Below are 122,933 nucleotides of genomic sequence, written 5' to 3'. Positions count from 1 at the left end.
TCCAAAATCTTTATTCTTAAACATTAACGACTCTATTGCTTGATCATCAGACGCAAACTCTATTTGTCTTTATTTATATATCTTTTTTTTTGATAAATTTACAATATTAAATAAAGAAATTAAATGGCCGCGCCACAGGGGACTCGAACCCAAGACCTTTGGTGTTAGGCATTAACCCCTTACCGCTTGGCCAATACACGCACACGTATTTATATATCTTTACTTTCATGTGACTTGGTCAAAGTCAAGTCTGCTGCAGTTTTCAGGTGAAAATTCAATTTCTCAAACAAACTACTGCTTCTGGTTTGCTGCTACTTTCCTCTGAATATAAGTCGTACCATAGTATATTACTAAGTATGCTAAGAAGCCGCGTAGATTTTTTCTCATGGTTCACATAATTAACATTGTCACTTGTCTCAATTTTCATTTTTTCACAAATCAACATTCAGAAATCTATCAGCAAATTTAAACTATTATAGGCACCGTCAATCTTCAATTTAAACTATAAAATAAGAATTGGATTAGAACTTTGGTTTTCATTTATAATCAGTATTTCTATTTTTCAGTATTTTTTTAGTGTATACATATGATAAAATATTAGTTTTGTTTTTGAAATATTACTAGGTATACAACTTAACTTATATTTATATACTATAATTAGTAATAATTGTATTACATCTCTAATTAACTCCATTTGTTATTTTTAAAAAAATAACTAATACATTGTGTTATTGTGAATGAAATAATTTATTTTCTAAAGAAATCAATTAATATTTTGAATACAAATATAAATTTAGAAAGTTAGTTTTTTGATTAAACTCATGATTCTCGAAGTATTCGATAAATAAAGTTCGGGTTCAATTCAATCAAAACAAATTAAAGTTGAGCATAATAGTATCCGACTCGACTCGATTCGATTACAGCCGTGGTTGTGGTACATAATTGATTTCAATGAGGTAAAAATAAAAATAAAAAGCTTATAATGTAAGTGTAAATTAACTGAGACGAAGTTGATTTTGAAGTTTGACGCATTAATATATAGGTTTAAAAGAAGAAGAAAAAATGCTTTGAAATAAAAACAAACAATGGCCGAACAACGATTCAGTCCATAGAAAATTAAATTCCGACATGACTTTATTTGTATATGTCGTGAAGTAAAAAGCCCAACAACTCTAATTATTTTGTGGGTGCTTCTCCAACAACTCCTAATAATTATACTGACTTATACACATATGTGATTGTCACTTGTTTTAGTAGGAATATAGTCTATATAGACGTGTAAGCTATTTGTGAATTATCAGATCTTTAAAAATTATTCTATTTCGTTTAAACTCGTTAGTTAAATGAATTAAGCTTAAATTTGATGGTATTAATCATGCTTGTTACCAAGGTCGTTAAGTATTTTGGCTTAATGATATGTATAACTACGAATTTTGGGCATTTTCTACTTTTAATCTCTAATAAAAGATTTTGCCTATAAAACCACGAACTTTAAATATATTATGATTTTAACCTTTGACAAAAGATTATGATTGTAAAACTACAAACTTTTAATTACTTCTGATTTTAACTGCGGGAACAGTATAATATTACATATGTAGATTTAAAATCAGAAACAATTAAAAGTTCGTAATTTTATAGATAGAATCTTTTGTCAAAGGTTAAAATCAGAATATATCCAAAGTTCGTGATTTTACAGACATAATCTTTTGTTAGAGGTCAAAATCAGAATATGCCGAACGTTCGTAGTTTTACGGGTCATTAACCCATATACAAAATACTAATTACCTAGATATAATTTATATTTTTATATTATAATTAGTGGTAATTGTATTAAATTTCTAACTAACTTTATTTGTTATGATGAAATATTGGATAAATTATATTCTTGTGAATAAGATCTTTTTAAATAAAAATTTAAATTTAAAAAGTTCGTTTGAGCTCAATTGAGCTCGAATAAACTCGTGAAATTTGTCCATTAAATAAAACTGGAGGTTCAACTCAATAATAAACGAATCAAATTTGAACCTAACAATATTAACATTTATTAAATTTTGAAGAGAACATGAGAATGTAGATATGAGAGAGAGAGAGAGGTGTGGTCTTCTTCCTCATAAATTCATAGTAGCTAATTTTGTGTACCCAAAAAAAGAAAGGAGCGGAAAAACAAAAATTATGAGTATGTGATTACTGAATAGGCATTTCATAGGGAAAAAAATGATAACCAAACCTAGAGTTGTTTTGTTCTTATAGATATGAAAACACATAATATATATATATATATATATATATATATAGTCAAGTTCCATAGAGAACTGCAAATAAGTAGAGAATGGAAAACCATTGAACATGTCATAATGCAGGTTGAACATACTAATAATTTTATTGAACATTTGAAATTTTTGAGGTTCGAATCCTGGATATGTTCAACACAAATTACCGTTGAACGTTAAACGAACAAACGCTGACCGTTAGATTAGCTAAGATCAACACATGAGGTTTGGTCTCTGTTCTTTGAATATATATGGTTCTTCATTGAACTTTTTCACACACACACACACACACACATATATATATATATATATATATATATATATATATATATATTGATAAATTACATAAGTGAATAAAGAAATTTAAATATTAGCGATGAAGGACTTGAACTCAAGAATCAGGACTTTAGGTCTTGGACATTAATTTCATATCGTTAACCAATACATGCGTACAAAACATATATAATTTGGTATTATTGATGTTATACCATGAAAACAAATCAAATCAAATGTCTAAAAAAACTGAAATTTTAAGGGGAATTCAAGAACTTGTGAAAGTAAGGGGTGGAGTTGTTTCAAGAATATTATAGGTTTTTTTTTTTTTTTTCTAGATATGATAAAATCATAACATTTGTCGACATTTACATACTTGGTTTCAATAAAAAAACGCACAAAAATTTGTGTAAGCATTGTCAACAGCTCCTAGACTGATATCTTCGTTTATTGTGAAGTATTGCAGAAAGGACAAAAACCAAAGTGATACAGTCACAAACAATATATTATAATTTCGAGTTTTAAGGCATCCACCCCTGGCCATCAATTATGATAATTAATACTACTAGTAGTTTTTTTGACTTGGGGGAGTTGGGGAGGGGGAGCAGTGAGGTTCGAACCCGGGACCTCACTATTCACACACAGGAGGTCACACCGCTTGGTGTCCCCTTGGGGACAATTAATACTAGTAGTTAGTATACCTTAAAGTGGAGTAATGCAAAAATTTCTCCCCTTCATCAACAAAAAAAAAGATATTCGTTAGAAGGAGGACATGAGTTTTAATAAAATTGTTAAAATTATTATAAATAGAGTAAAAATATAATTTATAGCGATAGTGTTTTTAAAAAAAATATTTATTAATTAAAAAATAAAATATAAGTATAATTTATAATTAAATATAAGAAATAAAGTATGATGCGATGGTTCAAAAATGGGTAAATGTCACTTTTTGTCTCATCGTTTGGCCAAATTATCAATTATGTCTCAACTTTCCGATAATATCTAATTGGTACCAAACCTATCAATTTTTTTTTTAATTGTATCCCGTAAAAATTTTCCGGTATTCGGAATTGACGTGGAACGTCAGAGTTTGATTACGTGGACTTATTAATCCACTTGGAATTGCCAACTATATTATACTTTAAAAAAAAGAAAAAAAAAATGAAAGAAACATAGCTCCTGCTGTAGATCGGACTAGGGGAGAGATGGTGAAGGTAGCGGCGGAGAAAGAGAGGTGAAGGCGGTGGCGTTCGCCGACTGGGGTAGCCTCCGCAAGTTTTACACCAGTAGGCAAATTCCAGAGCACAAAATGATGCATGCCATGGAGGCCCAAGTTACGTTGTATATGTGGGCTGATTTAATCAAGTTTTTTATTTTATTATTTTCGTGGGTTATATTAGGGTGGCTGAAATTGGACCTTAGTTGAGTCAGTTTTGAGTTTTATACCTTGTTTTGACTAAGGATTTGTTTCCTTATTAGATAATTAGGAGTCTTTTTCCATGTTTATTCTCCTAGTTTGGTTAGGTTTTCGCATACCCTATATATAGGGCTTGTTATGCACGAAAATTGGAGATCATGAACATTATTGTTATTTATCAAAACTATGAGTTTTATTCTCTCTTGAGAGTTTTCGAATTCTTCTTGAAATTCCAAGTTGAATTAATCTATTGGCGTAACAGCGAGTCAACCAACCCTCGTCGGGTGTCATTCATCGTCCCCGAGTTGCTGCGTCAACATCACGTTGGAGTATAGGGATTCCATCGCCTATATCATTCTGTGGGTTAGATTCAGAGGTTTTGGGATCTTCCATTATCTATCGTTCGTTTATCAAGTCTTCCGTTTGCGTGTTCGTTTGAACGGTCTTGCAAGGATCATATCACAAAATCCCGCAACCATTGCAACGGAAGCCTACATCACAATATTTCATGGGTGCTTTTCTGAAGAGAGAAATGGTGTGCTCTGGATGACCTCCACCGTTCTAGAATCGGCGTTGTTGAAGAAGAAAGTACCGTCGCTGCTGGAAACGGGATTGACGAACCCTTGAAACTCCTCAACCTCATCCTCCCCTTCATCCACCACAGACTCCCGAATAGGATTGAATTTCGGCGTGAGCAAGGGCTCATCATCGGCATAAACCGCTGCGTCGCACCTTTTATTGATTTTAGGGCTACAGAGAGGGGCGGTGGCGGGATTGATTCAGACAATCTTCTCATCTTTTTGGCGATTTTGTTGCGTGTGGATGGCGAGCAGAGGGACGTCCTTCCAAACGGCAGCGCGGACAGGCAGATGAGTGCGCTCTGCTTCCCGACATGAGCGGCAATGCAGGGGAAGTGGAAGGCATGGCCACACTGTGGATAGGCGCGGCGTGTTTTTGAGGATAGAGAAAGGGGATCTAGGAGAAGACGTCGCCGAGCTGGAGCAGATTCTGGAATGAGTTCTCAGCGTGGAATTGCTAGTTTTGCATTCCAGCTTGGGATTCATCACATCAATCTTGTTATTATCTATACTCTTGCAACGCAAACGAGGAGTGAAAGGATTGCTTCTGTTGGCTCTCTACTTATCCGACTCCGGCGGCGGCGGCGATGCTTCTGTGTTTGCTCTCTCTGTTGCGGCCAATGTCAGGCCAACGACGCAGTTGGCCGAACTTCAGACGACGTTGACGGGTTGCAAGCGGTGGAAAGGGCTGCAGAAAACCCTAGTTGAGAGATGATGACCAAGAGCTATATTGCTCATTTTTTTTTCTTTTTTTTTAAGTATAATATAGCTGACAATTTCAAGTGGATTAATAAGTCCACGTAATCAAATTTCGGTGTTCCACATCAACTCTCGGGTGCCGAAATTTTTTTACGGGACACAATTAAAAAATAGTTGATAGGTTGGATACTAATTAGATATTATCGAAAAATTGGGGCATAATTGATAATTCGGTCAAACGATGAGACAGAAAGTGACATTTACCCGTTCAAAAAGTAAAATAAAACTCTTTTTTTGTGGATAAAAAGAAAGATAAGTAAAACTCTTTTCGTGAATAGAGAAAGTAATAGTTATAATATTAATCTATTAATTATAGTTTTTCTCAATACTATTATTAATAGTATTGTACTTTGGTACTATAAACCTTGCAATAACTATTCATTTAATTTGTTATTTCTTTTAAGACGAACTAAAGAACACATGTCGGTGGATTCGGTGGATTCGAATTTAAGATTTTAAATCTCAAATATTATGGTGTTTGGTTGAGGTTATAAGTTTTTTAAAACAACTTATAAGTTCATTCAAAGTGTTTGATAAAATAAGCTCTTAAATAATTTATAAGCTGTAAAAATAAGTTTCAAGAGTATAAAAACTCTCAAAAAATAAGTTTTTCTATCTCAACTTTTTTTTTAATAATTTTATATGCAACAATAATTTTACAAATATGATTTAACAATGATTTGTTATTTTCATCGCTTACCCTTCTAAATTGATCTCTTTTCAATTTTCTCCATTTAACAGAGATTGTATTTCTTTATCTTATAAGTTCAATTATCCAAACACTTTGACAACTTATAAGCTATTAATAAGCTACATCTTATAAACTCTTGAAACATCTTATAAGCTTTTGGAGCTTATAAACTCTTTGAAATAATCTTGGTTAAACACCTTCTAACTATACTACCACTAAATCAACACACACATAAAAACTTTTAAAAGATCGAGTAACGATTGATTCGAATCTGAGATCTTTAGCCTCAAATATTAATCACACAAACACCAAATAATTGTTTATATTATTATTATTATTATTATTATTATTATTATTATTATTATTTGAAATGTGCATGATAGTATAGTATCGATTTTTTTAAGCAGGAGTATAGTATCGATTTATTTGTGATTTAATTGAGTTACCACGTGCGTTTAAACTTAATACGTATAGTAGCCAAATGCGACTAAACAAACTTATTAGACTGGCGAAATCTGATTACGTCTTTCAACAAAATTAATTTATTAGCACATTTTTCTTGTGCTCAAACAGTATTGTACAATATTATCATATTATTAATTCACAATCAGAATTTAATTCACAAGTAGAATTTATTTTGGTTGTGAATTCAAGTAGTTGTAAATTTGAGTTTTTAAAGTTTGAATTCACAACTAAAACTAAAATTTATTTTGATTGTGAATTCGAGTTTTAGTTGTGAATTAATAGATCTGATTGTGAATTCAAGAATATTAAGTTGTTGATTGTGAATTCGAGTTTTAGTTGTGAATTAATAGATCTGATTGTGAATTCAAGAATATTAAGTTGTGAATTCATAGATGTGGTCGTGAATTCAAAAACATTAAGCTGCTGTGAATTCATAAATTTAGTTGTGAATTTAAGAACATTAAAAAAATAATTATACAGCTCAATCAAATTGCTGTACAACACCAAAATACAACAACTCAATCTACCATCAAAATACATCAATTCCTCTAAATCAAACTAAAATTAAACTCTCGTACAAAGGTACAAAATTTCAAAATAATGACAAAAGTAAACAAGGATGAAAAACTTAATTTGGTTCAATTCAAATGCAAGCAGAACTGCAAAAGCACGATTTGAAAACAATCAAAACATTTTCGTAGAAGAGCTAGTTATTTTCCAAGAATAAGTCGCAACACATAACTCTAAACCTTAACCCTAAATCCCCAATTTGGAGTAATTTTCGTTGCAAATTCCTCAATTTGCCATCTTCGCCGCCTTTGACTATAACCAGCAGCGGCAACAACTCGCTGGTGTAGGTGGAAATGGAACAGATTTGCAGCAGATGAGCAGATCTGTCGTCGCAGCCGGATGAGGCGGCATGACGGCAATTCGCAGGCGGAGAAGACAGCGCGAGGGACGACGATGAAGAAGCAACCGGAGGCGGCGGCGCAACGGAGATTCGAAGTTGGAGGAGGCGGCGGACGCAAAATCGAGCTCCAAAATGTCCAGATCTGTCGACGGCAACAAGAGAGAAAGCCGACGACAGCAGCAGCGAGGGGATCGGCGACGCGGCGTTGGAGGTGGCACGACGGATTGAAAGTTTTGTTGGTTTTGCAAATATAGAAATATTTGATAGAATCAATTCAATATTATCGTATGAAGATAAAAAAATAATATAAAATAAAGTACGCATAATAAAATAATTTTATACTACAATATTAATTAATTGTAATTGTATGTGTGTTCTAAAAATCAATTTTATAATAAAGATATATGAATACATTGAATATAATTCTTCTTATTGAGTGATATTGAATCCCTTCTAATGTTGTCAACAATTAATGCTAACAACAACTAGACTTTTAATCAAGTTATTCTATGAATTACAAACATGCAAACATATCAAGTTATTTCCTAATTTGTCAGGTTCTTCATGTGTATCATTTTTATGTATCTTATTATACGTCATATATATCTTTATATAGTATATTATTAGAAATATTTTACTTTAATAAAAATAAATTAGTTAGTTAGTACTCTATTTATCTATAAAAAATAGTCATAGAAGAGTACGTCACATGTTTTAATAAAAATAATTGAGTGTATTGTGAGTGGAGATCATTTAAAAGTTAGTGTTAATAATAATTAATTATATTGTGAATGGAAAAATGATCCATCATTTGGTAGAAAATGGTTGAAAATAACAAGAGACTAATTTGTATGCATGTTTCAAAATGGTAAAAAAAAATATTTTTGTGGATGAAATGAGTATATGATATTGTGCATTTCTGTTAATGGGTAAAAATGTTCATATTTATAACTTCTAATTAAAAATACCCTCTTTTATAAAAACTTGATCCTATGCTCAAATTAAACTGAAGAGTCGAAATTGGCATTGGATTTGATGGGTTTGCCCACTTTTTTTATGTAAGAAAAGTGTAAGAAAAAATTATATGATGTCGGCAAAGTAGGTTGCCGCCCGGACGGCAACCTCCTTTTTCGACCGACAAGCTATTTTTTTGATTGAAATTTTTAATTTGCTACAAAAAACAGTAAGTCGTCGGCTGAAAAAGTAGGTTGCCGCAACCTTCGGGCGGTAACCTATTTCTACATTGATTGACCTATTTCTACATTGATTGAGACATTAAAAATAATTTAATCAATTTAAGCATAAACACAATAATTTTATAAAAATGAATATTTTTTTATTATAATAATTTAATAAAAGTGGAAATTCTAAATTTTGACTCCGGTGTTAACAAATCAAAGGTGCATTAGTATACCATTTGAATCTGGAAAATCCGGATATGTAGAGACACTATTTACACATTACGAATATTTAAACTTAATTCGGTGATAATGATATAATATCTAATCATCACAACTTTGAAATTTTGAATGAGAAGAAGAGCGTGATCGATTTTTCAGTTAATAAAAATCGAGATTCCAGCATTAGGTCAAAAATCGAATATTTTAATTTGATTGGCTTTAATCCGGAAAGTCCGTATAATTTTTCGAGGTGCCCTAAATTAAATCCGCAATCTGCCCGAAAACGCAGAAAGTTGGTGCCCGGAATCCTGCGGGCAGCCCAAACTCCAATACCTTTCCTACTTTTCATCGCTTGTGTCCCCTCCGTTCCACTATCATCACACATTCACTCCCAACAGCAGCGCCACCACCACGCCGCCCTTCCTCCGCCGTGGTGGGTGGCCGATCGTGAATGCGAGTCTCGGAAAATGGGGCAGGGCCTCAGCTGCAGTGAGCTCGAAGACACTGAGCTGTTCAACGCAGTTCAAAACGGAGAGGTCGACACCGTCCAAGCGCTTGCCGCCCAAGACCCAAATTTGTTGACGCTCAAAACCGTTCACGGACGCCTCTCCGCGCTCCACGTGGCAGCTGCGAACGGGCGGGTGGAGGTGCGCTTCTTTCGTCTCTCTCACTTTTGTTGCTTGATTGACGTCGCCATGCTTTCTCGATTGTGTTTCGAGACCAGAGAGTTGTTTGATTTGTCTGAATTTTGCGTTTTTCTGTTAGGTACTCTCTGTTCTTTTAGATCGGTTTGGGAATCCAGATATCTTGAATCGGCACAAACAGGTCTCATATAATTGTCGATCGTTTTCTTACGAGTTCTGTTTTTTGGTCATTTTTTCGGCCATCGTTATTTTAATTAATTAAGTTTGATTCGAATTCAGTGTTCTCTTCTGTTTACTAAATATGGAAATTGTTGTTTGTGTGTTGTTATTTGCTTAGACTCCATTGATGTTAGCTGCAATTCATGGCAAGTCCTCGTGCGTGGAAAGGCTTATTCAAGCAGGAGCTAATGTACGACAACTTTTCATTTCTTTTTTCATTTTTGATTTTTTGTGTTTGAAAAGATGCATTTATTTTGGTGGTGTTATTTGCAGGTTTTGTTGTTTGATACATTATGTGGGAGAACCTGTTTGCATTATGCAGCTTATTATGGTCACTCAGATTGCCTCCAATTGATCCTTTCCGCTGGCAATTCTACCCCTGTTGCTCAATCTTGGTAACTCTCTATTTTTCACGGATTTTGTCTTGAATTCCAACTTTTTTGTGTGTGTGTTTGTTTTATCAGTTTATTCTTTGGATTGCTTTGTGGGTCAGGGGATTTTCAAGATTTGTTAATATAAGAGATGGCAGTGGTGCAACCCCGTTGCACTTAGCTTCCCGGCAAAGGCGCTCAGAATGCGTTCACATTCTATTAAGCAGCGGGGCGCTGGTTTGTGCTTCCACTGGTGGATATAGGTATCACTTAGTCTCATTTTCACTAGCTCTTTGAGAGTGTTTCAGTATAAGTGACTGATGTGATTGCAGCTATCCTGGTAGCACACCTCTGCATCTGGCTGCTCGCGGAGGCTCATTGGACTGTGTTCGGGAATTGCTTGCCCGCGGTGCTGATAGACTTCAAAGAGATTCTTCTGGGTGAGGAATGCATATCCTTCACTATGAAATGCAAATTAATGTTTTTGTGAACCTTGATCCATTTCTTTAAAGAGCAATCAATGTTTATACAAAGAGTTGCTAGAGCTGTTTGGATAGAATGTTTGGGTGAAGCTTAAACTGAACACGTAGTTCGATCTTAAACTGAAACCTCGTCTAATTCTTTCCTTTGGCTGCCTTTATTGTGTGCGTGCAATTGATACATGCAGTTGGTTCTATCAATATCCTGCTGCCTCTGTCTAAGTGAAAGCTCGATTAAATGATATGGTGTCTCTGCAGGAGAATACCGTATATGGTTGCTGTGAAGCACAAACATGATGCGTGTGCTGCTTTGTTGAACCCTTTGGCCCCAGAGCCTCTAACTTGGCCATCACCATTGAAGTTCATTAGTGAGCTCAATCCCGATGCAAAATCCTTGCTGGAGAAAGCCCTGATCGAAGCCAACAAAAAGAGAGAAAAGGCAATCTTGACCGAAACACCATGTACTGCTCAACCACTCCCAGATTCCGTAGGAATTGATGATGAATTTGAGGTAAATAAGATGACTAAACACTACAGTGAATTTGACATTGTACTTGCTCAACTTCATAAATGGCTTGTTGAAATACCCTTATGCTAATCCAGTATGGTATGCAGGAGAAAAAATAAACTCAAAATTAATAAGAGAAACGGCAAAACTATATAAAAGACACATTGCATTTAAATAGATATCTTAGTTCTTGTAAAGCCTATTATACAGAAGGTTTCTCTGAAGCTATTTCAATATGGTTTTAGTGTGAAGGGTGTTTGACATACAATGCAGGGTGGAGATGCGGAGCTATGCTGCATTTGCTTCGAGCAGGTGTGTACAATTGAGGTGCAAAACTGCAGTCATGAGATGTGTGCCCATTGTGTTCTAGCCCTCTGCTGTCACAGCAAACCTAATTCCTCTTCCAAGATTCCTGTCTGCCCCTTCTGCCGAAGCAGCATCACTCGACTAGCTGTCGCCAAGACCAAAATCGACACCAAAATCGAGTTGGAGCCTACTACTGCAAAGCCAAGAACAAGAATATCAGTTAATCTTGGTGAAGGGAGCAGCAGCTTCAAGAGTTTGTCGTCGCTGAGCTCGTTTGGGAGGTTAGGACGCAGCTCCGGGAAGGTTGCTGCAGAATGCAACCACGAGACCCATAAGCCATGATACCGTCTTCCATTGACTCCAACGTCACTTGAGAAGTAAATAACCAAGAACCTGCACATCTAATATGAGGTATTTTTCAACCGGAATAGAATTTGAGGAGCAAAATTGTTGAGCTCGTAATTACCTCATCATTTCAATTAGTTGCTTAATATAAATTCATTTTGTACTAATATCTGATGACAAGATTTGAAAATTTGATGGGCATTTCTACTGAATTTGCTTGAGTCCGGCTTAGAAAAACCAAATCATTGATGTCTAAAAATACGATTAGGCAATGAATGTTCAATACAGGCATCTCATATTATTTCAAGAAATGCTTGGATAAAATGATCTGAAATGCCACTAAAATCTTTTCAGAAATTCTTAATACAAAACCTAACAATTTATTCAATTCATCCCAAGTTGAAGCAACAGTGAAATCTAAACGGGGAAATGGATCTCCAAATCTTACTTTCGTCTCTTATAGCAAAGGGATCTGTTGAAAATATTGAAACAATATAAAGAGATATCATAGACGATGAAGGAGAAGGAGAACTGAAAACTTGAGATAAATCTGGTTTCAAAAAAAAAAAACTTGAGATAAATCTTTTGTAGACTACTTTGTGTAAAAAGTAATTACAAAATACAAGAAGTGATGTATATACTCTTTAATAAACTAACTAGCAACTAATCTAAGCAAAATAACAACTAGTAATTCTAACAATCTGCACTTATTAGTTTTTCTTTTCTTTTCTTTTTTTCTTTTACATTTTAACAGGATCTTTGCAGGTTTCTTGTTTGTCTCGACCAATGTAGTGAATTTTGAAACCTGATGTGGATAGATGAATCTCAGAGAATACTTTATACTTCAATAACTGGCTCGAATTGACTAATTGTGGGAAATGTTCTAACGAAAGTGATAAAGAAAATCTAAGTTACTGAAAAGTTCCGACAAAGGCGAGAGAGAGGATAGAAGGAGCACATTTTTTCATTTTTATTTAATTGTATTTTAAATAAAATATGTTATTTTGATATATGACATGTAAAAAATGGAAAATGAACAAGTTATGATACTTATATTAGATAATTTGTATTTTTAAATTACAATATTTTCCTTGAAATTTTAAATCTTATTTTAAACATTTTTATTCTTTTCCTTTTTTTCTTAATTTAAATATTTAAATTTTTTAAATTATACTCCCTCCGTCCCATTATTCATGGCACACTTTCCTTTTTGAGTTGTCCCATTATTCATGACACGTTTCATTTTTGGGAAAAAATAAGGGGTGGATTAAGCATTAAAATACTCCCTAATTACCCTTAAATAAATCATACTCCACCGCCTAACTCTATTCTCTCTCTCTCTCTTTCTCTCTCTCCTCCCCCCTACCAGTCGCCGCCTACCTCCCTTCTCTCTTCAAACACCATCGTCCGTCGCCTCCACCGCCACCGCGCCCCCCACCACAAGGTCGCACTCGCGTCGCCGCCGACAAGAAGAAGAGGCGTGCCGTTCATCTTCTCCTTCCTCCAGCGCGCCGTTCATCTTCTCCTTCATCTCGCGTCGTCCTTCCACGTCGTCCACGTCCGCCGTCCATCTTCTCCTTCCTCCAGCGCGCCGCCCTTTTCTAGGGCTCCGATTTGTGGATTTGGGAATATAGGGCTCCGATTTGGGGATTTAATTTCGAAACTTGTTTGGAATTAATTTCGATCTAGTTTCTGAAAAATTTGTTTGGTTTCTGAAAAATTTGTTTGGTTTCTTCGATTTGGTTTCTGCAATTTCTTCAATTTTGGGAAGAATTTTTAATTTTTGTTTGGTTTCTGCCATGGAGAGAGGGAAGGGAGAGAGAGGACGGGGGGGACGGAGAGGAGCCGCCGTCGCCGCCGTGTACCGGTGAGGCAGAGAGAGAGGGAGTGTGTGTGACTGTGTGTGTTTTAATTAAAATAACACTACACATCTAATTCCCTTAATTCTACTCTTCTTAATCTCCGTGCCGAACAGTAAAATCCCATTATAAATGGGACAGAGGAAGTATTTTTCTATTTATTTTATATAAAAAACTATTAATAGGGCATTATGTACTTATTTTTATTAAGTAATTTTATAATTTTCTTTAAGAAATATTATATTAATATATAGGGTAAATATCATATTAAACCTTGAACTATTTCCATTTTATCAAAAATACCCTGAAAGTTTTAAAATGCTCTCTAAACCCTCAAAGTATTAAAGTTTTATCAAATATATCCCGCATTTATTTTTCGATCACCAGAAATATGACGTGGCTCGCCGGATGACACCGTGTAATTTAAATTCTATTTTTTTTAATCCATGTCATTTTATATTCTATTTTTTAAGCCATGTCATCCTGCTCTCCATCTCACTCTCTGCGTTTTCTCCCCCTTTCTCTACCGTCTCTGTCTCTCCCTGTCCAAAGCTCTCTCTCTCTTCTTACCTTCAAAATTCCACTGCAATCAAACACATCCAATCAAAGGTCCAACTGAAAATCACAAAATCAGAAGCCACCATTTCTCCCAACTACTGCCGAGATCCAGGTCGCCGCCGCCCTCTACTGCCGAGATCCAGGTCGCCGCCGCCGATTGACCATGGCGGAGAAGGCGGCGCGTGCCTTCGGCGGAGATCTGGGCAACGCCAAGTTCAATTTCCCCAACAATCCGCCCAAGATCGAGATCCAGGTCGCCGATGCCCGCTTTGCCCATGCGTCCACTGGCGCCGAGACCTCGGTCGACGATCTCGACTCCCAGTCGAACTCGCTCTCATCGTCGGAGGCGCTGCAGCACGCTGAGTCGCCGTGCCCGTCGGTCTCCGAAAGGTTGCAGACGACGGCAGGGGTTCGCTGCTGCTCGCCGGAAGTCAAAGGAGGTAGAGTCGAGGGAGAGAATCGTGGCCACAATTTGGGGCCTAGGGTTTCAGGCGGCGCTGCTGCTTGATATACAAGCGGCGACGACTGAAATTAGGGCTCGCCGGCCGCTGCAGTCGCCGAGAATTGAGGGCGAGGCAACAGCGGCGGCCAGCCGCTGTTGTCAGCCGGACGTTTGAGAAGGCGGTGGCTGTGCGTGTGTAGGGTGAAAAAGGGAAGATGGAGATAGATAAAGGGTGAGAGGTGAGAGTCGTGGGTGGCCGGAGAGGCGGCAACCTTCACCGGGGAGTGAGGAGGCGCTGCCGCCAGTCTGTGTCGGCAAGTGTGTGTGTATGTTGTTGTGTTTGACTGCGTGTGTATGTGTGTGTTTGTGGAAGAAGGATATTACTAAGAACAAAGAGAGAGAGAGACGGTAGAGAGGAGGAGAGGAACCGTTGAGAGAGAGACTGAGTGGATGACATGGATTTAAAAAAATGACATGGATTAAAAAAAATAAAATTTAAATTACACGGTGTCATCCGACGAGCCACGTCATATTTATGGTGACCGAAAAATAAATGCGGGATATATTTGATAAAACTTTAATACTTTGAGGGTTTAGAGAGCATTTTAAAACTTTCAGGGTATTTTTGATAAAATGGAAATAGTTCAAGGTTTAATATGATATTTACCCTAATATATAATCTCATTTAATATATTTAATTTTCTTTTATTTTTTAATTTAATTATATATTTGTATTTTTTATTTTAATTATTACGATAATAATTATCGTGTATCGTGCATCGCACGTATGACTATGGAACTCTGTTCACTACTAAAAATCAAAATAAGGATAACGGTTCATACATAACGGTTTTGGTCAAAAACCGTTATGTATGAGCGCACTTTTGAATATACATAACGGTTTTATGGATCTCTGTTATGTATGTACTGTTATCTAAATGTATTTATAACAGTATCAAATTAAGTGTTACGTAATAGCGTTATCTATTTATGATATATATAACAGTGCTACTGAACCGTTAACCCAATCGTTATGTATGAGCATGGATTCAACAACGATTGTTTCAGCGTTAAGAATACTGTTATGTTTGAGCGTAATTTATAACGGTAGTTGTAACCGTTATTCCCTACTGTTATCTATGATTTTTTTTTTTTATTTTTTTTATTTTTTTTAAAAACAAAATTATTCTTCTAAAAACTAAATATAACCCTCCCGCCCAAATCACCAAATCATCTTCTTCCTTGGACTCAATTTGCCCCCCCCCGCCCCCCCCCCCCCCCCCCCCCGGCGTCTGCCTTCGCCGGCTCCGTCCCTTCTACCTGCCACCGCGCGCCGCCCTCGCTTCAGCCGTGCGCCCCCTGCCACCCCTCCTTGCAGAGACTGCACCGCGCAGTCGCGCATAGGGCTGAGCCCCTGCCTGGCCTTTCCAGTCGCCCCAGGGTCCAGCCGCGCCCCTGCCTCCCCCAGAGTTCAGACGGCCACCGCGAGCCGGCCTCGCCAGCCGGAGCTAAATTAGTGTCCGATTTCTCCGATTCTCTCTGGTAAAATTTTCCTCAATCTCTCGATTTACATATATTGGCATCTAAAAATTAGTGTCTAGGGTTTGTTGTCATCTAAATTCGTCCAGTTTATTTGAACCGAATTCGTCTAGTTTATTTGAACTAAATTCGTCTAGTTTATTTGAATTTATGAAAGTTTTCCTAAATCTGCATTTACCTTGTTGCTTTAACATTTTTACTCTTCCAGGTCAGTGTGTATGCAGGCATTTAATAAGATTTTATTTGCCTATTTTATCTTGATATTGTGATTTATTAGCCTCATGGGTTGCACCAGTGTGGTCTGACTGATTTTGGGATTTGACTTAACCTTACTTCTCGTATGAACTATGTAGCATTTAACAGTTGTGAAATTAAGGTTAGGTTTTCCGCTTCTGCTGCTCAACCAGTTCTCTTTTTTTTTTTTTTTTTTGTGCTGATAACAGATATGTTTGTGTTTATCTAGTCTGTAGATGATAGGAAAGGGGCAGTTGGTTGATCTTCGAAGGCCATTCCTTCTGGAAACTTGATTATGGTATCCTGATCTCAAAATGAAACAAAATCTTCTCATCTCGTTTCTAGGGTTGTATCGATCAGTTGATGGATGTATAGAAGAAGGAAGTGCAAAATTTTGGAGGTTACTCTGCTCCAGTTCTTTATTATAGTTAATGTATTAAATCTCTATTTTTCAGAGATTCGATGATAGCAAGGAGCACATGATGAAATCCTCAGTTGCGATTACTCATGATGTTGCAGGTTCTCTGCATCCGCAAGCCTGAAGAGCCTATTGATCTTTTTATGGTTGAGAAAATGCACATGTGCCGCCGCCGCCGCGGATGCAGAGAACTATGAGGAAGTGCCGCTGCAGTAAATTTTAAATAGATCGCATCGAAGACAGGAAAATAATCTAATGATTTCTAATATTGCAGGTCATAAACGACAGGTTCGGTATTGTTGAGGGGTTGATGACTACTGTCCACTCTATCACTGGTAAGCTTTACCAACTAGTCGAGTTCTTTTGCCCTACTTAAAAACTTTTTAACATGAGTGTAAAATTATGGGCGATGTTGTTTTAATGTAATTCAGCTACCCAGAAGACTGTTGATGGGCCTTCAATGAAGGACTGGAGAGGTGGAAGAGCTGCTTCATTCAACATTATCCCCAGCAGCACTGGAGCTGCAAAGGTAGCATGAGATGCACTCTCAAGTTATGAAGTAGGATCATGTTTTACCATATTTCTTGACTTTCTAAATCTGTTTAATGAGCATTACTTTAGAAATACATTTCCAACAATTAGTTCAGTATATTGAACTATAAGATATATGTTAAAGATATGCTCTGAAATTCAAATGCTTTTCTGGTCAACATGCTACTAGCTAAATTATAGCTCACGAGAAATTTAGTGAAGCTCAGTGAACTTCTAAACCCTTTTAACTTATAGGTTCTTGTATTTGATATTTGAGTGTCTTTATAACAATTTCTAGGATTAATGATTAGTTCGCAACAACTGCACACATCCCTGCTGTGTATAATAGCTTTTACGATACGATCAATCAATGATGGGGTGATTGGTTTTACAGGCTGTTGGAAAGGTGCTTCCTGCCCTAAATGGAAAGCTTACTGGGATGGCTTTCCGTGTTCCAACTGTTGATGTTTCAGTCGTTGATCTTACTGCAAGGCTCGCAAAGGCAGCTTCTTATGATGAAATTAAAGCTGCAATCTAGTAATAAATCTTTAGTGTCTTGTCAACATTGTTTCATATTGTGAAGGCAGCCTCATCATCTCTTGTGTCTCTCCTTTTCCTTACTATACAGGGAGGAATCCGAAACTAACTTGAAGGGGATCCTGGTTACACAGAAGATGATGTTGTGTCTACCGACTTTATCGGTGACTCCAGGTATGCATTCCTTCCTCAACTCAAGAATCAGTATAACAATTGTATGATTATTTACACATGTGTTACTTGGTTATTGGATGGTAGGTCGAGCATTTTCGACGCTAAGGCTGGAATCGCTCTTAACGGGAACTTTGTCAGGGTCGTTTCGTGGTATGACAATGAATGGGGTTACAGGTAAGACATAAATAAGCAGCATTATACATACGACGAAAAAAACAGTAGGAGTAATTGTTTTAAACCAACATTGAGTTGATCTGTGAGGTTACTTCTGGAAAGAAAAAGTTATTGTCTTCATATTAGCTTTACTTTCGTTCAAAATTTGAGGCGAAATAATGATTTAAATAGAAGTTGTCGTTTGAATGAGATTAGAAGGAAGCGCATCATAAGCTTAATATAGTTTATATTAGGGAAAAAAAATCTGTGGCACACAAGCTTGTAGTTTCTTACTGTCACTTGGATGAAGCTATAGTTTTATCATCTGCTAAGCTCAGTTTCTTTATGCTTTTTCGCATTGAAAAATTAGGTAAACTTGTGATGATCTTCATATTTCTCTAGTCCTTTCAAATTTAATTGATTTTATTGATTTAATTACTTAAAGAAGAACCTATAATAGGAGAGTTTAGTGTGATTTCCCATGGTTCTGCAGGAAGCTTATAGTAATTTATAAGCTAGGTTACTATGCTTAGAATATTTTTGTGGTTGGTAGTGTCTGTTATATATAGGTAACACTGAGCAATAAACTAATATGATTGGAGGAGGCTAGATGGATGAGTTATCTGTGGGTTTTCAGTGCTTGGGCCTAAATAACTGATGGATGTTTATATATAGATGCTTACAATCATGTGAAATATAGTCTACAAGGATATATATATGTGTAGTTCATTCTTTCTTAAAAAAAATTCGCATTGACGTTTTTCATGCTCTTAGATTTTGTTCCTGAGAAGATGAAGGCTGAGGAAGCTTTACCACAAGTAGCAGAGGATGAGAAATAATAAGGATTGATTATACATTTGCTGAGTGCATGGCTTGAAGAATTTCAAAAGATCACGCTGTGATTATATATTTTTTTGTTATTTTTGTTCTATTTTGACTCTAGATAGAACTATTGTACTTGACATAATTTAATATCTTCGGATGATAATTTTAGTACAATAATTAATTGTTTATATAGTATTTGATGATATTGTATATTGTATAATTTGTATTTAGAAAATTATAAAAACAGGAAAAAAAAATATGCTTGAATTGTGCATTTGAAAATACATAACGGAAATGACCGTTATGTAAAATACAAAAAAATCGTTATGTTTAACGAGAATAAAATATATAAAAAATATATTTTATGATGGAAAAAATAAGTTTTATAACGGTAAAAAACTGTTATATTTGCTATCATACAAAAACGGTAATTAATCGTTATGTAAAATATAAAAAGCCGTTATGTATAGTTACAATGCATAACGGAAAAAATACATTTTATAACAGATTTTACCGTTATGTATTACATTCATACACAACGGTATTCTATGTGTTATGTATCCTTATAGTACCGTTATGTATACATAGTATAGATAACGGTATATTACCGTTATATATGAGCGCCCTCATACATAACACCACTATATATAACGTTTTTTTTGGTACATAGATAACGGAAAATTACCGTTATGTATGAGCGTTTTTTTTAGTAGTGGTTGAAGTTAATAATAGTCCATTTTCTATTTATCAAGTTGCATATTAACTATGCAATATATGATATGATATATCCTTGTAAAAAGAACTAGTAAGTGACGAGATCTATTAAAATATAAATTTATAAAATTTTTAATACTATATTTTTTTGTTTCATTAATTTCTTTTCACTAAAATAGAGAATTTAATAAAATTGTTTTAAAGTAAAAAGCTGTAATATTTATTTGAAATTGATCTAATTTAAATGTCTTATAATATTTATATGTAAGCAGAGTTTCAACCTTGAAGCGTACCTAAATTAGATGTGTAATGGGTAAAATTCGTATAAGCCGAAACTATACTGCCCAACGGGCCAGCCCGGTAAAGCGATCTGCGCAGCCTCAGGCGCCCAGCTCGTCTCGGCAGACAGAGCAACAAGAGCTCAGAGGCCAGAGCAGAGCAGCTCGGAGGTTAGAGCAGAGCAGCACGGAGGCCAGAGTAGAGCAGCTCGGAGGCCAGAGCGTCGGCGCAGCCCGGAGGCACGCACGTCAGCGCAGCCCGGAGGCTCGCGCAACAGCGTAGCCCTGCCCGGAAGTGCTCGACTGCGCAGCGCAGCCCTGAGGCACGTGCAACAGCGCAGCCCTGCGGCGCATGCTGCACCCTGTCATTGTAATGGGTAAAATTCGTATAAGCTGAAACTATACGGCCTAAAGGCCAGCCCGGTAAAGCGATCCATACCACATTCATAGCATAAGGTCCAAAGTAGGCCCATATGCGGGAAATACATGAACTCACTAGGAAAAACCCTAAACTCAACAGTTACTTGGTGACTAGGTCAGACAAGAGTCACGGAATATCGTTTCCTAAGAAGTCGGAACCGCTAGGGTTTCAAGGAGCATTCCAGCAAACCCTAACCCTAGTCGCCTCCCTGCAGGCCCGTAACCTATATATACTAACTCACTAACGCAATCATGACATCCACAATCATTCATATCCACTCTCGCACTCGCACACGATCTCTTCCTCTCGTTCTCTCCTGCACTCCCTGCTCTTCCGTTCCGTCTCCACGTTGACAACACTCTAGGGTTCCGATCGCCCGACTAGCCCTGCTAGCCCAGACATCCGTCGCCCCACATTCCACATCGCTCATTAGCTCTAACTCCGACTATTGGAACACCCTGATCTTCCAGATATACCATTTATTACTATCTTCTCTCTATCATTTACTCCCTTCGTCCATGAAAAAGAGTCCCATTTGGGGTTCAGCACGTGTTTTAAGAAAGTTGTTAAAGTAGGTGTAAGTGGAGAGAGAAGTAAATTTATAGGGGTAGTGCTAATATGACTATTAAAGCTCTCTAATCCTCAATTAACTTTTGATGGCAATAATTTAACCTTATTAAAAAACTTGAATTAATTATTCAACATTTTAATTTAGAATTAATTTTAGTTCAGATTTTAATTAAGAATCATTCACTGATTTCGTTTCAATTAAAAATTCTGTTAATTTATCACTGATTTCATTGTAATTAAGGATTCATTAAAATTCAGATTTCATTTCCAACAATTTAAAGTGTATGGCATCAGATTTCATTTCATTAACACTGATTTCGAAAATTAAAATTAAAATTAAAATTAAATAATGTTGCACAAATTTCGAAAGGCACAAAGACAAATCAAGTGAAACAAAAGAGCCAAATTTCATTTCCCACATAAAATTTCAGAATTCATTTCAGCGAATTGGAGCTAAATTCAAATTGTTTTTTGCTCCACTTACATCAATAAATACAAGAGCATTTAAAGCCTAAATACTCCATTTACATCAAAAACTGAAAAAGTAAAGAAGAGAAAGAAAAGATGGCAGACAAAAGGAAAAGAGCCAACATGTCTGAAATTGAAAGGAACAATGTTGCACAGTGGCTGCTTCAGAACAACAACGACTTCAAGCTTCGACATGGCGCAAAGAAAGAGGCAGCAGCTCGTTTCCAGATCGATGTGAGGACGGTCTAGCGACTATGGACAGCAGCACGCGCACAAAAGATGATGGGAAGGCCTGTACAACTCATTTCGATGAAAAAAGGATCAACACACAGCAATAAAAAGGTACTCGACGTAGAAAAATTAAAACAACTATCCGTTCTAGAGAGGTCAACTATAAGGAAAATGGCAAGCAAGCTTGAAGTTAGTAAAAGCTTGGTTGGAGTGTGGATAAAGGAAAAAAAGATTAGAGCACATACCAATGCAGTTAAACCTCTTCTAACACTTCAAAATAGGTTAAGTAGGCTCACTTGGAGCCTTAGTCAATTAAGTGCAATTAGTGCAAATGGGAGAATCAAATTTCAGCCTATGTATAACACAATACACATAGATGAAAAATGGTTTTATTTAACCAAAACATCGGATAGGTACTACCTGCTGCCGGATGAAATAGAGCCATATAGAGCATGCAAATCTAAAAGATTTATTGAGAAAATCATGTTCATTTGTGTGGTTTCAAGGCCACAATATGACAATGAAGGTAAAATGATTTTTTATGGTAAGTTTGGGATATTCCCATTCACTACGGTTGAGCCGGCTGTTAGGAACAACAAAAACAGATTGAAAGGGACGTTGGAAACAAAGCCAATCCAGGCAATCACAAAGAAAGTGAGCAAAGATGTTTTCATCAACCAAGTGAGTTTTTAGACTATGTTTTTAACTATCAGAATGCATTATATGCTTCATCATTTAGCATATTCTTATACTTACCCCATGTTCAGATTATTCCAACAATTAAGGCCAAGTGGCCTCGTGGTGCAAGCAGGCATATAATTATACAACAAGACAATGCGAAGCCCCACATTAAGGGTTCAGACCCTGACTTTCTAGTTGCTTGCCACATCAGATGGATTTAATATCCAACTGATATGCCAACCGTCGAACTCGCCGGATACAAATGTGAATGATCTAGGATTTTTGAGGGCAATTCAGTCACTACAAGATGACAAGTTGGCTAATTGTGTAGATGATTTGCTCAAGAACGTGAAAGATCCATTTGAAGAGCTTGAGCCACATAAGTTAAACAACGTTTTCCTCACACTACAGGGTTGCTACCATGAAATCATAAAATGCAGGGGCAACAACAACTACAACATTCCACATATCAATAAGGAGAGACTCTCAAGACTTGGAGTTCTCCCAGAATGTTTGGAGGTGGAAGAACAACTTGTAAGAGACTGTTTGGATGAGTTAAGGCAGCGACAAATTGAACAAGGCACAATCTACAACCTTGATCAACTAGTTGACAGACTACAGCAGGTTGTTTTGATGGATTAGCAAGTAATGTTGACAATTTTTTGTTCTAGAATGTTTACAAACTCAAACTCTGCATTATATGTTTGTAAACATTTTTGTAATGACTCAGCTTTTTGAAAACATGTTTTTTTTGCATCATTGACACCAATTCAGCCCTGAATTCAACATCCTAAACTAGGAAATACATAGTGGTGGCTAGAATTACAGGAGCTGCACCCTCAGACATTATGAAATTGTTGTCATCACAGGGTCATTTATTTCAGCCAACATAACAAACATAGGGGAACCTCCTAAACTAGGGAAAACCTAGTGGTGGCTGCAACCTCCTAATGCTTCATCATTTAGATTATTTTCAGCCAATTAATTTAGTAAAATAGGACAGGAAAAGCATCAAAAGCAAACCAACAACAAGAAATAATGAATGCAAGGCATCACCAGCCACCAAACACCAACAGATAGGGAATCAGAGGCATCACCAGCCATCAAACACCAATAAACACCAACAAATAAGACATGCAAGGCATCACCAGCCACCACCAACCCATAAGCAAATAAGGAACAGAATCACCTGATTAGATTAGGTCTAAGGCCGTCGGGCAGTAGCGAGATAGCAATCGAAGGTACCAAATCCTTCTCTCGTTGCTCCAGCCCCTCCAGTTATCAAAAGGTTTCGGCACCACCGTATCAAGTGGTCGGTCTTCTTCATCCTGGAAGAAGCCATCTACGGCCAGATCTCCCTCCGTTTCAGGCACCACCGTATCCAATGGCCGACCTTCTTCATCCTAGACGAAGCCATCCACGGCCAGATCTCCCTCCGTTTCAGGCACTACCGTATCCAATGGCCGGCCTTCTTCATCCTGGATGAAGCCATCCACGGCCAGATCTCGCTCCGATTCTCCATCCACGGCCACCAGATCTTGGGGGTTTCCGGCACGACAATGTCCAGCTCCAAAGCCCAAGACGGAAAGGACATATCTTCAGTGTGGGTCGCAGTCACCACATCTAAAAACGAGGGTTCGGACATCGTCAGCGGCGCCGTATCACCGAAAAATCGAGGCACCATCATCGAATCCAGTGAATAATCGGTGAAATCACCGGATTTACAGAGATTCATCGGAGATGGCAACGGATCCGGTGATTCTTCGGTAGAATCACCAAATTTACAGAGAGAAGTGAGAGAAGTTTGTTCACCCATCGCGCAGGGGTGATCGGCGATGAGGAATCGGAGAGGAAGTGAAGGAGAATCGGAGCGATCGAACGGGTGAATGAATCGAAGCTATCGAACGGGAGAATCGGAGCGATCGAACTAGAGAACTTAGGGTTTTCAGAGAGGGAAGTGATGCGGTGCCCTCAAACCCTAAGTTTGAGAGGTGAATGAAATTTTAACCAAGTGTGAGAAATAATAGCAGGAGGTTGGGTTATTAATTTCAGCCATATAAAATGAATTAATTGGGGTTGGGAGTACTTTTAATTTGACACTTTTTTTAGGTTAATTAATTGTTGCAGCTAATTATCTCAATTAATTAGGAGTGTTTAAAGTAGGTTTGTGGTGGGCCCAACAATGGCAATACAAGTAATTTGTGAAACAAAATAAGGGTACTTTTGTCAAAAAAGTGAAACATGTCTCTTTTTCGTGGACAAAAAAAAGAGGGGAACTGGGACTCTTTTTCATGGACGGAGGGAGTATTTATTTTATTACGTTACTTACATTTATTATTTATATCAATTCACTAACTTGAGCGTCTGAGACCCTTCCATCGACACCCCTACCAGGGCTCATCGGAGGGCTTTAACGTTGCTTGTGGTTTCAGGTTGCTAGTGCCCGTCGATCCAGATGTTACTGACGTCACTTCCGTAATTGTTGGATTCACCCCCTAAAAGATGCATGTAGCTGGAACCAGTAACTGAAAAAATAAGAAAAAAAAATCATTAATGACTTAAATTATCAAAGTTTGAATAAATTATTAAATTTGACACGTCGAGTTGTCAATGACTAAAAATAGATTTCGGTAGGTATAATTCTAAATTTGAAACAGATTGTCCCTGATTTTTATTTATTTTCATAGCAAAACAAACACTCACAAAGAATTGCCTTCTCTAAAATCCGAACTGAAAATTTAGTGAAATCTGATGGACTCATAATCATTCCAGCTATAGGAAACTATTTGCCCGCATTTTTTTCTGAAATGAGTTTGCCTTCAATTACGCGTTCCCCAAGTTTAGTTACTATTATCCTTGTGTCATTGCAAAGCTCATTAGATGGATCAATATATCTAAAAAGCATGATTATGCATCCCTCTTAATTTCATGACTCGGCAATCCTGAACACTTGATCGTGTTTAGATATTCATCCGAGAATGCCTGTTCATCAAGGTCCACTTGTCCATCTTCTTTGCGAATGCTGTTTGAACTTAGGCAAACCCTTTCTTTGATAGATATTAAAGATATGACGTCATCATTTATCGTATCAACCATCTCATTGGTGGGGGCCAAGATAGCTCTATTCTTAAACATTTATGGGTCAAATGCATTATTCATTACGTCTATGTCATCTATTTTCAATATCCATTCTGCAAATTCTTTGGTTTCTTCTGTATCCGAACCAGAAGCATTTGCCTATTTTTTATGAAAAAATTATTATATATAATATGTATATTTGAAATCAAATGTACTTTATCAAATGAGTACTCATTCATTTTCTATACAAAGGAAGACAATTAATCACAACCTAAATACTCCAAAATAACGAATTTTTTCATAAATCATTCTTTGCTCATCTGTCAAAGATGAATATAGACATATAGTTTAACGTTGTCTTCTTTAATTTCTTCCATGTTGTAAGACATCTCTTCTAATATCAGTAGATTCTCTGAATCAGATATGACAGTTTCATTTGATAACGACATGCCAGAAAAATTGGTTAAACTGGTGAAATTAGTAATAAATAACTTCTCAATTTCAACCAATGTTAAGTTTTTTATTTGATCACCTGTGAACTGCAAATCTGTTAAAAAAATTATTAGAATAATGTAATATCTAAATCAAAATTATAAACTATAAATCTTAGATATATTCATAAATTATTTTTATTGAAAATTAATTAAAAAAAATTTAAAAAAAGAATGAATGATTATTAAAAAAAAATTAGATTTGGGATAAGTAATTGAAACTCAGATGTTAACTAATTAGTTGGAATAAGTTGATGTATATATTCTACATATTAATGTAAAATTCGTTGGAGCATTATATTGTTATTAACTGTAGGGGTGAGCAAAACCGAACCGGATCCAAATAACCGAACCGAACCACTGATATTTGATCGGTTTGGTTCGGTTTTGAATTATTTTGATTTTGGATCGGTTCTAATTTTAGAAAAATCGAATTTTTTTGGTCGGATCGGTTTTGTGTTTAAAAAATTTAGATGAAACCGAACCGACCGAAGTTTTTTAATTTAATAAGTTATAATATATATATATATATATATATATATATATATATATATATATATATATATAGGGGGCGGTTATTCAATAAACCACCCTTATTCAATAAAGAACTGTATAAAGGTATGAATATCGAAAAAATAATTTTTTGCTACCTTTGGGATTCGAACTCATGACCATGGATATATCCAACAAGGTGATGAATCAACCGTAGATCTTGATGATCTAAGGGCTGGAAATGGTTCTTAATTTATATTTTAATAAGCGTTCTTATTTTAGCATTCCCCTATATATATATATATGTATATATATATATATATATATAATTACAATTTTTTCATAATTGAAATTGGTCAATGGATAGGTAAATTTTATATTTATGGTTAATATTTGAGTTAAGGTTGGTTTAACATATTTTGTTACAAAATTCTCATTGACAGGAAATACGTTTCTAAAATTAAAAATTTAAATATTATATCAAAGTTTGCATAAACCGAAAACCAAATTGAAATCGAAGTTTAAGTATGGTTTGGATCGGATCGGTTGGAAGGAGAATTTTGGTTCGGATCGGTTGATATTTTTTAAAAGTTTGGATGATTTAGTTTTAGGAGTTTGGATCGGTTGAATTAACTGTACAACTTGAAACTTAAAAAATGTATATTAATGTTATATTCGTTCGAGTAACTTATATATATTATACTCCCTCGATCCGGGATTATAGAGCTTTCAAAAAAGATGGAGAGTGAGAGAGAATGGAGAGTGGTGAGGAAACGGGGGGTTGTGCGACCTTTTTCCGAGCGACTTCCGGTGAGGCACGAAAATTCCTTTAACCGCAGGTGGGTTCCTAAACATTCCCATGACAGAGCTGATGGGAGAACCGGCAAGACTAGAGGTTGGGGACATTACGGTTCCGAGTCTGAAAGAAGATCTCCGGACGGAAGCTATCAGAATCTTACGACGTTCTTCTTCAATAACATTCCAGAGGATTGTAGCATTGAGTTTCTGAAACGGAAGTTTGGCACGATTATGGATACGGTTGACGTCTTCTGTCCTGCTAAAAGAGACCTTAAAGGTAAGCCTTTTGGGTTTGTCAGATTCGCAGAGGTGAAGAACCCAGAGAAGCTTTTAGAGGACCTGAACACTCTTTGGATCGGTAGTTTTAAAATGAGAGTTTTTAAGCCGAAATTCGAGAGAGCCAGAGAGGATCATTCGGTTAAGAATGTCGTGAAAGAGACCAAGACGCAGGGGACTCGTGATTTTGCAGAAACGCTTGCGCACAGCCAAAGGAAAGAAGGAGTGTCTTTTCGCGAAGTCTTAACAGGGAAAAAGGATGAGAGGAAGCAAAAGTACATCGGCTGGATGCCTGAGGAAGAAGTTGTTTTTCAACCTTCGGAGGCGGAACTCCAGTGGCTCAAGGGATCTTTTACGGGATACATCAAATCTGAGTTTGCATGGGAGGAGGTCAAGGAGGAAATTAATAGTGAGTGTACCGGAAGGCTTAAGGTTACGTCGCTTGGTGGAAATCTGGTGCTGCTTCAGGGAACTAGCGAAAAGTCCGTATCGGAAGCGTTTGAGGAGATGGAGGAGTGGAAGAAATTCTGGTTCCAATGGGTTCGTCCATGGAAATACATCGATGTTAACCAGTCGCGTGTGGTGTGGACCAAATGGACGGGGGTCCCCCTCAACGCATGGAACACAAGATTCTTCGATCATGCATGCGCCAAAATGGGGATGGTTCTGAAAATCGAGGATAAAACTAAACTTAGAGAAAGACTTGATGTTGCCAATGTACAAATCTCAACGGGCATTTCTTCGATTGACAGAGTGCTCAATTGTAAAATCGCTGGTGCGGCTTTCAAAATTCGAGTCGAAGAAACTTTCGGACTTACGGAGGCAGAAGAAGGCGAGATCAGGCGAGGGACGGAAGAAGACTCTGATTCTGATTGGTCATGGGAGGCTCCCTCAAACTCTCCGGCGGATGCCTTCATCGATCAAGGTTTCGGTTCCGATGATTCTGAGGCGGCGGAGACAGTCGAACAGGTTCTCGACTCCTCGATTTCTGGAAGAGATTCTAACGGTCCTACACTTCCCAAGGAAAATCATTTGCTGACGGCTGTGGAGGAACCAAGAAAGGCGAATTCGAATTACAATCCGAGCTGTCTTGGTGAAAAGGGCCAACAAAGTGGGCCACACTTTTTGGGGCGTGTCGGCCCATTTTCTGAACCAATTGAATTGGTCTCTCAATCACGTTTATCGGCCCATTTGGAGGACGTGGGCCACCTCTCGAAGGAAATCGAAAATCCAACTCATGATGGGTCGAATAAAGGGGATCTGGATCTTTGGAACGAAAACCAGTCACCTCGGCTACCTCCAGAATCAGATTTCCAACAAGCAAAACCTAGCTGCAAAAATTGGGGAAATAAGGTTGGAAAATTCAGATGAAGAAATGGAAGCTGATTTCAGTTTGAACAATCCGGGTTCTCGTCTTGAAGCAAAGGAGAAACTGGAGCGGCGTCAACCTCCCAAGATGGTGGAGGCTCACCAAGCGGAAGAAAGATCGCACGAAACCGGAGAAGAGAGGAATCAGGAGATTCAGACACAAAAGCAAATGGCGAAAGACACACGCAGCGATGCAGGCGGAGTTGTGTTCAGGAAAGAACAGAGACTTAGGGGAACGGACAGCAGAAATCAAGGCAAGAAAAAGAAAAATAAACAGCATAATTCTCAAATTCTTTCCCAAGAAAAGAAGAGGTGGGGGGAGTTCATTGCACATATTGAGGAGGACCATCTTCAAGAAGGGAATGAAGGAGGTCGGGCCATTGACAAACTCACAGATCAGGAAGGAGGAAGATTGATTGAGGAAGGCTTGAAGATTTGGAATTTTGGAAAGAAATTGGGCTTCTCCAGCACCTTAACTGACATTGAGATGGCAGAACAAATTACTTCACAAGAGAAGACAAAGGTAACACTGGGAGATGGTGAGAATTGTTTTTAATGATTTTATTATCTTACAATGTTAGAGGCTTGGGGAGTTCAGTGAAAAAGAGAGACGTTAAAGATATTATTGGGAATCAGAAAGTTGATTTATGCTTCATCCAAGAAACTAAATTGGTGAGATGGGATGAGAGTATCTGTAATTCATGGTGGGGTAGGCACAACTTTGAAACGGCCTTTAGAAATTCAGAAGGGAGATCGGGAGGGATTCTCTGTGCTTGGAATAAGGATAAGTTCGTGGTTACCAGTTGGTGGGATATGCCGGGAGCCGTTATTGTGAATGGAAGAGACTCTCAAGGGGCGATCGGACTGTGTTTTGTCAACGTCTATGCTCCTGTGGAGTCGGCGGAGAAGGCGGACCTTTGGGACAAACTGAAGTCCATTGTTGAGCAGAACAAGGACATTAGTCTCTGTATATTAGGTGACTTCAATGCGGTCAGAGAAGCGCGGGAAAGAGTGGGGAGCGGCGAGAATTATGGAAGAGCGGATATGAGGCAGTTTGACACTTTCATCCGAGAAAGTGATTTAGTGGAGATTCGAACACAGGGCAGAAGCTTCACGTGGTTTCAGGCAAATGGAGGCTGCAAGAGCAAGTTAGACAGATTCTTGGTTAACGAGTCATGGCTGAGAATCTGGCCCTCGACTCAAGGCCGATGTCTGCAAAGATCTGTTTCCGACCATTGCCCTATTGTTCTCTCAACAAAGGTGGTTGATTGGGGCCCAAAACCTTTCCGTTTCATCAACGCCTGGAGATCTCACCCGGATTTCGACACCTTAATCCAGAAAGTGTGGACAGAGACTACAGTCTCTGGATGGGGTTGTTATGTCTTCAAAGAAAAATTGAAGGCGTTGAGATGCGCTCTGAAGGATTGGAATCGAGTTTCCTTTGGGAATTTAGACTCCTCGATTAAGTTCTGGAAAGAGGAAATTCAGAGACTGGATTTGATTGACGAGGCCAAGGGCCTTGACGACTCCGAGATCAGCAGGAGAAATGAGGCTAATGCAAATCTTTTCTTGCAGACAAAAAATAAGAACAGCCTGTTGGAGCAAAAAGCAAAGGTACGGTGGCTTACCGAAGGTGATCTTAATTCAAAATTTTTCCATAAAGCCATCGTCAGTCGACGAAAGAAAAACGAAATCTCAGGGCTCATGCTCGATAACAGCTGGGTGGACGACCCCGTGATCATCAAAGGCAAAGTTACAGAATATTTCAGTAAATTCTTCAGGAGAATGAGAAGAACTCTACCAGAAATACCGGTGGATTTTGCCGACAAAAAGTTGTCACAGGAGGACAAACTGGAACTGATTAGACCTTTTACTGAAGAAGAGATTAAAAATGCAGTTTGGAGCTGTGAAGGCAACAAGAGCCCGGGGCCGGACGGTTTTAATCTCAGTTTTTGGAAATCTTCGTGGGAGATCATCAAAAAGGATTTTATGCGGGTGATGAATGAATTCCATGAAAATGGAAAGATTCCGAGGGAATGCAACTCGTCCTTTATTGTGCTGATTCCAAAGAAGGAGGATTGTGGTTTTCTGGAAGACTTCAGACCTATTTCTCTAATCAGTAGCATGTATAAAGTTATTGCAAAAACTTTGGCAGGAAGGATGAGAACAGTTCTTAACTCCATTATTTCAGAAAATCAAAGTGCCTTCTTGAGCGGTCGTTTTATTCTTGACGGAGTGGTGGTGTTACACGAGATGATTGAGGAAGCTAAGAGCACCAGAAAAGGTCGGATTTTCTTCAAAATTGATTTCGCTAAGGCGTACGACTCGGTGGAATGGGATTTTTTGGATATCATGCTTGAGAGGTTCAACTTTGATATTAAGTGGAGGAAGTGGATCAAAGGTTGTTTATCTTTTGCCTCTGCAAATGTTCTTATTAATGGTTCTTCGGCGGGTGAGTTTCAGTTGGAAAGAGGACTACGACAAGGAGACCCACTTTCTCCTTTTCTTTTCCTTGTGGTTGCAGAAGGTTTGCATGCGATTGTCGACAAAGCGGTGTCTGCGGACCTTATTCAGCCGGCTTTGGTGGGTAAAGATAAAGTGATGATCTCGCATTTACAATACGCAGACGATACCATTTTTGTGTTTTCAGATGGTGAAGAAAATGCAGAGGCGATCAAGTTTGCTTTGAAGTTTTTTGAGTTATTGTCGGGACTCAAAGTGAACTTCCAAAAAAGTAGTTTGATGGGGGTGAGTGTTGAAGACGACAGATTGGAGAGGATGGCCTCGGTGTTACAATGTCCAGTGGGCTGTCTTCCTTTCAAGTTCCTTGGGATCAAAGTTGGGGGGAAACTCAAAAGTATTACTAACTGGAACTACCTCGTCGAAAAAGTCAAGAAGCGAATCAACAGTTGGAAAAATTTGAAACTGTCTCTTGCTGGCCGAGTCACCTTGGTGAAAGCCGTACTTCAAGCTATTCCGGTGTATCAGCTCTCCTTTTCCTTGATCCCCAAAGCCTCGGTGAAAAGCCCTGCAGTCTGTGCTTGGTAAGTTTTTATGGGGGGGGGGAGCGGATTCGGAATGCATTTCGTGGATTAGGTGGTCTGATCTTTGTCATAGTAAAGAAGAGGGAGGTTTGGGGCTTTTGAATATTGAGTGGCTTAATCATGCTTTGGTGTTAAAATGGTTATGGCGATTTTGGGAAGGAGGGGAGAAGTTGTGGACTAGAGTTGTTAGATCTCTGTATGGTGACATCGGGTGGGATGAGGAGGGTTTCAGTCTTAGAGGCCCTAGGAGGAAAAGAACAGGGTGGTGGTCAAAAGTGGTGACAGCGGGTGGAGGGGCTTCAGGAAGATGGTTTTTGGAAAACTTTAGAAGAAAGCTTGGGAATGGTTATCAAACTCTGTTCTGGGAACACATCTGGGTTGGATCGAGGCCTCTTCGGAATGCCTTTCCAAGACTTTTTCAGTTAGCCGCCAATAAGAGAGCAACTATTGGGGAGTGTGGGAGATGGGAAAAGGGGACTTGGGAGTGGGAGTTTAAATGGCGAAGGGAAGTGAGAGATAGTGAACAGGAGGCCATTGACAGATTAACCAATTATATTGGTCATTGTTCCCCTTGTGCAGGTACTAACGACACTTGGATTTGGCTGGCTGCACCGGACGGGATTTTCAGTACCAAGTCGGCATACACAACGATCAAAACCAGAAGGAGCGAACCAATTAGGCAGGCCATTGACGCAAAGACCCTCAATGTTGTTTGGAAGGCTAAAACTCCACATAAAGCCTCGATGACAGCATGGAGAATGCTGAAAAATCGTCTCCCGACATGCGATAACTTGAGGAAAAGGAAGATTCCGGTGAGCGAGGAAGACTCGAAGTGTGGAGAGTGCGGTGGGGTGGATGAATCGATCAACCACGTCTTTCTTCTTTGCCCTAAGACGGAGGAGGTGTGGAACGAAATCCAAAAATGGCTTGGCATCACAACAGTTAGGCCATTTTCCATCGACAAGCACCTTGGTATGTTTTCGAGTTTCAGAAATGATAAGAAGATTCAAAACTTGCTCTTGGCTATTTGGGTGGGATGCATTTGGATTTTGTGGAAAAATAGAAATGAGAGACGTTTTCATAGTCAGAATTGGGTGACAAAAACTTTTGTTTGGGAGATTAAGACTAGAGTGTGGTGTTGGAATAGGATTTGGAGGATCGTTGACAAAGAGATCGAGTTGGACTCATGGTGTTCCAACGATTTGATTTGTAAACTGTTGTAAGTCCTTCGTGGTACTGCTGGTACCTCCCTTAATGATATCTTACTTTTTCTGATAAAAAAAAAATATATTATACTCCCTCCGTCCATGAAAGAACTTCCTAAGAGGGAGTGACGCGAGTTTTAAGAAAAAATATTGTTGAATGTATTGAGAGTGGATAAAAGGTAGTTGAGTGTATTGGAAGTGGTTAAAATGTATTATAATTAATATTGGGAGTTGTGAAAAGTGAAAAGTAAGAGGATTATAAGTGGTGGGGTATAATCCAAAAATAGGTAGGAAGTTCTTTTGTGGACGTCCCAAAAAGGAAAGATAGGAAGTTCTTTCGTGGACGGAGGGAGTATAAGTTATATTATTGATTAATTTTTATAGATTTATATATTATTGATTTTTATAGATTTTTTAATGGATGGAGTTTGATTAGAGATGGAGATTGATTAGAGATATTGAAAAATTTAAGAATGAATGAGAATTGAGGAAAATTGAAATAGAGTGATTTTACGGCGCCACGTAGGATAGAGTTTATTTTACTATTTTATATATATATATATAGGGGTGGGCTACCATGAGAGCACATCTTAAAATAAGAAATAAGAGCAATTTAATGTATGAATTTTATGTAGAACACGTATGAATTCGCTGTATAAAGGTCTGAATTGTGAAAAATAAATTTTTGCTACCTTTGGGATTCAAACTCAGGACCATAAATCCATCCAACATGATTACGAATCAACCGTAGATCTTGATGATCTAAGGGCTGAAAATGATTCTTATTTTATATCTTAAGAAATGCTCTTATTTTAGCCCTTCCCTATATATATATATATATATATATATATATATATATATTAGACGTTGCCTATGGTTATTTATCAAGAGTGTTGGTTGCTTCAAGAATCTTCTGTATCGAGTTTCTTGTATTAATTTTTTTTTCTCTTTAGTTAAATTTTTTCTCTCTAAATTATAATCTCAATTATTCAAATACTTCGATAACTTATAAAATTTTAAGAAATTACATCTTATAAGCTTTTGAAATATCTTATAAACTTTTTAAAATAAGCTTAGTGAAACACCCTCTAAATATCACATCTCGTATTTTATTTCTTTAAGTGGTGATATAAGAGCATCTGTAGGGGGGGTGCGCAGGTTGGTGCGCAGCCGAAAATGGTTGGGCGCCCTTCCCCCACCCCAATACTGCACCCTCTCCCCCCACGCCTCGAATTCCTCCCCTGCACCCGCTGCGCAACAGGAAATGGTTGAGCGCGTGCTTTGCACGGTCTTAAAGGCATCAACTTGAATGCCAAATTTCGATGAGGAGGCAGCGGCGGCGGACCCCGAAGTGGAGGACATATCGGCGTCGGTGTCTATCAAACAACGAGGTGGATACACCCCGGCCGAGACCACACTCGTTTGTCCTCTATACGCGGAGGCAACATGCGACTCCGTGAAAGGTGCCGACCAAAAGGGAGCTACGTATTAGGGCGCCATCGTCAAAAAGTACAACATGCAACGACCGTCCAATACCATTCCACGCGACGTCAAGCAAATAAAGTCGCATTTCCAATGAGTTCAAAGGAACGTAAAGTAGTGGGAGTCAACATTCGACAAGTGCCGCAAGAATTGGGGCTCCAGCATGAGCGATGACCAAATCTTCGCTCAAGCTGAAAAGATGTATGCTGTCGAGCATGGTAGTGTGTTCAAATATCCACATGCTTGAAGGGTGCTACGCGAAACTCAAAAGTTCGCGTCCATTGGCAAGGATGTCCACTCCTCAAAGAGTTAAAAGGGCTCATGCGGAGGCTACACAACCACCAAGAGCGAGCCAAGCATCTCTCCACGGCCCCAAGGCCAAAAGGTGGCAAAAAGGGACAAGGAAAAAGCCAAGAAGGTGGAGTCGTTGTCGGATCAAAAACGCGCAGTGGAGGCCATAGAAATTATGGTCAAGGTCATGGGAGTTTTCTCCCAAACCCAACGCGACCTCGCAGACGACATCATCATGGTCAAGGACACCTCTACTATGAATCCGGACGAATTGGCGTTTCACTTGAAGAAGATGGATGAAATCGAACGCCGCAATGATTTTTAAATTTGAATTAAGATAGTTTACGTTTTTTTCATTTGAATTAAGTTAGGATTTCCGTTTTATTGTAATGCAATTTTAAATTTCAATCAATGTAGGATTAAGTTTTAGTTTGAATTAAGCTAAGATTTCCCCTTTATTATAATGCAATTTGAAATTTCAATGAATGTAGGATTAATTTTCAATTTTAATGAAAAACAACATTAAAAATAAATCTAAAATAAAAAACAAAATTAGAGAGTCAAAAAGAAGGCTCTTCCACTATGGAGAGAGTGAGCTTTTAAACGGTGAGGACCACTTTTAAGAGTCCACCTTGACTTTCTACCACGGATGCTCTAAATATAAGGTGAACTATAAAACACAATAAATACAGGCTTGTATTTATGAGAGAAAAAAGGAGAGCACGTGAAGGTACAAGAAGAATCTTAAAGAAGAGATGGCCATAAATAAGGGAGGGTGGCACGCATTCACAATTTAACCTTAAAAACCGTAGTTTAATGAAGAAACTGCTGTTATTAATCAGTCAGATAGATCCAAACACCGTGTGCCAATCAATATAAACTAACTCCGACTATCCAAGAAAAGAATATCTAGTTAATTTGATGATGAATGAGCGCACAAACATGAGAGAAGTAATGGAGGGCCGTGAGCATTATGATGCGAGAGCAAGTCCCTCGCGAAGGGCGATGAGGGCCGAGGAGGCGGCGCCACATGTCCGCCCACGAACAACGAGTTGTGGTTGGAGACGTGCGAGAAATCATCGACAGCAGCAGCAGCAGCAGCAGCTCCTCTCCTCTCTGCTTCGAGCAGGTGGGCGAGGGAGGGGGCGTTGCTGATGCTGACTGCATCGGTGCTGAGCCTGGAGCAGAGTGAGAGGAACCACGTCCTCGTCTTCTTGCTCCGGGCGGCCTCATCGGGAGCTCGTGCCCGCCTTGATCTCCGCGACAGCTCTAGGATGCTCGAGATGCCAATCAGGCTCCCCAGAGTGATGCTCTTGTCGTGAAAGAACGAACCTGTCGACTGTATCAATATTCTTTCCATTTTAGCTACATTTCATCTTCAATTTATCACACACCACAAACAATCGTCATACTTTTATTTATTCTTGTTTTTCATTCTCCCAAACCACACACATTGTAACAAAAATCTACCGAAATAAGATCAATATTCTTCACAAGAATCTGCTCAAATTTCTTTCATAAACAATGTAGGCATCTTTGGCTTTTTAGATTGGGGAAGCATAGAGTAGTCAAAGATAGACAGAAAAGAAGAAGATGATGAAGGGGCATGTGGAAAAGAGAAAGTAGTTGCACACTGCCTCACTCACTCTGACAAATTATAAAATAGATGCTACTTTTCAGAAAAATGTTCCTACCTCCTATTGTAATAACTCTCAATAAATCAATAAAGCTTGTTAATTATCACATTCTTGAGCAATTAAGATTTGTAGACGCTCCCTCAATCTCAGTTATCATTGAATTTAATTTACTATCATTTCGAAGAATACAAAAGTGAGAAGAGAAGCTTACCTGAGTATCAAGATCAGAAGAGAAATCGTCGGAGGAGATTGGGGAAGCGGTGAGCAAAGTGTTGAAGGAGAGAGAGGCATTGAGATCACGGTTCCTATCCAGCCCACCAACTCTTACATTCACCGGCTGCAGCCCCAGCGGCCACCCTTCTTCCTGTTCCTCCGCAAACACACACACACACACACACACAATGAGAATGAGAATGAGAATGAGAATGTGAATGTGAATGTGAATGAGTATATACCTGTTGTTGAGCCATTATAATGGTGGATTGAAGTTGATTAGAAGAGGGGAGAAGTAGTGAGTGAAGGTTTTAAGAAGAAGGAAGTGGGAATTCATTTCAGACACAACGCATTTGATTTTATTTGAGGGTATTGTATTATGAATTAAATCAATTTTTTTTTTCTTTTTCGCTCCGCATAAGCTTAACGGCACCGCATCCGCAGCTCTTTCCTCCAAGTACTAAACTAATGCTATCTTATTGTCTTTATAATAATACTATATTACTATTATTTTCTCGGTATGTACGATTCCTTAAACTTATCACGTATGAAGTATATATTTTGCTAATACAGATTGTTTAAATAATTTATATCTGCAGCTAAAATATAACACAAAAATAAATAATTTTGAATAATATAGAGCGAAGCGTTCAGCTTAGGTTCGTAAATAAAGGGATGGATTCCTATGTCAACTGATTTTTTTTGTAACTTGTATATACTAATTAATATAGTACCCCTTGTATATATTATTTAAATGATAATTGTTATATTTCTACAAAAAAGAAACGCTAGTTGCCATAAAATTAAACCAATGATAGAATGAACAACAAAAAAATTGAAAATTACAAGGGTTGTAAGATAGTTGCCACAGGGTCTAGCTTCTGATCACGTGGTTGTAAGATGGAATAATATCCATGAACCTATATTAACATGATTGAACAAGTTTAAAGAATACAATAATTAGTGGATCCATGAGCCTTTATTTATAAATCAGACCCAACATATACTCGTAATAAAATATCTACACTTTTCCAAATTTATAAATAGGAGTAATACAAAACGGATAAACACATATGCATAAGTTAATTAAACTAAATTAAAAATATAAAATACAAGTGAGATCCATAATAAATGTATATGTTACATATAAGCTCTTATATTATAAAATTGATTATAAAATTAGATATCAAGCATAGATTACTTGACAATTTTATATAACATAAACCATAGAAAGTGAATAGCTATTTCATTTCCCCCAACAATCGCTTAGATTATAATGGAAAGGAAAAAAAAAAGTAAACAAAAAGGACGTAATTAGCCTTGTCAATTATCTCAATTAAAGTGCCACCTAATTTTTCAAATGATTGTACTTAGTAATTTCCTAAAGATTAGGCAAGATGTCGGATGTGGAATACCGAATTTGGGTTGGAGTGTTATCATTACTCAAGTTTCACTATATGAAATCGAAGGCTTTATTTTCCACTTTAATTCCAAATAAAGGTCAACACGCATTCAGATTAACTTCGTTTTAGGGTCCACATTCATTACCACTTCTTCAATTTCGATTTTCAATTTTCAATTTTGAATAACATTTTTCACATGATAGAATGCAATCACTTTCGCAAATTTATTTTAAGGAAATTCAGTTGAGTGACAAAGATTCTCCACCATTACTTAGTTTTGTTTTTGAGAGACTTGTTTATACTAGGACTAGTAAAAAGATAAGCGTGCGGCACCTAATATGTATTACTTCACCTAAATACTTACTCTATTATACGAAATTAGTCCTTCATTTCTTTTTCAGAAATTTTCAAAGTATATAGTCTATTTTTTAATGTTTGTGAAAATAATATGTGGAGCAATAAATATGGACAAAGTAAAATAATTGCATATAAATTGTATTTCTAAAGAACATTAAATAAATTTTCTTAATGTGTGAAAATTGGAAGCAGACTATTTTCATAGTACGAAAGAAGTAGTTTTAATAATGGTTTAGTTTATGGAGTACCATTATATTAACTTGAAGGTTGTGGATTTACTGGAATCCCATATAAATAAAATTTTCAGATAGGGATGCCATATAGATAAAATTTTATCTTAAATAACATTCTTGCACATAACGTAATTTGTACGTGTATATGTGTTACTTTAGTGGTAGAGTAATTCATATCTGAGGCTAAATGTCTAGGATTCAAATTCGCTGTCACATGGTCTTTAATTTTAATTGTTCAAGGAATTAAAAGAAAATAAAAGTAATTTGTATATATCATAGTTCCACTAAGTGAGTAGACAAGCTATCGGAAATCTCTGTAAGTTAAGCGGTCAATATTTTAACGTGTTCTAATGATATTTCTTTTTCGATATTTTTTTTTTGAGAGGGTGTGCTCTTGATTAGTAGTAGTAGTTGTTGTCGTTTTGACTATATATCTTAAAGCAAATTAAAGAATAACAGTGATTTGCTTAAGAAAATAGCAATGATATATGGCCTTACGATCATCATTCCCTTCGTGTGAAGAAAGCCAGCTAAGAACCGAAAACATAATAATAATTCTCTGATAACGAGTCATCAGATTTTTAATGTGAAAACGGTCTAAATCAGAAATAAGCCCTAACCCAAAATGAATATATACGCCCTCTATTTAAATGTTACCAGATTCATTATTTTTTAACTTCTTTTACTTTTTGTTTCCGATTAACGTAAATAAAAGTTACATAAGTACATGGTATACCTTATCATAAAAAATGGAGTACAAATAAATGGTCAATTTAAAATTTAGAATGACATGTTTGTGAGTATGGTCTTTTTAACATCCACCCCATTTCGAGAGTGCAAATGGAGAGCCTTGGATGGCTAATATTTCTCCATTTTGGAGAAAATATCTAAAAAGACTAATAATTGGAGATGCTAGACACTAGGTAGCAATTAGTAAGTTTCACAAGGTACAGAATCTCTACACTTCTCGAAATGGGTTTTTCTTGCTTTCACTGATACCTAATTATTTCCAAAACTTAAATGAAGGCAAAGACCAAAAACAAAGAAAATGTCAATGGGTAAATGACAAAAATGCCATCCGAGAAGGATGTGGCAGATAAGCAATCCTCATTGCCATGCTTTGGTCTGTCTCAAGACTTTAGGGTAAAAGATTCCCTTCGCCAAAACCAAACAAACTAAACACCTATTTTCTCAATGTATAAACAAAAATACAAAGCACGAATATTTTATGGAGTGGATAAGATAGTATTAATCTAGGTCTAAGATCTGATATCAGTATATGGACAAATTTGAACTTAAATTTAATTGACAAACTGTGCTATTCTGCTAATTGTAGAAACATACTCGCACTCACATGCGTCGATATTGGTTAAAAGAAATACTACCAACTTATCTAATTTACTTTTAAACAATGTTTTGTGTTTACATATATAATGGTGGAAAATGCCTGGTTTTAGCGAACCGTCTTATTGAAACCCTCTATATGCTTAAACAATTGCATGTGTGAGATTTATTTGAGCAGAGCATCCACATGTGCATTACATGGGAATAGCAAGAAACAGAATTAAGTCGAAACGACACACAAAAATGAATTTGAAAGAGACATGCATCATAACTCCAATGCACAAAGATCGAAGTTTAACGTAGCTGTAGTCTGTAGTGTCGGTGTGATTGATAGGAGTAAGTAGTTTTTAGAAAAAGAAAAGAGTCAGCTATAATTAAGATTAACTTAACTTCAAAAAAGCATATATACATATACGGGGTGGGGCTGGGATGTCCATCATCACCACTAGGGATGTCAATCGGGCTAGCCCTATCGGGTTCCGAGTTAGTCGGGTGCGAGCTAATCGGGTTGGAGATTTTTTCGGGTTGTAAATCTTCAACCCTAACCCTAAACTTTCGGGTTTCGGGCTAGCCCATCGGGCTAATCAGGTTAAATGCATAAAAATAAAATTATCATTTGTATTTTATTATTCCTAATGATCTACTCCCTCCGTCCACGAATTAAAGCCCTACTTGCATTTAAATTTTTGTCCACCAATTAAAGCCCTATTGTGCTTTATGTACCTTTTTACTCTTCTTCTTTTCCTATATTTACTACCCTTTGCCACTAATGGACCCACCTTACAACAACTTTATCATTTTTATATTCTATATTTATTACACTTTATCACTAGTGGACCCACCACACAACACCTTTAACACTTTAGTCAACTACTTTATCACTTTAGTCAACTACCCTTATATTTCATCTACAACACCTTTTTTAGCTTTCTTAGTCTCTGTGTCCACCCTCAAACGGGGCTTTAATTCGTGGACGGAGGGAGTAATATATAATGTATAAAATATACATAGATATTAAAGATATAAATTATATAGCAAAGCATGAAATGCAAAATATAAGATATTCAAGATTACATAAACAAAATTATATTAAAATGAGATAGTAAAATTTAACATGTATCAATGCACTAGAATCAATCTGGATTATTACTGAATAATTAGTGGATTTGTCATGCACGTCTCATTGACAGAAAAAAAAAAAATGGTATCACTTTAAAATGAGATACTAATAATTAATTTCTAACTAATGAGTACTAATAATCAATTTCTAAAAAAAAAAATTCGTAATTAATTTCACTTTTTTTAATGAGATTGCACACACACACACACATATATATTCTAACTAATTAATTTCATTTTTTTTAATGAGGCTACATATATATATTTAAGCAAATACCATAGATCTAAACATAGCAGAAGTTGTAACTGGATGCATCAGTCACAATTTCGTCAGCCCACCGGGCCAACCCATCGGGTTTTCGGGCTAGCCCTATCGGGTTCCGGGTTAGTCGGGTGCGGGCTAATCGGGCTGGAGGTTTTTTCGGGTTGTGATTTTTCAACCCTAACCATCTAATTTTGTCGGGTTATTCGGGTCGGCCCACAGGTTTCGGGCTGCATTGACATCCCTAATCACCACTCACAAACCACAAAACCTCTTTATAGCCATGAAATCACACAAAGATGCTGCTTTCTTAATTCACACACACACATACACTCACAGAGACCATACCTAAGCTCTGGTGAAGAATAACTAATTCAAAGATTCCATTTGTTACAAGGGTCCAGTTATCTTATCTGAATTTATATGCGCTTCACTCACAAAATCAAATTATGCATCTATTCCAGAAATAAGTAAGCTAAAACTTGTCTAGCATTCAGACAGGAATTTCTCTGGCAGACAGTATCAACACGCTAAGATTTTGTATTTTGCCACCACCCAAAAATATGTAGCAGATGAAAACTCGATGGCCGTTTTCATGTTATTGTATGCTAAAATGCTCTGATACATTAACTACAGTTACATAATCACTTTCAGATTATGAATTATAACATATAGGTATTAATTTCGTTGGTTAAGTTGCTGAAGCTAGACAAAGTAATCCTACATATATGATTTAGCTCTTGATCTTCAGTAGAGACAACGATATGTAGTTGCATATAAAAGGGAAAGTATGTTTCGTCTTTACCTTTTGTAAGTTCAATTGTATGCATTCTGAGGTTCTGAAGCATATTTCAACCCTGACCATGCCTGGCACCCGGCCGGTACTCACCAATTCCGAGCAAGTCCTGCATGATGCTATTGTTTTAACATAACAGCTAATTTTCCAACTGTACAAGGTCCCCAAGCAAAAACTTTCACAAAGACCCTTGCATTGTAGAAATACCTACTAAATTCTATCATTCAGAGGAAAGTGTGTTTATGTTCAAACATACTCAACTGGCACTGCTTATGCAACCCAGTACACTCGACATTAGTTAATCCTTCTTTGAAGTCTGGAAAAGCTAGAAGAAAATTGATGTAAGTTGAGTTTTGAGAAGCTTATGTAGGACTACGTTTTGATGTGACGTGGGCAGACCATTCGGCACTAAAAGCATTGTTTAGTCTCTAACTTATTCACAGCGAGTCATTAAGTGTTCTCAATATCAACTATTTCATAGAAGTCCTAGAGTAGTTTTTGAGTGAAGTACATAATCAATGACAACAATTGTATCCAAAAGCAGGAACGAATTTATTTTATGTTTTACATAATTAAGTAGAGCGCACTTGCAGAGTTTAATAACTGAGCAGTTCACAGAGGAATATGAAGAGCGGATGGACCTTATATTGTAGCTTTCTGTAAAATTACAAACCTGGCATGCCCTATTTTTGGCTCTTGTTTCTGCTGTGCTAGGAATATCATGATTTGGTTTCGAGAACTTCTTCTCCCGTCGTTCACAGGAACCCCATCCGTCTGAAAATCTGCCACCTCTAGCAACAAAAACAAGAAAATTAGTAAGGCTTATGAATAGGATAGGAATCTCTCGAGTAAAAAAATGTAATATCCAACAGTCAAAAGAACATACTGCATGTAAGCACGAACAATAAACTCAGCACGCTGAACATTGCGGTTGTCATCAAACTCAATGGTCTTGTCTTTAATTTCATAAGAGAGATTGAAGTAGAAAGATATCTTCCTCCAGCCTGTAGTTGAAATGTGCATTAATATTACATCCTAATGTGCTGACTATTTATCAAGTAGAGAAGGTTTGCAGTATTTATACCTGACTTCTTAATATAAGTATTTCCAGATATCATGGTATAGTCACTTTTCTCCAATATCTGTCCAGGAAAAACCAAGAGAGTTGTTTCCATACCAGAGTCAAATCTCTTCAATAGCATGTGAAGGAACTGAGGTCGTTAATTTCGTTTATGCTTCCGTAAATGTGACCGAGGTGTGACACTAACAACAAGTTTATCCACGTAACAGATAATTCTACTCTGGAGAAAGTAAACTGTTGGAGCAATTGATTCCGAGTTCCAGGATTATGGAGATCAAGAAACTAAAAGAAGAACTTATAAATTTCTCTCAGTTAAAGAGATGAGGAGAAGGTTTTGTATCTCCACGTTCCCCTCAAAGAAATCAGCAAAACCTATCTTTGACTAATAATAGTCTGACAAGAGATTCAGATAAGTATCTTAAACAATGTAGCTAAATTTTGAAGTTTCAATGACACAACTTCTATTTTTTTTTGTTAATGTTGTTGATCCTGAATCAATCAAGAAGATTTATGTCTACATCAATTTTACCATCTACATAATTACAACTTAGGAGGCAACAATTTTTGGAAAAAGTAAAGAAATTGTCAAGAGAATAACTCACTTGGGAATCAAATCAACTCAATGGCCCAAAGTGAGGATCAAATCAAGACCTAAGCCCACACGCCCCCATCAGACCATATAATAGAGAAACCAAAAATCTTCATTTTTAAGGTTCAGCATGTCATTGTGCAATTAACTATCTCCCCATTTTTCAATGTTTCTAAAAATTCTGAATAGATTGTCGCTTCTTCGCCAGGCGACACTCAGCTCCATGTAACATGTTTTAGAATGAAGAAGTTGCTTAGCACCATATTACCAACTAACAATGTACCTACTAAAACTCATTCACAACATATTGATAATTTAAGCGAAGAAAGTGCTGAGGGGTCCTAGCGAGATGCATTGTGACATAAAATCCTAAGGTACAAGTTATAGCAGTCATTTCCTTTACTCTACCTTTCTCTCACTTCCTTATACTAGGGTTCATGAACCAAACTTAACATCAGATGTTCCTGTATCTATTTTCCCCATTTTGCAATCATAAATCAATCACCAGGACTTGGAACAGATCAATTAATCACATATACTTAAAATCAGAATGCATGAAATTTGAACCATGTTTGATACCAAAGATCTAACATAAAATCAGTTAATAACTCACTGCCATGGCTGCATTTTGATACTCCTTGAACAGCGAAACAGTCGGAAACTGACCGGCCAAACTATGCCTCGGCTCCCCCTTGTCAAAGCTCAGAGACGAAGCATTCGGACTACTAAAATCCGTCACCGCTAGGTTTCTCATCTCCGTTGAGTCAGCATTGTACGACGGAGAAGTGATCGGCGTGCGTTGCACGTGCTGCACCACCATCAGCTGCTGAGTACTGGACCGCGGCGTGCTAGTTGTTCTCGGAATTTTGTGCGGGCGGTGATTCTGCACCACCTCGCCGTCGAGATTGTGGTTGTAACAATGGCGGGGATTTCGACTGCGGCTGTCGGATTGCGGTTGCGGAGAGTTGTTGAGGGGGAAGGGAATGGGGGTGAGAGGTTTGGCGCGAGCTCCCGGGGAGATTGCGGAGGCGGAAAGCGCGGCGGCGGCAGCGGAGTCTATGACTGCCCATAAATCGGCGTCGTCTAGGTCCTTATCATCGAAGGTGTAGGCGTTCATGCTTTTCTCAGTTTCTGCTTGGATCTGAGCTCAGACTCGCGCGATGAGAGGGTTTGAATTTCAAATAGCTGACGACGTCGTTTTTATATTCGATGCTCTGTTCCAAATTAACCGCATTCTCTATTTTCTTTTCTTAATATTTTTTTGACAATACGTGGATGTAGCATTTGGCCTCGTGTATTGATGAACCACAACACAAGAAGAAAATATTGTAAACAGTTACATGTGATATACCAAAAAGGCCTTCCAATTTATCTCTGGTGTCTAAAAAAACTTAGTCGAATAAACATATCTAATTGTTATTCTCAGAAGAGCATCTGACGAGTGGCCTTGACGGGCAGCCCAAAATTCTGATACACTTTGATCTCGCCTTCTAAGGTCGCTGTAACGATCACCAGCCCCCACGTCGTCGCTTGCACGGTGCTGCTGCTGCTCTCCGCAGGCTGAGCCTGCGTTTCACCCTCCGCGGCAGAAGATGATGCCTCAGCCGCGGCCGCCTCACTTGTTTCCTCCGGGGCCTGATCTTCCGCAGAGGCCTTCTTCTCCTCCGACGCGGAGCCCTCCTTCTTTTTCTTGGGAAGAGGAGGTAAAGCTGCTGGTGCTGCACCGCCATCTTCTTCTTGCGTTGAAGGAGTATTTGCGGGCCGTTTTATGGTGGCTGTCTTTTTGGGGTGTAGGTCTACGGCGGGCGCCTCGTATTTTGTACTCCCCGGCCATGTAATCGCCACCGATACGTCTTTGCAGGCGAAGTTCTCATGAGCATTCACCTCAACTACGATCTTCTTTTTGGCGGCTCCTTGGCTCTTGGATTCTTCCACTTTCCAGATATACACTTGAGAATCTTCGCTGGCACTGATGATGTGTTTTCCGTCGGGGCAGAAGGACGCCGCCATCTGGCTACTCGTATTCCGGAATCCTGTCAGTTCCAGTGTGAGTCAACACCTGCCTTATTTGTGGACACACGTCATTATATATATATACCTCGGATTTTTTGGATGAGGTCTGGACCGTTATAGATTCCGATGCGAGAGTCGGCTGAAGTGATGAGCACTTCAGATGGACTCCAAGGAGTGAACTGTGGAAGAGGAAAAGCCTTATTTGTGTTGGATGCATACAATTCAATTGTGATTGTGTTTGAAACATATGATACCTGAAAACCAGTGATTTTTCCAGCTGGAGCTGGAGTCTGAAAACCGGGGAGTTTCTTGGATGGGGACTGAAACGCCGGGAATTTCTTGGCTTGTGACTTCTTCTTCTTCTGGATATCCATGCGATGTTCCAACGTCGAATCTAGATTGCAAGACGAAGCAGAGATGATGACGCCATATCTAATAGTAGAAGAAATAAAGGTGCAGCTTCTCAAACCTTGAACACTGTACATTTTACAGTTCCCCTGTTGTGATCCGACTATAGCTCCCTTCAACATCGCCACAAAATCAGTAACAAGATATGGATGTGATTGGTAATTTATAGAGATAGCATATGTAACCTGGCCATCAGGGGTGTAGGAAGCCGCGGTAACCATCTCATGAACATCGGTCCAGTCGACAACTTGGCGATCAGGTACGCTCCAGATGCGAAGCTTCCCGTCGAGTGAGCCGCTGATGAAGTGATTATCAGCTACTGGATTGAACTGTATGCAAGTCACTGTCATATCATACACTCTATCAGAAAAATATGATCCAATCCCATTTACTGCACATAACTAACTCTTCTACTGTCTCACCGTAGTCGCTGTGGGCGAAGATCTTCACACAGCTCTCTGTTTCCAAGTCCCACATCCTCACCGTCTTGTCCATCGAAGACGAAATCAGTCGCTACTCACGCACAAAATTATGATTGTGTTATATACTGCAAGAGCAGAGAAAATTGATCTCAATTGTTTGGCATATAGCTGACCTGAGATTGCGACCATGCCAAATCTAATACTTCATCCTTGTGACCTTTGAGAGTGTACTTGGGCTTTTCCGAAAGTCCGACCACCATCTCCGGCAACTTCACGTGGTCAGGGATTGCGGCGGCGGCTGCTCCTCCCTTTCCAGTTTTCTTGCCCTTTTTCAGAGTGGTTATCTCTGCAAGCACAAGGCGATTGGAAGCATCATCACCATCAGTGCTAGGCTCAGCAGGAGCACCGTGGGAACTTGAATCTTCAGCCTGCGGCTTCGGTTGCGCCACCTCACATTCACGGACTTCCCAGACATGAACGTGGGTATCTTCACCGGCACTCGCGAGGAAGCGGGCGTCGGAGCTGAACTGCATTGTCCAAATGGAGCCCTCGTGAGCTTGAATCTCCTGAGAGAAATGCAGCGCCGTAAATTCTTTCAATGATTTTCCGTGCTGATGGGCGTCCACCCATTGAGGCGATTGCTTCTCAACCTTCTGCTCGGTGGGCACCGCGGCCGTATTATTCTCCTTCTCCTTCTCCTTCTCCTCCTTGTCCTTGTCCTCTTTCTCGGCGACGGCCTTCTCCATCTTCTCAACGACGAGGAATCCGCTGGCGGCGCCCTTGAGATTCTTCAAAATGGCTGAGCCCTTCTTGGTGCTGCTCCGGAAGCTCTTGGTGAAGTGCGAATTCTTCTTGTGCTTCTTGGAGGCGCGGCGCATGAGCTCCTTGACGACGGGGGAGTAGCCGACGGACTTCTCGAACTCGTCCATGGTGAGCTGCTTCCCCGTCTGAAGGTCATTCAGCTTGTTCCACATCCCCTCCTCGTTGAACTCCTTGACAATGAAATCCGTGCCGGTGTCGAGATTCTTGATGAGGAAGAAGGACCCAATGCTGGCATCCTGCACCACGCCCACGCTGTGCTCCGAGGGGGCCCTCCTGTGCTCTGTCTTCTCTCGGACCACTTTAATGGCGCTGGACGTGCTCGGCACCAGCTGCCCGGACATGGTCCGGATCAGCTTGTTCTTCGACACGGGGCCGATCAACTCCAGCTTCCGCTGCTTCGTCTTCGTCGAGAACACGTCTATGTCGCCGTCTGATCGCGACCGCACCAGCACGATCGCCCTCACGGGCACCGCCACCGCCTGGGCCTTGGGTTTATCGTCCGCGTCTTTCTCTTGCTGCTCGTTGGCCGGTTCGGCGGCGGGGGCGTTGGCCTTGATGGAGACGGTGCGGACGACCTTGGAGGAGGCGATGCGGAGGAGGTCCTTGTTGCTGACGAGGCCCATGCCCTGGAGGAGCCGCTTGCGCCGCTCCTTCACGTCGCCGGGCTCCGCGATCCACATGTCGTAGGCGGGTGGGATGGCGGCGGAGGGGTCGGGTCGCACCGGCGCGATGGAGTAGATGCGCTTGATGGAGGCGCCGCCTCTCGCGAAGGACATGCGGCTCGCCTCGTAGAACTCGTCGTCGTCGTCGTCGGAGAGGGAGGCGAGGTCCACGGCCACCACGGACGATAGCCTGTCGCACGAGTCGAAGAAGTCATCGTCGTCCAAGCTTATGCTCACCGTCCGATTCATTGTTGTGAATGTGCCTATGAGAACTAAGAGAAAAGAAAAAAATCACATAATGAATCGAGTTTCTAGTTTTGGGAAATGATATTTTCAAGAATCGTGGTGTTTGGCGAGAATGTTTTGCGAGCTGGGAGAGTGAGTGGTGGAAGAGAGGGAAACTAGGGACATAACTATAAGCCGGTTATATTGTGTCCGAAATTTGGGGGAGAAAGAAATGGTGGATAGATTTCATAAGTCTTTACACCTTTTCGGCTGCGATTTCAATCATTTTTCAAGGATTATATTTGCATATTCTGTATCTTACACCATTATATAGACTTATACTCCTACAAAAGCCCACAACTTTACTGGGCCTGCTTAATATTTGTGTTGAAAATACTAGGATCCGGTTGACCCATTCTGTTTAGTTCATTCGATTTCGGATTATTTTCAATTTGAATTAATCAGTTTTTTTTTATTATTCGAATTAATCTTGTTTTTATAAGAGAAAATAGGTCATTCTTTTTTAATCAAGATACTTCATCTCATTTTAGATACAAATACCAATGTAAGTTTACATAATAACTACTGAGTAACTTTGTTACCAATAAAAATTAGATACATATTTTACATAAATGACTATTTTATTTTATTTCTGTCATAATTTTTTTATTAACTATTGGAGAAAATCAAATATATTTCATAAGTATCAAAATTTTATTATTAAATTAAAAAATAAAGCAATAAAATTTGAAAATCAAATAATAATAACATTTTCGATTAATCGGGCCAATTCTATTGAGTTGGGGCTATGCTATTCGATTTGACTTTTTCGGTTAAACTTTTTTAGCCGTAATTCTTAATTTAAATTTTGTCGGTCTATTCGGTCGGCTCTAAACTAACCATGGCGCATACGTATTTTTCAATTTCGAGTAAATTACCACTTTGTTCATTTAATTATCTATCTCATGTTAAAATTGATTTATTTGGTTGATTTAATAGAGGAATAACTCATGTTTACACCTCCGGTCCAAAACAATGGAATCCTCGTATGTAGCTTTTTCCTCAACTATGGGATTCACGAATGTATTAAACTTATGTTGTATACACATCATAGACCTTAATTAATCCTAATAATATTTGTTTTTGTAATTTTTCCTTAATTAAATAATCCTAATCATATTTTCACTCTTTCTCATATTGTATATAGACACCTAGAGGCTCGTACTAACGTTTAATGATATAGAAAAAGGAATTCATTGAGAATTCACATGTAATGTATAATAGTTGCGAATAAGTTTTTTTATTTTGATGAACAAATCAATAATATTTATGAATAATTATTTTTGTTTGGGGTTTAAATCCTCAAGGTAACGAGATTTTCAACATATTAAATAGATACATCCGTTCATTAATTATATTGATTTATTCATTATTCTTATTTCTCACAAAAACTCAAATATTCTTAATGGAACATAATCGTATTGATAAATGTTTTTTATAGTCAAAATATTTTTGTGTTAATCCATCACTCATCAATTTTTACAGATCCAAAAATTTGCTTAGGGGTCCTATAAACACAAATTTTATTGTATTCAATAAATGAAATATAAAAATGTGTACAAATCTAAAATATATGAATTGAAATGAATTTGTTGTGGGTTACGATTCTCTACTTTAATCCTCTTATTTTTCTCATAGAATTTCTTTAAATCATTGGAGGAAAATATAATTTCTTGATCTCCTTGAACTTGAACTTGAACTTGAATTTGAATTTGAATTTGATTTGATGACGTCAATCCAGAGGATTTCCACCTTATTTTTAAATCAAACGTTGACTTGGATGATTTTGACAAAGAACGCAGCGATATCTACAAGAATCTAGCCGATTACCGAAAGAATTTTTCGTCGGTAAAGCCATAAATTTCGTCGGTAATTCCATATACCGACAGATTACCGATCGAATTTTGCTTTCGTCGCTAAAAGTGGTCGGTAAAAAATTTACCCCACAAGTATTTTGGTATTTATAATGTATTTTGAACTTAATTGCATACGTTAAGACGAACTTCCCAGTAGGTCATCCATCTTAGTTGTGCTTTAAATCAAGCACGCTTAACCTTGAAATTCCTTTCGAGTGGTCACCAATACAGAACACGCGTATTACTGATATAACTAGCACCTATTAATTCATTTAAACTCTATTTCAATATACAATATCATTTATTCATAACCTTAGAATATGTCGAGATGATATCTAAGACTTGTGGTGCCGACGAAAGAATAACGGTAAATATACGATCGAATTTAAAATAATAATAAAAACATAATATTATCGTTAATTAAAAAAAGAAAATATTTTTGTTGAAAATAACAATAAATTTTAAAATATTCTCAATAATTTAAAAATAAGAATAAAATAGAATATTAATTAAAAAATAAAAAAAATTAAAAAATAAAATAAAAATAACAAGAAAAAAATAATAATATTTACCGACGGATTAATTAAAAAAATAATTTAAAAATAATAATAATAAAAAATAAAAAAAATAATATTTAACGATGGATTATTTTCCGTCAGTAAAATTAAAAAAATAATTAAAAAATAATATTTAATGACGAAATACCGATAGATTATTTCCGTAGCTAATAATTCTGTCAGTAAACTTTTAAAAATATCTTCGTCGGAATTCCGCCGTTGTTCCGTCGGTGTCCGGTAAGGTGTCAAGATTTGATTAACTCCTCAAGATTTGTATTTATCAACATAAAATATTTATGTGGATATTTTATGTAGATTTGACACATGTCGATTTCTGATTGGTTAATAAATCCACATAATCAAATATTAATTATATATTTATTTAATTTGAAATTATATTTAATTTAATTTCAAAAATATAAAATAAAATATATAATTTCATATTTAATTTATAATTTCCACATGGCATGATTTAATAAGCTATAAATTTAATTGCCTATAGGTCCAACCTACTATAGTATAAATATGATATTGTGGCTTAGCGGTCGGAGGTTATTCACTTACCACGGAGTATTTTACAAAGCATGTGATTATCTATAATATTTTACTTCCTTTATCCACGAAAAGATGTACTAAAGAAGGATGATATAAATTTTAAGAAAATTTTATATTTTTTTTATTTAGTAAATGGAAAAAAGGATCCATAAATTAAGAAAAGTAGAAAAAATTAATTGAGTTACTGAGTGGAGAAAGAGATTCACAAGTTAGTAAGTGAAGAAATTGACCCACAAATTATTACTAAAAATAGATTAGGACATCTTCTTGTGGACGAATCAAAATAACAAATTAGAACATCTAGGGACGAATGAGTATGTGTTAATGGATAAAAATGTCCATATTTATAACTCATAATTAGAAATGCCAATTTTATATATATATATATATATATATATATATATATATATAAATTGATTATGTGCCCAAATTAAAGTGAGGGGGTCGAAATTACCATTGAATATTGATGGCTTTGCATCAATTTGTGTGTAAAGTAGTCTTACATTTTTTTGATACAAATACAAATGTGTAAGAAAAACGTAAGAGAAATAGTCTGCTGTCAGAAAAGTAAGTTATCGGGCGGCAACCTACTTAGTGAGATTACCGCCCGAACGACAACCTATTTTTTTGACCGACAAACTATTTTTTTTTTATTAAAATTTTTAATTTATTACAAAATAAAGTATCTTGTTGGCAACGTACTTTCCTGACGGTAGAATCCTAGTAAATAACGTTCCAAAACACATTTTGTGCTGCATAAGGTATAACCTTATCTCAATACATATACTTGGCCCAACTTAAATAAGAGAAATGATTGTATATATATCAATAGGAAGCAGCTACCAGAATGCATAATATTCCATTTAACCTAGCTATATATATATAGAGAAGGGTTACTTTGATAATGCTAAATGTATTGAAAATTAAGTATTGTTTGTAAAATACCTTCGCACGAATAAGTCAATAATTTTTATGAATAAATTATTAATATAATATAAAATTAGGAATTTTTATCTGAGTTCATCCTAAAGGGAACGAGATTTTTACCGTATTAACTGGATACAACTATTCGGAGTTATATTAATTTATTTCTTATTCTCATATCACAATAAATATATACTATATAATACATTAATTAGCTCACTCATGATCAAATCATTATCATTATTTATTTATTTTGCATTCCAAAATAAATACATAAATCGACACAAACAACACACGATAAACCATGACGTTTATAATTATTCACGGACAGCAATCCACATATCACGCGAAGATTATGAATAAATTGATTCTGCTTCGCCATTATAAATTAAAATATTCCAAAATTAATGATCTCATCATCCTAGATCGAGCTATGTAAGAGCAATGAATTGTTTTTATTGTTATGGAACAAAGAAAATTTAACAACTAAATTCGGTCTTCAAGAAAGCCTACATTTAAAAGTATATATAAACAATCTTGGCATTCAGAACTAGCATCAGCGCAGACATCCATCCCTCCTACCTTAAACCCAAAATTCAATGCTTAACATAATTTTATATATTTTCAATAAAAAATGTGAGATGAATAATATAAGTAAAGTTTTGGAGGTAAGAGTAGTTGGTTTTAAATAGCATCAATTATAGGGTAAATATAGTATAAAACCCCTGAAGCATACCCGCTTTATCAAAAATACCCTGAAACTTTCAAAATATTCTCTAAACTCTCAAACTATCAGGTTTTTATCAAATATATCTCGCATCTATTTTTCGATCACCAAAAACGTGATGTGACTCTCCGAATGCCACAATGTAATTTATATTCTATTTTTTTAAAATGCAATGACAAAAACGACGTCGTTTCGTACCATATCATTTAAAAAAATTCACTCTGAAATTTAAAATTCACTCCTATCGTGTTTGAAATTCACGCTAATTATAACCTAGAATTAGGGATAAACACGATAGAATATGGTACGAAACGAAGTCGATTTTTCCTTGTCATTTTAAAATAATAGAATATAAATTACATTGTGGCATCCGGCGAGCCACATCACGTTCCTAGTAACTGAAAAATAGATGTGGGATATATTTGATAAAAACCTGATAGTTTGAGGGTTTAGAGAACATTTCAAAAGTTTCAGTGTATTTTTGATAAAGTGGGTATAGTTCAGGGGTTTTCATGATATTTACCCTTAATTATATTACATTAAAATTCATAAACTTTGCATCAATTTTCAATTTTTTTTATAAATTTTATCTTAAATTTTATTTGAATTTCCATGAATTTAATATGTCGTTCAATTTTGTCATAACTTTCATAAATCCCCAAATAAAAAGATGATATGGCCTTTTATGACATGGAATTGTCGGACGATTAATAAAATAACTTTCATAAACCCACACCACCATTGACACCAACAACTCTTCAAACATTGCAGTAATTGACACCATCTCCAAACACCACCATCGACACCAACAACTTAGAACCCACACCAATCGAGCCCTAGCTTTTCCCCTTTCGAATCTATCGTCGTCTATGTCCTCAGTAGCTGCAATAATTGCCTCAGCCGTTGTCGCCGCATAGTCTCCAAACACCACCAATCGAGCCCTAACCCCCCCTTCCCCCTCCCCGGTTTCGAATCTACCATTGTAGCAGCAACAATTGCCTCGGTTGCCGCTGTTGACACCAACAACTCTCCCCATACCTCACTTCTCTCGCACCCGGCCAGACATCCAACAGCAAGGTTGTCGTTGTCCCGACGCCGCCTTCTAGTTTCCTCTGTCGTCCGAATGTTGTTGCCGTCTTCATTGCCCTTGAAGTCGTTGCCAACCACTTCTCATTTTCAACCGAACATAATTGCTCAATTAGGGTTAGGGTAATCGGTTTTAATCTTAATTGGATGGAAACAATGTCGTTTTCTTTAATTTGGGAATAAAATGACGTAGTTTTAATTAGATAAATAAAACGACATCGTTTAATTAAATGTCATGTAGGTATGTCAGCTCGGGATTTGTTGAAGATAAAAGTTGTGGTAAAATTGAACCACCTATTAAATTTATGAAATTTCGAATAAAATTAAAAGTTCATGAAAAAAAAATTGAAATTGGTGTTTATAAATTTTAATGTAATTAATCCTTCTAATTATCTTAAATGTGCGCATGCAATTATAGTCCTATTGACCTTTATGCCATTTTTTTTTTTTTTTTGAGCGAAGACCTTATGCCATTATTTTCGACCAAAGAAAAAATAATTGGTGCTTTTATTTCCGAAAATATAACGCAATTGATTCCAGCAACATTTCGTGAAATATCTTTACACCAAAACTGAAATTAAATAATACTCCCACATCCTCCATCCCTCAAAACTTATTCATTTGAGAATAGCACAATTTTTTTAATAAAATAATTAAATTTATTGTGAGTGAACTAAAATCGAATTTTTTGAGAACGAACCAAACTGGTAAAATGGGTAGTTTTTGAGGGACCAATGAAGTATAACTAGAGTTTGTCGTTTTTTTTCTCGCTTTTATAAGATTTCATCATAATTTTAGTTCCTTTTTGTAGCAGAAAATGGTAAAAAAAATACTGAAATACATATGATCACCAAAATCTTTCATCCAAGCTATTTACGGAACTGAAAAAACTCGGCCCACAATTACAACACTAAAATACAATTTACACTTATTATCTTCCTACCTTTTTTACCGAAAAAGAGTTTGCTACAAGTATATAGATAATATCTTGTCAAGGAAACCTACGAGTTGAAGCACATGCATGAGCATTATATACTAACACACAAACGTCAAGCTTTATGTTGGGCTAAATATTTTAACTTTCCAAATCAATATACCAGAAATAATTAAATCAAGATCGAATAGGATATTGATGTGTAGTCTACTTTTCACAACATAACACCTTGATTGAAAAACAAGTTAGAAGCTAAGAAAAAGGTTAATTTTCAAGTCCGTGTAACCTCTTTTAATTTCCAAGCCTAAATTAGTTAAGCCAAATTATATTCAATGAACATTATCACTAAAATTTTACAACGGTACGATTTTCTCCCCACTGTAAATATACCGATCGTGAGTTTCGATCGAGAGCACATTACAACATCGGAAGAAGGAAAAAAGAATGTAAGTTCAATCAATTTTCTTCTTTACGTTAAGTTTCGTACCAACAAATTTACGATGATCGGTCTTGATCATCGGTTCGAGCTTTCTTGAATTTGTGGTGGTGCGCGTCGTCTTGATCGTTAGCGATGGAGCGGAAGATGGATTCGATCTCGGCCGGCGGCGGCGATGATGCTTTTCGCTTCAGCCTGGGCGGCGGCGGGCGGGGCTTCATGGGCGCCGGCGGGCACTGCGTGATCGCCGGAATTCTGTGATCGGAGGAGGTGGGAGTTTTGAAGCCGTCGTCGACTGCGTCTGATCCTCTCTCAGAAACTGTGGCTTTATCGCTTTCGCAGTCTTCTTTCTTGGCGACATCTTTTGGGTGCTGCCGATGATCGGTTTCGTCTTCGAAATTTTCTCTCTCTCTCTCTTCAGCAGCAGTTTCTGAGATGCTGATTTTTTCTTCATCATCGTTTCTGTCGACCTGGAATATATGCGGCTTGCCAGACATCCTCCTCAGAAATGACGAAAACTGGTCGATTTCTGAGCACATGGAGAGAGAGAGAGAGAGAGAGAGAGAGAGAGAGGAGAGAGGGAAATTGAAGAAGATAAAGAGGAAAGGGTGTTAAATAGAGAGGGTGATTCTACATGAGTGTAAAATCATCAACTAACCATATTATTTGGCAGTTTGTTGAAGGATTTATCGCAGTCTTCTTCTCTCGTTGCTGATTTTCTCCTCAGCTTGGAAGAAATTAAGATGAGAGAGAGAGAGAGAGAAGATGTGGTACTGTTACAGAAGGTGGAGGCGTTCAAACAGTAGCTTGGCGAAGGATCCGATGTACACTAACTCTCATTATATGCTTTATTTTACCTTTTTCTACAAATTAATTAAATCTGTCTCCCTCACTCTCTCTCACACACACTCCCACGCACTCCAAATAAAATAAAATAAAATAATAGCAAAACAGTCCAAATGTATTTCTTTTCCAAATATCCATATATATTAGCCAATCGGTAGATAGAAAAATAATGGGATTTTTGTTTTTCCAATTTTTGAAGTGTGTGTTTAATTGTGATATAATCAACGCTCTTTGATGCAACTACGCACGTGGCATGTTACACGAGGTTGGCATATTTTTATGAATCAAGTTGAGATATCATTAGTCCTCCTTAATTATATTATACTATATGGTTTTTAAAATGAAATTAATAGGTCAATTTATCATAAAAATAAAAATTAGAAATACTAATATTTTTTATTATAAATATTTTAATATTTCTTAAAGATTTTTAAAAAATAAAAACAAAACTCAAAAAGAAAATCTTATTCTACGCTCTCTCTTCCCAAACCCTAATCCCTGCAACCTGCACCATCTGCTGCCATACCTTCTAAATGCTCCATCGTATCATTCATATCTTTCTTCACGCATGTGCCCTCCTTCCCCTAACTTGTGCCGCCGCATCACCATTCTCTCTCTTTCTCTTCTGCGGCAATACACCATCCCCTTCTGCGTGAGCCGTTGACTGCGGCCACTACAGTCGCTGCTACGATGCCGCCGATTCAAGGTCTCTCTATCTCCTCGCCCAATTTCTCTATCCCTCCCAACTTCTGCATAGCTCTAAAATCCTCAATCTATAGGGTTTATTATCTCTATCAATTCTTGGCATTTCGGCGAGGATCGATGTTGCCGTTGCATCTTCACCATCGTCGAGACAACATCGCCTCTCTCACCCTTCTCTCCCTCCCTTATGGTACTCTTCCTCTCTCCCACACTGCTTTGATTCTCCAATGCCATTGCCACCTCGACCTCTCGACCTCCTCGTCGTTTCCGTCTTTGAACGAGTGTAATAGTGTAAAAGGTGTGTAATTGCGAATAGTGTGTAACATTATAAATCCACACGATTTTGCAAAACGTGTGCAACAATATACTTCCTCCGTCCGCAATATCGTTTCCACTTCCATTTATAGAAGTAGGGTCCACAAACTTCCACCCACAACAATAGTGGAACCCAAACTCCACTCACTACAATATCCACTACTATCTACTACTATCCATCACTTTTCTTAAAACTCGCGCCGCCCACAATGTGAAAACGATATCGCGGACAGAAGGAGTGCTATTTTGATCAAAAATGTTATTATTGCCACCATATGAATATAATTTTCTTTTACTATATGATTTGAGCTAATATAGAGTGTTGCCTCTTAAGCCCATGTTTGGTTGGGTCTTTTTGGAGTTTGGAAAGAGAATCAATTAATTGAATCCATTTCTTGTTATTTGGTTTGGATAATAAGGTAATCATTACCCTTACTTCGGGATAATCCAATCACTCAATTTGTTACCCCTCAAAATAGATCGGGGAAATTAAAGAAAGGGAATCCATTATTAATGATTGTTTTCCATTAATAAACCAAACACTCAATAAAAATAATGTTTATTATTACCGTTCTACATCTTTATTTGATTCCATTCCATTTCCTTTCCTCTGCTCGAACCAAATGACCACTAAATATATACTCCATATTGTATCTCGTATAGGCCAAAAACTAATTGAATTACGTATTGTTATTTTTTTTCTTCGTATTGTTGAAATAATTAAGTAGTTTATTTATAGAAGTTGAAGTCAATATCGAGCTCTATTCAAATATAGAACTCCGGTCTTGTTACTGTAGTTTTTTTTTTAGTTTTTTTTTTTGGGTAAATAACTATATTAAAACTATTAAAAAATATACAGTTTACACAATCTTGGTCCATGACAATACAAATCCAAAGGTTACACGAAACAAATTAACTCGGCTTAGTATGATTTTTTCTGGTCTTAATCAAATCAATGTCAATATAATTAGAATATATCTTATAGGGAGCGGTGGCTCTAAATCCAAATCTCAAATCTGTTTTTTTATGCCAAGTATGGCACATGGATAAATTCCATGGGCTTTTTTTCTCTTATAATTTTTTGGAAGAAAAATTTAAAATGCAATTATTTTCTACATATACTAGTAGATCGAGATTGGTGTAAAAGCCTACGTTATTTTTCTCGAGGGGTTATTATTATGTTACAAACTTACAGTCTAGAAGGTCAACTATCTTTCCAAAAATTGAACTCTTGCATGCAAATTACCCATGCTCCGTGCGTCAATTATGTAGATTTATTTTCTTTTTCAGATATCCCAAATATCTAGGCTTGTTTATAAAAATTACTTATTTTTAGCTCATATACAAATATAAATTCTATTTAATTTTTAAATTAACTCTAATTGTCAAAGAACAAAGACATCAAATGAGAATGGACAAATGTGGTGAGAATGGAGAATGATTGCATAAGTCAGTATATATGTTGCATTGCATAAGCTGCAATGTAATACTGTACAAAATTTTTACTTGGGATCGAATTCTGGAGGGAGCAAAAATTTTATCTAATTAATTAAATTTCGTTATGCAGTCATTACAAGCAGCTTATGCAACATATATACTGGCTTATGCAATCATTCTCCATTCTCACCACATTTGTCCATTCTCATTTGATCTTCTCCATATATATATATTAATATATATATATATATATATATATATATATATATGGGAGCACTCCAATGAGATTTTTAGTGAGACCTGAGACACGATCTCGTGCGTTTTTTTCATCAATCCTATGGCTGATATTGCATCTAGAGAGAGATTTTTTTTCTTCTTAGGTTTCGAATCCTGAAGAGGGAGCGAAATTTTTTAAATTTCGGTATTCATCAGTATATCTGCATTGTTCATCGGTATATACTGTCTTGTTCATCAGTTTATATGTTTTATTCATTACCAATTTTTTAAATTTCGTTATTCATCAGTATATATGTCTTATTCATTGTACTCAGTGTCTCACGAAAAATAGGGGGTCTCACTGGAGCGCGCTCCTATATATATATATATATATATATATATATATATATATATAGGGAGTGGTTCAATTGAGAAGCTCAAATGTGTTGAGAAGTTGAGAAGCAATCTAATAAATGAACATGTCAGTACATTTTGATGAACATGACAATTAGACCCAGATCAATAAATTCTTTGAACATACCAAATATAACTGACGAACGTATGAATATATTTAATTTGTTAAAAAATATGCCACCGCCAATGATCGAACCCCAGATCAAACCCGCGTTCATAAAAACTAATTGACATGTTCATCTATTGGATTGCTTCTCAACTTCTCAACACATTTAAGCTTCTCAATAAAACCTAACCCTATATATATATATATATATATATATATATATATATAATTGCGACGGAAAGCTAGAGTGTTAATTTATTTCAAATACTGATTAATCTCATTTTAATAAAAAAAAATTGGTCCGAGCAAATATGTATTGGTGTATGCGCGGCGAATACACCAATTACAAACTTCGCATTGCTTGTTACTTATTGAAGCAAGACTGATCAACTAACTGAAATGTTGGCTCTCAGCAGGTGACTTGATCAGCAAACTTCAAAGTGAGCTAACTTTGTCCAGATGAGTGTCTTAATTTGCTAAGTGAGTGACTAGTTCACTAAACTATTGATAGCTTGAAAGTTTATCAATTGGACAGATAACTGATGTTGTGCGAAATGTGGTGATAAGGCTACTCGCATTTTTTATTTTTATTTTTTTTTTTTGAAAGTTTTTATGTTGCTTATAGCTTTTTGATTAGTCAATATTAGTGGAGATCAGGTGATGTGGTCAGCTAATGGGAGATGCAGAATGAATTCGCCAGCTCAGCTTAAATGGTCAACTAACGAGTAGTGTGCTAAAAAAATGATAGTTCAATAATATGAAATAAAGTAGTACTAAAAGTTATAGAGAACACAATGTTCCAACTAATGAGTAATTTGTTACACAATGATAACAATGTTTGAAGATCAGATTGCTTGTTCTAGGTTTAAGATGAACAATGAAGAACATAGAATATGTGGGAAATAACTGTAAGATTCAAGTGATAGATTGTATTATAGAGCCTGAAATTCCTTAAGTGTTTGAGTTTTCCTTCTGGTTACTTGTGCTGCTAAATATGGTCAGAATTGAGAGCTTAAAAGCTTGAGAGTTTAAATTTGCAACGTTTCTGGTAGTTGGTTCCTTCAAAATCAGTGTGAGTCTTCGTGTATTTATAAGCGTGATCTTGAATAGTTCCATCATAGAGAACATCTTCAAAATTTTAGATCTTTAGTCTTGAGAAACTTCTCATTTGACTCAAGGTACAATACTTTCGACGTCTGTAATATCGTACTCCAACATTCTGAAAATATTGTCAGAAGGCATCACAGGTACGCTTGAATTGTAAACGCTAGCGTTCAACTAATTAATTGGTCTTAGGTTGACTCCGTGTAAATTCAGTAGATGTCAAGTTAACTCCACAATTTTTCTATTTTGAGTATTACTTGACTTCGCAATTCTTTTGTAGACCTTCGTAGTGATCAGATGATGCGGTAGATTGCACTTCTTCCTTAATTTTTAAAGTTTACTTGACCTTTTTATTTCAGGTGACCTTGAACTGAGTAGACTCCTATCAGCTGATTTATGATCAGTGAATTTCATCATGATAAAATCTATTAATCTTTTAATTGAAATCAATTAACATAAGAAACACACTTCCTAGCTACCATGCACACCAACGTGTTATCTTCAACAGATATTAATTATGATATCTAATCAAAGTATAGGATTTTCCCAAACAGAAAAACATCTCATTTTATTAATGAAATGAGGAAAACTTACAGTTGTATTTTACCTACATCATATATCCATCGAGAGGTAATCAGAACAATATTAACTTAATGTAATTACTATATTTTATCTTTCGAAATTTATCTGTACACAACTAAATTTGGTTTTCTCTAATCTCCACGGAATTTAATTCCAATTTTTGTTATTTATATACTGTCCGTATAATTTAAAACCCTTATACTGTCCGTATAATTTAAAAATGGGTTAAGTATCAATTTGACCCCTAACGTAGAGGCCCATGTAGCTATTAACACCCTATGGGCAGGGGTGTGTCAACTAAACCCCTGAAGTACCTAATTTCCGCCAATTAACCCCTCCGACTTAACGGACGGTAGTTAACACCGTTAACTATTTTAATTTTTTAATTTTTTTTATTTTATTGGTGGTGGGACCCACACCATCTTCTTCACCAAGCTCGCCGGAAACACGCCGAAAACCTAATCCACCCCTTCCCCGAAAATCCGGCGTGGCGACGACGACGGTGGCCGGCAGAGCTCTGGTGGCGAGCTCGGCAAGGCGGCGCGTTGAGGAGGCTCAGCCGCTTTGTTGCTGCTCCTTTCGCTGCTATGGAAGACCGAAGGTGGCGCTCAGGGCTGGAAAAGGAGGGAGAGTGGTGGCTTCGCGCCTTCGCGGTGGTGGTGCGGCAGAGCGCGACGGCGGCGCAGCCAAGCTGCGCGCAGTTGCCGACTGCTGCTGGAGTTGCTGTCGAGTTGCTGCTGTTGTTGTTACTCTGTTGTTGCTGCCGCTTTTACGTCGTGGAGGAACGGCAACTGGTGGTGGTGGCGAGGAGCGACGGCGGCGGTGGAAGGTGGCGGCTGCTGCCTTTGCACAAGAGAGGGAGTAGGCCGAGAGAGAGAGTTGAGCGTGAGAGATGAGATAGACGAGAGAGAGCAGAGCGTGAGAGAGAGAGATGTGAGCTTGTCGCCGCTGCGACGCCGAAGTTTTGGGGAAAGGATGGATTAGGTTTCCGACGTGTTTCCGGCGAGCTTGGTGAAGAAGATGGTGTGGGTCCCACCATCAATAAAATAAAAAAATAAAAAAATAAAATAGTTAACGATGTTAACCGTCCGTTAAATCGGATGGGTTAATTGGCTGAAATTATGTACTTCAGGGGCTTAGTTGACACACTCCTGCCCATAGGGTGTTAATAGCTACAGGGGTCTCTACGTTAGGGGGCCAAATTGATACTTAACCCTTTAAAAATTATGGCCGAATTAAACAGCACTGCTTCACTAGCGTGTAATTTAATCAAATTTTATTTATTTTTATATTAAGAAAAGAAATAAATTGCTACAGATAATACGATTCTGAAATTTTTCTAATTATATTTTAAATAAATGTACTTATAATAATCGCCTTCTAGCTATAAAAAAAATATTATTTCCTCTGTCTCATTGTTCTTGTCTCATTTTTTATGCACATTAATTAACATAGTGTAAATAGTCGAGTTAAATTGTGTGGATACGAATAATGTGGCAACTCAATAAAAAAACTGAGACAAAAATAATGGACGTATAAAGTAAGTGGAGATATATAATCATCGCCGTCTAGGATAAATATATTATATATATTTATTAGCCGAATATGACGTTGATTGTCAATTTCTAGAGATTGTCTGAATATGGCCGCCGACTACACATGCATTTTGGATTTTAGCAACGGATCCAAAGTTCTTTTCATCTATGTGGGAGAAGTTTTTCAACGTAACCACAGGAGTTGTACATTTATCATTTTTTAGGTGATTCTACATTTTTCTATTATAGAGTTAAATTTTATACTGATAGTCAATTTCTGACACTACTAATTGTATCTCGTTCAATGTACGTACAACAATAATGATGATAAAATAAGATAATACTCCCTCCATCCCATGAAGCATGACACACTTCTTTTCAGCACGAGAATTAAGAAATTGGTATTTTGTGTGTTAAGTGTGGTAGGTGAAAAAGTGAAAATGTGAATAAAGGGTAAATTTTTTGCTATTTTTAATAACGTGTCATGCTTCGTGGGACAGACTAAAAAGGAAACTGTGTCATGCTTCGTGGGACGGAGGGAGTATAAAACAATTACAATTAAATCACTAATCAATAATATTTAAATTATGTTAATACCAAAATCGTAAATATCGTGACTTGTGAAATATTTCTCATACAATTATAGCATTTGTACTTGTATATATCGTGAAAACGTAGAAAATTAAACAATTATCATAATACAGAGATTAACGATATACAATCTAATTCATCCACGTAATCTCTAATTCAACATTTTAACAATCGAACAAAATTGAGGGAATGAAATTACAAAAATGAAAAAGTTGATAATTTAATTCATCACACTTTAAAAATAACGTTAATTAAAATTACAATTTCAAAATAATTTATAGTTTTATTTGCCAAAATCCCTAATATAAAACAATAATTACAACTACAACAAAGTGTTCCAATAGTAACGTGATTTTTGACAAATAGTGACACTAATTATAAATATCCCTAAAAAAAATTGTGACAATATGCAACGTCACAAAAATAAAGATATGTTGTTAAATTTAATGACATTTGAAGGTGTAAATATTTTTGTGACATATAAAAGTGTAGTTATTTTTATGACATGTGAAAGTGTAATTATTTTTCTATGACAATATATATTATAATAAGCTCTTTAAAAAATATATAATTTTTTTAGTGACATAGTAATATAATTATATACTGTGTGACTCTTTCTCTCTCTCTCTCTCACGCACACGCGCGCACATATATATATATATATATATATATATATATATATATATAGGGAGAGGTTCAAGAAAGAACCATAAATAAAAGAAGACCGGAGAACCATTTTCAGCCATTCGATCATCAAGATCTACGGTGGATGCATCATCTTGTTGGATGAATGCAGATCCTGGGTTCGAATCCTGAAGGGAGCATTTTTTTTTTTATTTTTTTAGTGCATTAATTTTAACAGCGAATGCATTAATTTTTGAGGCAAAATTTAAAGTGCCCTTTCTCTTATGAATAATTTGAAAAATGCCCACCCTTATCATGCAAAGCACTACATGCCCTAAATAAGTGAAGAACCGAAAATGCCCTTTGAATGTGATGGATGTGCATTGTTTTCCGCAAAAGTACTTACACATCTATGACAAAAGTTGTTAAAGTGTAAGAAAAACATCAATTCATCAATTTAAACATTGAAATCGGTCAAATATGTGTTGGAACATGTGAAATACTGACAGAGAAGTTAATATTTATTTATTTTTGAATTAAAATCGAAGGTTTTACAAGTAAATCGTAGGCTAATTAATCAATGGAAAATAAATACTAAAAATTAACACAATCGATATTAGCACTCAAAACACACATTGGAAAAAAAAAACAAGCGTCCGACCGGGAAAAACAAGTGTCCGACCGGACACAAGTTTTCACCGGGCGGACACATATATGTTCCGGTCGGATAGATGTTTTTTTGGTTCCTATGTGTGTTTTGAGTGCTAATATGGATTGTGTTAATTTTTTGTATTTATATTCCATCGATTAATTAGCCTTCAATTAAGGGACATAATTTTTTTTTTTTTTAAATTGATGATAAACGACAAATATGATGTGAAATAGCTTTGTCAATAAAGTATTCATGTCAAACACTCTAATTTCATTGAAATTCACCTGAAATGAAGGAATCTTTGTTTATATATGAGTGAATTCTCTCATTCTCTCATCCTCTCATCCGAACACTCAAAGTGAAAAAACACTCAAACTCATTAGAAATTCTAATATTTTCCAAGTGGTGAAGCTATTATTTGTGAATTCTCTCATCCGAACGTTTAAAGGTATGTCATTTTACGTTTGAAATGTAATTTAAGTTGGTTATTGTTTATTTTCAATGTTTTGTTTGATCCTATATGCTTATGTGAATTATTAGCATATTATAGCATACTATGATTTAAAGCCACGTTTGAAGGAAATACATGTGAATTAGAGCAAATTCTATCATGTTTTAAAGTATTAATTAGTAATTATTAGTTGCATTTTAGTTCTATACATATATATTGCTACATAACTCATGTTATTATGCTCGAAAATTATGTATCCGCCCGGACAAGTGTCCGTGAAAATGTGTCCGGCCGTGTGTAATTGTATATCATGTAATACACGGCCGGACACATTTCCTCGGCTACTTCCCCGGGCGGATAGATGTTTTTCGAGTGTATTAACATGTTATATGTTGTATTTTAACATTGTATTCCATTTACATCATATATTTATTTATTTATTATTTTTTCTGTAGATGAATGAATATGGGAGATACTTTGTGGTTAATTATGGAGGTGCCTTCAATGGTTATGAGTACATCGGCGGCTCTTCTAAGAATTTGCATATTTTCGGAGACACAATGGCCAGTACGGTGTACATGATAAATTACCTGATGATGGAGAATTCATTGAGCACTAATTACAGCTTGTATTATTTGACGAAGAGATTAAATGGCAGGGTATACAGTAAAAATATTCTTGCCGATGACAATGATTTGCTTCAGTTGCTGGCGTCGCAGCCACATTTTCCTGAGATTTATGTTGTTGAAGACGATTACAGTGGAGGAGTGTATGTTCCTTCGTTCGATCTCCCTCAATCTTCCGGGTATGGAGGTGAATCCAGTGCAACATTCGAAGGTGGGGACGGATTGGAAGCAATCCAAAGATATGCTTATTTAGACCTATCAGCCGGAGATTCACCGGCGCAACAAAGTGTTGAACCGTCGGTCACTTGGGGTAATGATCAGTCAACGGGTTGGCCTTCATGGGATGAGCCAAATCCGTACCAGTACGATCGCCTAATAACTGATCGTTGTTGGGGTCCAGCTGATGATCAATATACGTACGAGCCTCAGTTCGTGGAGGATGCTGGTAATGTAGATGAAGATTATGTTCCATCGTCTGAAGCCGAGACTGATACAAGCGCCTCTGAAGACTTGTCGGAGCCAGAGAACGTGAGAAGGGCGGGGATTGAATATGCAGGTTGGCAGAATTTGCAGATCGACGAGGATGATGACGAACAGGTTCCTGGAGCAGATGAACTAACTAATTGGTTAGTTCCGGTTATCCCGTTGGACGCCGCAGCGGCAGTTGTGGATATTGAAGATTATCAGCTATTGCCTCGGGAGTTGTCAAAGAATATGTATTTCAATAGCAAAGATGATCTGATCGTTGCAATCGGTCTGTGGAACATGAAGCAGGGCAAGGAATTTTCTGTCAGCAAATCAGACAGCAGACGAGTCTACGTCAAATGCAAGCATTCAGATACGTGCCCCTTCAAGCTCCATGCATCGTCACAAGATGGAGTCATTTGGGGAGTGTATAAGTTCACCAATGAGCACTCATGCGACGGTGAGCTAGGGCGCGTAGCGCGAATAAAGGCCCCCGCAAAAGTCGTCGCAGCATATTTAGCACAGAAGATACACGACGATTGCGAGATCTTGAAGCCGAAGGCCATCCAGCTGGAGCTGCGACGTGAGTTTGGCGTACAGATCAAGTACGATGTTGCATTGCGAGCCCGTAATCGAGCCACTGAGATGGTTTATGGTCGACATGATCAGTCCTTCGAGATGCTGCCCAAGTACTTATACATGTTGAGACAATCCAATCCCGGTTCGAGGGTGGAGTGGGAAGTTGACGATGATGGCCGATTCAAACACTTATTTGTTGCTCTTGCAGCTTCGGCTACCCCTTTCATGTTCAGCTTACGGCCAGTGATTGTCGTCGATGGCACACACTTGAAGGGCAAGAATAGGGGTATTTTGTTTGTTGCAGTGACGAAGGACGGCAACGAGAGTTTGTTCCCACTCGCGTATGGTGTTGGCCCGAAAGAAAACGATGAATCGTGGAGTTATTTCATGTCACGCATTCGACGTGTTTATGGCCAAGCCGATCCACTTTTGATTGTCTCTGATCAGCATATCTCCATTGCCAATGCTATCAGGAATGAGTTACCAAATGCAACCCACGGCCTATGCTACTACCATTTGCAAAATAACCTGAAGCATTACGGTAAGGCAGTGGTCGAGGTGTATCGACAAGCTGCATTTGCGTACGAGAAGTCCGACTTCAATAGGGCTATGAACGCCCTGAAGGTTATGAAGAGAGCCGCGTACGATAAACTAATGGGGATTGGGCCGGAGAAGTGGGCTCGTTCGATGTGTCCTATGCCTGTGCGACGCTACAGTTTTATGACATCAAATGCTGCTGAAGCTTTTAATTCCAGATTGTTGTGGGCAAGAAGACTTCCTATATGCTCGATGTTAGAGGCAATCAGAATTGTTATTGAGAAATGGTTCAGCGAGCGACTAAGGGCTGCACAACAAATCGAGCAAGGCTTGACTGTTGAGGCTGGTAAAAGGGTAGCTATTGAAGTCCAAAAAAGTCGTCGATACACTGCACAAAGGTTGAGTGGCATGAAGTATAAGGTGCAAACTGCTGACAGAAGCTTCAAGGTGGATCTAGAGAAGAAAAAATGCGAATGTCGAGTATTTCAGCTAGACCAACTGCCCTGTTCTCATTCAATCGCTGCAATAAGGTACGATCATGAAATGATTACTGTCGGGTTCATTGAAATGTAAATATGTTCTAATGTTCGTTATATTGATTACTATCGGAGTTTGTTTGTTTTTATAGTGAAGCCGGTGATACGATCGCGGAGTATGTAGACTCGTACTACACGAATGACTTTCTTATCGATACTTACTCTCGCGAAGTTAATAATCTCCCGCCGAGACGCCAGTGGTTGGTTCCCGAGCACATCGCTGAGCAGGTTGTATTACCTCTGATTGTAAAAGGTCAAGCGGGGCGCCCAAAAGAAGGTAGACATCGAGGCGGTGGTGAAGGCACCAGCACACAAGCCGATGAGTCTTCTAGTATCAGGCGTCGTAAACCAAAGAAGTGCAGCATCTGCCATGAAGAAGGACACAGCAAGAGAACGTGCGCTGGCAGGGCGACTGAGCCCAGGGAGTAGTGGGATCCATTTGTGTGCTGTAACAGTTAATGATATTGATTGAATTATCTTAATATTCGATAAGCTGGAATGATTTACAGGAAATAATGCTCGTTGAATAACCAAATAGAAGCACACATTAATGTAACAATATACAAAACTATGCAAAACCAAGTCTAGTGATACGATGTGTCCTAGTTTCACACAACGAAAATATAGATCTAGCAATCTTGGCCCTGTATGCCGCCACGTTGTGGTTACCCCACTCAATGGATGGAGAGCCAGATATCAGTCGTTCTGCATACATGCAGACGAAAGGCCCGCAGCTGACAGAGTCCTGCTGGTGAAACTGAACCTCCGCTGGAGCAAACACCGCCATCATAAGTGGGTACTTCTCCTTTGCCACTGTCGAATCAATGGATGTGTCGTCTAGCCACCTCGCCAACTGAAGGACAATTGGCAACAATCTCAGTAAAGGCAGTAGTTCACCAACTCGACCATCCTGCTGTCGAGGTGATAGCTTGTGGAATACTGGGTCATAGACCTCGCAAACCAATTCTCCTAACCGGATCCGACATAGGACAAAATGGTGGCCAATTATGACTGGCATGAGAACCTATGACAAACCACAATGAATTGATAAGAAACAACATATAAAGCACAAATGACTAATGACAAATAATTGTTTAACTGATTACCTGTGTGGCATCCATCCATCCTATATGACCAGGAGGAAGTTCTTGGCCCTTAACGGCTTTTCCACGTATTTGGCAGAGCCAGTCTATCCGGGGCTGCCAACCATCAGCTATTGCTCCATGCGTCAATATATGATACTCCTCTGGAGTAAACTCACTGGCTGCCCACTTCTCCAATAGAGCGTCCCACTCGCCCTGGAGGTATATCTACAGATCAATAGAAGTAATTAATAATTTATATTCGCACCAATGAAAACATACAAATAATGAAAGTTTACTTACAAACCAATCCGTGTCTAATATGATTGTGTTATTCATATCTACGTCATCCAGTAAATCTGCTGAAGCTCGAAGTCTATTTCTCAAGCTTAAGAAATACAAGTCAATATCCTGCAACAAAGTTAAAATCAATAAGTTAGTAGAAAGTAATTTAACAAAGTTAAAATCAATAGATTATTTACCCCAGTTGTGAATTCCTGGCTGACATTATCCACCCGCGCGAAGTCGTCGTACTCCCGCAAACCACCACTTGCCTTGACATAAATCTCACGACCCCTACCCTCTCGACACCTAGCCATCCACTTCTCATAATGGTCACTGCAGACTTGTGTCACTGGACGTGGCATTTGGCTATTAACCCAAGGCGATCGCTGATAGTTAGACGGACGCCTCACCCTCTGACTGCGACGCGGGGGCTCTGCTGGCGGCTGCTCTGCTGGCGGCTGCTCTGCCTGTGGCTCAGGCTCTAGGTGCTGCAGCAGCAGTACCTGTGGCTGCTCTGCCTGTGGCTCAGGCTCCTCCGTCTGAGCCTGTCCTGCCGAACTGGACTGTCCCCACTCATGTGGTGCAATAGAAGTGAGCGGTTCAGCAAAGAATATCGGGGTCTCTGTTCTATACTGCGGCTTCAGGAATGGGGAAGACCAATGAGGGTAGACCTGGGTCGACCAGTCAAAAGTCTGCTCCGCCGGTGTGTAGTCGCCCTGAACAGACTGATTCATGGCCCGCCACTGCTCGTCGTAATCCTGGGTCTCTGGATGGCGTGGTTCCTCACCGCGGGGGTCGTCGTCGCAGGAACGTGAAATGCTTGGCCCTGAAGCGTCGGGCCCTGAAGCACTGGGTGGAGGAGACCGTCGCTGTGGAGGAGACCGTGGCTGTGGAGGATCAGGGGACCGTCGCTGGTCATCATCATCAGGGGAGTCGGGCACTCGGAAATGTTTGCTCTTCTTGCACCTATCCTTTTTACCCTTGCTCTTCAGTTTCTCCACGAATTTGCCGAAGGCCTTCTTAATCTCCTGACGGATCGTCTTCTTCACCCACTTACGATCCACCTCACCCTCGCTGGGACTGGATACAGTCCGAGATCCGCTCGACGATGAAGAAGTATGCGGCGCTGGGCGCTTGCCCGGATCTACTGAATGACGAGCCGGCTCGTGGGGTCGAGCATCCCTCACAGGGCGCGAGCCCGGATCTACTGAATGACGAGCCGGCTCGTGCTGTCGAGCATCCCTCACAGGGCCCCGGACACTGTGACTGCGAGTCGTACGAGGCTGTCTAGGTACATCCTCCTCGTCCCCGCGCTCCTCCACAACACGGGCTCCGGTGCCCTGTGGAAATTGGACACCCCGAGCTAATGGGTTGTCGGGGGGCCTGAAGCTCACCGAGAGTTCGCCCGGTGTCAGCGCTGATATGAAGTAGTGACTCGACAGATCGTCATCATCGGGGTCCAGGGGCATGACACCACCCTAGAAAACAACAAAGATAATATATTAGAACATAAGTAAAACCAGTAACGGTGTGGAGGATAATCTTAAATAACTGATTACCTGTCCCTCGAATAGATCGCGCAGACCGTGAAGCTTCGGCTTACCCCTGAAAGTCCATCTCAAACACCGAGGGTGCGCTGTCGGATCACCGCTAGATGCTGCGACCATGTGTCCGAAGCCCGGGACGCGCTCCAATGCCCAGACATATAAAGCCCACGAAGGACCGTAGAAGTGATACTTCTCGCCCTTTCCTGTCTCTCTCGTATAATGGCATAACATCTTATACGAATACGCGCCCCAGGGGAATCTATCAAATGCAGCCAGATCATCCACCAACACCCAAAGCCACGGCTGTACCCGCGCATCCAACCCAAGAACAAGGGTGTGAGCCACACACACGAGGACAGCACGAAGGTACAGGCTCCCATCCTCATCATCCACTCGACGATCCAAATCGCACACGCGTTTGATGAGCGACTGTATGGTCATGCTTCGCGCACCGCAGAATCGTCGGTATGCCTCCACGCGACTGCAGTCGTGCTGTAATGTCGCATCGAACCTCGATCCCCCGAAATTGAGCCCAGTCACTAATGCGTAGTCCGCAGGGGAAAATCTGACTCGTGCTCCGCACAGAAAGAAGCACATCTCATTTTCTTCTGACACAATCTGCCTCGATACAATCTGGTGTAATGCTTTATTGCTCTTCGCGCCGGGCCTCCAATCAGTGAAATGCCCAAAACATGATGCTCTAAATCTTCCCAATAAATCTGAATTGCACTGTTCGCCGACCACATTTAAAGTTTCAACCAGCTCCGGAAAATGTGAATCCCTATAGTAGGTGCTGATAGCAACCTCCGTCTGGTCTATAGTGTCGCGACGAAGATATGGGACATTCGCCTATTCATTTACAAAATGAATACCATATTAAATTCAGTAAAAAAATTAAAAAATAATACAAATAGGCATAATTAAATAACTACAATTTAATCAATACCAACCAATTTAATTAAACTGCAATTTAATACTAAATTCAGTAAAATTCAGTAATATTAAACTGCAATTAAATTCCGCAAAATATTAAAATTCAATAATTCAGTAAAATACTAAAATTCGAGAAAAATAGTCAAATTCAGTAAAATATTAAAATAGTAATTCAGTAAATTCAGTAATATTAAACTGCAATTAAATTCAGTAAAATTCAGCAATTTAATATTAAATTCAGTAAAATTAGTAATTCAGCAATTTAATATTAAATTCAGTAAAAATTCAGTAAAATATTAAACTGCAATTAATACCAAGCAATTTAATTAAATTCAGTAAAATATTAAAAAAAACGGCAATTTAATTAATACCAAAAAATAACAGTTTCATTAATTAATAATTCAACAATTATAATTAAATTAAATTCAGTAAAATAGTAATAATTAACGTAAACATACAGATACATGGAAAAAAGTATTTTATACCTAAATAACAACTATCCGGCCGGCGAAGTGTCCGGTAAAATGAATCCGGCCGGGTACATTTCAGATTGAAACTGTCCCGGCCGGACTCATTATTCCGGGCATAGTGCCGGCCGGGTAGTTGTTCTATCGGCATAAAATACTTTAATTTATCAAATCGCACAAAGCCCACATACACAATGCAATTATAATTACTTAAACAAATATTTCAGATTGAAACAAATTCAGTAAAACCCAGCAAAACTCGCAATACTAATTACTTAACCAAATATAATTAAATTAAATTCAGTAAATTACTAACTGATTAATATAAACATACAACTAATTAAAATGGAATAATTTATGCTAAAACACGATCGGTCCGGCTGGTGAAGTGGCCGGATAAATCGATCCGGCCGTATGTTTCATTTAAATAATGTTCTCGGCCGGATCGATTTATCCGGCCACTTCACCGGCCGGACCGATCGTGTTTTAGCATACATTATTCTATTCAATTTCATGAAAATTAAAAATAAATACCTGTGAAGAAGATGCCATGGATGAGTCCGAGTGTGCTTCAATCTTTTGAACTCTCTGTGCTTCAATCTTTTGAACTCTCTCTCTCGGTGGGTAAAAGTGAAGAAGCCGATAGAGGTGTGTGGTGGAGTAAAAAACCCTAGTATTTTAAAGTAAGTAGGTAAAAGTGAAGAAGCCGATTGTATCGGCTTTATGTCTATCAAAAGGGAATCAAATTTTGAAGAAAGATATTTTTACCTTTATGTATCGGTAACATGCATGATTTTTTTGGGTAACAAGCATGCATTTATTTGGGACGGATATTGAGTATATTTTAAATTTAAAGATATCAATTGATTTACACGATATATATAGTGTTATATAGTACTATATATCAACATTCAAGAATAACACAATATATATATATAAATATATATATATATACAAATAATTTCAAAGAATATATGTATTGAAATTAAGATATTAAAGGGAAAAAAATAAAAAATTTAAGATAGATACGCATGGATATATATTATTAGCGTCTTGATTTTTTTTTTTTTTATGAAATTGAATAAAATAGAATATTTTATGCCTAAATATCATCGATCCGGCCGGTAATTGTCAAGGAAAAATGTATCCGGCCGGATCATTTGTAAATTGAAATGTACCCGGTCGGATACATTTCTCTGGCCATTTTACCGGCCGGATCGATGATATATCGACATAAAAGTTTGTATTCTATCTATTTATATCTTTATATTAATTTTTACTATTTTGCTGAATTTAATTTAATATATTGTTTAAGTGTTAATTAGTGTCCGGTCGATATATTTACAATTTAAAGATATGAACACTATATATATATATACAGTGACTTACAAAATCATTGCATGCACAGATTGAAATCATTTCGGTCATTATTGTAAAGAAATGCATTGAAACTCAAAAATGTGTAAGATTGTGTAAGAGAACCGAAATCATTACATTTGATGTTGACCCACTTAAGGGTTAATTAGTAATTTAGGGCATGGGTAGCTTTGCATGATAAGGGTGGGCATTTTTCAAAATATGAATAAGGAATGGGGCACTTTTGCCTATTAACACTTAATTTTTATAGTGAATGCATTAGATTTGATGGTTCTCCCGTTCTCACAAATAATGTAGTTCTCTCTAGAACCACACCCTATATATATATATATATATATAAGGTTAGCTTACATTGAGATTTTAAATATTTTGAGATTTTGAGATAAATGAACATATCAATAAATTTTTTGAACGTAACCAATATAATTGATAAACATATGAATCTATTTCATTTTTTAAAAAAATACGCCACTTGCAGGGATTGAACCCCAGATCAACGCGCGTTCATAAAAATTAATTGACAAGTTCATTAAAATGTACTTATATGTTTATTTATCTCAAAATCTCAAAATATAATATATATATATATATATATATATATATATATATATATATGAGAGAGAGAGAGCAAAAATATATTGTGATACTTATATGTAAAAATATTTGTGATAATTAACTGTAAATGTCACAAAATTAATTTGTTATATGGATAGACACTTTAAAATGTAATACAATTACTTATATTTTTATGTGTAATTAAAGTATATAGATATATGTAGGGTGTAGCGTACATTAAACTTTATTACACTTAAATTAAAAATGTAATTAATTTTATGACATATATATCTCTTGATGTCATTAAAATTGAGTCATTATTAGATAATTTTGTTGCAGTGACATTTAAAGTTGTATCGTGAAAACGTAGAAAATTAAACAAGTAGTATAATATATGAACGGTACGACCTAATTGAACAATTGTAAAGAATTATTATCACAATGTAATTAATAATCTTTTAATCTTATCTCAAGAGTTCAACGTGAAATTCAAATTGGTTCATTTTGAATTTTTGAAGGAAAAGTATTTAAATCGATATGTAGAGAGAAATGTTATATTGCATGCATTATGTAAGCACCGTTTACATTTAATTTCTACTTTAGCGTTATTTTTTATATATATATTTATTTTGATTTTAATATTTCATATATAACTTATTATTGAGATCATTAATTTTATAAATTTCATAAAAACTAAACTTTGATTTATTCTTTTTTTTTTCTTGACTTCAAATAATTAATAAAAAAATTAAGCTTTGATTTTTATGTGATTTATAAACTTAATATTCTCACTAACAATTTATGAAGTATTAGAATCACAATAAATGTATAAAAAAAAGGATAACGGTAACGTGAGCTAAGTGTGAGCGGTACTCATTGTATATAGGATATATAGGAGGATGTTCAAATGAGAACGGATAATCATTCTCGGTTCTTCAATTGTGAAGATCTACGGTGGATGGATGCATTATCTTAATGGACTAATGTAGTACGTGGGTTCGATTATTTAAGAAAGTGACTTTTTTTTCTAATAATACATCAAATATACTAATGAATACATTAATTTTATAAGAAAATACATTACGCTCGGATTCTCATAAAAAAATACTACTATTATCCAACTCTTGTACATTCATTGTTAGAGAAAAAGCTTTTCGTGTAATAGCAGAATTAACTAGCACTAGTATATTTGAAGTCATATGTTAGATTTGATTTATATACAGCGTTATATTAAGGACTAAAAACGAAATCAGTTTTTTTTTTTTTTTTTTTTTGTGAGATAATAAAAGAAAAAGTAAATCAGAATTATGATACGATATAAATAGGCGAGTTATATATGCTGGCAAAAACTCCAACAAAATTTGAGTTAGATCCAAGACATGTACCAACATGCCATGTGGATGCTTTCGAGACTGCTTCCCAAACACCAATTTTTGGTTATTTATTTAAACATGTTTGTCGTTTCTTACCACATTTTATTTTTGTCTCTTTTTTTCTTTTTTCTTTTTTTAAGGTATCACCATCACTATTAGTTTTTAATTTCTGTAATTATTGTCCTTGGCTTTTCGATAAATCAACTCGGATTTCTTTAAAAAAAAGTCTCACTTTCTTGGTTTAGGCATTCAAATTTTGAATTTTGAACGAGGTTTTAAACGTGGATAATATATTCATAAAATACGACAAATTGGGGCCAATACCTTATTACTAATATAAACCCCCAGTAAGCATTTTAATTGGAATTTTTATTTGAATAGCCTCATTTTTCAGTTTTTTTTTTTTCCTTCTTTTTTGAGACACACACTCACAGATGACTCAAACCTTAGATTTAGTTGCACTTCATCATCCAATATTCTTCTATTTCCGATCAATGTATCAATCATATTATCGGCAAATTATTGGGTGCGATCGATTTAAAAGTTTACAATGCTTACTTTTATTTATAAGAACTTTTAGTTTTAGTTATTTTCACTCATTAATACTTATATTTTTAACTATTTGGTCAAGTAATCATTGTCGCAACAAAAAGTAATTATTGTTATATTGAAATGTAATATTTATAAAGTATTACAATTATTCATGACAAGTGTTACTTTTATTCACAAGAATTTGTACTACGCGAACAAATGTATATTTTATGCTTATTAAAAGTAACCGGTCGCATACTATGCGACCGGCCGGCCGCATGCAAGACCAACCCCATATTATCATATACTCCCTTCATTCCACCACTTCATATTATTTTCTGACACATGTTAAGAAAATACAATTAATATCTTTAAGACAATATAATAATATGTAATTGTCCTATTTGCCCTTATTTAATTGTTCCACATATGATCTTCCCTGACATTAAATCAAATTATTTTATGAGTAAAAGAAAATTTTAATGCAATTCAAATTTAAAAAGTGAACTATATCTTGGGACATCCAAAAGAAATTGAAAAAATGGGACGAATTGAGTATAATACACTTGGCTAATAGTATGTTATAAATGTTTTGCGTGATTTATGAAATTAATAGCTTTCACATATTCCGCCTTTGGATTAAGGGTTATTATTCGTGATCATGAGAAGACGATTGTGGCTGCTATGGCAAAGTCAATCGATCCATCCTCGAATATTATGCTTGCGGAGATTATGGTGATGGTGCATGGGAATGAGATTATCATTTACATTGCAATGATTGAGATTTTCATAGATTCGTCTCGAGAATACATGCTGATAAATATTTGTCACATATAGAGTGGCTTATTCTGTATAGTTCAATTTCTGTTAGAAATTATTTGCAGCCAATTTATTGGACCGCTAATTTCCTATTTGGCTTAACAATATTGTAACATATACATATATATGACATTATTTGATTTAATAATACGTCTTCCGCTAAAAGAAATACATTTTACATTCAAAATATCGGATATATTTAACTGCGCACAATTAATATTACGGCCCATGTTCACATTCAACATATCATCAATGTATATCAATTAATATATATATGAATCATATTTAAGAAATCAAGCTGTAATGAATGTACTCAACGCTACCTTTTCTCTAACCAGGGAAAATATTGGTAGGGGCCGATTCTACTAATCATTATTATCAGTTGAATTAAAATTAGTATAGTGTATATGGAAAATGTATAGACTGTATAGCTTAATTATTCACGTGGACTCATTATTTAGGAGTAGTAAATAGTGGCAATTTTTGCGTTTTTGACCTGGTTTTATCCCCTGCTTTGCTTCAGTTGTTGGCTTGTTGCTTTATTTGTTTTCATCTATTTGGAATGTTATGTTTAATTTTATTTTTATATGTATATAATAATAATATCATTATACATGTATATATAAATATAATTAAACAATAATCCATGCCATTGCAAAACGGGTAGGGGAGGGGAGAAGGACGCGTTTTAATCAATGTTTTGCACCTAAATTATGAATTTCTCAAAATGAATCTCACAGTATAGATTAGAGTTCTGAATACAAAAATATAACACTCGCAAATAGATAAAATCATGATCAATATTCATGTCGAATATGGATAATTAAAGTTATATATATATACCCCCCCCCCCCCCCCCCACACACACACAAACAAAAGGAGAGGAAGAAGAAGATAGTGAACCAAGTAGCCCACTACAGTTTGCAAAGGTTAACGAGAGAGGTATATGATATAATACACATAATATTATAGATTATTAAAAAAAATAGTGTTTGTAATAAAAGATCATATGAATACATACACCTGCATCATGTACGTAATTCATCTCCATGACTGGGGAAAAAGACTTTGACCAAATTATTCCTGATAGACCGAATGAATGCAAATTGGACTACTATATACATCTCCATATATAAACATTAAGGTTGATGCTATTTAAAAATAACTATTGAATTTTTAATATAAAAAGATATTTTTATCCTTTATACTCACTCCGTCCCACTATAACTATAAGTGAGAGACTCTTTCTATTTTGGATGTCCCATCATAAGTGAAACTCTTTCATTTTTGGGTAAAAATTTTACATTTTAAACACTTTTTCACATACACTCAAAATACACTTTTCTTAATTTCCGTACCCAAAAATAGGATTTCACTTATAGTGGTATGGAGGAAGTTCATTTTTCATTCCATATGCTTTAAAAATTATCATTAAGTGGATATTTTTATTTGAAAAATGATAATCTGTTTTAATTAAAATATAGTATATTTTTCGTTCTATTTTTAGAAATATGTTAACTTATTTAAATAAAATTATAAGATATATAATTCAAATTTTGAACTTAATTTTATATATATATATATATATATATAATTGATAAACTTTTAATAGGGATATTTAACGTAAATACATTTTTATTTTTAATATTGTGACTATTTTGTCGTCATTGATCATGATCAATTTGATCGAAATAGATTTACCCAAACATTAAACCCCGCATATAGTTTCTCGACACTAAATTGATTAAAAAAATTAAATAAACAATAAAGAGTGCACTAGATTGAAAATTGTTGGCTTTTGCAATGATGGTATATAAAGGTTGTGGATCATTTAGCAGACTTGGATCAACGGAGAAAGCTTGCGGCTGTCACATTGAATAGCAGTCAAAACAAATTAATAATCATTAATCTAATTAAATGTTCCACACCAAAATAAATTTTCTGTCTCTATTCTTCTCCTTCCCTATTCTTCACATGGTACAAATTTTAAATAATTGTTCCTGGCTTATTACTTTCATTTAATTTTGTAACATGTCACATTTGACCGATATCAATATCTAATCAAATTAGATGTTATTAACTCGCTCCCTTAAAGATAGTCTAATTAATCAGTGAAGTTGTTGAATTGGTTACTGAAGAGTGTTGAATAGTAGTAGTCTGATTGCAATGCAATATTAATTAAATGATAAAACGAAAAATTGAAATAAAATAAGACAAAAAGGGATATTTTTCTTAGATAGGAAGATATATAGATCATATATGTAGAAGAAGGTAGCGAGCTATATTTGTTGATGAAATAATTCACGACAAAGTTGAAAGTTGAAAGCTTCACCATAGCTACCTAAACCTAATTGCTTAATTATTAATAAGCTAGTCATGAAATGCGTTGAAAGTTTTGGTAACCTTGGATCCCATTTCTGAAGTAGATTTGGTAAGCCTTCTCTCTTATCCAACGACCTACTTCGGTATCATGCACATGCATACATGTCTATATAAAAATAAGGTAAAATACATTCTTAAGTTATCAATCTACTTTTAGGTTTTATTTCGATAGGTCTCTGATTCTAAGAGGTGTTCCTTTTATTTAAAGAAAGTCAAGCCTGCTGATTATATATCATTATAATATATTATTCCACTAAATATCCCTACATTATTATGTATGACCAAAGAATATTCGTGTTTCTTTTCGGTGGTGGTGGTGGTGTGTGTGTTCGGGGGGCAATTATATATATATATATATATATATATATATATATATATATATATATATATATAGGGAGAGATTCAAATAAGAACCACTAATAAAATAAGAACGGAGAACCATTTTAAGCCATTCGATCATCAAGATCTACGGTGGATGCATCATCTTAGTGGATGAATGCAGGTGCTGGGTTCGAATCCTGAAGGGAGCAAAAAAATTATTTTTTTCGGATGCATTAAATTTAATAGCGGATGCATTAATTTGTATAGCAAATGCAGTAATTTTATTAGTTCTTATGTTCTCACGATAATTGTGGTTCTCACTATAACCGCACCCTATATATAGGGTGTAGTTCTAGAGAGAACTACATTATTTGTGAGAACGTGAGAACCATCAAATCTAATGCATTCATTGTAAAAATTAATGCATTCGTTGTTAAAATTAATGCACTCAAAAAAATAAAAAAAATTGCTCCCTTCAGAATTCGAATCCAGGATCTGCATTCATCCAACAAGATGATACATACACCGTAGATCTTGATAATCGAATGACTAAAAATGGTTCTCCGTTCTTTTTTTATTTATGGTTCTTTCTTGAACCTCTCCATATATATATATATATATATATATATATATATATAAAATATGTGTGTGGTAACAAAAGAACGTATTCATCGATCATTTTTATTTTGCATAACATTAAAATTGATCAGAAACGATCACTTACCTACCTTGGCAAGTATAATGTGCCCACCGATGTAACAATCTTAATTATATTAAGATAATTTTAATTAGAGTAAGATGTGTTAATTCTCTTTCCTAATTAAAATTGTCACATAATGGCCGGACATGTTATGCTTGTCCACTATGAGTAGGTGATCAGTTTTGTAAAATTAATACTCCCTCCGTCTCACAAAAACATGAACATTTGTAAGTGACACGAGTTTTAAGAAATATTAGATAAAAGTGTATTGTGAGTGGAAAATAAGTCACACTTTATGAAAAGTAAAGATGAAAAGTAAATGGATTGTGATGAGGTAGTGTACCAAAATAGAAATGTTCATGTTTTTGCGAGACACCCCAAAATGACAAAATGTTTATGTTTTTGTGAGACGGAGGGAGTATATATGATGGGCTTATTCCTACCAAACTCAAATCCACATATTCTTATCAACTTATCCATACATCCTTCATTTCTTCTTTCGCGATGACTGCAATTTAGCAATATCCGCTTCCATATATAGTGGGAAAAAAAGGTCTTTGAATTAGGCTCTCAACAAAGGAGGGAGATTCTTTTTTCTTATGGTTGCAAGTTGCAAGTTGCAAATCAAAAGCAACCAATAAACCTTTTTTGAGGGACCGTATAATTTTTTTTAAAGGGAGGGATCATATCAATTATCATCCCACACCCACACAATATATCATCAACATGGATTGTAGTAATATATTTGTCTAGTTTTCATCATACTACATAATTAACGCGCCTCAACATCACTGATCCCATCTACACGCGATTTAAGATTACGCTTCATTAGTACTATTCCTACTACTTTCTTTAAGGACTTAAGTCACTTAACAGAGATCTTAGTTAAACACTATTTTTTTTTTTCAAAAATTAAAAAGTTATTACACCCAAATAAAAGTAAAACACACTCACACTCTAGCTTTCGAGGTGACTCAAACCTTCAACCTATTGGTCGGAGGAAAAGCCTCTTACCAACAAACTGCGCTAGCTTCATCCTCATTAGTTAAACACTAATTAAGAGTGCTTAATGATAATTATGCTTTGAGAGCAGAAATGAAGTCGTGGAAAGATATAGTATAGGTTTAATTGTGATACTCTGGTGGCCATCATTTGTCTGCCTATGCACATCATGATTTTGCCCCCATCACGTCTGCAGATACCTCTCCCTGCGGAAAGGCAGTGTAAGTTTTTGAACTATCACGTGTTCTTTTGTTTAACTTTTGCATATAATATATTTTATTGTATTGTAGTAGTTTAATTGTACGCTACAAGAATTAATGAGGATGAATAACCAAAATTGTTATGGCTTGTGTTTAGTGCAATTTCCTTGTGAATTAAATTAAATCTGACAATTTGTTTGACCCACTGTACGTAAATTACAAGATTAATAATATAGATGCCCAACATTGAATTAATAATGTGTACTCGAGTCTCATAATGTAATATATATATACACACCGGGAATGGTTCCAATATAGAGATCCTTGGTTTATATATAGTGAGATTTTAGATTAATTTGTAAGTGTCAATATAATATATTATATGTTGATATTTATCTGGAGGAAGCGAATTTTTACCTATGTTCGAATTCTCGAGAGAGCGAAAATTTTATCAATTTTTCAATATCATTATTCAACATTAGGGATCTAATTTGGAGGAGTGAAAATTACGAATTTTTAAATATCGTTATTCAACACTAAGGATCTGATTCAATGAGAACTACATCTTTTTATGAGAATTAAAAGCTATGCATAAATAGATAAAATACATGAATAAAAAATGATAAGATTGTGAACAATTATAATACATGAATCTTGTATAAGTGTTACTCCTTCCGTCCCACTCCAATAGGCTCATTTTTCTTTTTTGGTAAAAAAATTGTACTTAATTGGTGTGGACCACACCACTTTACTACCACTTTCATACTTAAAACGTAAGTTTTCTTAATCTCCGTGCCCAAAAGAAGTGAGCCTATTGGAGTGGGACGGAGGGAGTATTGTTCACGGTACGATCATTTCTTGTTCATATATTTTATATGTTTGTGTATGGTTTCCAGTTTTCACGATTGCAACAAGATAGAAATGTATATGTGCGGATCGGATATAATACTTAAAGAAAAATGAACTATTGGTATCGATATTATATTATTAATAGGGTAAAATATTACTGAATATATCCAACATCAAAGAATAGTGAAACAAATTGTAAAGTCTTACTTTAACGTGCTTGTAAATATTTTTGAAATACTTACATTGTGTTTAAAATTGATCTAATCTACAATAGAGACGGCTAATTTGGTCTCCAGTCAATCTCAAATTGGAATTAACGGCATAATTGATATGAATCGTCTTTAAAATTTTGTCTGTACGAATAATATTTAATATTAATCCTTAATATTTTTTTTTTGAGAAGCATGTAATCCTTAATTTTGATATACCATAAAGGCTCCAGTTTGTAAGCAATATAACTATATAAGATAAAGCGTGAAATGTTTGTTTGGGATCGGAATGTTTTTTTTTTTTTTTTTGAAGTATCACAATTATGTTTGGTTATCTGCTGCAAAAATAAATTATGGTACGTAGAAAAATAAAATTTTAGTAATTAAATTAATTAATTAATGGGCATATTGAAATTATAATAGTTTAATCAATTAATAAATGATATAATTAAAATTTGTATCATATCCTATTTAAGAGGTGGTATACATAATCTAAAAACCTTGTATAATACATCATGGACTTTGTTTAAGAAAAGAGATTTGTTTTGAAGTAAACCTTAATCATCCCTAGCAAACGAGTCGTAATAATAATGTAGCTAGTATATCAACAATTATATAAGTTCTCTTTATCAACGATCAATATCGTATGTTCATTGTTAAGTATAAATTACAAGGCCATTTGTTCATTACTAACCTTGTGTTGACCCAACAACACTATGAATATTGGTGCATTAATGAAGGCCGCAGAAAATTAATTAATGCCATTAATTCAGATCTAGCTATCATAATAATATTAGCGTAATATTTTCCTATATATTGACGTTACCACTCACTCTCTCTCTCAAAAAAGAAAAAGAAAAGCATATAACTATAAAAGTTATTTTTTAGACGAAATAATTCTAAAGTTGTCGAGTAGTGAGGCTTTCTCAGGGAAGTTGTTCTGCTAATAATAGTGATGATGTTCTTCAATTCAACATTATTGTATGGTTTTATATGACGAAGATTTTACATGTGTTTCGCTTTATTCGAAAGTGTGACATATATGTTGAGGTAAATCATAAGATTCTAGCTATGAGAAGAAATTTAGTGGCCTCATTTTCTACTCTGTGGGTTCGAGCAGAAGAAGAACATGAACATGAACATGGTTCCCACAATTTGGAAATATGAATTGGAATGTGGTCAGAATTAATCCGACACAATTTTTGCTTTCATTATCTTTGACGTACTTGTTGTTTCTCATTTTTCTCTGTTCCAACCTCCAACTGATTGGAGAGTTTTGGACTTGGTGGGCCCAAAAATAAGTTGTGACTTTTTTTTAATTCTCGTTTCACATAATTTATTGATTATCAGGTTTACGATATGAAGTAATCAAATCGAGTGATTAGATATCCACACCTTCCAGCTATTAATAGTTGGAAAATTTTGAGTTAAATTAATAGTGTGTATGTGTTGCTTGATTAATCTTCCTATAACATACAAGACATGCATGAATCCTGTTCAACTGTCACCATAATCTCATCATCAATCTCAAAAGAAAAATAATGTTATTAGTATTGTCCTTTTCTATAGCAGAGCGTGACAGCAAAAATAGAGTTAGATAAGGCTGATTTTCGTCTTAATGCATATATAAGTCCTAAAATTCAATACCCTAAAATAGTTTTAGGATTGGAACCACGACAATTTATCCATTATTCCAATAGTATTGAGAAAAATTTGTCAACGCGTACATGCATGTCAATTCGGTCGATTCATTGGGCTTCGGACTAATTCTATTCGAGTTGCAAGTTATATGGATTTCAAAATATTTGAATAAAAAAATTTGGGCTATAAATTCTTGACCATAATTCTAATCTTTCAGATTTTGGGCTAACCCATTAGCTCGGGTTCAAAAATTTATAACCATCGAAGGATAAAGATGCACACATTTTTTTAAAATGATTATTATTTTCTAATTAATATTACTCCCTCCGTCCTACTAAGTATGACTCCCTACTTTTTGGCATGATAATTAAGAAAAAGAGTGCTTAAAGGATAAAAGTAAGGGTTAATATTGTTTTATGTCCCGAACTTTCATAATTTTCCATAAAATGTCCCGAATTTTCCCCTTAAAACCCTTGAACTTTCAATTTTTTCCACAAAATATCCCGCTATACGAAATTCGGTGACGTAAGAATGACTTATCTCGTCGAATGAAACATTTTGAGGACCGTCATTGTTGGACCTAATTAGGAACCTCCATTATAGGAAAACACTGAAAGTTCAGGAATTTTTGTCATTTTTTTGTCATTGAATTTTGTATATCGGGACATTTAATGAAAAAAAATTGAAAGTTCGTGGTTTTCTAGGAGAAAATGAAAGTTTGGGATATTTTATGGAAAACGTTGAAAGTTCGAGACATAAAGCTCTATTAACCCTAAAAATAATAGATAGTGGTGGGACTCATGATAATAGTTTCTTTTTATGGAAGGGGCTATTATTAATGGGACAAACAAAAAAGGAAAGAAGGTCATTATTAATGGGGCAAATGGAGTACATCTAAAATGTTTTATGTTTAGTATAAGATTGAAAACACAAAGGAGTAAAATGATGATTATAACTTTTGAATATTGAATCAAAATACATTCCACAAATATTAATTTGGAAAAAAAAATTATTATACTAATTTTAGAAACAGAGTAGCCAAATTTAAACATCAAATAACGAGAAAAAATTCATATGATCAAGCTAATACATTATTTTTTATTCAGCCCTAAAGGGCTCGGGCTATTTTCGAGCAAACCATATTGAGTTGTCATAATATTCTGTCACAGACTATTAGGACTAGAATTTTATCGGGTTGAAAATTTTTAGTCATAACCCTCTCAAATTATAGATCTATTCGGACCAACCCACGATTTTCGAGTTGAATTGACATCCTTTATTTTTTATGCGGAAAATGGATCATTTTATTTAAGAATAATCATCCTTTACAATATCCTGAATCCATTTCGGAAAATCCTCTACCCATAATTGCGTCTAAGTAAAGGTTGTGGGCTACTCAATTCGCCGATCTGTAATCATGGAATTCGTAGATTAACAACTTGTCTCTAGCAGTTTGAATGATTTCTCAAACATCTTCTGGAAGAAACAAATGATCCTCCTTCGAGATGGCCATAACTCGGGCTGCAAACAAAGAGTTTGTATGTATCTCGATCGGTGCAATATTAATCTCCAAACTGATGATTATGCAATGAACCGCCGCCATCACCTCGACAACCATCACATTCATCGACTGGCCAGTGGGTTTGGCCAGCCATAGCAACAGCCAACAAGTACCTCCCTTATGTGATTTTGGATAATCGCACCAACTCCAACGGCATTAGCGCTTCGACTAAAAAGCACATCAACGATTAACACGAAACTATCCCGCTTCGAAGCCAGCCACTTCCAGCTGCCTAGTTTCATTCCCATCAACATCTCCAAAGTAAAAGTGGGTTTAGCCAGCGGATAAGTAACCCCAAGAGCTGCACAAGATTGTTCTGACGATGGCTGCCACACAAGAAATCCCCACAACTCGTATTCTTCCACCGAGAAAGATCCACCCACAGCTGCAACAATATCAAGCATGGGAGAATGCTTTGAGCATTCCTAAAAAAATCCCAAAATCTCGAGTTGTTCCACGTTTGTTGGACCAACGATCCCCACATGTCCATGCTCTGCCACAAATACTATCCTTAAGTGTACATAGCATCGATATCCAATCAGTAAACTAGGTGATCAAAACTAAGATACCCAAAAATAGGATTATGCTAAGAAACTAACGACTCGCAAACCCAGCTTAAAAATTCCACCCACTTGACGTGTTAATTCGCTTACACTTTGTTGTTAATGTACGTATTATTTGATTCCAATAAAATAAAATGAAATGGACTTATGATATGGCATTTTAACGTTACAATAACAACAATCTATCAATATTTTGCAATTATAACACCCATTACAACAAAAAACATATATTGAGGCACTTATTTAGAGACATTTTTTATTAAGGGTTAAGGTGCAGATAGGCCCCTCAAGTGGAGGCCCTTAGAGCGTTTCAGTCTCCTTACTAACTGTGTGTGCAAATTGGCCCCCGAACTCAAAAAAACGGTGCAGATCGGCCCCTCTGACTTAACACCGTTATGGGCCGTTAGTCAAGAGGGCGATCTGCACCGTTTTTTCGGAGTTCAGGGGCTAATCTGCACCTTTTAACTTTTTAATTAATTCATCTCTCTCGCTCAAAATTTGATCGTCGTTGTCGCTGATTCAAGCTCCGGCGAGGCCGGCGGAGGGCGCCGCCCCTTTCTTTCTCTCTTGGGCCCTAAACCTCGGAGCTCGCTCGACTGCACACGCTTAGCGTCAAGGACGAGCCCTAATTCTCCCATTCCGTCGAAAATCGCCGCCGCAATATTCGGTGAACCCGCCGCATGACTTTTCTCGATGAGGAGTCACCTAGCTTTTCTCGATAAGGAGTCGCCTCTTTCTCTCAAATCCGGCAAAATTCGGTGATAAAGACCGACGATGCCCGTCGCCATCTACACTATCGGCGTGCTGTTGAAGAAGGACGCCTTCAAATCAGAGACCATGGCCAACATGATCTCGATCTCGATTGGGGTCACGATCACCGCCTACGGCGAGGCGAAGTTCGATTCGTTGGGGGTGATTCTGCAATTGGGGGGCGGTGACGTTCGAGGGAGAATTCGAGTTTCCATTTCGATTATGTGATTTTCGGGAGCAATGACTCCAATTTGGAATTCCCAATTTGGGGCTTGGGAACTCGATTTCGTGATTTTCCTCATCTGACGGCGATTGACGCCGGAAAAGTTGGTCGGAGAAGATGAGATGTGATTTTTTTTAATGAACGGTGTGCAGATTAGCCCCCGAACTCCAAAAAGTAAAAATGTGCAGATTAGCCCCTGAACTCCAAAAAAACGGTGCAGATCGCCCCCTCTGACTAACGGCCCATAACGGTGTTAAGTCAGAGGGGGCGATCTGCACCATTTTTTTGAATTCGAGGGCCAATCTGCACACACAGTTAGTAAGAGGACTGAAATGCTCTAAGGGCCTTCACTTGAGGGGCCTATCTGCACCTTAACCCTTTTATTAATGCCTCTAAATATATTTTTGGGGCACTTGTTGAATACTTATTAAATGTAGAAGCATATAATTACAAATTTCACTAATTAAAATACTTCTAGCGGAACAGCTCGTGCCATTCTTAATTTCTCCCAAATTTTGGCGGACCGCATCTGTTATTCCCCATGCACGCTTCCAATTTTACTCAAACCCACCAATACTTCTATCGTTTACTCTTCTCTCTCACTTCATCACAAATTTTCAATTTTACATTAGCATGAAAAATCACATTTGAAATCCTTTTATTGTTTTCACTACCGCGTGTTCTCCACCCTAGAATAGCTCATCTGTTGCGCTGTCTTCATCGTCGAGCTGCCGATTTCGGCCGACGTACGCCGCCGACATCCTACCTCCATGTTCAGCCACCATAGCGCCTTCTGCCCACACGCTAGGGATCGATTTTCGCTTGTTGTGCGGTTTTCGCTGCCACCGCTATCCCCAAATTAAAGAAACCTTTCTATACGGTGAAGAGCAATCGCTCAATCGTCTGAACACATGCCTCGCGCTATTCTCGCCGCTGTGCCGTCATCATCTCCGAGCCGCTGCTCCACTGCTGATATTCTATTCACCATTTTCAATTACCGCAGCGCCTTCTGCCGACATCGATTTTGCTCTTGCATGGCGCTGCCACCGGTGTTCTCGCCCCAATCAAAGAAACCTAGGTTTTGATACATCTAAACAAGGGAATTAAAATTCTAAACAAGATTCATCTTGTTGCTGAGTGATTCCAGATATACATATAAATTATTTCTTATTTTTCAATCTTGAGTAGTTTATGTCTTTGGTATTTTTCTTTTAGAAATTGAATGCCTGGTTAGAGACTATTATCTTCCCTAGATGTTCCTTGTGCCAGTATACTTCCTCAACTTATCATCAGATGTCTCGGCAAAACTTCTCTTAGTTATGTTGATATGCATCTTCATGGGCACATACACTAGCTTCAACACCACGTTTCCACGTTGGACAGGCTATGTTGCATTATTGCTATACCCAATTTATCTAGCGACGGTCTATGTTATTACCTCTGTTCTTTGATGGACTTAAAGAGCCAATATGTTATCAATCTACAACAATTCATATAGTGTGTATTTTCAAGAAAAGAATAAGTAATTATCTCTGTAACATTTTCTTATTATTTTATTCAATACATTGTAATATATATATTCACTAGCTAGCACCTATTTAGGCATTTGTGGGAGGAATTCTAATCCATTCATAACACCTATTTAGGCATTTGTGGGAGGAATTCTAATCCATCCATACACGAAATCAGAATTCCATTAGAAGCCTCGAATAAAATGAAATAGCATTTGATTTTACACAATTCTTCAATACATGAAATTTGTCTTTTGTGCAATGGAGATACAATAAATCATAGAATCAAAAATAGAAACAGAATATGCACGATAGCCACACCAATACTTATTATCTTCCTAACATGTGACTTGTTGTAATACTTGTTATAAGCTCCAATTGTAGTTGGCGAGCCAAGTATTGTTCCAGTATGAAAGAAATGCTCTATCTGAATTTTTTTTCAACTATCTATTATTTTGATTTGTTTGCCTTAATGGGAATGGTACTTGGTTATCCTATAATATAGAGATTTTGGTGCAACTTAGTTTGGATATTTTTCTCACGAGTCGGAGTTTCTGAAACTTCAATGAGTCATGTTATTGGTTCTCTATTGTATTTTTATCTTTTTGGTGTAAGTTCTAATACATTTGTCTTGGCCATTAGCTTGCCAGACTTCCAACATTTTAAAACTTGACATGATTAGGGTGATTTAACTCGATTTTCTATTCGTATGGTGTATGGCTGCACATGATTTTTGTAAGAAAATGATGAATGTAATAAAAAGAAGATGACAAATGAGAGATTAAAGCTACTGAGCAAGTTGAGGTTGACCATGCTAAAATCTCGGACTTCGAAAAACTTGGGTTTGTATTATTGGAAAGCAATCTTAATGTTATTTTTAAAATGAACTTCAACAAATAGGTGTTTGAAGGCTACATGATAGGATTGCTTATTGAATATCATAATAAATAATAACTGGTCTGATAATATTCTCACTACTTGGATGGTTTTAATTTTGGAAAGCTTTTGTGTTTCTACTTTGATGCTTGTTTTCTAAATAAAAAAAGAATAGGATGAACTCATTATTTGCATTTTCCTCTCACGTATGATAGAAAAATATCAATTTAAGTTCTCTTAATTAATGAACATAGTAATTAGGGTTGTCAAAAACTTCAGGTCGGGCCAGCTTGGCCTAGCCTAGTGGGCCAAATATATATGGGCCGCTGAAAATAATACCCAACCCAGACCTACATGGGCTGTCGGGCGGGTCGGGCCAAAACAGGCCAAATTTGGACAAAATTTATATCACAACCACATACAATCACTACACAAAAATATTATAATTCAACTCATAACAAACATTTCAAGTCTCCAAATAGCGAAAAGATAATTCATAAACTAACAATAGCAACTCACTACCACAAATCTTTACTTAATTATAGAACAAAATGACGAGCCAAAATCCCGATGGGATTTTTTTGTCCCGTGGCCCGCCGGGTTGCACGGGTCGGGCTAGGTAGGTTCGGTATTTTTTGTGCCTTCAAATTTGTAGCCCGGCCCGGCCAAAACTGCGGTTGGGCCGGGCTGGCCCGTCGGGCCAGGCTATTTTGGGCCCAGTTTGACAGTCCTAATAGTAATGTCCTATGTTACTATAATGAATAAGTGGTGGCGTTTTGTTAAATTGTGAGAGGAATTTCAGAAGTAAGAGGGGAATCGACAAGAAAGAGATAAGTTTCAACGGTGAGTTTGCTATACCTTGCTTTTATTTTTGCATCATGGTTCAAGTGGCAGCCATGGTTATTGAAATACTATAGATAAGTATGTATCTAGGTAGTGGATATGGAGAATAGGTTGGGGAATGGCTCGTCTCATTCCATTTGTTGTTGTGGTGATGGCTTGGAGCCGATTATATGTATGTGTGTTTGTTGTAAGTTTTAAGTTCCAAATTTTGATAAACAATAAAAATCTAAAGTGCACTAACCATGCCAGTTAAACGACTTCAATTTATAAAACTCTTTTTTAGGCTTGTATCAATACAAGAAAAAAATGAATGCTAAACTCAAAGTAAGTGTTACTTAGAAACAGAATTGTGTGCTTGCTGCATCCCAATATAATACAAATCACACAAATAAATACCTCACTTTCTTTCTCTATGTCTCTGTCTCCCCCTTCCTATGTAAATCGTTATATACAACTCTAATCCTTTTTTTTAAAGTTGCTGTAATACCATATTGTGTTAATAGACAAATGAGAGATAATATTTTTGTATTTGACAGTTGAAGTAACAGAAGAACATTTGACAGTTGACGGGTTTATGAAGGGAACTTCGTTTAATCCTATTACTTTTCAAGAAGACGAGTCTTTTGTTATACAAATTGGATTGCACATGGGGAGGGAACTTCGTTTAATCCTATTACTTTTCAAGAAGACGAGTCTTTTGTTATGTCAGAAAACATGCATGATTTAGATGAAAATATTGTAGATGAACCGAATGAACAAGCTAAGGCTTTCTTTAAGTTGATAGATGATGCTCAACATGAACTATATTCGGGGTGCAAGCAATTTTCAAAGCTAAAGTTCATCATTAGACTCTTTAATCTGATAGTTATTGGGAAATGATCTAACAAATCATTCACAATGCCTCTTGAATTGTTGAAAGAGGTATTTCCAAATTTGACATAGTCATTACCCATATCTTACTATGAGGTACGCAAGATAATATGAGAATTGGGATTGAATTATGCTAAAATAGATGCATGCCCTAATGATTGCATGTTGTATTGGAAAGAGCATAAGAATGACACTTTATGTCATGTGTGCAATACGCCCAGATATGTTGAAACTGAAACTAATTCATCAAGTAAGGATGATTTATCTTTAAAGCGCAAAAAATGTGTCAACAAAGGTTTTGAGATACTTTCCCTTAAAACCTAGATTGCAAACACTTTTTATGTCAACTAAAACTGCATCATTCATGAGTTGGTACAAAGATAAATACACTAAGAATGGCTACTTGAGACGTCCTAGTGATTATCCCCTTTGGCATGATTTTGATCGCCGACAGTGTGATTTTGCCGGTGAATCAAGAAACATGAGGCTAGGTCTAGCTTCTGATGGGTTTAGTCCATTTAGAACAATGACTATTGCTCATAGTACATGGCCTGTCATATTGACCTCATTCTTCTTTCTAACTTCACTCATTTCTGGACCCTCATCCCTTGAAAATAACATTGATGTATACATGAAACCATTTATAGTTGAATTAAAAGAATTGTGGAATGGGGTTGATACATATGATGCATCTACTAAACAAAATTTTAGTATGTGCGCTGCTTTATTATGGACGATAAATGATTTTCCGACGTACACGAATTTGTCTGATTGGAGCATAAAGGGACAACTAGCTTGCCTGTCTTGTCATAAGGATACATGTTCTACATACTTGTGCAAAAGCAGTAAACAATCTTACATGGCTAATCGTAGTTTTTTGTATCGTAATCATCCTTATCGAAGATATGCTAGATCTTTTGATGGCAATAAAGAACACCGCACTGCTTCCCGAAGTTTGACTGGAAGCATGGTATTAGAGGAACTAGCCAGACTTAATATAAAATTTGGAAAGAATGTAAACGATGATCCCTCTCTTCCTCACAATTGAAAAAAAAAAGAAGCTTTTTTTTCGAACTGCCATATTGGAAAGATATCATGCTACATCATAATTTGGACATTATGCATATAGAAAAAAAAAATGTGTGTGATTGTGTTATAGGCACACTTCTAAATTTTGAGGGAAAATCGAAAGATCATGAAAATTCTCATCTTGATTTGGAAGATATGGGCATAAAGAATGAACTCTACCCTGTTACTATGGATTCGGGAAATAGGTATCTAACAGCTGCTTGTTTTTCAATGAGTAAAAAAGAGAATAATATTTTTTGTAATATTCTTTGAAATGTGAAAGTACATGATGACTATGCTTCAAACATCTCAAGGCGTATTCAACCTAAATCAAATAAAATTTCCGGTTTGAAGAGTCATGACAATCACATCTTGATGCAACAATTGCTTCATATCGCATTGCGTAAAGTTTTGCCAAAGCATGTTAGGAATCCGTTGATTAAGTTGTACACCTTCTTCAGAGAACTTTGTTATAAGGTTCTTAATCCTTGTTAATTCGAATGGAGAAAGAGATTGTCAAAGTTCTTTGTGACTTGGAGAAAATTTTTCCGCCCTCTTTCTTCGACATCATGATTCATTTACCTATTCATTTGGCATATGAAGCCTGGATTGCAGGACCAGTACAATATTGTTGGATGTATCCCATTGAGAGGTTAGTTGTTGTTGTTGTTGTTGTTGTTGTTGTTATTATTATTATTATTATTATTATTATTATTATTATTATTATTATTATTATTATTATTATTATTATTATTATTATTATTATTTATTTAATAAACTTTTAGGTACTTGTCCACGTTGAAATCATACGTTCGAAATCCAAGTCGTCCAAAGGGTTCTATTGCTGAAGCATACTTGCTTGAAGAATGCTTAACGTTTTGTTCCAAATACTTAGATGATGTGGAGCCTAGGTTTAACAAAGTCAAGAGAAATGATGATGTTGGTGTTGAGGTCTCAACAGACTTTTTAGTATTCTCAAAATCTGGTAGTCATATTGGGAAGGAAGAATCTATAACCATCGACGCAAAAAATAATAAGAAGGCACATCTATATGTATTATTTAATTGTAGTTCGACTGAATCTTTCATCAAGTAAGTAACAAGCAAATTCATGTTTATTAAAATATTACGATATTATGATACTCTTATGTTATGTTAATAAATACAGGCAACATAAAGCTATGGTCGAACGTCAAAATCCAAGTCTTGCTAAAAAGGACATTGAGCGGATACATAGTAAAACAAACCGGTTTTATAACCATTTAAGTTAGTTTGGAAAAAAAAAATTATACCTATTATTTACTTATAATTATGTTCAGCAACAAACTTTTTTCATTATATTCTTTTGTATTTTATTCTACACACAGATTGAAGGCTTACATCATTCTAGGAACTACGTACCCGAAGAACTTAGGACATTAGCTAGAGGTAAAAATCTTGTGGGTAAACGATATGAGGGATTCATAATTAATGAATTTAGGTTCCATGTAAAAGAATATGAGACATGAAGGAGAACTCAAAATAGTTGTCTTGTAGTTATTGCACAAACTAGTAGTTTTGCTAGTAAAAGTGACAATAATCTCACTGCCGGTGATATGACATATTATGGGGTATTGAAAGACATACTTGAACTTGAATATTTTATGGATAGAAAAATAGTGGAGTTCGATTGTGATTGGGTGTCGACAAGATCAGAACGAAAAAAAAGATGAGTATGGCTTCACGCTAGTTAATTTTGCTCGATTAACTCAACATGATGAACCTTTTATATTGGCCTCACAAGCAGAACAAGTTTTCTACGTTAAAGATCCAATTGAAAAAGGGTGACATGTTGTTGTAAAGACAAAGACGGCATTGATATGAGTGTCTGCCGGCGACGACAATACAAGCAGCGGCGCCGACTCCAGACGGGAAGAGAGGAGACGTGGGGAAAGGATTGGCGGTTCTACTTTTTTTCTTCAGATTTTAATTTTTGTAAATAAAGTTAAAAAAGTTATTTTAATTTTTTGGTAAAAAATTTAAAATATAAGGATATTTTGGTAAAAATATTTACAATTAATATATTTTTATTTTTAGGGTTATTGTTAACCTTTTTTAAACAAAATGGTTATTTTAATATTTGCCTTTTTTAATTATGTCCGCAAGTCTTAAACCCCTTTCTGCTTACAGCGTGGAGTGTCTCCTTCTTCCCCTCCTTTGTCGCTCCTTTTTCAGCAAATCGGAAAACTTTATCCACTATGGGTAGAACCGCAGTTGCATTGGTCGTAACTCTATGGATAGTTCCTCTTTATATTATCGTCAATCGTTTTGTTCCGGACGCATACATGGTAAACTCCTTTCCTTTAGCTTTCCGATTTACCTAATTTTTGACGAATCATGCCGGTTTTCGTACGATTATTGTGTGGTATGATGTGTCTAAAAAGACGATTCGATTGCTGATCGAAACATTTCTTTTACTGAATGGTTATGGTGGAAGTGCAGGACGAGATATTCCACTTACCGCAAGCGCAACAGTACTGTCGAGGCAATTTCAGAAGTTGGGATCCCATGATCACCACGCCTCCTGGACTGTGAGTCTTCATTTGGCGTTGATTTATGTTGATTCGTTTGATTTTTGTTTTATATTTATTAGTTAATTTCTCGTAGCTGCGAGGAAGTCTGGCTACTTGTTGACATTGTCATTTATAGTGAAATGGATTAACTAGTTTCGTTATTTTTTAGGGGGGAATTCAATGGATTATGTGGTGGTCACCAGTAGAGGTCAAAGATATAATCTTTTACTTATTTAGGATTAACTGTTACACTTTATCGCATCATTGAATGTTTCGGGACCAATTGACATTGCTATTCGGGTGTAGGAGTGAGGTTGTAATCATGTGGTTTTCTTTGCTCCGAAGTTTAGAAATGCATGGAAAGTTTGGAAGATTATTATTCGTTTATGCTGTCCATTGATATTGAGGAGATGAGATATCCCTGCCTGTTTTCTTTTCTAGAACGATCCGATGAATTGAAAAAAAAATATCAATCTAGGTGCTTGAGTTGACTGTTTAGTTACATTTTAATCTCATTCATAGTAGCTTGCAAAACATACTGAATGATGCTGAAATAAGCTGGTATTAGATGATGAAAGCAGTCAAGAGAGCTCTGTTTACGAACACCAGTTATATAGAATCTTTCAAGTAAAAGAAGATGATTTATGCAATATTAAATTTTGCAGGTACTTTCTTTCACTTGCCTATGTTGCTTCTTTGTTTCCAGGATTGTTCTGCATGCGAGCAATGTCATCATTTTCAGACTCATGCTCGACTTCAATTCTTCGACTAACCAATGGTGTTCTGGCAGTAGTATGTAGCATTCTTGTATATGAGATAATAATTCATCTGAGACCATCTCTTGATGACAAGAAAGCAACATTTCGTGCTGTGGTTTTGTCATTGTATCCATTGCACTGGTTCTTCTCCTTTCTATACTATACAGACGTGGCATCTCTAACTGCAGTACTTGCCATGTATCTTTTAGTTTTGAAGAAGAAATACATCTTCAGTTCTTTGGTAAGAACTATTCTTAACTTTTTTATCGTGTTGATCTTTTACAATCACAATGAGTGCCAATCATATAGAAATGCTATTACAGCCTGTGGACCGTTATATTTGGTTTCAGTATGTTGCTTACAACTTCTCTAATTTAGTCAGTTTCGTCATCCAATTAACTCGGCATCTTAGCATCAAGATGCACAGTTAATTCTTGGTACTCAGTTTTCCATTTGATACCTCAAAGTGCTCTTCCATTATTTAATCTGTATATCATGTGGAATACTACTTTGTGGTTTTGAGGCAATTTGTACTGTGCCAGCTTCTTCACTTACTATTTCTCATATATCTATGTAGATGTCAATGTGCAATTTTCCCATGTATTTGGGCAGATTTATATTCTTTTGTTTGGGTGGGTGGAGGCAGAGTGAAATCCTTTCTGATAGTCCACAAGTTCCCTAATGGAAACACAACAGGAATGTCATTCGTGTAAACCCTTGATTCAAATGAAAACTAGTTCGTTTTTCTAGCACATGAAGTTTAAACTAAAAAATGTGTAGCACTAGCACCACAAAGGTTTTATGCAAAACCCATCAATGATGTGTTTTTCTTCCTACTTTGTCTTGTGAAACCAAATTCAGTGGATGTCTTCACAGTTATTCTATAAGTGCTAACAAATCTAAAAATGCCATTTCATTCTAAAATGTTGAAAATTTCTTGTGATTATGTAAGATTTGTCCCCTTATTTAACTGTATACTGCATTTTGGCTGGGAGAGGAGTCTGTAATCTCATGTTTATAGATCTTCTCTGTCCAGCTTTTGTAAATTGATGCTAAATGCTATGTACAAGAGCTGTAATCTGGACAAATTTCTCATAACAACTCTCCTCCGTACTATGTACTATCAGTATTGGGCTAAAATACTAATTTTACTCTTCATCTGGCAACCTTGATTTTAGCTTTTTCCTTGGCATTCCATCTGCACTGTGATGATCTTATTTTCAATGAACTGTAGCTTGGGACTGTTTCTGTGTTGATAAGGCAAACAAATATTATATGGTTGCTCTTTGTTGCTTGCACTGGCGTTATAGAATTTGCTCAGTCCCATCTAAAGGATAGGGGGGAAATAGATAACGTAAGCACACCAAAGGAAAATGATGGTCTCTCTGCCAACCATAAGGGTGCATCAGCTATCTCCAAATTGAGAAAGCGAAGGGTCAATAGTGGTGCAAAAAATCAGAAAAAACTTGCTGTAGAAACGTCGAATCCTATGGTACATTCATCAGGTTACATCTCATGTCCCTACAGTTCCATTAGTTCATCAAGTTAATCAGGAAGAATCTTGCAAATAATTGATTTTATTGCAGAATGCTGTTTATCTTTTAATACTTAGTAATATTTTAATAATACTTATAACAGGGCTTTGCAATGGTCCCCTCCTAGCACCTTGGAATAATTTTGCAGCATTTTAATGTTTTCTTTGTACCAAGCTTGCTAACTGCATAATTCCATGTCCTCTTTGATGCAGGATTCCTTGAGGAGATTTACAGCATAGTAATTATATCTTGGAATCATTTCTGGCAGCTTTTGGTTTTGCTAAGTCCTTTCTTGATGGTATTTGCGGCTTTTGTTGCATTTGTATGCTGGAATGGGAGCATTGTTCTTGGTATATTTTACTTCTATTTCCCACTCTTTTTCTTCAATTCTATTGACTGTATAATTTTGTTATCCCTTGCCTCAACTGAAAATAGTAACTTGCCCCAAATTTTCAGGCGCTAAAGACGCTCATGCAGTTTCCCCCCATTTTTCTCAGTTTCTCTATTATGGTGTGGTTTCTTCTCTGTTTACTTTTCCTGCCCACTTCTCTTTTGGTCAAGCTGCAACTCTGTATCAACAGCTCCTCAAGAACAGACTGCTTGGCTTCGTTCAGTGGTTCATGGCCTTAGCCTTTGGTTTCCTTTCTGTGAAATTTTTCAGGTTAAGTCGTCAAAGAAACTGGAGGATGATAATACCTAAAATGTCTTTTTTGTAAAGAGTTAAGAAAAAAAATCTGTGAGATTTAGTTAGGTTCCAATTTATATGCTCCTCCAGTCAGCTGCTTCACCTATTTAATTTTCTTTTTATGTGTAATATGCTTTTTCCAGAACGTCTTATCAGGTTTTTCTCAATATGATGAGTTATCAAATCATACTTCGTCCTTTAAAAAAAAAATCATATTTCTTTGAAGGAAATTTGCAAGTCTTTCTGTATCTTTCTGTTCATTCTGCCTGTTCTGCATGTTGGAAGAATATGATTCATGTCTTCCAGTTGCTTCTCTAATGAAAGCTGGGTGGCTTCTTTGTTAAAGCGAAAATTTTATTCGATATAGTACAAGTTATTCTACATTCTAATAAAAAAATATAATTGCTCCTGCAGCATTGCCCACCCATATCTCCTAGCAGACAATCGGCATTATCCTTTCTATCTCTGGCGGAAAGTCATCAACTACCATTGGTCGACCAAGTACCTTATGCTTCCTTTCTATGTTTACTCATGGTTCTCCATAGTCAGTAATTTGGGTTAGTGCGAAGTCCAGCATTCCTTTCTTTCATATATTATTATTTCTAGGATTTTAATCTTATGACCTGATTAATTCGTTTGTATTTGCAGCCAAAAATCAGAAGAAGCTCTGGGTGTTGATATATGTTTTAGCTTGCACTGCAACACTTATTCCCACCCCACTGATAGAGTTCAGATACTATACAATTCCATTCTTCTTCATGGTTCTCCACACCGACATTGTTGACAATATGAGTTGGCTTCTTCTGGGGTTCTTGTATCTTTCTGTCAATTGCTTCACAATGTATATGTTCTTGTTCCGGCCTTTCTCTTGGGCGCATGAAGCTGGGACACAGAGGTTCATTTGGTGATGTGCACGCCAGAAATTTATAGGAATCTTTGCAATTAATGTGCAAGCAGCATGACTTTCCCTCTGGCCGTTGAACGGAATAGGAAGCTGTTCAAGTTGTCGTCCCGTTTCTCTCTGTCATAATCTATTTCAGGTACGTCACTATACAGCTTTTGGTTTGGTGCCTTGTATTACTTTATCCCGATGACTGGGAGACACCTCCTGCAACTTGTGATTCCCTCTTCTTTTGACAGGGTCTAGTAATAGTAAGCACACCTCTGTTAACACAATATTGTAGAGTAATACTGTAATACTAGGAGTTGCTTAGAACTAACCTTTCAAAATCTTCTTAAACTAATTTGTGAAATACATGATATGATTGGACTTGGGATTCTTAGTTGACTTATTCTTCTTCTTCTCTGTTTGATTCATTAAGTTTGTTTTACGTCGTGAAGCTTTATGTCTTTAACATAATCAATGAAGCAGGCCTCCAATTTTGCTTCAATGAATTTAGCCTAAATCTAAATAAATATAATCAAATCATTTCCAGTCATATAATTAAGTCTTGTTTTATTAATTAATGACGTGGTCTCTTAAAACCAGTTAAATGAAGTTAAATTTGTAGTTCAGTTGCATGAAACACGGCGACTACCCAATTCCAACTAGGTGGGGGAATCTTGCATGTATTTATGTATGCATGCAATTGGAATTTTCAATGGCGATAAATTGATTTATTCAACTCCTGTTTTACCCTGAATCCGTCGTGTATATTGCCTTTTATGTATATCGAATACTTTTTTTTGATGAATAATTTCTTAATAAATAATACAAACCACACACACACACCCCACCTATGGTGGTTATTATGGCCGAGAGTACTCGAACATGTGACCTCTTGGACAACAGGCAACCACCCCATCCACTAGGCCATCCCAAGGGGGACTATATCGAATACTTAATATAGGAAAGTTTAGTTGTGATGTGAGATTTGATTCTTGAATCGTGATTTAGTTGCAGTTTGAATTGCAAGCAATAGCTTATTTTAGGGGCGACTCATCAAACCACTACGTCAAGCTTGACTAGTAGATGTGCTCCATCTTGAGGGGAGTATAAAAGGGCATTCAACACTACAATTGACTCTAGAAGAATAAAGAAACCACGAAATTTGGCGAATTAACATAATCAATCAAGTTTCAATTTTCTGCTTTTTTTCATGAGATCAAATTGGGTCAAAATCAAAGCTAGATTAGGAAAATTAAAAATGATGTGGCAATCAAAATGAAGTCGTTTCAATTAAAATCTTACATAAAATGGAGAAAAAAAAAGTGAAAAATAACCTCTTCTCTTCTCTCACTGGCCTTGACCGAGAAGAAGTTAGGCGGCCTCCCAAGGGCGTTGAGTTTGGAGTTTTGGGTTTGATTGGAGGCTGTTTTGGTTTGGAATGTTGAAGAGATTTGAGGTTGGCACCGCCGCCATGGTGCTGTTAGTAGTGGTGGAAGCTGCGATGGCGGCTGAGCTAATGAGAGGGGAGGAGGAGGTGGCGAAGAAAGGGTGCAGTGGTTTAATTTGACCTTATGAGAAAAATTATTAGTATTGTCATTCAAATTTTACACCGTCATGTAACAAACACAAATTCACTCAAAATTCGTGATTTTAGCGGAAATTAACCCAATAAAGAAAGCGATTTTGCTTCTTTTAGTTAGTTAGTAAGTTAGTTAAGCTGAGGACTCAGCATTAGTTGGTTAGTTTGTTAGCTTAATGCAGTTATGTTGTTAGCTTAGCTCTTTAAATACACAATTTACGAATGTAATCTTCATCTATTTCAATTAATTAAATCAGAAACTTCTCACATATTTTTCAATTTCCGAGTCTTGTGACATTTTTATTCGTTTTTCTAACTAATTAAATATATTCATTCATATTTTGGAAGCGTTTAGTCGATTAGAGGCCCGTCATACTTGTTCTGGGCTCCCTAGTTCAAATTCTGTTCATATACTATCAAAATTGTAAGATGCACAGAAAATAAAAATTAATTCATAAAATGTGTTTGTCAGTATTAAAATTTCAACACAATATAGCAACATTTAACTGATTGGGTATTTGGATGTTGAAATTTTGAAATTGAGAGGACTGTCGCATCAATAAGTAGTTCCAGCATGATCGTTGCAATTGATGGTGATAGTCCAAGAATCGAAATTCAAAGTATCTTTCAATTAGATTAAGTTGATAAAATATAGATACCAAAACCTCTAGCAATTTCGCCCATCTTTGGAAATAGCTTTTGTTAATTTACCTTTGACTTGCTTCTTCATTTGTCTTATAGTTTTTAAAAGTATCACCTTTCACTAGAAGCCTCTACCTAACCCAGTTTGTATGTGCATCATAATTGAAATTAAAATAAGGATTCTAGCTATACATTTTGTCCTCTTTGTTATGGTCAACTTGGTTTGTGTTTGATTTTGTAATTGATTGAGTGTAGTTAGTAAGTTTTTAACTACACCATTATGGCTTCTCTTTTAGTAGTACTAGATAACTTCAACATGCATTTTCTTTCTATTTTTTTTGGTCATGAGTCATGACCCATGTTTTTTTTATTTTTGGCATGACTCTTGTGTCTATAATTTTGGCCAACTACTTCAAGGAGTAAGCTTTTCGAATAAATTCAAAAGCAAGAAAAGAATTCTTTCAAGTAAAAGAATTTACGTTGGCATATCATCACGCAGTTTTGGCAAATAAAATCACGAACTATTTCGAGTTTGCAATTTTAACGCGACTTTTGAAGTGTGACACATTAAATCGCCACCTTTTCAATTTTTGCAATTTCGTCCCTCCAATTTTTTTCGATCGCCACAGTGTTGAATTAGAGCTTACGTGGATTAGTAAAGACGGAACCATTTTTGTGAGGCTTAAATGACGTAGTTTCGCACAATTTCAATTAATTTTTTCTCCAAATTATAAAGAGATTGTATCATGTATTTGCACCATAATTTTCAATATTCATCAATTTTATAGAAAACAACGTCGTAACATGATTATTATGTAGCGAACTAATCCATGTAAACTTCAATTCAACAATCCGAAGACCGAAAAAAATTAGGGGTACAAAATTGCAAAAATTGAAAAGGTGGTGATTTAATTCGCCACACTTCAAAAGTCACGTTAAAATTGCAAATTCGAAATAGTTCGTGATTTTATTTGCCAAAACCCCTTTCAACATAAATAAAAGAATATATTTTTTTAGGATAAATAAAAGATTAGATTTTTTTCTTGAGAATGAAATAAAAGATTACATTGACTTAGCAAGAAGAGTAGTATTTTTGAATGGTGACTTGAATTTTTCATGTACAAAAAGTCCAATCTGTTATAAACTAGAGAGAATATAGTAGAGAATACAAATATCGTTATTATGAAGTTCACAACACACCCATATTTATAGGTGTTAAACCAAGTGTGAACGTCCGGAAGGTAGTGTTGCTAATTTTTCTTTTGTCAGCTTATAGCCTGAAACAAAAGAATTTATGCAAAGATATTCATTTCTACCTTTCACATAATTGTCTCGATGTGGTATCCATTATTTCGGATATCCTTGAAACTTAGTAAGTTACTTACTAAAGTGCAGGGCATTTTCAATATCTAATTTAGTATCATTTGGCAAAATGATACAAGCTCTTCCGGAGCCTTCAATGATTTTTGATGCACCTGATATTATGTTAACATTATTCTCATCTAATGTCAACTTAAGGAAATACTTCTTCTTTTGAAGAATAATATGTGTATTTATTTACCAAGACAAATATCACAAGATTTCATATGATATTATATATATATATATATTCATGCCTTGTTAAAAACCTCTCCGTAAAAACCCCATGGGAAAAATTTGGTAGAGGAAAATAGTACAAGACATATATATTTACTCATATATTACACTAGTTGCCTCGTTAAAAACCTTAACTAAGAAAACCTCGTAGGAAAAAACTTAGTAAGGGAAAAAGAGTACAACCATTCGGCCTTTAGGGCCGTTTGACCTTCAAGGTCTAATTTTCAAAAGCATATAATATGGATTGCTCTTGAAGAGTATGTAATATCCTTCATGGAATATTGATTGTGCTACATCGGGAGCAACAATATGAATCAAATAGATAAAGATTCAAGGATATGTTATCCAAATATTTAATTTACTTGCTCTTAGAGCATGTAATATTCTTCAGGAATATTACTTGTGCTACTTTAATAGCATCAATTTAAGATCTTGAATGTAATATTCTTCAGGAATACTACTTGTGCTATTTGAATAGCATCAATGAGTTTTTCAAGATTATTTTAAAAAAAATACGTTGTATATATATAATATACAAAGTATATATCCACTATGAATTAAAAAATTTCCCAATACATGATAATATCAATAGTGATTCAAGTAGTAGAACATTGAAGTTTACTGATTATATAAAATAATACGAAACAAGAATTGCCACGTAGTAGTAAATCATATTCAAGATTTTGTAGAATAAGATCCAATCAAATATTGCACTCTTAACAAACAAAATAAATTAAAACTCAATTATATATGTTTGTCATCTCACCGAAAGGGTGCACAAAAATATTGAGATTAAATCTATTGGCATCATATCTTTTTAACATAATCGGGCGAATCTATTATGTCTCCAATTATCAAAATAGTCTTCTATTTTGCGTGAACTTTTCATATTTTTCTTTATTATTTTTCTAAAATCTACTATTTCACATTGACTTTTTATACCACATCAAATACAAGTTTACATAAAATGACATATTCCGTCTAAGTACAGATCAAAAATTTACTTTATATCCTCCAAATTCCAATCAAAATTCACTTTTGTTTGGTGGAATGATTAAGATCAATATCATTCGAAATGCATCACTAATTTAATATGCTCAAACAAATGCTATTTTAATAGCATCAAAATATAACTTTTAGGATTATTTGTATTTTTTCAAGAATAACGAAAATTATATCATTCGTAATAAACAAATATAACATATTTGCATCAAACCACAAATATAAGGGGAATTTGCACAAATTTCAATAACAATCTCTTTTATGCAAAGCATATATGTTAACATGATTCCGTTTTCTGGTTATTTCCAAGCCAATTTATTGATATAAACATATTAAACAGTATAATATTCTAATACTTCAAAGTTTCTTTCGTCTGGATTTAGATGATTACTAAAATTATACGGATTGAAATTCAGATGAAAAGAAAATTAGTCGTACCTTATTGGAAAGACACAATTCTTTCCTAGGGCATACCTCCAATCCTTTTACGATCGAAGGAAGATGAGAGGACTAGAACTATCGTGCTGATAACGTGTTATAAACTAGAGAGAATATAGTAGAAAATACAAATATCGTTATTATGAAGTTCACAACACAATCTTGTGTCTCAGCAAGCAATGTGGAGTTAGCTTAGAAGTGGAATTCACATTCACAAAACCCAAACGCGCTAATTCTTGACATTTGCAATGAGTTCATTTTGACCATTTCCAATTGCTCAATCCACATCATTGTGATACTCAACTTTATAATAATTAATAAAAAAAACATGATATTTATTCAGAAATAAACAAAAATGGAAAAGAACAAAAGAATTTGAGATATTCTATGAATGGCACTTCTTGAAGAATAAACCAGTCCTCAAGTAAGCACCACAAATGTACAAAAACGTATAACATTTCAAGAAAAAGGGCAAAAACCTTTGGGGGTTATAAGCATTTACACTCCCCCACATCACACTGTGTCTTCTATCCTAGGTTGAAAATGTAACCTAATCTTATGCTACAACTATCAACACCCTCTTGTGTTTGTGTGCATAGCTAGAAGTTACAGTGATGAACGCCGTATTTCCCTTGGAGAGAAATGATGATGATTGAGACATCGTCGTGGTACCTCCTCCGTTCCCCTTGTGGGATTTCAAGCAAGTCGTAGAAATCCATTCCTGCAGAGATTGGAAACAATGTTAGATTTAGGCATATGATGAGTTGTGTAGATTTAAGATTGTACCGGCTTTCTTAGCAGCGCGGACCAAGACCTCTTCAACAAGATGTTGAGCCGGATCTCCCTCGGGGAACATTGACATGAACGTTTCAACCTCAGAGACGGCCTCCTCGTTGGTGAAGTATTGGTAGAGGCCATCAGAGGACAAGATCAAGAATTTGTCTGTGTGTTGTAGCCTGTGGTGGCAAAGGAATGGTGAACATGTGATGTAGGGTGATGTTCCTATATAATCAATCCTAAACATCTCAAGGAGTGCATTGTTCCACTTGGGCTGTAAAACAACAAAAATAAGTCAAGAATCCCCATTCATCATCAATGGAATATCCATACACAGACAACGGCGTATTGTATTACCTGCTTGAGAAAGCCAGCCCCGAAAGCACGGGTGACCTTGAGGGAGCCTTTCACCCTGTTGTTCACCACTGCAAAGGCATCATCTAGATGTGCATACCTAATCCTCCTCACCTCCTGAGATGAACAAGATTCATCAATTTGCATATAAAACATTTTCATCACATTTGCTGAGACTGAGGCAGGATTTTTACCTCTCTCACTGAAGTCGAATGATCCATTGTGAGCTGAGAAGCACTCAGATACTGCACACTATCATATTCATAACCATACACTGATTCATCATAATCCTTCTTCTTCACAAGTTGAGATTCACTATCACTTCTTTGCGCTAAAACCGCCCTACTATCCCCTACGTTCATCACATAAACGTCGTCTCCCTTCATCACCATTGCCAGAACACACGATCCCATCAAAGCTAACTCAGGATTCTCCACCAACATCATATCTGCAATCTCCAAATACGAGGCCTCTGTCTTCCTCAACGCCTCGGACAACGCTTTGAGAACAAGTGAATGATCAACAGCACCTTCACATCCCAAATAGCTCAACCTCTCCCTTAACTTCCTGTCAAGCTCCACCCTCTCCTTACCCTCCATACTCCTGGAGAGAAAGGAAGAGCTGTTAGCCGTGGTCTCGCAAGATTCGCCTCGATCAAACCACAGCAACCCTTTAAGCTCCTTATACACATTGGCATAGAGATTGTTCAAGAGAAAGTCAGTAGCATCAGGGCCATTGAATCCATCATAAATCCCTACAAAAACCCATCCATTTTCCTCAGATATCACAATATGCACTCTATCCTCACCAGCTTTCCCTTGAGCCCACTGCAGATTTTGACTCCCAAAACATTCATTTCCAGCATCATCATTCTCATCAACCAAGCTCATCTCACTACTCAAATTATGACTAGTAATTGTGCTGCTATTCCCACTGTTAGTCCCACTAATAACACCATTATTATTCTCTCTCTCACTAGAACTAATCTCCCTATAGAAACTCCAAAAAGATTTAGATATCACCTTCTTGAAATTTTTAACCAGAGCCAATTTTTTGGATTTAGGCCTGTACCTGTGCAGCTGATCAAACTGGTTATCCAACGGCCCGGAAATGAAGCTCCGCTCGATCGGGCCGGACAAGAAGCCGCGGTCCATGGGGCCCGAGCCCGAAGTTCTGATAATGGGGCCCGACTTGACTGTGTGAAGTGAGTTCTTGGGAATTGGTTGGAGTGGGATGGAGGAGAAAAAATTGGAGCTTTCGAAGGTGGAGGCTTTGTCGAGAGTGGTGTAGGCGAAAGGGTCGGTGGAGAGCGGCGTGGAGGTGTTGGCGGAGATGGCGGCGCCCGATATGGTGCGGAAGGCCGGCGTGTATGGGGCAGCGGGATCATCCAAGGATTGGGATTTTTGGAGATTCTCGGAGGGTATGTAGCAGAAAGAGTGGCCCAAGCCCTCGTCGAGAGGCTCGGACAGACAGACGGCGATGTCATTTCTCCGCCGGGAAATCTCGCCGGCGTCTCCGGCGAAGCAGAGGCTGAGCTTTCCGATTCCGTTTCCCATTCGGAGAGAGAGAAAGAATGAATGTTCTTTTCTCGTTTCTGCGTAGGAGAGGGAAGAGGAGAAGCAGAGGAGGTTAAAAGGGTTGAAGTTGAAAGTTCATGATTTGGAGGTGAAGAGAGAGAGACAGAGAGAGAGAGGTTGTAGGTGCTCGGGAGAGAAGAAGATAAATGGTGAGAGTTGACTTTGAAATTAAAAGTTGGATTTGTTTTAAAATATTCTATGCTTTGGATTTTTGTGGCTTGAGGGCGTTGACTATGAATATATTTTTGTGAATAAAGGATTGTGCGTTACTTACTCCCTCCGTCCACGAAATGAGTACCCATTTGTGGACGGCACGGGTTTTAAGAAATGTATTGAGTGTAGTGTGAATAGTTTAAGGGTCCCACTTTTTGAGTGTATTAATTAAAGAGATGTGTGGGGTACACTTGCCAAAAAGGGAAATGGGTACTCATTTCGTGGACGGACGAAAAAGGAAATATGGGTACTCATTTCGTGGACGGAGGGAGTATTATTCTTGTGCGTGTGGGGTTTGAGGGTAATACAGAATAAGAATAGAAGAAGTATTTCTATCTGAAACGCCGTATTTGGATTATAGAAATTCAAGTGTTCATAAATTAATAGCGCCATAGGAAACAAATTGAAAAGTAGTATATGGGAAATTCCAAGTCAAAAGGCTCCACTTGCAATTTGCAATTAGTATTGTCAAGGTGGAATGCTGATTCGGATGCCATCATGGCTCAAATGCATTTTACCTTTTTTTTAACAAATAGGACTATAAGATTTTTTTGTGGACAGTTTATACTTTTACTCAAAATTTGTTTTTCACACTTTTATGTGTTTTAGTATTATTGTCAATGTATCATTAACACTCACTCAAAGTATTAATTATGTAAACTAGAACTTCAATTGGGCAATATCCGACCGTCAATTGCCCAAGTGACGGCCACAACACAACCCCACCATCCATCCCCAAATTTATTATTTGCATCCCCTCATATTTCTCTTTCAATTGCATTACTACAACTAAGGATGTCAATTTAGCTCCATCGTACTCATGCTTAATAAATTATTGATACATTGTTTAAGTCCAATAAAAAGAATTAATTTATGATCATGATGTTCTTCTTCATGTAATATTTATACACGATTTTATCTTGATAATATGATTTTGTGACAATTTTAACCAATAAAAGAAAATTTTCATAAAAATTATTATTAAATTTGGTAAAGCATAAATGAACGGTGATCGTTTGTTCGGTGAATTATGGATTTTACCTAGAGATTGATCGGAAAAGTGAGAAGAGATTGCTAGATTGTTGAGAGCACAAGAAAAGATTGCTGCAGTAGTAAAAGTATTGAAAGCCTAAGTTTACAAGGTACAAGCTCATGGCTATTTATAGATTACACGTTAAGGGTAAAAAGGTAATTTCATTGCTGGAACATGCGCCTTGCGTGGTCAGGGGCATCATGGTAATTTTGCCCTCAAGCGGGAGATTTTTCCGCTCTTTTGGTGATTTCTCTGGCGAAGACCATTTCTCTGGCGAGAATGACTTCTCTGGTGTAGACCGTTTCTCTGATAAGGCTCATTTCTCTGACGATACCCGTTCCTCTGGTGAGGTTCGTCCCTCTGATAAAGCTCATTTCATTGCTCTACACATATCACTCCTCATCAAAATTATTAAGTTATTAAGTTAGAATTGTTACAAAAGCATATTGATGTGGATAAATTAGGGGTCTTTATTTTTTTATTTTTTATTTTACAGAGAAAGCATAAAATGATAACAAGAGGCCACTTGAGGTCCAAATATACAAACTTATATGCGGCTATAAAAAGTCTGTGTTATCGAAATATACAAACTTAGAATAGTCTATAAAAAGTCCCTCTTTTTGTTGTATACACACATGCTCTCTTCACTTTGTACCGAAATATTGCATAAATCAATATAAGAAAGAAAGAGAGTTCATCCCGTTCACTTTTGTTTATAGGCATCATCGCATATTTTTTTTGTATCTCAATCGGTGCATTCTTCGCTGTTCGAGAAAGATCATATTATCGACCAACGAAAGAGAAAGCTTGGACGTATACGGCAATCACACAAGGCTTCTTCATTTTCAGTTTCAATTCTTAGTTAATACTAATATATAGGGAATTAAACTGAATGAGTGGTACATGATCATACTAGCGGCCTTCTGCTTGCTTTCTACACTCCATGCGTGGCATCTTCCAGTTTTGAGGTTGAGATTGTTGCGCTGCTTGAGGGTCTTAAGTTAGTTGTCACATTGTCTTCTCATATTTGGGTTGAGCTGGATGTTGTGGCGCTCGTTTTGTTCATGTCTGCTGGGCATCACGGTCATGTTAGTATCCGACATTCTGTTGCCTGGATTCGACAACTTATTCGGCACTGGCAGGTTATATTCACTCACATCCATCGCAAGGGAAATCGTCTTGCAGATTTTATGGCTAGGCAAGGGCATCAGGCCCAAGCATTAACTACATTTGATTTAGAGTCTGCTCCTCGTTATTTTCTTGCCCTGGTTAAGATGGATCGACTTGATTATCCTAACTTCAATTTTAGATATCATGTTGATAGCTAGTTTTTTTATGTTTTGCTTTCGTTTGATTTTGTCGCCTTTGTCTTCGGGATGTAATCACTTTTGGACCACATCTCTATATGGTTTTGTTTTGTTTGGTTCTTACTTCTTCCTTTGGTCTCTATATGTTGGGCGTTGTCACTTTTAGGCAACACTGTCACTTTTAGGCAACACTATGTATGGAATATTGGTTGATGATTATTTATAAGTTGTGGGTCTGCCTAACCCCTCACCTTTAGGGTGTTCTTTTTTTTTTTTTTTTTTAAAGATAATGAAAATAAAAAAATAACTCATGACGAGCATATTCACCTCAAACGCCAAAGGATGGTCGTTTCTTCTATATTGGCAGTCTTGTGTTGCCTACGATTGTCAATAATGTTTTCTAACGCTGTAAATCACTTTCAAATTAAATTTGTCACAAATTCAATTTATTAATCTTAAAAAATGTATGAGGAATTTATTGGATTAAAACCGTCACAAAGTTATATTTTCAAGCTAAACCATTTTATTTTTTCATTTAGAATATAATGATATCATCTATATAATATATATAAAAAAAAACAGTTTTAACTTTTAACGGCTATTTTTTCCATCAAATTTTAAAAATCAATTTTTTTTAACTGCTGCCTATTTTTCAGCAAGCATGCAAAAGTTTCGTCTCACTCATTTTTCTTTCCACTCCACTTTTTTCTTGTATGTTTTGGTTTATTTTATTTTCTAAATTTTTTTTATATTTTGATTTTATTTCATTAGCTTTATTTTAATTTTATTTTCCAATTTTAATTTATTTTGCTCAGAGTAAAAATATGACATCAATTTTATATCTATATTTATATAATATATAAAAGGACAATTTTAACGAATACTTTTTTGTGTAAGTTTTTTTAAAAATGTTTTTTACTACTACAAAATAGGAGTATTTCTTTCACAATTCACACTCAATCCTGCATGTTTTTTTTATTCTTTTTTCGTTTCAATTGTAATGTAATTTGACTAATGGTTAAATATTTAATATACACATCAAATTAAAGATTATGAAAATAGCTTTAATTTGATATATATTATATATAACAAAATAAATTTAAAATTAAAAGTTACTATAACAATTAGAAGTTTTAACCAAAATTATTTTTTTAATTCTCCCTCTTATTCTTTTCGCATTTTATTTATTTTATTCTTATTTTTTCATTTTAGAATATAATATATATAAAAAATGACAGTTTTAACGGATATTTTTTAGTGTAAGTTTTTTTTTTAAATGATTTTTACTACTCCAAAATGCCTATTTTTTTTCCCCCACAATTCACACTCGATCCTGCATGTTTTCCCCCTCTTTTTTCTTTCTCTTTTCAATTGTAATGTAATTTGACTAATGGCTAAATATTTAATATACATATCAATTAATGATTACGACAATAGCTTGTATTTGATATATAGTAGTATATAAAAAGAAAATTTAAAAAATTTAAAAGTTATAATTAACAGTTAGAAGTTGTAAACAAAAATATTTTCTTAATTCTCCCTCTTATGTTTTCGCATTTTATTTATTTATTTATTCTAGAATATGGTGTGAATATATTTTTTGCAGTGCATCGAACAATGATTAATTAATTAATTAATTAATTATATATGAATACAAGTGAAGGGTTTAACTACTTAAATTTTATGATTTACAACTTATATACAAGTGAACCATTCATAATTAATTAATTGATTATGTATGATATATAATTTAATTTTAATTTTTTTTTTACTATTTTATGTAATTATAATTATTCTCATGCATTGCACGGGAGACCGATACTAGTTTTTAAATGAACAAGGAAAAATATAAATACAAACTCGATAAAAAAATAAATAAAAATTAATGCTTTAAGAATAAGAGAGGAATGATATCATAATTTATTTTCCGTTTATCGGTTTTTCTCGTGGATTTGTTTGTCTCAAAAATAAGAGAAAGGGAAACAGTTAGAGAACACAAAAAATGAGTATTTTTTTGCTGGATGAATGAAATATTATTTATTTTTATAAATAAAACTATTAGTTGTTATTAAGAAAAGTATCATTTTATATCATGCTTTATGTGTATAATTTTATTCGTTATTAATAAAACTATCATTTATTATTGTCATCTGTTGTTAATAAAAATATTATTTACGTGATATAATTGAATTAGAGCAGGATGAATCAACATGCAAAATCCTAATTCGTACTGCACCTCTCGCACATAAACTAGCCCAATAGATGATCAATAGATAATTTGTACGTGCCAAAATAACTACTCTCTCCGTCTTGAAAAAGTAGTCTCAATTTTTAGTTTTGGATGTTCGTAAAATATAGTCTCATTCTATTTATAGATATTATCTCCACAAGATATTACCATTAATATATCAACTTGTTTACATATTCTATAATATGATGGGCCTTTTTTTTTAATTCACAATACAATATTTTTTAAAAAAAACATTATTACCCAAAGAAAGAAAAAGACACTCACGCTTTAACCCTCTATGTAACTCGAACCCTTGACTTTATAGGTTGGAGGAAAAACATCTTATTAACAAACTGTGTTTCATCCTCAAAATACATTATTCATAATATAATTAATTATTATTATTATTAAAAATAAACTTTTTTTTCACTCATAATATACATAATCATTTTTTTTTAAAATTCGTGCACTCTTTCTTAAAATACTATTATTCTGTAGTAAACCTTATGATATTTGGCAAATTGAGGTATGGGGAGTGGGGAGATGAGATGATGCTCCTCAATCCTCATCAATCGTTCATCGACACCCAGCATCCCACTTGTTTCCCAATCCCGCATGCAAAGCACCAGTACCTTAATATTGTATTCCATCATTAGATGTCAACTACAAATACTTCGTCTGATCAAAAAAAAAAAAACCTCTATGACCGTTAAATCTTCTAACCTAAATAAGGTGTTATCTTTAATTGATAAATTTATCATTAAAAAAAAAACTTCTTATTAATTAACACAAATACTCATATGCAACCGATTGCACTGTGCAACTGGTTTCCAAATTGATACTACTTCATTCGGGAAATGACACTTGAACATTTTCGAATGACACTACTTCAACATACAAATGACACTTGAAGATCTTCAAGTATCATTTGTATGTTGAAATAATGTCATTTAGAAATCAATTGCACGGTGCAACCAGTTGCATAGGAGAGTTTCTCATTAATTAACTACAAAAGAGAATTTTATCTTTTTCTACCCCTCATTTTCACTTCAAAGAAAGATAATACTCCTCCGTCCACTAAAAATAGTCCTAAAAGGGGACGACACATATTTTAATAAAAATAATTTAGTTTATTGTGAGTGGAAGAAGAGTCTCACTTGAAAGATAGTGTTAATGATGATAATTAATTAATTGTATGTGAGTGGAGAATTCGGTCCACCCTTTGATAAATAATTTCTAAAAATAAAAATGAACTAATTTTTTTGGACATTTCAAAATGACAAAAATAAACTATTTTTTACAGACAGATGAAGGATCACATTAAAAATGGAGGGATAATATTATCCCTACTTGGAGCGAAAATGAGGGATAAGAAAAGGATAAAATTTTGAAATAAGGAAGAAAAAAGAAGGAACTTAAAGATTATTATTATTATTATTATTATTATTATTATTATTATTATTATTATTATTATTATTATTATTATTATTATTATTATTATTATTATTATTATCCTTTATTTTCTCATGCTAAATTTACAAACCAAATATAACATAAGGAAGGGTGAATCCTGATCGATGTATAAATCTTGTAATTGAGGGCCTTTTTTTTTTCTCTAAAATTTGTTACAACCAAAGAAAGGAAAAAAATCCACTCATAATCTAGCTCCTAGGGTGACTCGAACCCCCGATCCATTGGTTGGAGGAGAAGCGTCTTACCAACAGACTGCGCTTCATCGTCCTTGTAATTGAGGGCCTTAAAAATTAGGTTACCTTAATTTGGAACCTAAACGAAAGTATTACTACTAAATTGGTAATCTATATTAGAGAGACACTTGATGCATCCATCCTATTTAAATTTCAATAAAACTGATATAAATTTTTTTTGAAAGTTAATAAACTCTCACCTAATTTTTTTTTAAAATGAATTTAATTTCTCTTTCCCTGCTCAAACATATTTTCCATTTGCAAATATTTCTTTGGGTTAATTGGCCATAAAATACTGAACTTTCATCCAATTCTAATTTTGCACACAAACTTTGAGCTGTGGCGTGATAATTATTAAACTTTTGATTTTATCTGATTTTGCTACTAATTCAAATTCCGACCAACAAGCTAATATATAATATGGTGCGCCAATTTTGACGTGACGTATTTATAACTACATGCGTGACAATTAGTTGACAAAATAATATTTTTTATTTAATTTCTTATCAATAAAAAAAGAACACAAAGCAAATAACACAAATTGTCAATAATTTAATATATCAAATCAAATAATAGTATTTTTTTTAGTTGAATTAATTAATTGAATAAATTCGATAATAGTAAGGGGATTCTTCGAATTTAGGTGTGTCAACCAAAGAACATTTTAATTATCAATAACTTAATATATAAAAAATTTATTTAGCTAAGAAATAAAGTTTATTAAATTTTCATTATCTAAAGATTAATTTTTTTATAAACTATACATATTAATTTATACTATTTGAATGACTTCTATTTTATATATTGGAGTAATTAGTTATGTAATAGTGAACTAGAAAAAAATTGATTTAAACTTGAGAATTAAAAAAAAATACTATTATTTGATTTGATATATTAAGTTATTGACAATTTGGATTATTTACTTTGTGTTCTTTTTTTATTAATAAAAAATTAACAATATTTACACCACGTCAAATATTGGCACGTCATATTAGCTTGATATTTGGCCGGAATCTGAATTAGTAGCAAAATCAGATAAAATCTAAAATTTAATAATTTTTTACGTTACATTTCAAAGTTTGTATGCAAAACCAGAATTTGAACTTTCTATTTCTTTTTACCATTTCATCCAAAATAAGTTATACAAAAATATTTTATATTAAAGCAAAACATCGTAACTGACTAATAAAAGAGTATTTGTCCCTGAACAAAGTAGTGGCAATTGTAGGAAAACCAGCTGTAGCTAACGCAATTAATGAAGACGACTATTATAGATTTGACTTTTAGGAAGCTTCATTTAGTAAGCCTTTGAAGATTTGAATGACAAGTAATTATCAAAACCCCCATAACAAGTCTCTGTGTTTCAGGTGGTTTGAGTTTTTACGTTATTTGACTTTTTATCACGTGTATTTCAATTGATAAAAATAAAATAAAAATCTTATTTCAAAATCCACAAAAACAGATAGTTACAGATTTGTTTGAACTGACGTATGCCATTACTGAAGCTCCTAGGTTGAACTTGTAAAATAATTGAATAAAACTTATGAAATCACACGTATTGGTGTTTGAAACCCACTAAATTAGCTCCAAAAATAATAAAAATGATAGAATGAACTTATCAAACAACCTCAAAGTCAAGACTCAAGAGACAAGGGATTTGTGATTTTATATTCCTAAATACAATCTGAAAACTAATAGGTTATTAGAGTTATAATTCAACTTCAAAATCCTTCTATTCAAATACTAATATTCTATTTATGAGCTGAGTTGAGTCAAAAGAAAACCAGATGCCGATTTTGGGGTATAGTGGTAGCCTGTTAAACCAACAGCTGTAGCAATTAGCAAAAAATCATTAATTACTTTATTGTTTATTTATCAATAACTATTTTATGCTTCCATTTGTTTGAAGTGTATTTATGTTCATAGTTTAAAGAGTCAATAGATATCAAAAATCAAAATTAATAGTTTAAACTCAGACGCTCTCGCGTTCTGTTGGTAGGCCATCTCCAAGAAGAGTTGTAAGTTTTCCACAATGGTCTGCTAATTACCTCGTTTATATATGAATTGTGTAAGTTTTCCACAATGGTCTGCTAATTAACAACAAATCAACAATGAGAGGCCACTTAATTTTCACTATAATTCCCCCTAAAAAAATCACTAGAATTATTTCCTATATTAGTATTGTATTGTTATTCCAACCTTTAGGAAAGAATAAACATAGTGGTAATGGTCATTATTTACTCTTTTTTTTTATCAATAAAAAATTCATTAAAAAATTGGGGTGGTACTAGGAGTACCAAAAACATCAAACAAGTGGTGCGAACTCGTTAGAGCACCACAAGGTAAAAGAAACATTGAACTCGACAACATGGAAGATTTTGTTCCAGCTCCAAAGCCTCCCTTTGACCTCATTAACAAGATTGGACACCTCCCAATTCTTGTTCTCAAACCTACTCTCATTCCTATACTTCCAGATCAGCCAAACAGTCCCAATCCAAAGAGCTTTAAGGAAGTTCTTGTTTCTTTTACCTCTTCCTCCTCCAATGAAAGATATGAAATGATCTTCGACTTTTTGTGGTTTAGCCATTTCCATTCCAATCCATTGATGGATTTTGTCCCACACGCGATCGACTTTCGGACAATGGAGAAAAGAATGTTCAGCTGTTTCCTCCCTCCACACACATGCATTGCACCACTGTTCTTCGGCTGGGATGAGGACATTCCTTTTGAGAAGGTTTTCGCAGGTTGGCAGCCTGTTACAAATGCTTCTCCAAGCTGTCACTCTGGCTTTGTGAGGAGCCGGTGCCGTCCACATTTGGGCACTAGCTTCAATGTGTCTCCCAAAATGATCACCTTCTGCCTTTGCGCACTCCTCATAGGCCGCTTTAGTCGAGAAGTTCCCCCCCGCTGCGTTCTTCCAGCTCCAGCCGTCCATAAGTTCTAGGCAAGGAGAAAGCGCCCCAATGACTGACCTCAAATTTTCCTCCATCTCCTTCTCCCTCTCCCTCAGCTCCCTTCGCCACTTGAGATCCCACACCCATCCTTCCTCCGTCCATTCCCCAGCCTCCTGCACATTACCATCTTTAAAGAGATTAAGATTAAAAAGTCTAGGGAAGAGGATCTTGAGGTGGCTGTTCCCCACCCACGTCTCACCCCAAAAACTTACCTCTCTACCATTCCCCATAATCCTTTGAATATTGCCACTAAACCACTTTTCTTCCTCCCTCCCTGCTCTCCCAACAATTTTCGACCACCATCCCTTCATCCCGCCCCTTTTCTCCACCCTCCACTCCCCTCCCACCTCTCTTGACAAATCCCCGTACAAGGATTTAATCACCCTGACCCACAGCACCTCCCTCTCGACCAAGTACCTCCACACCCATTTAAACACCAAGACCTTGTTAAACCATTCAATGTTTCGAAAGCCCAATCCCCCTTGAAGCTTGTCGACACACATGTCTTTCCATTTGAACCAAGCAATAGACCTAGACACGCCACTTCCCCCCCACAAAAATTTTCCAAAAACGGAGTTGAGGTCGTGAATTACCGATTTAGGAATGAAGGAAAAAGACAATTGAAACACTGGGATGGCTTGAAGGACCGACTTCACAAGAACGATACGCCCTGCCAAAGAAAGAGATTTCTTCTTCCAACCTCTGATTTTCCTCAACACTTTTTCCACCACCCAACTCCATTCCACACTGCTATTCATCCGTCCCCCAACCTTGATACCGAGATAATTGAAAGGAAGAGATCCCTCCTTACAGTTGAGATAACCTGCCCACCTCCTTAAACACGCATTATCGACACCAACTGCCATCAAATTGCTCTTGTCGAAGTTGATTTTGAGCCCTGAAATGAATTGGAAGAGAAGAAGGATCCTTTTAATTAAAGTCACATTCCCCTCGTTAGCTGCCAACAGGAAGATTGTGTCATCTGCATATTGAAGATGCGACACAGAAATTTTATCCATCCCCAGAACAGCTGGAGCCACGAGCTGGAGATCAGTAGCTCTCTCCATCAGGGCATTTAACCCTTCGGCGATGACTAAAAAGAGGAAAGGGGACAACGGATCCCCCTGCCTAAGACCTCGTTCCATTTTGAAGACACCTGTGGATGATCCGTTCACCAGCACGCTGCCTGACGCCGAGTCGAGGCATCCCTTCACCCAATTCCGCCATTTCTGATCGAAGTTCATACGACCGAATAAAGCATCAAGAAAATCCCATTGAACGGAGTCGTAAGCTTTAGCAAAGTCGATCTTGAAGAAAATACGACCAATCTTCTTTTTCTTTGCTTCCGCAATTGCTTCGTTGAGAATAACCACTCCATCAAGAATGAACCGACCTTTGATAAAAGCGCACTGTTTGTCCGAGATAATAGACCCCATCACCATTTTCAGCCTCCCTGCAAGGATTTTTGCAATGATTTTGTATAAGCTATTGATCAGGGAGATCGGTCGGAACTCATCCAGCTTCTCTGCCCCTTCCTTCTTCGGAATAAGTACAATGAACGAAGTATTGCTTCCTTTGGGGATCCTCCCGTTCTCGAAAAACTCTTTCAGAACTTGGAGAAGATCATCCTTTACTGTCGACCATGCATTCTTCCAGAAGGAGAACGTGAACCCATCTGGACCCGGACTCTTGTCGCCACCACAGCTCCACACCGCCTCCTTGATCTCCTCCAAATCGAACTCCCTACACAGCCAGTTGCTCTCCTCATCGGAGAGTTTTTTCTTGAGGAAATCATTGGGGAGGTTTGGCAGATTCCGTGTCCTTTTTTTGAAGAAGACTTCGAAGTGTTCCCGGACTTTGGATTTGACCTCCCTTGGATTAGACACCCACTGATTTCCAAAGTATAATCCCAAGATTTCATTCTTTTTCCTTCTCCCAAGAATCGCTCGGTGATAGAATCCCGTGTTAAGATCACCGCTTTTGAGCCATCGAACCTTGGCTTGCTGTTGCAAGACCCTTTGTTTGTCTTTCAGCTGTAGGAAAATATTCGCTTGGATTTCATTTCTTCGAATGATTTCAGACTCCTCAATTCCATGCTCTTCATCTTTCTGGTCAAGAGCTTGCAATTCAATCTTCAAAACCTGTATCCTTTCATCAATATTCCCAAAAGTGGATTTATTCCATTCTTTCAGTTCCGTTTTCAGTTTCTTCAATTTTTCACTGACCACGAAGCATCTCCATCCCGTCATTCCGTTCGCCGTCCACACTTTCCTAACTTGTTGTTCAAACTCCGGATGTGACCCCCACACATTGAGGAATCTGAAAGGCCTTAGTCCCTAATCTTCTGCTTTTGACACCAAAATAATAGGGCAATGATCCGAAATGGTGCGCTGCAGACCACGTCCCATCGACCCCTCCCATTGACGCAGCCACGCGTCGTTAACCAGAAACCTATCCAGTTTACTTTTACACATCCCATTCGGCTTATACCACGTAAATTTGCGCCCTTGGGATCTGATTTCTGTAAGGCCGCTATCACCGATAAAGCTGTCGAAGGTTCTTGCATCTGCTGCCCCATAAGAATCCCCACTTCCGACTCTTTCTTCCCGCTTCCGCACTGCGTTAAAATCCCCCATCACACAGACACCGCGATCGGCATTTTGTTCCACTATATTTTTTATAACATCCCAAAGTCTAGATTTCTCTTCCGAACCAACTGGTGCATAGACATTAATGATACAGCACACAACATCATCTTGAACCTATTTTCCATTCACCACCACAGCCCCGCTGACGTCCCATTTGCTAGAAGCTTGGAAAACGTTTTTATTCCAAGCACTAACCAAACCACCAGACCGCCCTTCAGAATTCCGAACCACAAGATCAAAATTATCAATACCCCACCAAGAGTTACACACCGAGGAATCAAACTCAGTCATTTTTGTTTCTTGAAGGCAACAAAAGTCAATCTTTTGCATTTTGACAATCTCACTAACATCTTTCTGTTTCCCAATACTCCCAAGGCCCCGAATGTTATATGATAGAAAATTCATGGACACTTACTTGGTTTACTCCCAGCTTCTGTCCTCACGCTGCCTTCCTCTTGGCCCTCAATTTGCGCTGCCATCTCCTGATCTGTAAGTTGGCTTGAAAGCCCCAAAGTTTTCCCTAATTTCCAAATTTCCAAACTTTCGGTTTCCAGATCCGCAATGAAGTTTCCCCATCCGTTATTTTCTCCCTGTATTTGGCACACCTTCTTCGATTTCTTGCTCTGTTTCTTTTTGTTATTTTCGAGAGCTTTACCAGCGGTTTCTTTCTCGTTGATTTCCTGAAGAAAAAGGCTTCTCTCCTCATCTTCTGACTGTCGTGGTTGGCCCTCGCGTTCTTTGTCTTTCTCCGATCCAGACTCGGCTGAAAGCCTCGTTTCTTTGGCAAAAACTTGACAGGATGAACTCTCTCCCACCTGACCTCCCGCAAGTCCATCTTCCCTTCCCACTGTGACTTCTTCCACAAAAAGAGACGCTGATTTTCCACTTGTTTGGGGGCTCGGGGAGACCAAACCGCAAGAGTCAAAAAAGGGTTGGGCCGAAAATGCTTCCTTATCTCCTGGGCCACTCTCTAGATGATGTGGGCCTTCCTCTTCTTTACTGGACTGGCCTTCGGTTGGGCCCTCGGTTCTACCCCCCTCACACGATGCTGGAATCGAAGAGACTGTTTCTTGGGACAATGAAACGCTGCCGCTTTTGTAAAATTGCTTTTCGTCATCCTCGATAATAGCATCTGCCGGCCCCGTTGAGACCTCCTCCCAAGACCAATCGGAGTCCGATTCCGTCCTCTCCTCCTCCGCCTGACATCTGACGCAGAGATTGGGTGCATCTCGGACCTCCTCGACACGAATTTTGAAACACGTCCCCTCGATCACGCAATCCAAAAGTCTGTCGCATGAATGGAGGCCCGTGACAACCTGAATGAAGGCTTCATCGAACTTTTCCTTTGTCGCGGTGCCTTCATGAATTTTACGAACCACACCAAAGCTAGCACATGCATCGTTGAAGAAATGAGGATTCCATGCATGTAAAGGCACACCCACCCATTTGGTCCAGACCACTCTTTGATGCGAAACATCGCCAATCTTCCATTTCCTACTCCACGAGAACCAGAACCGAAACCATTCGTCCATCTCTTTAAGGATTTCTTCAGTTGGATCTCCGCATGCACTCTGAAAGAGAACGAGATTCCCTTCAATTGTCGAAACTTTCAGTTTCCCCGAACATTCTCCCATGATTTCGTCTTTGACCTCTTTCCACAAGAACTCCTTTTTCAGAAGACCGGTAACCGCCCCCTGTATCCAAGCTTTCTCCTCATCCGTTGGCTTGAAGTGAAGTACTTCTTCCGCTCGTGTCTCCTTTCCTTCGTTCCCCGTGAGAATATCTTTGAAGGAAATTCCAGCTTTCCTGTCCGCTCTCTCAAAAACACGAGCTTTCTCCTGACTCTTATCAGGCTTCGGATCCTCCCGCCTTTCAGCCCTCAGTTCTCTCTCAAACCTTGGTTTATAGACCCTGATTTTATAGCTGCCGATCCATAGCGTGTTAAGATCCGCAAGCAACTTATCGGGAAAACTCACCCCCCCGAACCTAACAAAACCGAAAGCTTTCCCACGCAAATCCCTCTTTTTTGGACAAACAACTTCGGTAGGTTCCAAGACCGTGGCAAACTTTCTTCTCAGGAAATCCGCGCTGCAGCCGTCTGGCAAATTGTTGACGAAGAAAGTGGTGATCGCCTTATCCCTCCCATTCCACTCTCCCCTCGTCGATTGCCGCCCAAATCTACCACCGTCTGTTCCATTAAAGGTTCTTCTCGAACTAAGGCTTGTGTTCCTAGGGTTTGGGTATCTTTGGTGTCTTCTCGGTATTCTCTCGGAAAAAGGTTGGCCAGCCCTTCGTTTCCTCACCTCTCTCCATTCCATTTAAACCACCAATGTTAATTTGACAGAAGATATAATCACATCGGCTCAATCCAATTTCACAGAACCATACAGAACAACCAAGCAGTCGAGAAACGTAACCGTAACCGTACCGTAGAGAGGAGAATCGTCGCCGCGGAGAAGGTTCTCGAGATCTGGGAGAAACCAGAGCACTATCAGTTTTCTGGAGGCACAATCAGCATCGGATAGAGAAGACAAGAGTAGAGTAGATCCGAGATTGGACAATCGCTGGTCTGCTGCTGTCTCAGATCTGCACGACTGCAGCTACGACTGTGTCTACTTGGCGGCGGAGTTCTGCTGAGAGCCGATTGCTGGGTGTTGCAGGAACGGCGTCGGTCTGCTGCTGCGAAGTTCAGCTGGGAGCCGATCGGAGATCTGCTGGGAGCGGATTGCGCCGGTCTGCTGCTGCGTAGGTCTGGTCTGCTACTGTGAAGATCGGCGCCGATCTGCTACGGAGGTCTGCTGGGTCTGTTACGGAGGTCTGCTGCTGTGTAGGTCTGCTGGGAGCCGATCGGAGGTCTGCTGGGAGCGGCGCCGGTCTCCTGCTGCGGAGGTCTGCTACGGAGGTCTGCTACGAAGGTCAGCTGGGAGCCGATCGGAGGTCTGTTATATTGAGAGACCCATTTAGTCAAGATCTTTAGACTAAAGGTTTCGAGTGGCAATTAATTTTCGCCTAGGCGAATAATAATAATAATAATAATAATAATAATAATAATAATAATAATAATAATAATTATTATTATTATTATTATTATTATTATTATTATTATTATTATTATTATTATTTATGAATCCTTTTTTTGAGGGCCCGGGGTTGCCTTAAAATCAATTTTAGTTGACTTTGTTATTGCAGGACTATTTTACGTTGTGGAAATAAAGAACTTTTAGAAATTTTGTCAAATTGGAGCCCGCCAAAATCTATCACAACTTTTTAGCCAATTTACGTAATTTATATGGGTAAATCTTGTGTTTGAATACGGGTTAAATATATTCGGTTATTTTTATTATTAAATTAAATTTTATTAAAAGGAGAAAGAGAAAAAATGAACCAAGAACCCTTGAGTGCACAAACAACAAACTAAGGGCCGAGCCTCATTAAAACCCTTTTAAGGCAAACCTGGTCGGAAAATCCTTAAAAGGGAAAAAGAGTACTCGTCTAAAAAAGGAGCTGTGTGGGAACGGAAGTGAGACAACTTCAGAGATTCCGGCCGAACCATCACCCCTAAGCAGCTCGGTTCCCGAACACATCAAAGCAAACCAACAAAAGAGAACAAGCAAAGAAAAAGCAAAAACACGACCAACCAAACCAAACTGAAAACCAGAAACAGCACGACACAAGCCACAACTAGCGAAGCTAAAAGGAAAATCAGCAGCCGAAGAGAAACCATGCAAACGGAAGAAGTAGATAACACTCCAAGAGGTGGCACATCGACGACGAAAACTGCCGCCCCTCAAGCAAGCTCGACGTGAAACGGTAGAAACACGCCGATCACGGAGATCCAAGAGGTCCGACCAGTCGGCTCCCAGTGTCGAGCTCACCCGAGCACTGAAAAAAGATACCGCTGACACCCCGACCCTAACACCAGAAATCGCCCACCCTCCTGCAAAACCATCCCAACACCAACAGACAATCGAAACCCCAACGAAGCAACCGCACCTGTCGCGAAAAGCATCCAACCTATTCGAAACAAACACTAACACCTTAAAGCACCATTCTAACAAAGCTATGGGTAGAAAAATCACGAGCCAC

The 122,933-nt window shown here is 36.6% G+C and overlaps 9 protein-coding genes and 1 pseudogene across 11 annotated transcripts; 4 read left to right on the top strand and 6 right to left on the bottom strand.

Moving 5' to 3' along the window:
* The first annotated feature begins 8,895 nt into the window (after positions 1-8,895).
* LOC130997573 (putative E3 ubiquitin-protein ligase XBAT31) lies at positions 8,896-11,850 on the top strand. The gene is made up of 8 exons (XM_057922937.1): positions 8,896-9,413; positions 9,532-9,591; positions 9,748-9,819; positions 9,903-10,024; positions 10,123-10,263; positions 10,333-10,440; positions 10,738-10,990; positions 11,261-11,850. Exons 1-8 carry the CDS (start codon positions 9,234-9,236, stop codon positions 11,633-11,635), a joined length of 1,311 nt encoding a protein of 436 aa, XP_057778920.1. The 5' UTR covers positions 8,896-9,233; the 3' UTR covers positions 11,636-11,850.
* Positions 11,851-15,778: 3,928 nt separating this feature from the next.
* Positions 15,779-19,103, top strand: LOC130997572 (glyceraldehyde-3-phosphate dehydrogenase, cytosolic-like; annotated as a pseudogene).
* A 16,505-nt stretch (positions 19,104-35,608) lies between these two features.
* On the bottom strand, positions 35,609-37,113 carry LOC130997571 (uncharacterized protein At3g17950). Its single transcript, XM_057922936.1, has 3 exons — positions 36,889-37,113; positions 36,645-36,797; positions 35,609-36,135 (listed from the first exon to the last, which is right to left on the bottom strand). Exons 1-3 carry the CDS (start codon positions 36,901-36,903, stop codon positions 35,710-35,712), a joined length of 594 nt encoding a protein of 197 aa, XP_057778919.1. The 5' UTR covers positions 36,904-37,113; the 3' UTR covers positions 35,609-35,709.
* A 4,824-nt stretch (positions 37,114-41,937) lies between these two features.
* LOC130997570 (uncharacterized) lies at positions 41,938-45,084 on the bottom strand. Its single transcript, XM_057922934.1, has 5 exons — positions 44,444-45,084; positions 43,245-43,302; positions 43,047-43,164; positions 42,834-42,951; positions 41,938-42,269 (listed from the first exon to the last, which is right to left on the bottom strand). Exons 1-5 carry the CDS (start codon positions 44,945-44,947, stop codon positions 42,216-42,218), a joined length of 852 nt encoding a protein of 283 aa, XP_057778917.1. The 5' UTR covers positions 44,948-45,084; the 3' UTR covers positions 41,938-42,215.
* LOC130997569 (uncharacterized) lies at positions 45,059-48,685 on the bottom strand. Its single transcript, XM_057922933.1, has 7 exons — positions 46,847-48,685; positions 46,674-46,764; positions 46,437-46,594; positions 46,313-46,364; positions 46,098-46,237; positions 45,929-46,022; positions 45,059-45,863 (listed from the first exon to the last, which is right to left on the bottom strand). The coding sequence occupies exons 1-7, from the start codon at positions 48,404-48,406 to the stop codon at positions 45,253-45,255; spliced, it is 2,706 nt and encodes a 901-aa protein (XP_057778916.1). The 5' UTR covers positions 48,407-48,685; the 3' UTR covers positions 45,059-45,252.
* A 6,705-nt stretch (positions 48,686-55,390) lies between these two features.
* Positions 55,391-56,442, bottom strand: LOC130997568 (cyclin-dependent protein kinase inhibitor SMR10). The gene is made up of 2 exons (XM_057922932.1): positions 56,176-56,442; positions 55,391-56,046 (listed from the first exon to the last, which is right to left on the bottom strand). Exon 2 carries the CDS (start codon positions 56,012-56,014, stop codon positions 55,577-55,579), a length of 438 nt encoding a protein of 145 aa, XP_057778915.1. The 5' UTR covers positions 56,015-56,046; positions 56,176-56,442; the 3' UTR covers positions 55,391-55,576.
* An 8,988-nt stretch (positions 56,443-65,430) lies between these two features.
* LOC130997566 (uncharacterized) lies at positions 65,431-68,280 on the top strand. The gene is made up of 2 exons (XM_057922931.1): positions 65,431-67,829; positions 67,928-68,280. Exons 1-2 carry the CDS (start codon positions 65,548-65,550, stop codon positions 68,262-68,264), a joined length of 2,619 nt encoding a protein of 872 aa, XP_057778914.1. The 5' UTR covers positions 65,431-65,547; the 3' UTR covers positions 68,265-68,280.
* A 54-nt stretch (positions 68,281-68,334) lies between these two features.
* LOC130997565 (uncharacterized) lies at positions 68,335-71,631 on the bottom strand. The gene is made up of 5 exons (XM_057922930.1): positions 70,762-71,631; positions 69,400-70,680; positions 69,221-69,328; positions 68,942-69,145; positions 68,335-68,859 (listed from the first exon to the last, which is right to left on the bottom strand). Exons 1-5 carry the CDS (start codon positions 71,344-71,346, stop codon positions 68,404-68,406), a joined length of 2,634 nt encoding a protein of 877 aa, XP_057778913.1. The 5' UTR covers positions 71,347-71,631; the 3' UTR covers positions 68,335-68,403.
* Positions 71,632-94,493: 22,862 nt separating this feature from the next.
* Positions 94,494-99,219, top strand: LOC130997564 (dol-P-Glc:Glc(2)Man(9)GlcNAc(2)-PP-Dol alpha-1,2-glucosyltransferase). Of its 3 annotated transcripts, XR_009093123.1 has the most exons (9): positions 94,511-94,699; positions 94,854-94,942; positions 95,590-95,923; positions 96,917-97,187; positions 97,430-97,567; positions 97,674-97,878; positions 98,317-98,459; positions 98,551-98,942; positions 99,043-99,219. XR_009093123.1 is itself a non-coding variant. In XM_057922928.1 (8 exons), exons 1-8 carry the CDS (start codon positions 94,610-94,612, stop codon positions 98,808-98,810), a joined length of 1,530 nt encoding a protein of 509 aa, XP_057778911.1. In that variant the 5' UTR covers positions 94,494-94,609; the 3' UTR covers positions 98,811-99,219. The 3 variants fall into 3 exon arrangements, 2 of the variants coding, with proteins under 2 accessions (XP_057778911.1, XP_057778912.1); XM_057922928.1 differs by having other exon boundaries at positions 94,494-94,699; positions 98,551-99,219; XM_057922929.1 differs by lacking the exon at positions 94,511-94,699 and having other exon boundaries at positions 94,849-94,942; positions 95,631-95,923; positions 98,551-99,219.
* Positions 99,220-104,404: 5,185 nt separating this feature from the next.
* Positions 104,405-106,986, bottom strand: LOC130997563 (probable protein phosphatase 2C 4). The gene is made up of 4 exons (XM_057922927.1): positions 105,374-106,986; positions 105,183-105,296; positions 104,835-105,099; positions 104,405-104,769 (listed from the first exon to the last, which is right to left on the bottom strand). Exons 1-4 carry the CDS (start codon positions 106,733-106,735, stop codon positions 104,648-104,650), a joined length of 1,863 nt encoding a protein of 620 aa, XP_057778910.1. The 5' UTR covers positions 106,736-106,986; the 3' UTR covers positions 104,405-104,647.
* Positions 106,987-122,933: the final 15,947 nt, after the last annotated feature.

Source organism: Salvia miltiorrhiza, chromosome 8 (genome assembly GCF_028751815.1).
Source record: "Salvia miltiorrhiza cultivar Shanhuang (shh) chromosome 8, IMPLAD_Smil_shh, whole genome shotgun sequence".
Lineage (NCBI taxonomy): Eukaryota > Viridiplantae > Streptophyta > Magnoliopsida > Lamiales > Lamiaceae > Salvia > Salvia miltiorrhiza.
This window is presented reverse-complemented; position numbering and strand designations above follow the sequence as displayed.

What these genes read in the sequence shown, in the direction of transcription:
- LOC130997573 (XM_057922937.1), top strand. Translation starts at nt 9,234, where the DNA reads ATGGGGCAGGGCCTCAGCTGCAGTGAGCTCGAAGACACTGAGCTGTTC. An exon ending in CTTCAAAGAGATTCTTCTGG is followed by an intron (nt 10,441 to 10,737) that starts GTGAGGAATGCA and finishes GTGTCTCTGCAG; the next exon opens with GAGAATACCGTATATGGTTG. An exon ending in GAATTGATGATGAATTTGAG is followed by an intron (nt 10,991 to 11,260) that starts GTAAATAAGATG and finishes CATACAATGCAG; the next exon opens with GGTGGAGATGCGGAGCTATG.
- LOC130997571 (XM_057922936.1), bottom strand. An exon ending in CTTCTGATCTTGATACTCAG is followed by an intron (nt 36,136 to 36,644) that starts GTAAGCTTCTCT and finishes ATATTGATACAG; the next exon opens with TCGACAGGTTCGTTCTTTCA.
- LOC130997570 (XM_057922934.1), bottom strand. Translation starts at nt 44,947, where the DNA reads ATGAACGCCTACACCTTCGATGATAAGGACCTAGACGACGCCGATTTA. An exon ending in ATCAAAATGCAGCCATGGCA is followed by an intron (nt 43,303 to 44,443) that starts GTGAGTTATTAA and finishes TTTCCTGGACAG; the next exon opens with ATATTGGAGAAAAGTGACTA. An exon ending in ATTGTTCGTGCTTACATGCA is followed by an intron (nt 42,952 to 43,046) that starts GTATGTTCTTTT and finishes TTTTGTTGCTAG; the next exon opens with AGGTGGCAGATTTTCAGACG.
- LOC130997569 (XM_057922933.1), bottom strand. Translation starts at nt 48,406, where the DNA reads ATGAATCGGACGGTGAGCATAAGCTTGGACGACGATGACTTCTTCGAC. An exon ending in CTTCGCCCACAGCGACTACG is followed by an intron (nt 46,595 to 46,673) that starts GTGAGACAGTAG and finishes ATGATATGACAG; the next exon opens with TGACTTGCATACAGTTCAAT. An exon ending in CCTACACCCCTGATGGCCAG is followed by an intron (nt 46,365 to 46,436) that starts GTTACATATGCT and finishes GCGATGTTGAAG; the next exon opens with GGAGCTATAGTCGGATCACA.
- LOC130997568 (XM_057922932.1), bottom strand. Translation starts at nt 56,014, where the DNA reads ATGTCTGGCAAGCCGCATATATTCCAGGTCGACAGAAACGATGATGAA.
- LOC130997566 (XM_057922931.1), top strand. Translation starts at nt 65,548, where the DNA reads ATGAATGAATATGGGAGATACTTTGTGGTTAATTATGGAGGTGCCTTC. An exon ending in CATTCAATCGCTGCAATAAG is followed by an intron (nt 67,830 to 67,927) that starts GTACGATCATGA and finishes TTGTTTTTATAG; the next exon opens with TGAAGCCGGTGATACGATCG.
- LOC130997565 (XM_057922930.1), bottom strand. Translation starts at nt 71,346, where the DNA reads ATGTGCTTCTTTCTGTGCGGAGCACGAGTCAGATTTTCCCCTGCGGAC. An exon ending in TATTAGACACGGATTGGTTT is followed by an intron (nt 69,146 to 69,220) that starts GTAAGTAAACTT and finishes ATTGATCTGTAG; the next exon opens with ATATACCTCCAGGGCGAGTG. An exon ending in GATGGATGGATGCCACACAG is followed by an intron (nt 68,860 to 68,941) that starts GTAATCAGTTAA and finishes GGTTTGTCATAG; the next exon opens with GTTCTCATGCCAGTCATAAT.
- LOC130997564 (XM_057922928.1), top strand. Translation starts at nt 94,610, where the DNA reads ATGGGTAGAACCGCAGTTGCATTGGTCGTAACTCTATGGATAGTTCCT. An exon ending in GAATGGGAGCATTGTTCTTG is followed by an intron (nt 97,568 to 97,673) that starts GTATATTTTACT and finishes CCAAATTTTCAG; the next exon opens with GCGCTAAAGACGCTCATGCA. An exon ending in CTCCATAGTCAGTAATTTGG is followed by an intron (nt 98,460 to 98,550) that starts GTTAGTGCGAAG and finishes TTGTATTTGCAG; the next exon opens with CCAAAAATCAGAAGAAGCTC.
- LOC130997563 (XM_057922927.1), bottom strand. Translation starts at nt 106,735, where the DNA reads ATGGGAAACGGAATCGGAAAGCTCAGCCTCTGCTTCGCCGGAGACGCC. An exon ending in GGGCTGGCTTTCTCAAGCAG is followed by an intron (nt 105,100 to 105,182) that starts GTAATACAATAC and finishes GTTGTTTTACAG; the next exon opens with CCCAAGTGGAACAATGCACT. An exon ending in CCGCGCTGCTAAGAAAGCCG is followed by an intron (nt 104,770 to 104,834) that starts GTACAATCTTAA and finishes CAATCTCTGCAG; the next exon opens with GAATGGATTTCTACGACTTG.